We start from the raw sequence: 125,876 nt of genomic DNA on the forward strand, positions 1-125,876 counted from the left end.
CTACACTACTGGCTGGCCTATGCAGGGACAGCAGGCACTGGAGCAATGGAAAAGTTTCTTCCTTGCTTCTGGTGAGTAAACATTTGCAGCCACCTCAAGCACAAGGTTTCATTTCTTAACCTCCTGATTGCAAAAAGCCATTGCTGACCTTGAGAGAAAAACAATTTGACTGCTGGGAAAACATGATTTGACCTACCAACCCCTTCCACACACATCCCCCTTTTCTGTGGGCAGAAACATGCAAAGTCAGGATTCCATTGTTTTCAGTCTTTCTCTAAGGAAACCAAGGCAAACAGTGTCTTCTCGTGATGACAGTTGTGAAATAAAAGATCACGAGTTCTTAGATGACTTTGGATTGCCTAAGAGGCATGTGGAAGGAGACTGGATAACAAAGGAACTATCCTGACTACTGCCAACTTATCTGGTAACAGAGAATCCTGTGTCTGCAGTTCTCCACTGCATACAAACTGGAGAAAATGTGGTTTAACCAAGGCTGCAAACCTATCCACCTTTACTGGGAAGTAAGCCCCATTGACTATAATGGGACTTACTTCTGAGTAGACAGGCATAGGATTGGGCTGTAAGGTTGCAATTTTCTACTTGTTGAACAGTTCCTCATGAAACTCAGGGCTCAATCCTGTTCAGGTCTACTCAGAAGTAAGTCCCATTTTAAGAACATAAGAACAGCCCCACTGGATCAGGCCATAGGCCCATCTAGTCCAGCTTCCTATATCTCAGAGCAGCCCACCAAATGCCCCAGGGAGCACACCAGATAACAAGAGCCCTGCATCCTGGTGCCCTCCCTTGCATTGGCATTCTGACATAGCCCATTTCTAAAATCAGGAGGGCTGCTGAAGAACCTCATGCATTTTGGACATGGAACTCCTGCCTGTTGACTCCCCTTATGAAGGGCCACATATCACCACTGGTCTGTATGAACCAAGAGCATATCCAACATTGATGGCACACACCCAGTGGCATCACCTGGGGTGTGTGTGACAAAACTAGTGACCAAAATTTTGGAAAACTTTTGGACAGTTTGTATTTATTAATTATGTTATCAGGTTATATAGCATTTCATGAAGAATGTAATGACACAAACCATGCGGAATTATCCGTATTCTATCAAACATTATGGCCAATTAACAATGTTGGGAACTTGAGTCAGGTGACACCTACTCAAGTCCCAAAAATGGGTGATTTTTGCTGACTCAGCCACTCATTAGTTACACACATGGACGACTCTGAAAAAGACTCATGTCAGGGGCCCCCTGATGCTTGGTGACTCGAGTCTGCCTATGTCTGGGGGTGCTTGCTTCTTTTTTTGGTGTGGAAAACCGAATGGGTTTATAATTCTGACCAGTGAGCAGCAGGGCATTCCAGCTGGGAAGCAGGAAAGGGTTAATGTGAACAGGAGCTGGGAGGCAGAACTGGGCTTCTCTTTTCCCATCTCAGTTAGGAAGGAAGGAATAGATGATCACTGGACAAAGGATGGGCATTCTCATATTTCCATTGGCTGATGCAGTGGCAGCAGATACAGCCCTAGGCAGGAGGAGGAGCCAGCATAGCTGGGGGGTGGGGCAACCCTTATTGAATGACCAGCTACCCTGGGACTACTTCTGAAGGGCTACCAAGGATTGTGTCATCCTGGTAAGCCTCCCAGCTACTGCTCATGACCCTCCTCCCTCTCAGCACTTCTGACCCAGCTCTCTCACTCCCTCCCTCCCCTCCACCCTTCTTTACAAATGGAAAGGGACAGTAGGGGAGTAGTTAAAAAGAACTCCCCACACACACACACCCCCAGCAGCGCCCCATTTTTTCCCAAAGCTAACTTTTTAAAGGAGGCAACTCAGCTCAGAGAGAGAGGAAGCAGGGGAGGAGTTCATCATGATCACACTTTGCACAGCATGGCTCTGTTACTTGGAAGGGGGGCAGTCCTTGGCTGAAGGGGGACTACTTCTGAGTAGAGCTGCAAGGATTGGGAGGTCTTTGTAAGCCTTGCAGCTGCTGCTTGTGACCTTCTTCCTCCCTCTTGCTGCTTCTCTCCCAGCTCTCTTGCACCAAGACAAATTCCTACACGCTCACCAATTTTTAATTCACTTGTTACTCCAAATACAATCTCTCAGAGAATTGGGTAAACAAATAAGAAACATAACAGCAATAGACAATCTCCTTCAGAGAGCAAATGAAATAACCTCACTGTCACAGTGGGCTTTGCCCTTTTTATTATTTCCTGTTTAAATTGTAAATACTTGCATGTTTTAAAGCACAAGCAATACATTTCTCCCCCACCGCAGTTTGTAAAGTTTGAGAACAAAAACAAGAACGTAAATCACACACTATGGCATTTTATTCCTGAGCCAATATATTAAAAAAAAACCACTTAATCACTTAGCTGTGTTTCTTCTCAGGTTATTACAGCATTAATTTCCACTGTTAAAACAACACACACAAACCCAAATGGAAACAGTGTTCACTTCAGGCGATCTCTGGAATTCCTTGGGAAACCCTCCAAACGTCATCACCAAAAGCCTGAGTGACGAGTTGAAAACCAAAAGCAGTACAGAACAAACTGAACACTTGGGCAAACCAGCCCACTTTGTTGTTAAACAGTCATATCATATTTGATGATAGACAAAAGAAATCCAAAAATGGAATTGATGCAAGAGACACTGCAGGACTGACGATTCTGATGAAGTGGTTAGTTCCAAGCAGCAGCTTCTGGAATGAAGCGAAAAGACCTGGAGAGGTATCACTGCATTGGTTTCATTCATTAAAGTGCAAAGCCTGGCGCAGAACCAAGAGAGCTTCGACCACGACATGGATGCTCTTCACTGGTCTGTTCGGCTTTGTAGGGCTTCCTGGTTTCCATTACTATCGTTAAATTTCTTTTACTGGATTACTTGACTGAATGGTCTCATTAATAACCAAGGCACACTTGATCCATGGCCAGTTGTATTCTGCAGGAGAAAAAAAAGAAGCTGTTTTAACACAAGAGTATTACAAGCACTTTATATTAAAACTAAAACTCACCCCACCGATGCAGCCACGGCAATGGAACTTTGTGCTGCATCCTTCGGGGGGGGGGGAGGGAAAGTCCCAGAAGCCTCTTTTGCAGTAAGGGCACCTTCATTGCCTTACGCTAGGGCAAGCCTCTGCAGCCCCATGGGTCTTCTTGGATTTCTGCCAGCTATCTTGTTGGCACAGAACCCAGGAAAGGGAAGGGGAGAGGAGAGAAACAGGGATAAGATCCTGGTATATGCCAGAGTCGTAGGGATCAATTCCTTCCTTACCCTGTTCTGCCCTCACCTACCCCCTCCCTACCCAGACATTCCCCATTCCTCCCACCACACAATCCCAATTCAGGCATAACTTTACCTGTCAATGGGATATCCCATTTCACAGACATTTACTAATGCATACAGCTGTCTCAGGGCATATTCATACTGAAAGGAAACAAGCAGAAAATAAAGTTACTCATTTTTCCGTCACCTAAGCTGAAGGTGTAAGGCAGTGGTATTCAAACTGGGGCGTCGCGACACCCCAGCCTGTGGGTCCTGGCCTCTGCCCCCTTAAGGGGCAGGGGCAGCCAGGGGACAGATTGCGCCGCTCAGGGGGCCTGCAGGGCCTTGGGTGCACTTGCCCAAGCCTCCTGCAGCCTCCCAGGGGTGCGGGGAGCCCTGTGCAACCTTTGGCAGGGCTCCCCAGTCAGGAAAAGTGAAAGCGGAGCGATTGTGCCCCAGCGCAAAACTGGAAGCAGAGCACAATCGCTCCGCTTTCCCTTCTGACAGGGCTGCAGGGACTGGGGTGCACCCTCCAATCCCTGCAGCAGCCGTCCCTGTGTGCAGGGAGCCCTGCAAGAGTGCCTGAAGTGCTCCCCAGGTCAGGGAAAGGGAGAGTGGGGCGATTGCGCTCCGCTTCCGCTTTTGTGGAGGCAGAGCAGATCGTTCCAGTCTCCCTTTCCCTGACCTGGGGTGCCCTGCAGGCGCTCATGCAGGGCGCCCCACATACAGGGATGGCTGCTGCAGGGACTGGTGAGTGCATCCCGCAGGAGGATGGGTCTAGGATGGGCAGGAGGTCTGGTCTAGAGGGTAGAGCCTCCATTTGCCTGAAGATAACATCCACAAGGTCGCCAGTTTGAGGCCACCGGCACCGTGCAACCTTGAAGCAGCTGACAAGCTGAAGCCGAGCTATTCCATCTGCTCTGAGCATGGGAGGATGGAGGCCAGATCAGAACGAAACATCTGAATTGTTGTGGCTCTTGAAAGATAGAGCCTTCTTTCAATTGTAAAAATCCCTACGAAGATTTAAATTAGCCTGCCTATGTAAATCGCCTTGAATAAAGTCTTGAATAAAGACCAAGAAAGGCGGTATATAAATACCTAAAGTAAGTAAGTAAGTAAGTAATCCCAGTCCCTGCAGCCCCCTGAGTGACGTGATCCTGGGGATTGCATCGCTGCCTTGCCCCTGCTGCCTTCCCCCCTGCAAAGACTTACTGCGGGTTTCAAACTCCCAGAGAGTTTGAAACCCGCAGGTGTAAGGGATTCCTGCCAATCCTCTGCAGGAGTTCAAACACTAGACAAATGCTTATATGGCAGTGGGGGAAGGATGCCATGCTCTGCTACCTCTGCTGTACACATGCTCAATCACATGTCTGCAGTATGCCCCCATAAGAGCCGTTCTACATGAATAAGCACCTCTCTCAGCAACTGGAAACTCTGGGCTCCTGACCACAAGGAGAGATGCTGACATGTGTATAACCTTACACATGCAGGCGTGCCAAGGAACATGCATGCCAAGAGGAATCAATGCAATGCTGCCCCTCTCTATACACACAGACAACAATGTAACATGCTTGCTAATTCGATCTCTCTCCACTGCAATAACAACATAATCTAAGACATGACTAGAAGATAAAGATATCCAGTTTTCTGCACTGAAATGAAGCAGTGACCAGGGAAAGACTGGGTCCTGTGTGTTTTGCCTAAATTCAGTGCCCATGCCTCATCACACCCAGGAGATCACCATCAGTACCAGTGTCTGAATTGACCCTTAGTTTCAAACTGAAGAGGTGCTCACCAAAGGAGTGTGCCAATTGAAGCAATGGTTTCTGAAGGCATTCACAGCTGGCACATAGCAGTCATGATTCTGGAGGTCCATCCTATCCGACAAGATTTTCTTGGTTTGCTCTTCAGAGGCCGTTGTAAGCAAGATGATCTTGCGCATGGTCTCCTGAATTAGCTCTTTAACCTGTCGAGAAAAACACAAACCCAGGGTCATGACCCCCTGATTAGCTCTATAGGACAATGGTCCCCAACAGTTTCCCAAGCTATTTACTTAGAGACAGTTTTCTGGCATAGAATCCTAATGGCTAGCCTGAATTACAAGCTGAAGCCAGGGCCTACCCTCCAGCTTTTTGATCCCTAAAGCTTAACAAGTTAGAACATAGGACCTTCCAAATGCGAGACCAGAAGTGGGAGCGGCTTCAGCACAATCACAGGTCATGCTACAAGGGTATATATGAATGCACATCTCCATATCCTAAAACTCTATTAATTTCCAGCTGTTACTTCAGATCAAGAGTAGAATGGGAGAAACTGCCTTAAGAGTGTGCACACTCTCTGCATCTCACTCCCACTCCATGCCAAATCTCATTCTGAACGTGAAAAAGTTGAAGTGTTCTGTAGGACCTTCCTAAACAGAAACTCTAGCAGAAATATTAGAGATTCAGTGCACCTCTCAGTCTCAGCCTATAAGCAGATATTATGCAGGAACCACAACAGTACAACTGAATCCAACCTACAGAAGAGTAAGAACTTCATGTATATACTCTTTGAAAAAACTGTTTCAGGATGCATGGGCAGTTTCTATTAGAAACCAGAAAACTAAACACATGGGTGGACCATCTGTGCCCTACACATCTACCCATTGTCATCAGGGCCTCAAACCTTCCTACACACCTCAGAATCTTCCCTCTGCCCCAGATATTCATATGCTTCAAGTTTCCATCTTCAGTTCAAAATTTTAGTTCCAATCAAAAATTTGGTAATCTCAAAAAAAAATGTGCATTTTTGCCCAAGTTGTTTAGAACAATATAACCAATTTAAGGAAGGTGGTTTCTGGGTCACAGAACTTGGAAACCCCAACAGCATCAAAATTAGACCAAGTCTGGCAAACGCAAGACCTGTAGGCAGGATATGGCCTGTGGAAGCTCTTTATATGGCTGTGATATTTGGGCTTTCCCAGTGCTGCCCTTTCAGAAGCGCCAATTCTGCTAAGGCTCTGTGAAGGAGAGATGGAAAGAGGCCTCAGAAGGTAAGGGACACTGTAGGGGAAGACATAGAGCAAGATGGGGAGATGCTGCTGAGGTGCTGGGAGAATCCAGTTATCATTCAGGCCACCCTTTCAGCAGCACAGCTTCTGCTGAGGTGCCACCGCAGAGCACCTCTCAGCAAAAACCAGAAACCACCTGTACAGCAAAAACCAGAGTGTCTTATGTGCTGACAGGCTTCATTTGTTTGACGTTTGTCAGATAGCAGAGGCCATGTGCTCCAAGACACCAATTCTCAATAGCATCAGAGACCCATCAGTCACAAATGTACTTGGAGGTCAACCATCAAAAATTGCATACTATCACACAATTTTATCAATTATTGAAAATATTCCACTATTTGCCATCAAAATGTGAGGAAGGGAATTTGGAAGAGCAAGTTGGTTTCAATACTTCTCTGCCAACAGTGGCAACCATGCAGGGCGGTAGGGCTTGGAGACCTATCTGGTCTGTTCTGATGGGGTGAATAGAACTGAAGGAAGCACAACTTGGACTGGTATAATTTATTCAAGTTCGGTTAACTCCTACTTAAAATCTGTTACACAAATCGTACCATATCTTCATTCTTACCTCCAGATATTTCTTCATCTCGCCTGCGATCATCTTCGCCTCATAAATATCGTTGGTGGCCATCAGTTTGCGCTTCATGATTGCAAAGGGGACATCAGGACTAGGAGTGAGGTCATACTGACTGACTGGTGGCAAGAAAATGGGGGCACTGGGAGCTTTGGCTGAACCCTGGAACTGCACCACTTTCATGTGAGAGATGGTCTGAAAGGGAAATAAAAACCCCTCCACTTAGAACAAACAAATATTGAGCAGGGGTAGCGTTTTCTAAAACTGGATTTGCTTGGGGAAAAGATTGGGGGGGGGGTTACTTTGGACTGAAGAGACGCTTCATTTGTTTAAGTTCTTACATCCATTAAGAAATTTATTATGCCATTTTAATCTGACTGGGCAGGAGGTCTGGTCTAGAGGGTTGAGCCTCCAAATGCCTGAAGATAACATCTGAAGGTCGCCAGTTCGAGGCCACCGGCACCATGAACGGCGAGACCTTGAAGCAGCTGACAAGCTGAGCCGAGTTATTCCACCTGCTCTTCAGAAGGAGCTGCTTGTCAGCCTGTGTGGGAGGAAGCCAGAAAGTGATAACAGACCGCAAAAGTTCCATCTGAAATGTTGTGTGGTTCTTGAAAGATAGAACCTTTCTTTAATTGTAAAAATCCCTACGGGGATTTAAACAGCCTGCCTATGTAAACCGCCTTGAATTAAAGTCTGAGGAGAAATCTGACGACCAAGAAAGGTGGTATATAAATACCTGTATTATTTATTATATTTTATTATTAATTTCACCTTCTCTGTTAGAGTAAGAGTTACTTACAATAAAAATACAAATGCAGTTAATACAATATAAGTAGTTAAATGGCTTCTCAAATGGGCTGGTGTCAGTTGCCCCAATGAGACAGGATCAACAAGCCTAGGCCAAAATATCCCATCAGCTTGCCCTCCTGGCTGGTCTCATGCCTCACCAATGGCCACAGAAGTGAGTTAGACCAACTTGTCCAAGCAAGCTTAAGGATTTGAACCTGGCCCTCACATTAGAAGAGCCAAACATAACCACTACTCTACACTGAAGCCAGGCACTGCACAAGTATGACAAACAAACAGTGTACTCAAGCTGCATTTCAGATATAGGGGATGGGGAGGAGGGTGGGCAGTGGGTGACCCCAGGGGCTGGCAGGGAGTGGGAGGTGGGGCTGGTATCCTGCTGTTATGCCGGATCCCAACCCCATTCCCGGGGAGATCGGAGTGGCTTCAAGCCGCTCCACTCTCCTTGGTCTTATGCCAACTCAGGAGATGGCACAAGTCCAAGGAGACCCATAGGGGCCATGGCGCCTTACCCAGGGGTAAGGGGAAAAGTTTCCTCTTGCCTCTGGCTGAGCAGATTCTGGCCCCTATCCTGCACTGGATACAGCGCAAGCCTCTTGGCTTGCCTGTTCCAGCGCAGGATAGGACTGCATCCACAATCATTTCATATGAATCCTGTACTGGTTGATGAGAAAAGGGTTAGAGCAGGGCGTTGGAATGGACAGAACATCTGGTTCAAATCCCAGACTGGCCACAAAGCTTACTGCACCGTCTTGGGCAACTACCATTTCTCAACCTAGCCTAGCTTATGAAATTGCAATGAGGATAAAGAGGCAGGGAAAGTCAGTGTGCATCAGACTTGGACTCCTGGGAGAAGAGTAAGATAACAAAAGGGTAAGTCGCCAGGAGTTTCTACTTTTTCATTCCTGTTACAAAGCTTAAGATGCAAAAGGCTTTCGTTTGAGGCTTCCAGAGCACGTTTTTGCCATATCCACACTTAGGTCAGTATGGCTATGAAGCAACACGGCACCCAAACTGAGCAGTGCAGCCAGCTCGATGCCTTCTGAGGCCCGTACTCCATAAATTGCACCTTCAAAGCCGCCTAAGCAAAGGGCCAACACAAAACTGACCACAAAACCCTTCCAAAAGCAGACTCACTTTGTTTCCATATTGCATCACATGACTGGTGTTGGTGTGCTGCTTCACCAATACAAACTGCTTATGGAGAGTTTCTTTCTTCAAATCCTCCTGCAAGCAAAAAAGAGAGGGGCATGTGACTAAACCAATGTCCTACTCACACACGTAAGCAATGACTTTAGTTCCCTATTAGGAAGGCTGTGGCAGTAAAAGATGAGATTCATATTTTGGCAGCAATTCCCTCCCATTGCTGCCCCCATCACCACTTCCCATGCCATTTCCAAGGGCACCTCCCCCCCAACACAAGCCTCATAGGATATAACCTCAAGTGCCTAAGAGGCACGTTGCAACATTAGACAACTTGAAACTGAGAAGGAGCTTTAGGCAAAACAGTTGCAGATGTTCAAAACAGAGTTACAAAGTGAGCAAAGTTTGCTTATGCTACATAGGCACAGACTACCATTTCAGACATTTGATGCCTACAACTGCCACCATTTCAGATATTTGATGCCTACAACTAAGACAGCACATCCCAATATACGTATTTCACACCAATTTCATGGGCACTGATGTAGCTGAAGTTTGCACTGCAAAAATGAAGAAGTTTGTAGGATTTCATTCAAATACAGCCCAGGTGATAGGAAGACATAAGATCAGATGTAACTGTAATTCCCAAGGATAGCATCCTAAGCAGAGCTTCTCCTGATGGGAGCTCCTTCCAGAATGGAAAGAGTGTCCTCAGAAGAAGCACTTGGGATAATAATATAATAATAATAATAACAGGTATTTATATACCGCCTTTCTTGGTCTTTATTCAATACTTTATTCAAGGCGGTTTACATAGGCAGGCTTTTATTAAATCCCTTATTAAATAGGGATTTTTACAATTTGAAAGAAGGTTCTTTCTTTCAAGAACCACTACATTCAAGGTGTTTCATTCCGATCTGGCTTCACATTTTGGCCTCCATCCTCCCACGCTCAGAACAGATGGAATTGCTCGGCTTCAGCTTGTCAGCTGCTCCAAGGTCGCACGGTGCTGGTGGCCTCGAACTGGCGACCTTGTGGATGTTATCTTCAGGCAGACGGAGGCTCTACCCTCTAGACCAGACCTCCTGCCCAGATGCTATCCCAGTTTTTCCTCCTCGATTCCTGCAAATCTCACAAAGGCAGCAATGCTTCACTGTGGTGTAGTCAGTGGTATAGCTAGAGGGGGTGCAAAGCATTAAGTTTTGCAGGGAGTGTCACTGTGGTGTGCAAGTGACCCCACACCTTTAGAGCCATTCTGGGCTGGAAGCCTCCATTTTGTGTGTCCCCCAATGGCTCTGAGGGAGAAGGGCCACTTGCACACTGCAGTGAGGCTCCCTTCAAAACTTAGTGCACTGCACCCTCTAGCTATGCCACAGGGTGTAGTGAAAAAGGTGTTACACTTGTGAAAAGGTACAGTTGCTATCAAAACTATAATTTACTTTTACTATATTGGAACAAGCTTATAAAACTAATTTTTATCACAATCATACATATTTTGGAAATGGTGTCCATACATCTTTTGAAGATGGTGTCCATATTTTGAAACTGCATCTAGTTTCTGAATTAGTGACACATTTTGATGACGATTATAATTTGAGGTTATTGCATATTCCACAGAGTTTGATTAATTCAATGACAGTATGACTATACAGTGAGACAACACCCACAGTTTTTGATTATATTAAAATAAAGGACTATTTTAAGATGTTTATGTCTAATCTATAGTTTTTATAATTACACTTGTTACTGTAATAAATATAGCTCTTTATATCGTGTTACAGATTTCAATTTTTTTGGTAAAACACACCACACAGCAACCATATTTTACCCTTTGGAGGAGGAAAAAAAGACTGTTGCACACCAGCTAGAAAGGCTTGTTCTAAAATCCCTGCTCAGATACAAAGCTTAATGGGCGACTTGGAGCCAGTTCATTATTTTTCACTCTAACAAACCTCACTGGCTTGTAGGTGTAGAGATAAAAATGGACTAAGCCTCACGTTTGCCAGTTCTGAAAGCCTTGGATGAAGGGCAGGACAGAAACATAATCAAGTTCTCACCATGAAAACGGGTAGGAACAAACAAGAAGATTGGGGAAGATGGAAGAGCTAGGAAGGTGACAAATTGTGGTTCGTACCCCAGAATTTTAGAAACTCAGCTGTGTGGCTTAAGCTGAGTTTCCTGTCCCCAAAAAGGAGATGAATCATTCTGTTGATTGTCTTCCATTTGGTATACTGGGTTCATTTGCAGGGCAGATGTACCTTTCGCTGGTACTATTTGTGTGTCCGAGTCCAATGTGTCCCAGTCACTGGCCTCACCGACATTCGCTTCTGGTTTTTATTGCATCTCAATCATTTGCATCCCACTATAACTGGGCAACAAATGTTATATATTCTGATGTTATGTATTCTAAGCCTCTTACCCCAGCCCAAACCCTACCTTTGTGTTTAATTAAAAAAAAGTGCATCTAATATACATACATAGGAACCAGCAGCATAGCAGGGGTGGTGGTAGCACAGTAATTTTACAAGCGCTGCAGTGTGCCAGGTAAGAGGCTCCTCCCTCTCTGTCAGAGCAACTGGGGGCTGGGGCAGCAACAGCAATGCGCAGGCACTTCCCGACTGGTTTAGCAAGCGCTTGTGCATTGCCGTTACTACCCCAAATGGCTCCAACAGCAAGGGACCACTTACACGGCACATTGCGGTGCCTGCAAAACTTACTGCGCTCCATCCCTCTGGCTACACTGCCGATTGGGACACAAATGTCTGGGAGGCAAAAAGAATGCATGAAAATGTTCACTACTAGGATGCATTTGACCGGAACACAGTTGTCCAGGATGCAATTATTCCACTAATGCCTTTTGCTATACATCAGTTTCTGGTCTCACCACACACACCCTGAATTAAGCTGCTGTATCGGAGTCACCAGGCTATTTTCCTCCGAAGTTTTCCACTTCAGGCTCCCTCTTTGCCTCTCAGTTCTAAATATTTAGGTCAATGTGGAGTTACTGAGAGTGCAGAACACTGACATCAATTTGAAGATTCCCAGAACTGCACTGTTACACACAAAAATTATGGGTGGACCAGTCAATTATCATGAGAGAATCTAAAGAGATAGAAATTCAGTTTGTGCAGGTGTCAAAAGCTTGCACGGAGGCCTGCAGCAGGCACAAACCAATGAGATCATTGGATTCGATACCCAGGGAGAGTTCAGTGCAGGATCGCAGATTCTGAATCCAGCAAATTACTGCCAGGGCCTCAGTCACTGCTTGAAGGAGGTAGCAGTGGCCAATACACACACTGCTCAGAAGTGGGGGTGAGAAATAGCAACATGAACCATTGCTATATACACCCTGTACTATACATGCACAAGGCAGTTCTCTTTTAAAATGGGATCAGTAAACTCCAAACACCATGCTGGAGAATGGTAGCCAATGTGGCTCTTCACTCTCAACAAGCTGCCCGTTTCTGCACTGAAGCACAAGTCAGCATCAAAACAATTTTGTTAAAGCAAACAAAGCAGCAGCACTTGAGCCTGGTGACCCACCACATCGGAATCTTCCATCCAGTTGACGCTGTACCAGTCACCGAGGTAGGTTTGTCTGTCTTCATCATAGTAACAGGCATAAGAAGATTCTTTTGAATTGGCAGCAGTAGTGGCAAAAACTGAAAGACGAGTGGAAAAGCATGATTCACTTCCCACAATAGATATCATTGGATCAGCTTGTCTAATAGCCTGATTGACAAACCAATTAGATTTAAGTAGATTACATAAGTTTGCTCCAGCCCAGAGTTCTTGGCGCAGTCAGAAACCCTCCTCTATAGAACTGAATGGAGAAGCAGATGTTGGACAAGAGAACTCTATAGACACACTTGAGCTTCCACGTCCTGAACGTTTTCCATGTCACAAAACTGACTCCTTGGGTCTTACTTTGCCTTTTTGCTTTTAACTAGAACTCCAAACTGATATATTTAATCGAAATCAGTCATTGGTTTGCTGAGTAACTCTCTCTCAAAAGCCAATTGTGCCCAAGGGAATTGTACTGAATCAGAAAGGAGAGCTTTTTTTGCTGAAGGCTAACAGGTCCAGATTAGAGTGCAACTGTCATATATGGGGTATGACTCCTGGAGATGATGCAAAACAGCAGTAGTGAGCTTGCAAGAACTGGACCCCTGGATGACATCTGCACTTGTCAGTGCAAGATTCCTGGCAGTGGAAGGAGGGCCCCTGTGCCTTCAACAACTTCTATTTAAGTTCCATTCATAGGACATCACTGAGATGTTTTCCTAGACTACAGATACCTCCCATTTTCAAAACTGGGAGAGATTAATTTTGTTCTCAACTAGGACACACACAAATCACAAGTATCTGCTTTCAAAGGCAACATCAACCTGGTAGCTGATGCATAGAGGGTAGCACTGGGACCCTTAATGTTTCTAACCTCTCTTGATGTGGAGTAGCTTGGATAGAAGCAGAGAAGGTTGACAATCCCTAAATCAATACAGCATCACATCACTGATCACTTACCATTAATATTATCAGGTAGATGCTGCATCATTGATCCGGATTCACATGCTTCAATATAAAACACCATCTGCAATTTACATTACACGTGGTCAGGATTTCAATAGGATCTGTATTCCTTTGTTTTCCTGCCATTGCCTTTCCTTCTTCCAAACTTCACCTATCACATCGCTTCTGTAACACAAGGCCAGAAGACATTTTTGCCAAGGATCTCCCCTCCCCAAACCCAGAGCTTGCCCTGAACCTCTCTCTCTGGGTTTCCTTGCCCCCCCATCCACATACTTCAGTACTCTCACAAAAGCTCCACTGCCCAGTTATTTACTTCCCCCTTTTTATATAGAATGGGCAGCTGGAGGTTACAAAGCAAGCAAGACTGTTTCCTGAGTGGAAGCCAGAGGAAGTTGAGAGGAAATGAGCATCTTCTGGGTGGAGGAAAAAGAGAAGTTTTACCTTCTGGTATTTTTTGTGATGATACATATAGGCGATAGTCTTATTCAGGTCTTTCACGTAGAGCTGTAAAATGAGACAACCCCAGTTCATATCCACCACAGTTCAGAAAAGTAACAAAAAACACTTAGCAAGCTTTGATGTGGCACATGTTAAAAAAAAGAATCCAAAGCATGTGACCAAAATGGTCATGGTAATCTTTAAAATAAGCCTATGAGGAAAGCCAGAATTAACCCCTTATTGACAAGTGGTTCCCAAACTTTTTTGAAAGGCAGTTCCTTTGATCTACTCAGCCATTAGCTGCAGCTTCCCATCAGGGCTACAAACCCATTGTATAGGGTGGCAAGTTTTTCACAAGGATTCCATGGCTCTCCTGGCCAATTTTCACGGCTCTCCAGGGAGCCAGAGCTCACAGTTTGGAAACCACTGGTATAGTCCATGGTCAGTGGTGCCCTTGGGCAAGCCATTCCCTATCATAAGCCAACATGTACCACCTGGGAAGAAGTGCAGCATACATGGGAAACCATTCTGGTTTACAGTTTAAATATCCCTTCAACAGAAAGAGGCTGTGCTGCATTTGGAGCTATAAGTGCAGGACCTTCCATTGATAATAAGATCCAAAGCTGTAGAGTTATGAGTGCCAATTGCTTTACTGTTAATTGTTAAAAGCCTCCAATTAGTGTCTGGTGGAAGATCTTATTTAATCTGATCATATTCCCCCAAATTCTAGACATTAAGGTTCTAGCCTGCAATTTCAGAGGCAAGATTAAAAATGAATGCTAAGCAATGATAAGAAAGAGAGAGAGAGATCAACCCTTTTATCTGTTCATATAGCCAGATAAATCTGCTCATTTGAAGGTTGCTTTTCATATTTGTGGGTAATTGATAAGCATACAACTCAAACATTATACTGACAACAGCCACTTATACAATTAAGATTTTTTTTGCACCTACTGTATTTTATAGATTTTCAACATGACACCCTATCCTCAATAAGCTGACATTCCTTTCTAATGTCTGGTTTCACCCTTCAGTTTCTGAATTAGAGAAAGGATTAGGCTTTTGGCTGCATGCTCTATAGAAAAATAATCGTGCCAAGTCTTATAACGAAAAAATCCAAAGAACTACAGTTGCCTCTAGATTTCAGATGTAAGATATTGCCAAGAACATAAATACACCTACAATACAGGATTTCTGGTAAGAAGGGTTGGCAAAGGCCTGTTCCCAACTCTTGGGACTGAATAAAACTGGTCCATCCTACCTAGGGTGATGTTATGTCTTCCTGAAGAGCAACAAATTGGCATTTATGGGGCTACAACTCTCTCTAGGTTCATGTATAACTCAGACAAATTCCTACTGAAGCTGAATAAAACACATACTTACATCATCAGCTGGAAAAGCCAATATTCCTGGGGCTCCATGATCAGTGAAATAGACAAATATGTGATCCTTGGGGCCACTGCAAAACAATTAAGAATTATGAGTCTGTTGACTTTCTGATCAACTTTTCAAGTTCTGACTTTATGTAAACTGTACTAGCAAAGGTAAGTCTCCTTACTTAACAACCCTTCTTCCACAGAGTTCAGGGTGATATATATGGCTCTCCGCCTCTTTTATCCTCACAACAGCCCATGAGGTAGGTTAAGCAATTTCTGCTCAACGTTGAATATACGCAACAGGGATCAAATGTGTACACTTCTGGGCTGGGAAGAAATGGGTTGAGACAACTATCCCAAGGTCATCCGGTGAACTTTTATGGCTGAGAAGAGATTTGAACCAGTCTTTCTTGCCCTATGACATTCTAGCCACTACACCACACTGGCTACGTTTTACAGTCATTCCATCCACACTTTTTCTGTTACCTTTGTACTACTTTTCCAGACCCCTTATTTTTCATAGCCTCTGCATCACCCCTCAGGACAGCGAGGAAATTTTCCGGTGTGACATCCTAAAGATCAGGAGAGATTTGAAATTGAAAATATAAAAAGTGGCAGGAATAGCATCATTCAGCTGCTCTTTCAGCAGTCATTATTATTAATAAGAATATTTATATGCTGCTTTTCAACAAAAAACAGTTCAAAGCAGTTTACAGAGGAAAAAAAATCAAATAGCTAAATGGTTCCTTGTCCCAAAAGAATTCACAATCTAAAAAGATGCAGAAGAACCCCAGCAAACAGCCACTAAAAAACAACACTGTGCCGGGGTGATAAGTTGTGCACACTACACAACAGTGGCTTTCAAACTAAGTTGTGGGAAACCTTGGAACAGCTACAGTGTTTACAGTACTCTTCATTCATGTAGGGAGATAGCAAGGCTTCCTGGCAGGTTGTATGCTCTTGAACATCTGCAGTATGCTGGAGTTCTGTGACAATTCGACAGGGATTCCTTGTCAATTCCTTGGAATGGCTTCCTGTCGCTAAAGACTAAGTTTGAAAGGCACAGCAATAAGTGATGAGGGCTGGATAATTTTCTAACACTGAAAAGTTTTCCATTTTTAAAAAAAACACTGTTCCAGAAATTAAAAACAAAACAAAAACCTGGTCAACACTGGTTCACAAATCTTGGTAGCTAAGGCAAGTTTTCTGGTCACTAGGACTCTACTCTCCATCAGTGCAGTGCTAGATTGATTTACTCATGAGTTAATTCCCACTGTGTTCAGTGGAACACAGGACCTAAACCTTAGTCCCTGACCTCATGCTATGTCTCCATATAAGACCAGGAACAGTCCTCTGCTCCAAGCACCCCCAAGCTAGAGACAGGGGTCAGGGGAAGATGATTATACAGTACCCTATGAGATGCGGAAACATACTTTTGAAACTGAGCAGAAACTTGTTCAGAGCAAATGCAAAACTTAGAAGAAAATTTCTTATTGTTACTAATTCTGCTCCATTTGAATACACAATTTACACCTCGCCTTTCTTTCACTATGGAACTTTAGGCAACAGACCACCACCAGAGTTCCCAATGGTTACTCATCCAGGTGCTAGCCAGTCGCAGACCTGCTTAATTCCTGTACTATGTGTCTTCAAACCATGCCCTGGGACACTCAAATGCAGGCCAATTGCTTGGTGCTATGCACCGGGCAAACACTTCAGAGCTCTTCTCTAAATGTACTCGTATTAGTGATGCCAAGTTGCTCTAGGGAAAATTTCATATGCAAAGCTAGCAACATTCCTGGGACACTAAACAAAAAAAATCCAACTCATACCTCTTTTGTATAGTCCTTTAGGGTTCCTTTGTACACATCTGTGCCATTGGGCCTATTGATGATTATGCCTTTGGTTGGATTTCTGGAAGCAGAGAAGGGATAGTGTCAAAAAGAAATTGTTTTGGGGTTTGTGTGCTTGTTCTGAGAAAGTTACCTACAGCAACACGAAAGAGTCATAACATGTTGACTGAGCCAATATCTCATATCTGGTATTGGCTCAGTCAACATATTATGACTCTTTCATGTTGCTGTAGGTAACTTTACCAGATATCTGATCTTGGTATAAACACACTGGTCTATAAACAAACTAGCTATAAAGATCTATTAAACCCCTCTAAAATAACATTCCAAAATCCCTTTCAAAACCTACCACAGAACACAGGTGACAATATATAATCACTATAATACAGCCATGATCACCTGTATCCTGAGACAGAGGATTTTAAGAGTACAAGGTATGCCAAGTGCCCTATAAGTGTCTATCCCCTGCCAGCAACAAACAAAATCATTTCTTCACCCCCACTCAAGCAAACATTCCACCTCTGATTCATGCAGCCTCTCTCACAAGCTACTAAAAAAGGCAGTTTCAAAAATCTGAGTTGTCCCTGCCCAGTATTGTCACCTCCCCCAACAAGAAGCTGAAGAAAAAACAATTCATCCTGAAAAATATGCAGAAGAATAAATGAAAGATGTAAGTAAGTGTAAAGTCATGCCCACTGGGGCAAAGAATCAAAACTTAACATATAGGCTAATGGGTTCTGAGTTGTCTGTGACAGATCAGGAGAGAGATCTCGGGATGGTGGTGGACAGGTCGATGAAAGTGTCGACCCAATGTGCGGTGGCAGTGAAGAAGGCCAATTCTATGCTTGGGATCATTAGAAAAGGTATTGAGAACAAAACAGTTAATATTATAATGCCATTGTACAAATTGATGGTAATGCCACACCTGGAGTATTGTGTCCGGTTCTGATTGCCACATCTCAAAAAGGATGTAGTGGAAATGGAAAAGGTGCAAAAGAGAGCGACTAAGATGATTACTGGGTTGGGGGACCTTCCTTATGAGGAAAGGCTATGGCGTTTGGGCCTCTTCAGCCTTCATGTCCCTGAGGGGGGACATGATTGAGACATACAAAATTATGCATGGGAAGGATAAAGTGGATAGAGAGATGCTCTTTACACTCTCACATAACACCAGAACCAGGGAACATTCACTAAAATTGAGTGTTGAGAGGGTTAGGACAGACAAAAGAAAATATTTCTTTACTCAGCGTGTGGTCAGTCTGTGGAACTCCTTGCCGCAGGATGTGGTGATGGCATCTGGCCTGGATGCCTTTAAAAGGGGATTGGACAAGTTTCTGGAGGAAAAATCCATTAGGGGTTACAAGCCATGATGTGTATGTATGTGCAACCTCCTGATTTTAGAAATGGGCTATGTCAGAATGCCAGATGCCAGGGAGGGCACCTGGAGATACAGGAAGCTGGACTAGATGGGCCTATGGCCTGATCCAGTGGGGCTGTTCTTATGTTCTTAATCTGTAGTTGTACAATGGAGTCCTCAAATAAGAAAAGGGTTTGAGCCCTGAGCAAATGTAATAGCCCAGCAGAAATGCTAAAGACAAATCCAGGCCTAGTTCAAGGTACTGATTTGAGTTTTAAAGCACTCAACAGGTTAGGGGCTGAGTATCCTAAAGGACCACCACAGGAGTCTAGCTGCATACTGCAGTTGTCAGAAAACACCCTCTATCCATGACATGGAAGATGGGAAAGCACAACAGCATCTTCCTATGAATCAATTTCCTCCCTTGCATTTCATCATGCAGTTACTGATTTGATGTACGACTGCTGCTTTCTGTCATCTGAATGGCATTTCAGGGTGGCTGCCAGCTTAATTGAGACCTGAGGGTCTCTGTTAAGCTGGAAGAATGGAAGGAAATAAATAATTTTATTAATACAAATAGAGCACCTGATGCAATTTTGTTACTATAAGCATCAAACAAGTTGAGTGGAGTGTCAAGGAGGGAAGGCTTCTATCCATCAAGATCAAACACAAGAAATGGCAAGAGATCAGGAATGGGTGCCCCCACAGCCTAGCAGTGATCCCAGCAGTGCATGAAATGTGCTGTTTTGTGACATGCTGCAGAACTGACACTGCATTCAGACATGGCATTGCTGCGAACAGGTGGACCCTGAACAGCCAAATTCTGTTTTCCTGCCAAATTGCTTTACTTACTCTTCATTAAAGGCAATGTCGTCATACATCATAACAATGATTTGTTCATCTGGGACGCCATTCCGGTGCACAATCTGGTAAGCGTGGCAGACGTCGGCCTGAAAGACACAATTGAATTTTCTTTACCAGCTGCTTTTCAATGGGTTGTAGCTCACAGCGGTGCAAAAGTGCTGCGCAACCATGGGGCAAGTTACTGGGGGCTTTTTTTAACCTTCTGGAGTGGGTCTCCTGGCATCGCTGAACAACTGAATATGCCGATACCAGATCTTCGGATGCCGGGGGATGCCTGTGATCTTGAATGAGGCCTGTATACGATTCATCTTTCAACTATTTGCCAATTTACATAAGAAGTTGGCATTGTCTCTAGGAGATTCTCACACTATGGTAGCATTTTAGCCACTGCAACCACCTGCTGCTACAACACCCAGGAGGATAAAGATATGCATAACTCAGGGCCCAATCCTAGCCAACTTGCCAGTGCTGATGCAGCCCCAAGGTAAGGCAACAAATGTTCCCTTACCTTGAGGAGGCCTCTGTGACTCTGACTGCTCCCCCCCCCCCACAGCAGGATGCAGCACTGCTGCATCAGTGCTGGAAAGTTAGATAGGATTGGGCCCTCAGTCTCTGTGTCCTCACCCCAGACACTTGAAGGCAGCTCAGCTTCAGCTGCAACTCTGGGAAAGTTCCGTTCAGGTTTCATGCAAAATTTGGTTATACTTTCTGTTCCCTGGTTGGGTTCCCAGAGGGTAAAAGAATATCAGGATATCTATCGCTGGTTATGAGTCGGCCCTGGGAAACCCAATCCAACACACAGCTGTATTCAGAGGTCTTTTCATTCTGCTAACTTTCAGTTCAATTGCTTTCAACTGTTAAGATCACTGTTTTATAGTAAACCTAAACTGCTCATCATAGGGGAGGCAGCAAAGAGGGAATATACTGATCATGTGAACGATGCTTGTATACTGCTTGGGCAAAAGACACTGAATAATCACTGAACATTCTATATAGAAAGCACAGCTCTATGTTACGAAGTCCTGAGGTTACACAAAGAGATCCACTCAGACTTTAACAAGCTCTTACTGTTGAATACCATCCAGGTTCTGAAAAATTTCCTTGATCAGCTAAGAGAAAAACAAACTCCCATATTTACTTTCAAAAAATAAGAAACAGCGTTCAAAGAAATTGCTTCAAAACTGCTTAAAAAGAAAAAAGTCAGGTTACCAAGAAACTGATTGCCAAAATCCACCACACTGTGTACCAATATCCTGTTTAAACCAGCACAGATTTCCTTAGAAAATGTTGTAGGGCAGGTGCTTATCTAACAATACTAGAGAGGTGCAAGATACCACAATGGCCACGCAATACGTTTGCTAAAGCATGCAATTAACAGATTTGTGTTGCAACACTAACCGCTTTTTCCTCCATTTTCTTCTACACAGTCTAGAATTGCACAGCAAACTTCTTCAAGCAGGGATGAAGAATGACCCCCCCCCCCATTTGTGCTTTATAAAGCCTAGATCACTGTTTCTCAAACTGTGGGTCAGGACGCACTAGGTGGGTCACAAGCCAATTTCAGGTGGGTCCCCATTCATTTCAATGTGTATTTTATTTTTAATAAATAAGACTTGAATGCTACATGGTACGTGACTGCATTTGGGGAAATGTTAAAGATCTGTTCTTTTAAACAGACTACTAGGTATATGCTTTTAACAAGGATAGTCAATGGGGCTTACTCCTGGGTAAGTGTGATGAGGATTGCAGCCTTTGAGATATTTGGGGAATTTTTTTTTTAAACTGATCAACAACTGCTTGGGAGTGTTCAGAGGGTGGTTCATTATTTTTAAACTTATACTTATTGTTAACTTTTAATTAATTGATTGATTGATTTTATTGTATGGGGGTGTTAAATATTTTCCTGCTTGATTATGTCACTTCTGGCCATGACATCACTTCCAGTGGGTTCTGACAAACTGTCACCCTAAAAAGCTGGTGCCAAAACGTTCGACAACAATTGGCCTAGATCAGGGCTTCTCAAACTGGGGCGTTGTGACGCCCTAGCCTGTGGGCGCTGGACTCTTTCCCCTTAAGGGGCGGGGAGAAGGCAGCGACAGTCCCCAGGATTCCCAACAGCTAACTGGGCCGCAGGGACTGGCATGCACTTACCAGCGGCTACAGCAGCCTCCAAAGGGCTCCCCATGTCTTGGAAAGCGAAAGCTAAGCAATCACACTCTATTTCCGGTTTTGCGGAGGCCGGGCACGATCATGAAGGTTGGGGAGCCCTGCAGAGTGTCACGCAGGGCTTCCCGCACCCCCTGGAGGCTGCAGCAAGGACTGGTAAGTGCATGGCAGTCCCTGTGCCCCCCTTAGCGACACAATCCTGGGGATCGCTTTGCTGCCTTCCCCTTGCCCCTGCTGCCTTCCCCGCTCCCATGCAGGCATTTACTGCGGTCCTCAAACTTCCTGCAAGTTTGAGAACCGCAGGCCTAGCTGGTGCTAAGTAACTATGGCCTATGGAAGAAAAATATCTGAGAATGTCAAAATTAATTAAATAATTAAATTTTTTAAGAACTGCAGCCTGACCCATCTTATGGAACAATCCTATACATTTTCACTCAGAAGGAAGGATTATGATTGGCCTAAGGGTTTGAACCCATGTCCTTCTTGTCCCAAGTCTGACCATTATACCGATACACCTTTATTTAGTCAACACTTAGACCGCTGCGCGAGACACTTTACCTGGTGTCTGTAGTTATACCAGCCATTTGAACCTGCTACAATGACAACCCAATGCTTGCCTCCATCCTCCGGATCCTCTAGGGGAAGGGTGCTGATTCCCAGGATGCAGCTCAGCAGTACAGCAACCTTCAAACCCATTGTCTTCCTTCTTTACTGAAGAATTACAGAAACTCTGGACATAAAGAAAATGACAACAGATTGATAAATAGATTGATTCAGTTTTAGGAAGAACTTCCTGATGGAAAGAAGTGTTTGGCAGTGGAACAGTCTGCCTTGGAATGGGGGAGACTTTTCATTGTTGGAGATCTTTAAGCAAAAGCTGTATAGTTACTGACTGGGTAATTTTCCTAGACTGAAGAGTGCCAAATGCTACAGCCTTTCCTTTCCCTCTCTGCCAGGCCTACCATTTAGCCAAAGGCTGCAAGGATCCAATCTATTGGCCGCACTGTCAATTTTAAACAAAGTTTTGCAGAGCTATTTCAATGTAATCAATATTTCCCTTGCTCTGGATGGACACTTAACTGAGCTACAAGCTCAGGGGTGTCAAGCTCGTTTCATACAGAGAGCCGGTTAGCATTCTTGGAGCCTGCTGAAGTCTGAAAGTGACATCATTAAGCAGATGATGCCCAGAAATAAGCAGTTTGTTCTCACACAGAAACTCATTAGCTGCAAAAGACAAACATGCAAATGTTGTTAATAATTTCAGGAAATGAGAGAGCCAGTTACCACACTGGGAGAGTCCAATTATAACAGAGGCCAGAGAAATTGCTTTGATGGGCTGTATCCAGTGCGCGGGCCTTATGTTTGACCCCTGTACTAGCTATTTTAGACTTCATCAGCATAGGGGTGGTGTGAGCCAGTTAGGGCCAGATCAGGCAGCCCACTCTTATGTATGTTACTTAGAATTAAAAGTTACCAAGGGAGTTCATTCCTAAGCAACGTGTGTGGGACTACCATCTTGGCATCTTCAAACATCCTTGTAGCACTTCAATCCCACTGGAGACAGATTTCCTAACTATTGTTATATTTCAGGTTTCTTTAACCCAGGCCCTCTCACTGTGGAATGATTATTCCATATCATTACAGCTTTTATTCCATTATCCACCCCATTATTCCATTATTATGGCTTAGTGTGCATTAGAATGGAGAGGAAAAAAGAAAGAGAAGATCCAGGAAGCTGTGAGAGCACTGCAGATCTTAAGAGTCGTAATGCCGGTATAACAACTGTTCTACAACTAGCTGACTCATCCTGCCAAAAAAAAAAAATCTAGCTGAGGAAGCAAGTCTGCGGTGCTGTTATTTAAGGCAGGGGGAAATGAGGACATATGAATCAGATCATATGGGAAGGAAAGCATAAGGGGCCTGTTTGAACAAAATGTGAAAAACCTCAGAGCGAAGTAGGTTCCTTCCATTCTGAGGAATGGGAAAGATAACACCAAGATGATTCCTTTGCACACATCACAACAGAGATAACAGAAGCACATTAAGACTTCACCAGGATTACGAGGCCTTGGGTGCCATCAACAAGCTCTACATAAAGTGTTCCATTTCTCTCCCCACCCCAAGTCTCCCCATTCCATGCTGCATGGAAGGTAAAGGCCAGCTCAAACATCCATGTTCATTAGTGCAGTGGTTATCAGACTTTCCATGTTCATGGAACCCATTCCGTAGCAGACTTATCCATCATGGAAAACCCAAAATACTGCAAGGGACTCTGGGGTATGTTCTAAAATGTCCACATGGTACACAGTGGGTGCTGACCAGTCCTGTTGGAGCTTAACTATCACTCTGTGTGAACTAAATGGGGGTTTGAGAACGCCTGCACTCCCTACCCCCATTGCTGCGCACTGGAAGGAAGACTGGTTGTGGTGGGCCACCTGTTTTGCGGGAAAGGTTTGTCTGCCTTCAGTGAGGGAGGAAATCCAGGGTTCTTCAGAAAAGTCTGAAAACCATCAGTGCCCAATTATTCTTGGTGTAGGGTAATAACACTGCAGAAGAGAGCAAAAAGAGAGGTGCAAAAGAGAGCGACTAAGATGATTACGGGGCTGGGACACCTTCCTTATGAGGAAAGGCTACGGCGTTTGGGCCTCTTCAGCCTAGAAAAGAGACGCTTGAGGGGGGACATGATTGAGACATACAAAATTATGCAGGGGATGGACAGAGTGGATAGGGAGATGCTCTTTACACTCTCACATAATACCAGAACCAGGGGACATCCACTAAAATTGAGTGTTGGGCGGGTTAGGACAGACAAAAGAAAATATTTCTTTACTCAGCGTGTGGTCGGTCTGTGGAACTCCTTGCCACAGGATGTGGTGATGGCGTCTGGCCTGGACGCCTTTAAAAGGGGATTGGACGAGTTTCTGGAGGAAAAATCCATTATGGGGTACAAGCCATGATGTGTATGCGCAACCTCCTGATTTTAGGAATGGGTTAAGTCAGAATGCCAGATGTAGGGGAGGGCACCAGGATGAGGTCTCTTGTTATCTGGTGTGCTCCCTGGGGCATTAGGTGGGCCGCTGTGAGATACAGGAAGCTGGACTAGATGGGCCTATGGCCTGATCCAGTGGGGCTGTTCTTATGTTCTTATGTTATGTTCTTAAGAGCACATGCTTGCATATCAAAAGTGTCAGGTACAATGCTTGGCATCTCCAGGTAAGGAAGGGACAGAACCCTGTCAATAATCCAAGAGTGCTACAGTGCAAACAATACTAAGCTAGACAGACGAATGGTCTGTCCTTGACTGAAACAGGATCATGCAGGGTAAACTCCCCCTTCTTGAATTACAAGAATATACCAATACAAGATCATTTTGCAGGCGAGCCAATGCTACAACCAGTCTTCAAATTCGAGCTGAGGAAGGTCTGGTCCACCCATGCAGCTGCACCACTGCGGATGGTAGATAGGGTCATTTTTTAACTACACCACAACACAAAACACACAGACACCTCTCCCTTCAAGGAAAAACCAGTATCTCCCCCTTGTCTTCCTTTCCCTTGTGTGTCTTTCTGTTTATCATCCCCAAGGGCAGGGCCCTGTGTCTTGTTTTCATTGGGTGTGTGCCAGTTTTAACTGGTGGGAGCTGCTTTGGAAGTCCAGCTATAAATGAACATGCCAGCATTCTCCGGGCAGGTGCACACCAATGAACTCTGCAGGCAAGAAAAGCAATGCCCTGAACTCAGGGTCATTTCATCGCTTCTCTGGGTTTCAGCAAATCATTATAACTACTCCTGGTACACATGAGATGCATACAGTACTTGTTAACAAGCCTAGAGACACACGGCTCGTGCTGAATGCTAATTATATGCCAATTGTTGGCAATGCAATAGTACAAATTCAAATACTCTATAAGCTTACAAACTGTGGCAGGAGGCAGAAGCAGAACAGTTAGCTTAGTTACAATTTGTGGTGTGGCCTGAACAATCAGCTCACCCTGCTAATCTGTCTCTTTCTGATGACTCTGTAAAATGCAAGTTGGCAAAGACATCATAACAGGAAGAAAAGGTCAACTTGGCAACAAGTGCTGCCCTTCAGAGAGGCTCACTGAGGGGGGCTGAATGAATTCATACAACGTCATGTTGGAAATAAATGCTTACATACTGTAAGAGTCTTGAGATACATTGAAGAGCAACTTTTCAAAACCTCCAAGCCCTGCTTTAGAGAACTGGATCAAGTCATGTGCTCAGATGTTGCTGCTTCCCATTATGGACCCAGCTTAACTGTGGTGACCTATTTTTATACCTAAACTCCTTCCCTTTTGAGGTTTCTGTGGTCTAGACAGTGGAGTTTTTCTTCAGGCAATAAATATCCTTCTGTTCTGTCAAATATTCAGCTTACATTGAATAGCATACTGTTTCTCAAACTGTGGGTCGGGGCCCACTAGGTGGGTCATGAGCCAATTTCAGGTGAGTCCCCATTCATTTCATTTTTTTAAATATATATATTAGATTTGATGGCACCATGGTATGTGGCTGCATTTGGGGAAATGTTACAGACCTGCATTTTTAATAGGCTACTACGTATATTCTTTTAACAATGATGGTAAATGGGACTTACTCCTGGGTCAGTATGGGTAGGATTGTAGCCTAGGATGGTTAAAAAATGTTCCTGCTTGATGATGTCACTTCTGGTCATGACATCACTTCCAGTGGGTCCTGAAAGATTCGTATTCTAAAAGTGGGTCCTGGTGCTAAATGTGTAAGAACCACTGGAATAGCATATCCTGGCTCTCTCAGCCTTTGGTGTGGTTTGCTACTGCATGCTTATTATACAGCCATTTTTAATTACAGTTTTTAAATCTGGTCTGTTGGCAACCTTCAGTCTCGAAAGATTATGATATCGCGCTCTGAAAGGTAGTTCTGGAACAGCGTCTAGCGTGGCTGAAAAGGCCGATTTGGGAGTGACAATCCCTTCCATACCGGGAGCATGTGCAGTCTGTCCCTGGTCTGTCTCCCTGGCTATGGGCCTTCCTTCTTTGCCTCTTTGCCTCAGACTGTTGGCCAAGTGTCTCTTCAAACTGGGAGAGGCCATGCTGCACAGCCTGCCTCCAAGCGGGCCGCTCAGAGGCCAGGGTTTCCCACTTGTTGAGGTCCACTCCTAAGGCCTTCAGATCCCTCTTGCAGATGTCCTTGTATCGCAGCTGTGGTCTACCTGTAGGGCGCTTTCCTTGCACGAGTTCTCCATAGAGGAGATCCTTTGGGATCCGGCAATCACCCATTCTCACGACATGACCGAGCCAACGCAGGCATCGATGCCTCAAAGGCCCATAGGTGCAAAAAGCCTAAAAATAAACAAACCTCCTGGACCGGGGGGGGGGGGGCTCACTCAAACCTTGGTTTGCAAGTTCCAATGTAACAGCAAGCAATGGTATGTGCAGACAAGTTATTCATCATACCAACCAGGTGAGAAGGAGGAAGCAGGCCCAAACTCAGGGTTTGCTCCCAACTCTTAAGACCATGGTTTGGAGAATCAGAAACATTACACTGTTTGCAAGTAAAAATACAGAACAGTGTGTTTTCTGGATCACTTGATGGGGAAAAGAACACGTGTGTGTCCTTGAAGGAACACTCTGGCTAGGATTCAAGGTGTGTTACTACGGGTGAGATAGTGGTCTTGTATAATTTTTGACTCACCACCTCTTTGGGCAGTAGGTCTGGTAACATCCTCTCTCAAACTCTTCTCAGGTTCAACACACTTGTCCCTGTGAGTACCAGGGAACTGTGGCTCAAGAACTTAACACTTCTTGTTGACCTGAACTAGCCCACAGATGAGAACACTGCTAAGAGCAAAAATGAACTCATTACCAAAAGCAGTTTATCATTTATCTAGCTTAATAAATCTACATGGTGACAGCACAGTCCATGCAGGGTCTGGACTCTGCATATCCTACCAAATATTTACATTTTCTGATATCAGACCCAAGAAAACCTATTTTAAAAACAATTTAAAAATAAGTTTGCTTAATTCAGTGCTACATTCTAATTCCCTTCCCTAAGACAAACTTCTGCTTGTATTTCTCTTTGTTCATTTGTAAGGTTACTAAGTAAGATCATTTGCTTCCAAGGTAAAGGCTATACTGAACTTTAGAGTCCTTTCAGCAGGGTCTCAAGACCTTCTTATGTAAGGAAGCTTTTAAATGTTGATACAGGGGACGGGTATTTTTAATGAAACATCTTTTACGAAACATCTGATCCAATTGAGTTGTAACTGTCTTTATGGTTTTAATTGTTTTTATTGTATTAAATATTATTTTGTAAGCTGCCTTGAGGGCCCTTAAGCGAGGTGGAAAGACAGGGTATAAATCCCTTAAATAAATAAATAAATAAATAAATAAATAAATACATACATACATACTCACATACAAAGTGTTTTCACACTTTCTAATTTAGTAGACATTTTTACATCTTCTGTACTGGTTTGCTTGCTGAGAAACCAAGTGTCTGTCACACAATCTCTGCGTTTATGGAGGATTCTACGGCATGTTTTATATATACCCACAGCCCACACATGATGATTGTCAGGTCAGTTGAATCACACTGCTGCCTCGGGAGAAGTTAACCATGGAATGCACCCATCTGTTCCTCCCCCCCCCCCAAAAAAAAAAACATTCTGCAAAGAATCAAGGATCTTCAGAGTTCCCTGGAAAACAACTTCAGAACTGTAGTTGAAAGAACACCGCTTTGCTATGCAGAAACACCTGAATGGCAAGATGGAACACTGTTTCCTTCTGCCCATCACCACACCTTTAACTGAGACTTAGAGGAGCCAGTTTAGCCAAGTGATCTACTGATCTCGTAACCTACAACTTTCTGATACAAAACTATAGCCTTCATGTGTTGTTGTTTTTTCAGAAGCTTTCCTGCCTGCACACCCTAAATCAGGGGTGCTCACACTTTTTTGGCTCGAGAGCTACTCTGAAACCCAGCAAGGCCCGGAGATCTACCAGAGTTTTTTTTTTTACAATGTTCGCGCCATCATAACATATAACATTTATGTGTACAATGTATGTTGGTGTACCTTGAGCCCCAATGAGTATAACAGGACTTACTCCTGAGTAGACATGCCTAGGATTAGGCTGTGAGGCTGCAATCCTAGCCACACTTACCTGGGAGTAAGCCCCATTGAGTACAATGGGGCTTACTCCCGGCATTTCCTCCCAGAGGCACCTGAAGGGGGGGGTCGGCACTCCGCAATCTACTCATTTTGCTTCGTGATCTACCAGTAGATCGCGATCCACCTATTGAGCACTCCTGCCCTAAATTCTACTGCTTTATTATTATTATTATTAACAGTATTTATATACCGCTTTTCAACTAAAAGTTCACAAAGTGGTTTACAGAGAAAAATCAACTAACTAAATGGCTCCCTGTCCCAAAAGGGCTCACAATCTAAAAAGATGCAAATGAATACCAGCAGACAGCCACTAGAACAGACACTGCTGGGGGTGAGGCTTTACTACCTGTTCCTTTCTTCTGCAATCCAGCTTTACCACATACATGCACACCTCACCAGAAGCAATTTATAATACACTACACTCCCAACATATATACCAGTTCCATTCCAGATGTCTGTGCAGGAGTCAAAATGTACAGATCTTGAAACAGCTTTCATGCAGGTGCAATAGCATTGAGCTGACGCCACAAATGGATAAGTAGATTTGGAAACAGTGTTAACGATCAGTTCTGCTTCACCTGCCTGACACAATATTAATTCATGTAGAATAGTGGTTCTCACACTTTTAGCACCGGGACCCACTTTTTAGAATGAGAATCTGTCAGGACCCACCAGAAGTGATGTCATGACCGGAAGTGACATCATCAAACAGGAAAATTAACAATCCTAGGCTGCAATCCTACCCACACTTACCCAGGAGTTAGTCCCATTTACCATCATTGTTAAAAGAATATACATAGTAGTCTGTTAAAAGTACAAGTCTGTAACATTTCCCCAAATGCAGTCACATACCATGGTGGCATCAAGTCTAATACGTATATTAAAAAAAATATTGAAATGAATGGGGACCCACCTGAAATTGGCTCACAACCCACCTAGTGGGTCCCAGCCCACAGTCTGAGAAACACTGATGTGGAACAATCCTAAGTACCTTTCAGCCAGAGCTTCTGGGGCAGCTAATAATACATATAATCCTCACCACTAACAAACAAGGCAGCTAAGAACAGAAGTTAGGAGACATGGAGTTGGTTGCCACACCACATACCAATGGGAATGGCATCCAGATTTATATCTCATTTCCATATAGCAATAAGGTGGCTGAGGATTTTCTGAATCATCATTGGCCTTCATCCATCACAACACCAACCTCCAACAAGTTTAAATCAAGTCTAAGACAGAGGTACCATCAGTGATGAAATCTGGGATCCAGGTTATTGAACCATCAGCCTGTTCTGAAAGAGGCTGCACTTCCCCTGAAGAACAGGTTCACAACGTGGGAGTATTCCTTGACCCAGCCTTGCACTTGGATAACCAAGTGTAATTCAAGATGCTGGTCTTAACCTATAAAACCCTAAACGAATTGGGGCTTGAATATTCTAAGGCAGTGTTTCTCAAACTATGGGTCGGGACCCACTAGGTGGGTCACAAACCAGTTTCAGGTGGGTCTCTTCAACATTTTATTTTTAATATATTAGACTTGATGCTATCATGGTATGCAATTACATTTTGGGAAATGTTGCAGTTCTGTACTTCCAACAGGCTACTCTGTACATGCTTTTAACAATGATCATCAATGGGGCTTACACCTGGGTATGTATTAATAGGATTGCAGCCTAGGATCACTAAGAATTTTCCTGCTTGATGATGTCACTTCTGGTCATGACATCACTTCCGGTGGGTCCCGACAGATTCTCATTCTATAAAGTGGGTCCTGGTGCTAAAAGTGTGAGAACCACTGATCTAAGGGACTGCACCCTCCTACATGAATCTTTCTGAAATCCTCAGGGAGCAACTTCATGCTTGTTCCATCACCGACAAAAGTACATCTAGCAGCAATTCGAAAGTCGGCACCACCACAGAGAAAGTCATGACTATGAAACCTACCATAGTCAGATCTAGGGAGCCAGGTCAGTGCCTTCCCTGATTTACTTCCAGCACAGTCCTTCCTGCTTCAGTTGGCTTTTTTCCTTTGGTTGGAAAAACGGACTGACAGTTTATGGGCTGTTATTCTGATCCAACTCGATTCTAGCATCATTGTTGTTTGTTTTTGATCTGCATTTTAAAAGATTGCCTCCCAAATGAAAGGGGAAAGCACAGGATATAAAGTTTTTAAATAAAGGCGAGTACACACACTTGTTTCCATCTGCTTTCCCATTTCAAGCTTTAGAAAAAGATATGAGAAGCCTCAAAAATCAGACCAAATTCCATCAAGTCTCCTCTAGTGACGAGACTCTTGGAAGCAAGACATGACTAGAAAGAGGTCTATGAATAGGGAAACAGGTTGTCTCCGAGTATGAAGCTTCCATTTAGCTAGCCTAACTGATAAATTTCAGTACAGCACTAAATAAATTCATGGAAGACAGTACCTGGGAAAAATGTTTCTTCATACAATTCACTACATGCTGTCAGTCCAGTAGCAGGCAGAAGGTCACTTCAGAGCTACTGGTAGCCCTAGCAGTGAGGTAAAGTCACTCTTGAAGCTTCCGCCCACACACCCTGGTGGTTTTAAAGTTCCCTTGTCCTCTCTGGCTCAAATCCAACTATAAACTTACTTAGAACAGAGGAGCAGAGTGTACACGCTCTGTATCTGTGACGTCATTGTACGACTGCCATTTTGTCACACACTCACCCTCCCCAATCCATCATTTTGCACTCCCCAGGTTGCCAGGGGAGTGACCACTGCAAAATGATGGATTGGGGAGGATAAGCATGCGACAAAATGGTGGTCATACAATAAGAAAGGTTCTGCAAAACAAAACACAAAAGTAGCTCCCAGAAGCCTAATGGCTGCTCACCGCTGAACCTTGACTGTCCTTAACAGTCAAGTTTCCTTGCAAAACACTTCCGCATGGAGGGCAAGGCATGTGCTTTGCAGGCAAAAGGTCCAAGGTTCAACAGCTAGGCGGGGAGCAGGGGAGATAAGGATTCCTGTCTAAAATGCTAGAGAACCACTAAGAGTCATTGTGGACAATAATACTCCGCTAGATGGCCGCTAGATGGACCAGTGATGTGACTCAGTCCAAGGTAGCCTCCCACATTGCAGGGCACAGCTCTCCCAAGTCATCATTGTCTCAGCCCACAAAGAGCTACTGGCTCACAACACATCAGGACTGCAATTGATTTTTTTTCTCTCATTCAATAAACAGTCTCCTGCACCCATCAGAGTTTAGTTTTTAATTTTCTGGCTTGCCGTTCTGCTCCTTGTTTTTTGCTGAACTCCAGTAGAAGGCAGCTTCATATGCTCAGTAGCTATGGGCAACCGATTTTTAAAGAAGCCCGGACAAGTTTCCAAGAAACTCAGCCTGAAAACCACATTTTTGAAGCAATGGCCTTTATTTGCCTTGGACATCCCCATGTAACAAACAATTATAATCCTCAAACTGCCACACCTCTCAGTGACCTAACTAACACTGAACAGCGACCTAACATCAAACTAACATTGGTCTGTGGAACTCCTTGCCACAGGATGTGGTGACAGCATCTGGCCTAGATGCCTTTAAAAGGGGATTGGACAAGTTTCTGGAGGAAAAATCCATTATGGGTTACAAGCCATGATGTGTATGTGCAACCTCCTGATTTTAGAAATGGGCAATGTCAGATGCAAGGGAGGGCACCAGGATCCAGAATGGGCAGCAAAATGGCAGATGCGCTTCAATGTCAGTAAGTGTAAAGTCATGCACATTGGGGCAAAAAATCAAAACTTTAGATATAGGCTGATGGGTTCTGAGCTGTCTGTGACAGATCAGGAGAGAGATCTTGGGGTGGTGGTGGACAGGTCGATGAAAGTGTTGACCCAATGTGCGGCGGCAGTGAAGAAGGCCAATTCTATGCTTGGGATCATTAGGAAGGGTATTGAAAACAAAACGGCTAGTATTATAATGCCGTTGTACAAATCTATGGTAAGGCCACACCTGGAGTATTGTGTCCAGCTCTGGTCGCCGCATCTCAAAAAAGACATAGTGGAAATGGAAAAGGTGCAAAAGAGAGTGACTAAGATGATTACGGGGCTGGGGCACCTTCCTTATGAGGAAAGGCTACGGCGTTTGGGCCTCTTCAGCCTAGAAAAGAGACGCCTGAGGGGGGACATGATTGAGACATACAAAATTATGCAGGGGATGGACAGAGTGGATAGGGAGATGCTCTTTACACTCTCACATAATACCAGAACCAGGGGACATCCACTAAAATTGAGTGTTGGGCGGGTTAGGACAGACAAAAGAAAATATTTCTTTACTTAGCGTGTGGTCGGTCTGTGGAACTCCTTGCCACAGGATGTGGTGATGGCATCTAGCCTGGACGCCTTTAAAAGGGGATTGGACAAGATTCTGGAGGAAAAATCCATTACGGGGTACAAGCCATGATGTGTATGCGCAACCTCCTGATTTTAGAAATGGGTTATGTCAGAATGCCAGATGCAAGGGAGGGCACCAGGATGAGGTCTCTTGTTATCTGGTGTGCTCCCTGGGGCATTTGGTGGGCCGCTGTGAGATACAGGAAGCTGGACTAGATGGGCCTATGGCCTGATCCAGTGGGGCTGTTCTTATGTTCTTATGTTCTTATGGTGTGCTTCCTGGGCATTTGGTGGGCTGCTGTGAGATACAGGAAGCTGGACTAGATGGGCCTATGGCCTGATCCAGTGGGACTGTTGTAATAACTACCACCAATGCGGCACTTCCATGTGCAAACATCTTTAGGAGAACCTATGATGATGCCAAATGCATATAGGGGGATCTGCCCCACCTAGTGCTAAACATATTCTGGTAGATGTTACTGTCAACATATTACTGTTGAAGAGGGGAAATACCTCACCCCCATTTCAGAATTCTGACCAACTCGTCAGCCTAGGAAGGCAGCTCATCTAAGAGAAGGAAACTCTGACCTCAAACCTCCACTGCCTTGTGGCTACATCCAGTTGTGGAAAAGGCTTCAGGAGTCAACCTCGAGGCAAAATCAGGAGCCGGAGTCCCTGAGGCAGTTCATGGCTGAACACAGTCACGTTCTGGCAACTCCTGTGACGCCGCTGGAACCAACTGTATTGGCTTCTGCCTTTCCATTGGACCATTCCAGCAACGTGGAGAGGGGGGATTTGCTGCATGGGTAACAGCCTATCCTCCATACCTTCTTTACCCAGGCTTCGCGCACTGGAGAGGACACTCCAACTTCGCCATACGGCGTCGGCACAACACGGGAAGCAGCAGTTTACCGGTTATAAGTCTTTGCTCGATTGGCGTGACGCCAGGGGCTGCTTCCGACGGTGGGAGACGCTGTGCCAGAACCACCTTTCAGAGCGCGATACCATAGTCTGTCGAGACTGAAGGTTGCCAATACAGACCCAACATTACAGCTTCTAAGATCTTTCCTCTTACATCACTGGGGGCTGCTCAAAGCTAGGGGCACACCCCCTTTCACAGGCAGCCATCACAGCTGTCTGTGAAAGAAGGGTGTACTCTGGTTATTCCCTTTCCTCTGTTAACGCCATAATAATCCCACCCATATTCTGGGATGGATTTGGGGGTACACCCCAGGATAGATTTGGGGGCATATCACCAGTTACTTCACTAATTCATCAGCAGTGGAAGGGTGGCACTAAGTGAAGTCAGTGGCTGTGTCTTCCTGAATCCCAGGTGCTGGGGCAGACAACGAGAGTCACCTTGCTGGCTACCTGGAGCAACAAGGCATTGACACAGCTGTCTGTGAAAGAAGGGTGTATTCTGGTTATTCCCTTTCCTCTGAGGAGGGCACAGTGATGAAAGAGGAAAGATCAGGGTGACCAGATGTCCTAACCTCAAAAGAGGACCAGGCACCCAAAAATGTAGAACATGATGAAATACAAGCTAAAAGCACTCATACACCGATTTTATGTGGTTAATTTAAACACTATATTACTTATTATTAAATTAAAAACTATATTACATATAATTTGTTAATTACAAGAAGGCTATGCGCTGCCTGCTCACAGGAAAAAGGAGGACATTTAAGTTCTTTTTGAGGGCGTGAGGCTAAAAAAGAGGGCATGTCCTGGAAAAAGAGGATGTCTGGTCACCCTGATCCAACCCACACTCTGGGATGGATTGGGGGTATATCACCACCAGTTACTCCACTAGTTTCTCAGTAGTGGAGGGTGGCACTGAGCAAAGTCTATGGCTGTCTCTTCCTGAATCCCAGGTGCTAAAGAAGATAAGGAGAGACGCCTGGGGCAACAAGATATTGACAGGGCTGTCAGTGAAAGAGGGGTGTACTCTGGTTATGCCCTTTGCTTTGAGCAAGCCACAGTGATGAAAGACAAAAGCTCCCACCCACACTCTGGAATGGACTTGGGGGCACATCACCAGTTACTCCACTAATTCCTCAGCGCTGGAAGGGAGCCAATGAGCGGAGTCAGTGGCTGTGTCTTCCTGAGTTCCAGGTGCTGCAGCAGACAATGAGAGCTACCTGGGGCAAGAAGACCCTGGACAAGATGGGCCTCTGGTGATGCAGGGTCCTGATCCAGGATATTTATTAGTTACAAGAAAGTTATGCGCTGCCTGCTCACAGGGAAAAGGAGGACATTTAAGTTCTTTTCCAGGAAGCAAGGTTAAAAAAAAAGAGGACATGTCCCGGAAAAAGAGGATGCCTGGTCACTCTGGGAACCCACACCCTGGGATGGATTTGGGGGCACATCACACGTTACTCCACTAATTCCTCAGCACTGGAAGGGTGGCACCCAGCAAAGTCAGTGGTTGGTCCTTCCTGAATCTCAGGTGCTGGGGCAGACAACAAGAGACACCTGGCTGACTACCTGGGGCAAGAAGACCCTGGACGAGATGGACCTTTGGTGATGCAGGGTCCTGACCCTTCACACTGCTCCCTTCCCAACAGATCCCAGGGTGGAGACAGAATGCTGGGGTCCCTACACCCTCCAAGCTCCCCCCGGCCCCCAGTAGGGCAATGCTTGCAGGTCTCCAGCCACACAGGTGACCTTCCTGCTGCAAGGCGTCTCTTACCTGCGCTGCTCCCTCCGGAAAGCGAAACCCACTGAGGTTAACGCCGCGGCCAGACACTTATGGGAGAGCCCAGCAGAGGCGGGGAGCGAGCGTGATTGGCAAGGCTTCCAGCCACTGCTTGCCATGCAAGGCGTGTCTACACTGGCCATACCCCTGATGCACGGGATGCCAATCCCTGGGGTGGAGGGGGGGGGGGTTGCATGGCCTGAGGTTGCGTTGCATGTTGGGACTGGAAGGGCCAGTGGGTGGGGAAGGAATGACTGCCTTGCTGCACTCAGTGGCATTTGCAGCAAATGCTTGGAGGGCAGGCAGTAGTGCTGCCACTATAAGGCTGCAAATCTCATGCCATTTGCTTGGGAGGAGAAGCGGGGGGGGGGATATGATTGAGATATACAAAATTATGCAGGGGATGGATAAAGTAGATAGAGACACTTTCCCTCTCACACCACACCAGAACCAGGGGACAGCCACTCAAACTGAGTGTCTGTGGAACTCCTTGCCACAGGATACGGTGATAGTGTGGATAGGGGGATGTTCTTTTCCCTCTCACACAGCACCAGAACCAGGGGACAGCCACTCAAACTGAGTGTCTGTGGAACTCCCTGCCACAGGATATGGTGATAGAGTGGATAGGGTATGTTCTTTTCCCTCTCACAGAAAGCCAGAATCAGGGGACAGTGAAAAAAATTGTTTCTGTGGAACTCCAGGGTATGGTGATAGATAGAGTGGATAGGGGGATGTTGTTTTCCCTCTCACACAACACCAGAACCAGGGGGAAACCACTAAAACTGAGGCTGCAATCCTCACACTTTCCTGAGAATAAGCCCCATTGAACAAAATTGAACTTACTATTGAGTAGACCTGGTTGGATTGTGCCCTGAGTGTCTGTGGAACCCCTTGCCACCAGATATGGTGATATGAGTGGATAGGGGGACAGTCTTTTCCCTCTCACACAACGCCAGAACCAGGGGACAGCCATTACAATTGAGTGTCGGCAGAGTTAGAACAGACAAAAGAAAATATTTCTTAGCGTGTAATCAGTCTGTGGAACATCCTTGCCACAGGATGTGGTGATGGCATCTGACCTGGATGCTTTTAAAATGGGTTTGAACAAATTTCTGGAAGAAAAGTCCATCACAGGTTACAAGTCCTGATGGGTATATGCAACCTCCTGGTTTTACAAGTGGGCTACCTCAGAATGCCAGATGCAAGGTTGCAGATCCCTGGTTATCTTATGTGCTCCCTGACGCATCTGGTGGGCAACTGTGAGATACAGGAAGCTAGACTAGATGAGCCTTTGGCCTGATCCAGCAGGGCTACCTCAAAAATCCAGGTGCAAGGAATGCAGGTCTCCTGTCCTGTGTGCTCCCTAAGGCATCTAGTGGGCTGCTGTGAGATACAGGAAGCTGATGGGCTTTTGGCCTGATCCAGCAGGGCTCTTCTTATGTTCTTAAGCCCCACTGAATACAGACAGGTCAGCAGTGTATCTGTCAGTCTTTCAGGTTCCACAAGATTTTTCCTGTGTATCTCCTGTGACTGACAGACACTGAAGTAAAACTTCAAGGAGAGATTCCACAACGATATTGTTGAATTAGAATCTAGCGCAGTGGTTCCCAAACGTTTTAGCACTGGAACCCACTTTTTAAGAAGACATTCTATCGATACCCAGATAGGTTTGCCAGACTTTAAAAAAAATGAGTTCTAGAAATAAATAATATGTATGTATAAGTAATAATAACCAGAAAAAAGACCCTCAAACATTTATCTCCCTATCTTTATGCATGCTTGCAAAGTGCAGGTTTTGAGCTCTTTGCAGAGTGATTAGCAGCTACAGTATCTGATCTTTCCATCACCCTTGGCGACCCACCAAAAATCAGGTCACGACCCATCAGTGGGTCCTGACCCACAGTTTGGGAACCACTGATCCAGCAGTTTAATTATTCTGTTCACTCATGATTGAATGGAGACAACAGTTTCCAGTCACATTATACATGCTAACTAACATGCTGTGCAATCCTATGTATGTCTATTCGGAAGTAAACCCCATTGAGTTCAATGAGACTTTCCATGTATAAAGAATTGCAGCCCTTGAGGAAGTCTTTGTGACTGACACCACCACCATAGGGTGCAGTGTGCACCCTGTTGCCATGGCTGCATCAGTGATGGAAAGTTGGATAGGACTGGGCCTTTAGTCAGACTACGAAGAGTTTGTTATTATGACCAACTGATGGTGTGAATTGTCACTGCCCTTATCTTAAATGCATTAATCCTTTCCATAGAATTGTCAGACTATAGGTCCATGCAGGTATTTTTCCTGCTGTGAAATGTAAACTTGTGAGGGGGGTCAGGGTGATCAGTCAGGTCAGGCAGTGACAGAGGGCCCATAGCCATCTGAATGCCCAGTTAGTTGGGCCACCCCCTGAATCCTCAGTACTAGTGGTAGTTTCACAACCAATACATCATCAGGGCACGAGTGGGTGGACATTATGGGGTCTCAGTGCAAGGTTTTGCCTCAGGGACCCCAGCAACTCGGTGCCAGCACTGAACAGGGAAAATGTGCACATGTCAGCTAGCCACTGATGTGCTTGCTGGCCATGCTCCTTGGACTTTGGGGTTGTCTGAAGTGTTCAACGGGGTTCCTCCACATTTCACAGAGCACCTTTCTTGAGTCCCAAAGAGAAGGCTAGTGAGCATGTTTGTGGGATGTGTGGCTAGTGTGTCCCACTGGGGCCATAACAATTGCATAAACCTTTTGTATTTTCATGACTATTCCCTGTAAAAATTTTTTTCCTTTTTCTTTATAACCATATATCATGTATATGATGGTATGGGGTGTAGTTTATGGAAGTTGATGCTACAATAAATGTAAATGGGTTATGGTGCACTAGACTGTTTGTTGCTTTTGTTGAAACAGTGTCCCCTGCTGTCTGAAAATTGACATTTCATTTCAGTATGGGAAGTCCCGCAGTTTTTAAGAATTCCAACAAATGTATGTTTCATCCTGCCTTAACTAACCAAGTAACTTGTTAAGAGCACTCAAACAATTTGCCTTAATTGTTTTTAATAATGTCTAATGGATGACAATAAATGAAATTTTTCTATTTTAACATAAATTGCAAAATCATAATGTATGTCGGGGTAAAATTTCACCCAACCTATCCTCTTAGTTTCAAAACTAACAGGGCAGATGAACTTTTGGAAAACAAATGTTTCCTCTTATTACTTGTATTATTTGGTCCTGTAAGCAAGAGCCAGAGAAAATCTAATAAGTCTTGGTTGGAAACTAAAGCCTGGCAGTGCTTCTGGTTTTCCTTTTCTCCCTGCTTTATACGCCTGGTTTTTATTGGATTTGTACCTAATGCTGGGGCTTAACTGACTGACGCCTAAAACTATCTGATCTAAGAACTTGGCTTTCCTCCACCACCAGCCAAGTGGTAGGTGGGGACTAAAAAAGTTGTTCTTAGTGGATACCCGGAAATACAAGCAAGACGCACAACCATCATTGGCTTGTGCTTGTTGTTTACAACAGCAGGAGGCCCTGCCTCTATGCCATTCCAGCCAATGGCAAAGCTCCTTGAAAAAAGAGGGTGACTCCTGTCTATTTACTGCCTGGATCTGCAAATTATAATATAGTACAGTATTGTATTCTCAATAGTTTGGTTTCTGCTGTGTTTTCATGTTTCACTGTTTAATGTTAAAATTAAGGTTTTAATGGTTTGTTTGCTGTTTTTCTTTGTACCTGTTGTAATACTTGGTACATTTATTATGGAGCTTTGTAAGCCACCTTGGGCATTTTGTTCAACATGGGAAAAGTGAGATATAAATTTCTGAAATAAATAAATAAAATCAGTACATACTCTGCTTGACAGGGAGTTTTTCTGGGTAGTTATTCCTGGTTTTATTCTTTTTTTTTTTTTTACACCATAACCATCTCCCATTAGAATTGTAACCACAATTGCCGCTCTCATATAGGAATTGAACTAGGTTGGTGATATAGGTCAGGCATGTCCAACAGGTAGATTGCAATCTCCCTGTAGATCGCGGAGGGGTCAGAGGTAGATCGCCAGCCCCACTTGGCTCCATCTCTCCAGCAGCTCTCCCCATCGCTAGGAGAGACAATCTTTTTGAAGGATTTAAAAATAAGAAAGAGATCATAGCTGCTATTCAAGATGTACAATTGTCAAGGAACACCGTCTTGCGGAGAATAGAAGTGTGGAGACACAACTGAACAATTGTTGGAAGATGTTTCAAATTGTGTTGCTTTCTCATTCCAACTGGATGAATCTACAGACATAAGAGACATAGCCCAGTTACTAGTCTTTATCCGGATGGTTTATGAAGACTTCAGTATTAAAGAAGAACTACTTGGAATGATTTCTTTAAAAGGGAGAACTACCGGTCAGGAAATATTCAGTTCTTTCCATTCTTTTGTGACAAAGTGTAATCTTCCATTGCATAGACTTGTTTCCATCACTACTGATGGAGCAAGAGCAATGACAGGTGGGGTTAACGGTTTCATAGCCCTCTGTAGACAGCATGACGACATCCCAGATTTCCTTTCTTACCACTGCATCATTCACCGGCAAGTTTTGGCAAGCAAGAGTCTCAATACAAAGACTGTCATGGACATCACTTTCAAAATTGTAAATTCAGTTCATGGAAGATCACTTCAAAGACGGCTTTTCAATCTTACTCTTGATGAAGGGGCAGCGGAAATCATTTTGCACACAGATGTAAGGTGGCTAAGTAGGCACAAATTTCTGCAAAGATTTCATGAATTGCTAAATGAAATGAGAAGTTTTTTGAAGGAGCGGGAAGATGACCAAGCAGAGTTGGAAGATGAGGAGTGGTTATGTGATTTGGCATTTCTCGCTGACTTTACAGGCGAACTAAGTGATATAAACCTTGAACTACAAGGTAAAAACAAATGCATTGGCGAGATGATGAGTACAATTTCATCCTACAAGAGCAAATTTGAGCTAATGATGACTGACCTTGCAAACAACACTTTTGATCACCTTTTTTCTAATACGCAGGACCATCTGGGACAATATCCAAATTTTGTTTTTCAGGATGAGAAGTATGTGACAGAAATCTGTTCTGTTATCCAGGAATTTGAAAATAGATTCTGTGACTTCCAAAAAATTGGAACAGTTGTGGAGTACTTGTCATACCCATTCAAAGCAGATGTGGACATTAAAGAAACTGCAGCTGCTATCAGTAAAAATGACTGATTGAACAAGCCATATCTTGAAAACGAAATATTAACCCTTAAAAATGACATTTTTCTCAAGACCCATGCTGATCAAGAATCGTTTTGGAAGCTAGTGTCTAGAGACAAATTTCCCAACTTGAGAAGATGCAGTGAAGGTGTACACTCCTGTTTCGGTTCAACTTATTTGTGTGAATCTGCGTTTTCCCATCTGAAAATGACAAAGAGTACACAATGTTCCAACATGACAGATGAACATCTCCAGGATTCCCTGAGACTGGCCCTCACGCAATATTCACCCAACTCCAAAAAGCTGGTGGATGAAATGCAGGCTCAGATGTCTCACTAATGAGCAAGAGCGAAATATTAAAGATGGTGCAAGATCAGCCTGAATCAATACTCGACATAAATTTAACACAAATTACTCAATAAAAGTTAAAGAAAGTCATTAACACAGTTAAAAAAAAGTTATTACTCAATAAAACTTTACGAAAAAATGTACTTTCATTGTTTCTAGATGAAACAATATCTGCTAATGAAAATCCGCAATATACTACCTATGGATACCTCTAGCCGTTTCCTAGCTTTATGCACAGACTCTAGCTGAAAATGTCTGAATGTAATAACCCGCTATATCGTACCTCTGCATGCCTCTATCCTTTTTCTAGCTTTATGCACCAGCACAGCAAGGGGCGTGGTGCGAGCCTGCGTGTTGCGTCACTTCCGGAAAGAGTTTTGTCTGCTCCAAAGGGGAGAGCGGCGCTGTTGCCAGGTCCTGGTGCCCATAGAGTCCTGGCCACGTCTCCCGGAAGATGAATCCGGGAGGCCCTAGCTAGCAGGACGGTGGCCTGGAGGAGGCTGCTGCCGTCGTCGTTGTGAGGGTCGGTGCCGTCTCCGTCTTATTCTGGGGCCGAGGCGAGGGGCGACCGAGAATCCATGTGCCGGGGGGAGTGGGGGCAGCAGGGACTGAGCCTGGCAGCTCCTGGCTGAGCGCTGGGCCTGGTGGGCAGGGGCAGGACAGAAGAGGAGAGGCTGCAGCCCTTGGGCTGGGGGGCATGATGGAGACACACAGCGATGCAGAGGTGGGGGGAGTGGGCAGAGGGGTGGTCTTTCCCCTTCCACTCAACATCAGGACCAGGGGACAGCCACTCAAACCGAGTGTCTGTGGAACTCCCTGCCACAGGACCGGATGAGAGATAGAGTGGATAGGGGGATGTTGTTTTCCCTCTCACACAACACCAGAACCAGGGGCTAGCCACTCAGGCTGAGTGTCTGCGGAACTCCCTGCCACAGGATATAGTGAGAGAGAGAGTGGATAAGGGGATGCTCTCTCCCCTCCCACATGGCACCAGAACCAGGGGACAGCCGTTCAAATTGAGGGTCTGTGGAACTCCCTACCACAGGATATGGTGAAAGAATGGATAGGGGGATGCTCTTTCCCTTCCAGAATGAGGGGACAGCCACTTAAATGGAGTGTCTGTGGAACTCCTTGCAACAAGATATGGTGATAGAGTGGATAGGTGGATGCTCTTTCCCCTCCCACACAACACCAGAACCAGAGTGCATTCACTAACATTGAGTGTCTTTGGAACTCCTTGCCACAGGATATGGTGATAGAGTGGATCACGTTCTTTTGCCTCTCACACAGCACCAGAACCAGGGGGCATTCGCTAAAACTGAGCGTTGGAAGAGTTAGGAAGCACAAAAGAAAATATGTCTTTACCCAGCATGTTATTAGTTTGTGGAACCCCTTGCCACAGGGTGTGGTGATGGCACCTGGCCTGTTTGCCTTTAATAAGGGGCAGGACAAATTTCTGGAGGAAAAGTATATCACAGGTTACAAGCTGTCATGGGTATGTGCAACCTCCTGATTTTAGAAGTGGACTACCTCAGAATGCCAGATGCAAGGGAGGGCATCAGGATGTAGGTCTTGTTGTCTTGTGTGCTCCCCGGGGTATCTGGTGTACCACTATAAGGCTGGTTAGATGGGTCTTTGGCCTGATCCAGTAGGGCTCTTCTTATGGACCATTTCATGAATCTGTGCAGTGTCTAGCACAATGATTTTCAGCCTTTTTCATCTCATAGCACACTAACAAGGTACTAAAATTGTCAAGGCACACCATCATGTTTTGACAATTGACAAAGCACACCATGCTGCCCTTGGGGGGCTCACATCCCCCATTGGCCCTACTAATAAATGACCTTCCCCCAAATTCTTGAGGCATACCTGTGGACCACTTGTGGCACACCAGTATGCCACAGTGTAGTGGTTAATAATGTCTGGTCTAGCACTCAATGGTCTGACACTTTTTCTTCCTGTCAAGCCTCCTGCATTACCCTGCAGATGCAAAAGCCTAAGGTGGCTTGCAAAATGTTTATAATAAACATATATAGAACAATTTAAAACATACAATATAAAAGCAACCAGGGGTCTGCAAAATCAGTTTTACAATATGAGACAGAAATTGAGAGCCCAATCCTATCTAACTTTCCACTGCCAATTAAGCCCCGAGGTAAGGGAACAAATCTTCCCTCACCTTGAAGAGGCCTCTGTGACTGCTGTTTCATAGTAGGATGCAATGCATGCCCCGTTAGCAGGGCTGCATCAGTGCTGACACTTTGGATAGGGTTGGGGGCTATGTTACCTTGGTTTTATTGTTGTTCTTAACACTTTATTATAAGCTGCCTTGTGGATTCTGTGAATAGGAAGGAAGAGTAATAGCTTTCTAAATAAATGAACCTCTGGGTTGTGAGGGTGTCATTGGCAGAGGTAACAGATCTGATTAGTGAGACAGGATTTTTTAAGGTGAACAACAAGAGTGGGGGAAGTACAGAATTTTAGATTGGCTGATAACAAGAGTTCTTGCAAATGTCAATGATGTGTATCGCTACTTATGGTTCATAGGCCAACCATCTCACACACCCATTTGTTTGTTCCATATCCCATTTTCCTGCTGGCATGCCTTCTGTGCTCCAGAAAAGCCACCTACACAGACATGGCAAATGAGGGTTTGCCAAGGGTGTGACTTTCTTAAAATTTCAGTGGCTGTGTGTTGAAATATGCCTTGACTATGCCATTTAAGACCTGGTTTATGGGGGGAGGGGGAAATCCAGGTGAACAATCGCAGCAGTCTCCAGATATCTGATTGGGTGATCAGATGTGCCTGGGACAGACTATGTTATGGTTGGCAATAGTTTTGATTGTGGCAGAGGCTGGGAAAAATGCTGTCATGATCAGTGGATTTGGTATTTATGTGAATGCATGCCCAAGGAAGGTCCAAAATATTTGTGCAATTGGGAAAAAATCAGTGTGAACAGGCCCCTAATGGTGTTTAAATGCATAGTAGCTGATCAACACCGGTTTTTAAATATTTGACTGACCATTATTTAAGTTCTAACTTTCCAGGCTAATGGCAAGTTAGCTATAAATACTTAATCAATGCTATTTTGTACAGTTCTGCCTCATGGGAAATTGTTTAGCCATTGAACTGATGTGAAATGGCATTCTGTACTACTATACATACAAACTTGGTTTGCCCAGATTTAATTCTTGCACAGGGTCTTTTCATTTCAGTAGGGCTTTCACAAGAAGGCTTCCTGGTGGCTCATGCTGTGTGGACCAGGTCTGCTACCCTCAGTGAATACCCAAGTCCATCTCATGAAAATCAGACTTGTTTTGGCAGCAGCAGATGTGTGTGTTTGAACAGAGATTAGCCACAGCTGCATGATGGGGGGGGGGACACTCTAATTGAAGGAGCAGAAGAAGCGTGTGAATGGGGAAGAGTAACCTTCTTAATCTCATGGCCTCCCCCCCCCCCCAAGTGTTTTTCCCCTAAGTAACTAGTTCATTTCAGGTATCAAAGTGCTGACTGGGAGATGAATGACTGGAGACTGGGGCTGCAGAGGGTGTAAGCTGTAGAAGGTTTTGCACTTCTTATCCTCTAGCATCTCTTGCAGCTTCTTAACTCAGATGCCTAACCCCGGCCCTGCTTCTGATTTGATTATGGCAGATAAAGGGTTCACATTCTTTCTTACAAGGTGCAAAAGAGAAGCCATATGTAGACCCGTAGAGTATTTAAAGGTAAAGTAGTAGGCCAGTGCCATTCATTTAACTGATGACGCATCTTTAAACAGTAGGGCACATAGTTATGCATATCTTGGTGATATATTTGGATTTTAGCTCAGGTTTAATAATAATAATAATAATAATAATAATAATAATAATAATAATAATAATAATAATAACTTTATTTTTACCCCGCCTTTCTCCCCGAAGGGACTCAAGGCGGCTTACAACATATTAAAAACAATTTAAAAACAAATAAAAACATATTAACACATCATAAAAAACAGCAGTCAGAGTAAAAAAAATAGGTAAAAAGAGCATAGAGCAGCAGCAAGTCTTAAAAGAATCAGGCCTGTAAAAAATATTAAAAGATGTTAAAAGGCCGAGAACTCAGAAGGCCTGTTTAAACAGAAGGGTCTTCAGGCCTTGCCGAAAGGTCTCAAGAGAGGGAGCCATTCTTAAGTCAAGGGGAAGGGAGTTCCATAGCGTTGGTGCCACTACTGAGAAGGCCCTATTTCTTGCAGCTGCCCCACGTACCTCCCTAGGCGGCGGCACTTGTAAAAAGGCCTTCTCTGATGACCTGAGAGGGCGAGCCGGATTGTACGGGAGCAGGCGATCTCTAAGATACCCTGGTCCAGAGCAGTATAGGGCTTTAAAGGTCAATACCAGCACCTTGAATTGGGCCTGGAAACGAATGGGCAGCCATTTATGGAGTGGTGGAACAACTACATCAGCATAATTATAATAAATATACTTTAAATAGACATACAGCAAATATCTACGAGATTCCTTTGTTTCTTAGAATTTGATCTAGGCTTATCTGATCTAAAATTTCTTCTGTTTGTATTCTTCTTTCTTCCCAGGATGAATAACTGACGAATTAATTCCATGTAGTCTCTCTGTCTTTGACTTTCATTATGTCTTGGTTTGCTGAGCTCGCTGGAAAGGCGGAGGACCTTCTCAACAGAGTAGATCAAGGTGCTGCATCTGCTTTAAGCAAGAAAGAGAGTGCAGGCAATGTAACCTACGGCAGCAGCAACCTGAATGTTGTCAGCGAGTACCCCAAGCTGCACCAAGAGGCCAGAGAACAGCAATATCAGACTACACCTAAATCGAGCTTTATCTCATCAGCCGCAGATAATATTAAACATCAGAAGGTCACAATCCTTGCAGGAACTGCAAATGTCAAAGCAACATCCAGGACAGCTGTGGAAAATTCTCCTTCTGTGGATGCAGGTTCCACGCCCAGACCGTCTTCCCAGTTTGTGAGAAGGAAAAAGTCCGAACCTAATGATGAACTCTTGTTTGACTTTCTCAATAGCTCTGAGAAGGAACCAAATGGCAGAATGGACCTTAAGAGAGAGAAAAGTCAAGCAGCTGCTGCTCAAAACCATTCTCGGACTTCAAGCATTAGCTCGTTGTCAGTGAGTTCACAGAGCATCAAAACAGGGGAAGACACTTCTATTCGGAGTCGTGACAATGGTAGCTAACTTCAGATATTTTAAGGGCTGGTGCTGGTGCAAGGATCATAGGCATGTTGTTATGAGTACATGGTGCATATTCTAATTAAAGCAGTGTTACGTAAGCATGCAATTCTTATCAGTTTATGAACTGGGCTGTCTCTGAGCTCTATCACCAGGTTCTAGATGAGTTGCTGTAGATTACCTCCAGTGGCAGAGCATCTTTTGATAGCTGGATTTCCATTTATGATGTGTTAGCAATTGCACTGCTTCCAAGTACTTCATAGCTAGTGCTTGCAATAGGCAGGGAGAGCAGAAGGAAACCTAATTCTGCCTCTTTACCTTGTATGCTAGCATGCTTAGTTGTTGCTTTTTTGGAAGCCTATCAGGAACGGAGAGGGCGGAGTATGATATGACTGGAGGTGGGGCTTGTGCATATCTCTCTCCCATTATTTAAATACTGTTTATAACACACTGAGGCAGCAACTTCCTCTTCCCAATTCCAACATTAAAAAATGAGAATATGGCAAGTGTCTTGGAAGGAAAAGGCAAATCTTTGGATAAACTGGGGAAGGGGGCAGGGAGAGCAGAAGGGGCCCTGACCCTTTATCTTTTGGGCCAGCACCCTTAACAACGTTTTGCACTGGGAATGCTCCCCCAGCCCCTCACCCCTTCTCACACTTTGACAGTGAACATTGGCTGAATATAACTGTTGTTTCTGTAACTTCCCAGCATGCCTTGCTGCTTCACAATGTGCTTCCATTACTGAGCCACTGGCATTAATGAATCCTTGAACTTCAAGAATGATTCTAAATTTATGGGGGACTTTTATAATTATAGCAAAGTACTAGCTGTTTAATTTTAGTCATCTTTGCCTTGTAAAAATAGACTTTCTCTATAGTAGTATAACTTATAAAAGGCAAGGTGACTGGTGCAAACCATCAAGCAGTGTGAAGTTTGAAGCATTTATTTAAACTGACCTTGGGGTTGACACTTGGATGTCTGAAGGGGAACATCTGAATCCCCCATCTACTAATTTATGTTGTGTGCAATCGGCTGAGATGGTGTCTTTCTCAAGCATTCATGTAAGGAACAGAAACTGTTGTCCTGCATAGCCCCTATGAGCTTCACTGTGCAGGAGATTTTCTCAGGGGATTTTGTCCTCTGGGCCCTGCATTTTGCTGTATTTAATTGCATCCAAAACAAGTCAATTGATGTGTCAGTCTCCTCGTTTCTGCTGTTTGCATGCCTAAGTATTCTGTGCGTACAGTTTTACATATTCCTTCTGGGGTTTATTTTGTCTCTGTGTAGGGCTCCCTGCCGAGCAAGGGTGAACTTGTGAAACAGGATGCTGGTTTTTCAGTGCAATGGAAACCCTTCTTTTTATTAGTATTTTATGAAAACTGTACTGTATTGATAAAATCAGACGTGGTATCCTCTTTCATACATGTATCTCTTTGGTGGAGAGCATAATTTGAAGAACAGGAAGTGCAGAAAACTTGTGTAAACCTGTCCTGAGTTACTCCTCTGATTGCAGAAGAAAGTTTGTTAGGTGCTAAAGACAGTACCTAAAGGTACTAAAGACAGTTCAGCCTAAAGACAGTACCTGAGGGTTTTACAACTTGGGCCCACCAAAATATTCACAGCCTGCTAGCTGTGATCTATAACCTGCCAGTTTGGGAGAGAGTCATTTATTAGCAGGTCTGTTGGGGAGTGAGAGGCCCCCCACTGACAGCATGGTGTGACTTGACAATTTTAGCACCTGGTTAGCGTGCGGTGAAATGAAAAAGGTTGAAAAGGCTGAGCTAAAATAAGGACATTGAATAAATGTTAAAAAGCGATATCTATTACCGTAGTAGAAAACTGTACGCTAGAAAATATAGGCCAAAAGAAATTTCCTTGATTAATTGTCAGTGATTTTGTACAGATACTCCTGACAGTTCCAGTTCTGGTCTAGAGAATGATGTGGAAGTGAAAAAAGAAGCACTACAGAGTCCCGAAGCGAATCCCAGCCTCCCGCCAAATGACAGCAACTCGCATGAGTTGTCCAACCTTCGCCTTGAGAATCAACTTCTGCGGAATGAAGTGCAATCATTAAATCAAGAAATGGCATCATTGATTCAGCGAGCCAAAGAAACCCAAAAAGGTAGAGGGAGTGTTTAAAATACTGGGAAATTTCCTGTTGTTGTCAACTTTGAAAATGGTTTGGATTAATATAATGTATTAGGTCAGGCATGTGGCTGTGAAGTCACCAGTTCACATCTCACCTCAGCTAAGAATTTTCTATAGGTGACCTCAGATAAGCCACTATTTCTCCCTTGACCACTACTGGTCTTTGTTGCATTATTGCGATGATAATACAGGCCTGTTGATTTATTTCTATGTAAACCGCTTTGTGAACTACTCTTGTTGAAAAGTGGTACAGGTGCAGCCTATTTATCCATGGATTTTTTTATCTGCAGATTTTTCTCAACTAGAATGGGGTAGGGGGAACAGAAAGTCACACACACCTTTGCCCTGCGCTGGAGGGCAATTCCCTCCATTTCCAGGCAGCCCAAAACACTGCAGAAAGGCTCCACCTCGACCAGGCAGGGAAATAGCCCTGGAAGAGGTTCCCCTTGCAAAGGAACAGTAACACTCCTGGAGCCAGTGAGCCAGCAAAGAGGCTGAAGGGGGGGAGGCAAAAATCTCTGTAGCCAGAGCAGGTGCAGCAAGGTGGAGCTAGCTCTCTCTCTCTCTTTCTCTCTCTCTCTCACTCACTCACTCACACGGGGCAGGTGTGGTAGCAACAGAGGGGATTGCTTTAAAAAACCCAGGGAGTGTTTGCCAAATTCCCCCCCCCCATTGAGATGGTGCAGGCAATCACTGATACAAGCAACCCCCCCCCCCCCATGGTGCAGGCTATCACACAAACAAGCCTTCCCACCAAGCAAAGCATGAGATATAGCCTACAATCCTCTCCACACTTTCCTGGGAGTAAGCCCCATTGACTGTAATGGGGCTTACTTCTGAGTAGAAATGCATAGGGCTGAACTCTCAGCATCCCATGTGAAAGAAGCCTGGCAGCTGGCAACAGGGAGGGCTTAGTATGGAGGGGAGGGGAGGGGATTGATAACACCTGCCTTAGTTTCCTTTCATCCAGAAGTGTCAGGCTGCAGTATATTTGTGTAACTCTATGGAATTTAGCGCAGCGTGTTTTTTGTTAATCGCACCGAGTCACGGAACGGAACTAACGCGGATAAATAGGCTCCACCTGTATATAAGTATTCTTAATAATACTTTGCCAGGCTATTGCAAATATTACCAAGCTATACCTGAATACAGTGGGCTCTTGGTATCTGCAGGGGATCTGTTCCAGGACCCCCAGTGGGTACTGAAATCTGTGGCTAATTAAATCCACGGGGGGTGGGGGTGGGCAGCACTTGCCTTAGTAACTTTCCAGGGGGCTGTGCCAGGAGGTCCTGCATGGTTTACTAGCCTCCTCAGAAGGGCCTCCTGGACAGGACCATAAGGCACTTCCAGTTCGTGCCAGTGACTTATGGTTGTGTCTGGGAAGCGTTCAGGTGGTGTTTGGAAATCACCAGCGCAAACCAGAAGTGTCTTTTAGTCATACCTGGGAAACCTTCTGAGGAGGCCAGGAGCCTGCACATGGCCTGCCTGTGCCTGAGAACACCTTCCAGACGTGACTGGAAGCCGCTTCTAGTCACGTTCAGGAGTTCTTCGTGAGGCACTCCAACTTCAGGCTCAGCTTCCATGGATGCTCAAATCCATAGAGGCTGAGCCCCCAGATAAGGAGGGCCCACTGTATGGACTTTCAATACCAGAAATATGCTCCAAAAAGTATTGATTTGTATAGTCTTAGTTTTTTCAAATATATTGTTTAATGTTTGGGAATAAAGCATTAAATGTTAGATGTTGATATTAGAAATGCAAACCCTAAACATGCCAGTCTCGTTGATCAAGCTGACACTTGCTGACATGAACTTTGCAGAATTAAACAATGCCCGAGCAAGGGTTGAGAAGTGGAATACTGATAATTCAAACAACGGCAGGCTTGTTCGAGAACTTCAAGCTCAAGTTGATGATCTGACAGAGGCTGCCTCTGCCAAGGATTCCCAGTTGGCGGTCCTGAAAGTGAGGTTACAAGAAGCCGATCAGCTTCTGAATTCACGCACCGAAGCATTGGAAAGTCTGCAGAGTGAAAAGTCACGGTATTCGAATGCCCTTTTGCCACTTTATTACTGGAGGAATCAGATTCTTTAGGTTGCTTATTTCCGTTCTCTTTTTTGAGATAGTTTAGCTTGTTGTTGTTCATCTTTTAACTTCATCCTTGAAAATCTCAGCTGTTAATCCATTGATTAATTCTTTAATTCGTCAATTGATTAATTCCTCTTTTTATTTACTGTGCTCATCATACACAGTAGGAACCAATTTAAATGATACCTGGGTGGTAGTAGAAGCTGTTCCTCTGTTGCTCCCACAGTGTTTGCAAGCTTGCCCTACTCCTTACCACATCAATCACAGGCATCTAGTCTTGCAGCTCTTGAAGGCATAGAGTGGAATCATGGAAGCTGCCCCAAGCACCTCTGTGGAGATGTTATATGTGACCCTTGGGAGTCATCCCAGGAGCAGTAGCTTCCATGCCAATAAGGCGTCATTCAAATTGGGCCTGATGTCCAGTTGGACACGGAGCATTTCCCTTCAGTTAGAGAATGGGAAAATAGAATGAGTAAAATATTTCTTTTCTCAGCGTGTGGTCGGTCTGTGGAACTCCTTGCCATAGGATGTGGTGCTGGCGTCTACCCTAGACGCCTTTAAAAGGGGATTGGACAAGTTTCTGGAGGAAAAATCCATTACGGGTTACAAGCCATGATGTGTATGTGCAACCTCCTTATTTTAGAAATGGGTTATGTCAGAATGCGAGATGCAAGGGAGGGCACCAGGATGAGGTCTCTTGTTATCTGGTGTGCTCCCTGGGGCATTTGGTAGGCTGCTGTGAGATACAGGAAGCTGGACTAGATGGGCCTATGGCCTGATCCTGTGGGACTGTTCTTATGTTCTTATGTTCCTGGAAGCCCATTGGTTGGAAGGCCACAGTGGAAACTCCTTATGTGTAACCAAGAGATTGCACACTTGCTGGGGCTACTTGTTTTTCTGAATAGCAGCCTCCCCGCACAGCACTGAATATGGCTTTTTAAACTCCCAGATTTTAAGAACGAACCTGTGATGTAGTGCAGTGGCTGCTATTCAGAAAATAAAATGCTTGAAAATTTCCTGGTCCTGCTGTGGCTATCTAAGTAAGTAACCCTGGTTTTTCTCTCAGTTTTAAAAATGGTTTCAAAACTAAAAAGGCTTTGGTGGTCCTTTTCCCATTTTCCTCCTTGATAAATGGAAAGGAAGAGAACAAATGCACACATTTGTTGTAAAGGAGCTCATTCAGTTTTTCTTTTTTGAATTTTTTGAGCCAGTATGGTGAAGTGGTTTGGAAGTTGGACTTAGATCTAGAATATCCAGCTTCAAAGCTCTGCTCAACTACAAAGCTTTCTGGGTGATCTTGGGCCAATCACTATCTCTCGGCCTTGCCTACCTCACAGGGTTGTAGTGAGGACAAAAGCAGAGGAGGAACTGTGTACATCATCCTGAACTCCTTGGAGGAAGGGTGGTATAAAATGTGAAAAATAAATTTTTCAGGAAGATGTTTTTGCTAGGGACTTGCTCTTTCTTTATAGCTTCTGGAAAGGGGAACAGAGAATATGCCATCTAGTGAAATGGAGAAACCAGGACCTCTAAGGACAATAGGATAGGCTTGATTCTTACTTCTCTTTTCCCTTGCAGTGCTTTTCTAATGCAATTCTATGCATACTCTCCTGGGAGCAATAGGGTTTACTTCTGAATAAACATTCCTGGGCTTGCACTGGGCTTGCACTGTAAAATAACATTGAGAGAAACATATAAATATAACTGTCCTTAAATAATTTAGGGGAAATGACATTATGGATTATATTTTGTAATACTTTGCTCCTGTTTTAATAAGGCTGCAATCGTATCTGCACTTTCCTGAGAGTAAGTCCCTTTGAACACAATAGGATTTACTTCTGAGTAGACTTGCATAGGGTTGTGCCCTAAATCTTTGATATTTTGTGCCTGTCCAGGATAATACAGGATAACAGTGAAGGGAACAGCATGCACAATCAGGCTCTTCAGACTCTTCAGGAGAGGTTACATGATGCAGAGTCTGCCCTCCGGCGAGAGCAAGACAGCTACAAGCAAATGCAGGTTAGAACAGCAAGCATGAGCATTGCTGCTTCAAATCACTAATTGAAGAATTGCATCCTATGTTGCTCAAAAGCTGGCACAGTTCTTTACTGAAGAAGTTATTTCAATTAAAAATTGCTCTGGATTTCTACACACACACACACGCTTGCTCTTTTGGAATAAGTTCAGTTGCTGTTAAGGGTGGGTGGGAAGCAAGCTGTTTTGAAAGACTATTTGCCACTCACAGGCTTTTGAAAGTTGTTCCCATGAGCTCTTCCATGTGGAAATGCTACATGGCTAACCAGTTCAATGATACGCACTTAGAAAACGAAGTTTATTTGTGGACACTGGTCAGCCTCTTTGCACACTGCCGAATTCCAACACAGAAAGCACTTTAGATCTAATCAGGGTGTATCCAAAGACTATATAACTGTGGCCAAAATCTGCCACAGGAAATCTGTGGCCAAAATCTGCCAGGAAAAGCCACAACTGAGCATAAACCTGCACAGAGCAAAAGTGCTGTTATCCATGTCCACTGCTTGGCCCCTCACTCCCAAGCAAATTGTTGTGAGGCTAAAGTAAGAACATCTTGTGTGTTCTCCTGAGCTCCCTAGGAATGGCAGGATACGCAATGTAACAACAGCAGGGAAAAACCCACCTCCAGTCCTTTACTTGGGGTGGGGGAGGTGATGTGGAATTCATCATCTCAGGTTGTGATTTCATTTCTGTTGATGCTGTAAGGTCTTTCTTGCTAGCTTCATGTTGCCTAAACTTAATCCTCACAGAATGAGTTTGCAGCCCGCCTCAGTAAAATGGAAGTGGAGCGCCAGAACTTGGCAGAAGCAGTTACTGCAGCCGAGAGGAAGTACATGGAGGAGAAGCGGCGAGCAGACGAATTTCAGCAGCAAGTCAAAATGGCCAAAGCCAGCATGGAGTCTGCTAAGCAAGAATTGGTGGACTACAAACAGAAAGCCACGCGCATTCTTCAGGTTCAGCCTTTTTCTATAAATCCAGGAAAATTAAATTTCTCTTAATTGGAGTAGATGTGTGTGCAAAACACACATGTGTGTGCACGCTGCTAGTCATGATGGCTCAGTTAAGCCTTCATGCAAAGGCAGTATACTGCTGACTACTGGGTGAATGAGGACAATGGGGAATAATTATTGCCTTTAAACCCTGCTTGCAATCAAGATACTGTTCCTAGATACTGCTATTTGTCATTCTACCATAGTTAGTGCCAGTGCAGCATATATGATCAAACACAGCAATTACTGTTCCAAGTTCATTAATGCTCATTTTTTCCATCCCAGTCTAAAGAAAAGTTGATCAACAGCCTGAAAGAAGGTTCTGGCATTGAAGGTCTGGACAGCCAAACAGCGAGCATCATGGAGCTGGAGGAACTGAGGCACGAAAGAGACACCCAGAAGGAGGAAATGCAGAAGTTGTGGGGGCAGATTCAGCAGCTGAGAACAGAACTGCAGGTATCATACTAGCTCTGCAGTTAATTGTGAGTCAGAAACAACTGGCCAGTTGTTAAAGTGATACAGAAGTGGGTACCAGTCTTGTTTCTGCTTCATTTTGTTTCCCTTGACCATATAATAATATTGGAGCAGCGGGGTAGAACTAGTTTGGTGCAGTGGATAGAGATTCGAACTCAAATCTCGATTCTCGCTTGAACCCAAAACCCGATTCTCCTTGGTCCAAATCTTCTCTTGGCCATAAAATGGGAGAATGCAGGATGGGCTGTTAAGGTTGGAAGGAACCTTGGGTGTGTCCCAGTGCAGAGCAGGGTGCAAAAATCCAGCAGACACAGCAGAGTCTTTGAATTAGCTGTTGTATATTAGAGCAAGGAGTTGCACACACAGAGTAGTCAAAAAACAGTCCAGGTCATACACGTAGAGTACAGCAGTCCAGCATTACCTTATCCAAGTCAGTATCCACAAATCACAGTCAGTCAGTCCAAGGTAACTTACAGCATATATACACACACACAGTTATCCGATCGCAGAGTCTCCGGCAGCAGTATCACAGTTTACACCTACTGCACTGGTAGAGCTGCAGACTAAGGCTTAAGTAGTCTGAACATCCAATCAGAGTCTGCTCAGTTAACTAAGGTGTGGCAGGCATAGGTGCAGTGTAATTCTGCTGACTCAGTGGTGACTCAGCTGTCTGAAACTTTCCATGAACCAACTTGTTAGCTTTGTCTCTGGCTTTGCATGAACAGAGAGCTAACATGGGCCAGTCAGTGGGCTTACCTCACAGCTTGGTAGTGTAAGAATAAAACACCATAACCCACCTTGTCTTCAGAAGAAATGTAAGATATAAATGTGATCAATAGGAAGTCGGCCATTTCTGTGATAGCATCCTGAAGAGACTGCTGAGTCATTTAAAGACAGTAGCCATGTTTGCCCTAGTGTGGTTGTTCCTTGGAGCGTACGACTTGGAGTCATTTCCATCACCTTCAAAAACCTGGCCATGAGGCCAAGCAGAAAGGTGATTCTCCTAAGGCAGTGGTTCTCAAACGTTTTAGCACCAAGACCCACTTTTTAGAATGACTCTTTCGGAACCCACTGGAAGTGATGTCATGGCCAAAAGTGACATCATCAAGCAGGAAAATTTTTAACACCTCCATACAACCAAATCAAATCCAATAATTAAGTAAATTAAAAGTTTACAATAAATATAGGTTTAAAAAATTATTTAATGCTGATCTATTTAAAAAAATTCCCCAAACATCCCAAAGGCTGCAGTCCTATCCACACTTACCTGACAATAAGCCCCATTGACTATCATTATTAAACTTAAAAGCACAGTAGCCTGTTAAAAGTACAGATCTGTGACATTTCCCCAGATGCAGTCACATATCATGATAGTGGCATACATGTCGTACACTCCCAGGGTTTTGGGGTGCTCAGAGTTCTTGGTTCTCAAACCCTAGAGCCCTCAAGGACCCCTGTCCGGTAGTACTGCCACCACCCTGTATGTGCCAGTGTCTCAGTCCAGGGACACTCTCTAGGGTTAATTCTATCCCTTGCAGGCACTGAGCACTTTCTTTAATTAAAGCCTCAGCCCTCAAGTTACTAGTCCTCAATGAGTATTTGGTAGCTTGCTGAACGGCTAGGCAGGATTCTGAATCTTTGTCCCCAACAGATAATGAAACAACTTAGTAAAAGGATTTTTTACTTTATTAAGTACACAGGGTTAGATAAAGTTTCAAAAGGCAGCAAATGCTAGAGGCATAAAACTTTTAGGAAACATATCAGCATTAAAATAACAAAGCTAACTGGCGATCTCTAATATTCCCTGACTCTCACCTGGGTCAGCTTTCTTTTGTAGATCTTTCAGCGCCAAGTTACCTATGAGGCCACATGGCCCTGGTGGACCAGGCTCTCCCTCCAGGATGTTGCACCCACAGCCTTTTCCACCAAAAGACCACCTGACACCCCCTTTGGGCTTTGTTCTTATACTTTTCATGCTAACAAGATGGAGGTGACTGTACTTATTTAAACTGTCCAATCAGAAACTCTTGGGGACAGAATCTTCTCGAAGTGGGGCTGGATGCCAGTCCTCTTAGTTCTTCCTCTCCCCACTGGAGATGCACAGCTGCATTCCATCCTTGATGGGCGTCTTTCCGTCTGCATAGGTGCTACATTATCACCTTCCATGGAGTTGTAAATTCCATTGGCTGTTGTTACTCACATCCTTGCAGCTAGGAACTGCAAGCCACTTCTCTGTTACTGGTTTACTTTGGTTCAGGCTCTACATGCTACTAGGCCTAAACTGTACATATTCATGACAGATAGCATTGTCTAATATATTAAAAATAAAATACACCTTGAAATGAATGGGAACCACCTCGTTTGTCCTTTCCCATAGTTTGAGAAACTATCCTAAGGATTGTTATTTATGAAACTGCATACATAACTAACCTTTAGTTATTTATAGGATATGGAAGCACAGCAGATAAATGAAGCTGAGTCTACAAGAGAACAGATCCAAGACCTGCAAGACCAAATTGCAACACACAGAACAGCCAAACAAGAAGCGGAGGCTGAACTGGAGAGGCAGAAACAGGTAAGCACTGAGGAGAGACAGTTGTTTTGCCATGGTCGTATGATGCAACCTAAAAGTGCCCTTTGCATGGTGTAGATCCCCACACTGTTTTTTATTCTTGTGTAACACTTGGGCTGCTTCAGAATGCAATGTTCGTATTTTCCAAGGACATGTTTATTCTGAAAGGGATCCCAATGTGTGGATGTTTTATTCCTCTTATGGCATTGACTTTCTTGGGGAATCTTTAGATATCTCCATTATCGTCTAGGTTGGGGTGTCCAAACCCTGGCCCTAGGGCCACTTGCGGCCCTCAAGGACTCCCAGTCTCCAATGAGCTTCTGGCCCTCCAAAGACTTGCTGGAACCCACAGTGGCCTGACCCAACTGCTTTCAGCATGAGGGCGACTGTTTGACCTCTCGTGTGCGCTGTGAGATGAGGGCTCCTTCCACTGCTTGCTGTTTCACATCTGTGATGCAGCAACAGCAGCAAAGTGCAAGGCCTTTTATAGGCCTTGAGCTATTGCAAGACCTTCATTCATTCATATAAGTTCATCTTAATATATTCATTTATGTAAGCTTATGTAAATTTATTCAAATTTTAAATGAAAATTAATTCTTTTTTTCCCCCGGCCCTCAGTGTCACAGTGTCAGAGAGATTATGTGGCCCTCCTGCCAAAAATTTTGGACACCCCTGGTCTAGGTCATATGAAGCTTATATGAAAGGAATGCAGAGCAAAAAGGTTGAGGAGCATCAGAATTGTTGGAAATGAACCCACTCTTAATCAATTTCTGTGATCAGCAGTGGATCAGTATGGCTAACACCACACTTTATCATCCATGGAATCTTCAGTCTTGGCTGGTTAAGCATACCTTTGCAGCTGTGGATGAGGCGTTGGATCTTGTGTAAATACCAGTAGGCCATATTTCCGCTTACAGGTCTGACCCCAGCATCCATGGATCAGGCATCCGTGAATCTGACTCACCGCTGATGCCTGGGTCCCAGTTTAAATGTCCTTAAAATACAATAAGGTGTGCAAAAGTTGGGTTTCCTACCTTCGTGTGGCAAAATCATGCCATTCCCAAGCCTCTTGAACGAAAAATAGCTCTAAACACCTTATTCCAGGTCTTCCACTGTCACCCCAGAATACATTAGTATAGACCTATACCTCATTCAGTCTCTAGATGGGGCTGAATGTAATGTAATCTAATGCAGTGTTTCTCAACATAATGTCCCCTGCCATTCTGCTTTGCTTGGTCCACCTATTGGAAGTACCACTGGAGGTAACTGGCAATTATGTCATCACCAGTTACTTCTGGATTGGGGTCAGATGCAGTGCAGCAAACATCAGTAAGAGACCGAGAGCAGATGGGAGGGTTTTTTTGAGCATGTGAAAAATGTATGCGGGAGCTCTGCCTGCTGAGCAGAGCCTCCTACTGCTGCTTGCCATATTGCATTGCTGGTCTCACTCTCAAGCGGTGGGGGTCTGGGGGTCCTCTTTGGACCACAAGACACCATCTCAAGTATCACCAGTGGTCTGAGTACAACTGGTTGAGAAATGCTGATCTAATGGACTAATTTCGTTCCATTGGATTACATTCAGCTCCATCTAGTGGCTGAATATAGTATAGCTCTATACTGATGCATTCTGGGGCCATGTTGGAAGACATGGAAGAAAATCTTTAGAGCTTTTTTTTAGTCCGAGGGGCTTGCAAATGGTGCTGTTTTGCCATGTGAAAGCAGGAAACCTGATTTATTTGCACTTTTTGTATGTAAAAGGACACTTCTACTAGGACCCAGTATCTGTGGATTTTGGTATGGGGGGGGGGGGTTCTGGAATAGAACCTCCATGCATATCGTGGTCTGACTATTCTTCATGTTCTTCATGAAAAATTCTGTGCTATTTCTATTTTTCAGGAGCTTCGTTATACAGAAGAAGAATTGTACCGAACAAAGAATACTTTGCAAAGTCGAATATCGGACAGAGAAGAGGAAATTCAGAAGCTGCGAAACCAAGTAATTTTAGTTCATCTTGATAAACCTGGAAAAACAAACCTGGAAAAACAGCTTTAAAATTTTGTAAAACTGGCTAGGGAGGGCGGGTAGGCTCTTCCATGGTTCTGCACACAGCCCAGCCCACCATTCCAGACCAACATGAAGCACTCTAGCGCATCATGTTGAAAACACGCTGCCAAGCGGCTTGGCCAGTGTGGCTCCCATGATGCTCTTAAACACATGTCACAACACCCCAGAGCATCATGACGCCCAGTTTGGGAACCTCTGGCAACCTCTGTTTCAGATGTTGCATCTTTAAAAATTTCATGTCTTAACTGTCTCTTGTATAAAACAACATGAGAATGAATCTTTACATTTAGGATTAGAATAAAATATTTAGATTTAGAATGAATCTTTCTTTAATACAAAGCTTGAACTTTAAAAACTGACCTTCATATGCCATTTAACATTAAAGATTGCCTTTTGTATAAAACAAAGAACCATGGGAAGAAATCTGATTTGGGGCTGAGCATTATTTCTTTATTTTAGTGATTTAATAACCTATTTTTGGTAATTCCAAGGCTTCCTTGATGCAGCAACAAAAAAAATGTAAAATATAAAATCATTTAAAAACCACTGAAACCAAATCAGCAACATTAAACCAGAGCAGTAAAAAAATCAATCCATGGCAGGGTGGGAAGAAGACAGCAGTTGCCTACAATTAAATACTTGGCAAGACGAGAGTATCTTACATTATAAAGACACAGTAGGCAATGTGCTACTGTGGCAAACGGTTAGTATTGTTATTTTTGTATACCACTTTTCAGCAAAGTGTCACAAAGTGGCTTATGTAACACAGGAAAGGAGAAATAGGGTCCCTTTCCAAAAGGAGCTTGCAATCTAAAAGAAGCACATGGGAGTCACTAGGAACAGTCACTGGAGGATTGATGGGATAAATAAGGACACTGGCTCTTCCCCTGCTCAATATTAGACACTCAACCACTTCAAAGGTGCCTCTTTACCCAGTTAGCAGGGTTACTTATGACTGCCAACCAAACAGCATGGAAACTTAGGGCATCACTTAAGAAGCTGACCTCAGAGAGAAATGGTTATGCTCAGGCTTTACTCTGCCACAGAAATCAGTGGGATTTGAACAGGTTGGTTGGATTGTGCCCTTAATTCCTAGCTTATTGAAATGCACTGCCCAGTTGTTACCAGCTCCTGTTTCCAAACAATTCTTGGTATTTAATCACTGAGTAAATGATCTTGCTTACATTCCTTGCATGTACGCAGAGAAAGCCAAATAGAAATTCATCAATTTTCACAGTTGCCCACTTTGTCCTCATGCAGGTATCTTTACACTACAGAATTTGTTTCTAGGTTATTCAAGGGTTCTATTTAGTTGAGTATAGGTATGCTTTATATCAATTAGCATGCATGCTCCTCAGGAAATAAATGTCTTACACAATGTGAAAATGACTTAAATTACCTTCATTTTTATCAGTCTGCCCCAGTGGTCTTCAACATTCTTTGTACCATTACCCCAATAAAGAAATAAAGTATGAGACTGGGGACCCACTGTCAATCCTGCCCCCCTCCTGGGACCCTATCTGCTCACCCCTGCCCCCCATAACACCCTCCTAACACTGCTTACTGTAACAAGGTATTCTTACTACGTAGATTGAACAGAAAAGTTGCCATGAATCTTGACACTCGTGAAAGCTATTTTAGCATAATTGCTAAGAACCTGAGCAGGACTGGTACCCAGTCTCCTGGTACCTGGAGAGGTACACCAGTTGCCTCCCCCTTTGCCTAGTGGTGCTCTAGTTCAGTGGTCTTCAACATTTTTCGTTCTCATAAGCTACCATGACTCCACAACTGAAGCTTCGCGACCCTATTGTGATCCCAACCCCATGGTTGAAAAACGTGGGTCTACCCAATGTGGTAGTCAAAATGTCTTTTCATTTCCCATCTCTTTTGGTTCATCTTTTGGTTTTCCCCCCAGCTAACAAACAAAAAACTAAGTAGCAGTAGTCAATTAGAGTTGGAAAATCGACTACACCAGCTGACTGAGACCCTGATTCAGAAGCAGACCATGTTGGAGAGTCTAAGCACAGAAAAGAACTCCTTAGTCTACCAGCTGGAGCGATTGGAGCAGCAACTGAAGACAATCCAAGGCACTTCAGCAAATGGTCCATCTATCAATATGGCGGGAATTGACAATGGTGAAGGTAAAAATGGCGGAATGATAATGGTCAACAGCTATAGTAACTGAAGCTGTAACTATTATTAAAGATGTTTGTGTTGTAAGTTGGTCTGCCTGAATTTTAACAGTTCTTTGCCACATTGCTTGGCAAATGTTGGTTTTAATGTTTTTCTCTAATAGTTTCATGTTTTAGCATCGGCGTGAACTTTACTTAGGACTAAGCTATATTTGACTTTAATAATCTCATTAGCCTTGCTATGCTTTTTTTTTTTGTTCTGTAAAGAGCATGAGCAGGGCTTTTGAATGAGGGCTGCAGTGTGGGGGTGGGGTGTGCGTGCTTTAATCCTATTGTCTCACCACAGTCCCAACGTAGATTGCCCACACCAACGATAAACAGAACAAAAAGCACACCCAGGCCAGTGACGTGATTAAAGTTTCATCTAGTTTGGCTGTTACTCAATAGATGTGTAGTAAGCTGCTATGCTTCTGGCATTTTACCTTTTGAGTGGCTTTGCTACTCCCTTGTCACATAGCATCTAAAGTTCCATGTTGCATGAGTTAGCCTTGGAAACCCTGAAAATGGGGAACGAACAACTCATCCAGTCTTAATCCAAGGTATCTTTATGTTGGAGACAAAAAATCCAAGTGGCCCTTCTCTACCACCTCCTTGCTGTTAAAAAAAAGAAAAGAAAGAAAAGAAATTACAATAAATTTAAATACTGGGTAATTCACTATCTGTCATACAGCAACTTCTGGGTACTATTAAATGGCTCCTTCACTCTGTCTAATGGTAGATGTGGGGAGGTTTATGCAGGAGTTATTCATGGAATTGGTATGCAGTGTGGAGCTTCAAATGTGACTGATGCAAAGTGGGTCTGATCTCGGGACCAGTAACCACACCACATGGCAGCCGGATCTGTTGTGGTTTGTTGGGCCACATATGCAATAGATTTGCTGCCAAATACTGGTCAATTGTGCATCAGACCCTGCCCACTCATTATGACACTGTCCTGAGTACTGTGTACAAAAAGGCCATGTGATGTCACACTTATCCCGACTCCGACTTTGGCGCAGCAAAAACTTGCACTTGGGAACTGTTTTTTCCTGGGAAGGCCTGGAATTCACACTATATTGTAAATGCACAAAGCTGAATTAGGGTCTTCCAGGATTTCAGAGGCCAAGAACTCCAGAGCTGAATATTGCACACACTCACATCTATGTTCAGGTAGCTACTTGCATCTGAATGCCAGTTGCTGGGAAACAACAGTGGAGGCTGGCCACAGAGGGAAATGGGATGCTGGACTAGATGGACCTTTTGAGTCCATCACAATGTGATTCTTAAATACTCATGACCTTTTAGAAAAGAGAAGGAAGTTGGTCTCCCTTATCTAGTGCTTATAGATGTGATAATGCAACATTACATCATCCACTGCACTGTGGTCAGGCATGCTGCTGAATTTTGACAGAGATCCTCAAAACCCCACAGGAGATTAGCTGGTCAAATCAACAATTTTACTATGCTAAATGAATTGCAGTATGTGGATAGCATATAATGATCCTTTCTTCTGCAAAGGGAGAAGCACTGCACAAAGGGATTATGGGCTATAGGAAGAGACACATGGGGAGACGGTGGTTTCTGTGCAAGCAAATATGCTGTCATGATGTCCTGAACCCTTTTACTGCCCATTTAAAATAAAAGTTTTCCTTGGCTTCTAAGATGTTTTAGTTTTGGAAGAAAGAGCCTCTTTAGCTTTGATTGCTTGTTCCCAGGGTTCCATTGTCTAGTCTTTGATAATTTACAAGGCAGCCTGTTGAGAAATCCCAACTGCTTCTGTTTCCATCTGGTTGCAATCAACTGCTTAGCACTCATTTTAACTTTAAAAAAAATCCAATATGAAGAGATGAGCTTGCTTCCCATAAACTGTTTTAGATTCTCAGGTTTCATGTGGAGAGTCAGCATTTTTCATTTGAGACACTTTTTGAAGAACAGAGGCTGGTCCTACTGGAGCATTCCAAAATGTTATCTTGTGTCCACTGATGAGGGTTCTATGCAAAAGGTCCCACAATCAATCTGTGGCATCTCTGGATAGATGGAAATCACCCTTCCCTGATACCATGGGGAGCTGCTGCCAGTCAGCATACATAGGTGTTATTGAGGTAGCTGGGCCAATGGTCTGACTCGGTATAAGGCAACTTCATATATGAGCATCTTGCATCACATAGTGGCCAACCAGATGCCTCCAGGAAGTGCATAGGCGGGACGTGAAGGCAACAGTCCTTTCCCGTGGTTACTCCCCAGCCAGTGGTATACCTTGGCATTCTGCTTCTGTACACTTAGCCATTTCATATAATAACCTGTAAAGGCCTATCCTCCATGAATATGTCTAATCCCCTTTTAAAGACATCTAAGTAGACATCCTGTGGTGACAAATGTGCATTGTGTGAAGAAGTACTTTCTTTTGTCTGTTCTGAGCCTTACCAATTCTTTGCCCCCCTTTTTTAACCTATTAAAGTGATTACTCATGATTTTAGAACTAACTTCAACCCTCTTCTCTGCCTACACTTTTACCTTATTAGGAATGTTGCAATAACATGGTGTTTGGCTAAAGGCACGAGTCAGTCAATTAGTATGATGAATCAATGACTATACAAAGCAGACATTAAAAAGTGAAGATTTTAATCAGCATTGTCTCCATTAAGCAATTTCATTACTCATTTTGCTGGAGTGAACTTCTCTTGATGCTGATAATTACCTTAACAGGATCTTCCAAAGAATCAAAAATTCTGTGGGAAATTATTATTCTCCAAAGAATTGTAAGACTAGAGATACCTTCAAGGTTCAATCAATCTAATCTATCACATTTTTATACCGCCCTTCCTCTAAGGAGCTCAGGGTGGTGTATATCGTTCCTCCACTCCTTCTGTCCTCACAACAACCCTGTGAGGTAGGCGAGGCTGAGTGATAGTGACTGGCCCAACATCACCCAGGAAGCTTCTGTTCCAGCACCCTATAAATAAAGAAGCTGCATACACCAGTTCATTTCTGCTTTATTTCCAAAATTGTATCTCTACTCAGCATTGTAGCTGAAGTACTTAAAAATGAGTTACAGTGCAATTCGATGCATACCCACTCAGAAGCAAGTCTCACTGAGCGCAATGGGGCTTACTCCAAGGTAAGTGTGTATAGCAGTGCATACACCTGTAGCACAAACTGCACCCGTAGCACAGGGTGCTTGTCTCTTCTTCCCAGCTTGCCGGGCTGAGATAATGTGAAAATTAAATTTTGTGTGGTTAATTAGTGTGATTGATTGTTGATATGGTTTTTTCTTTGTTGCTAATTGAGTTTTAAAATATATATTTTTTCAATCTAGGTGCTCGCATGCGAAATGTTCCTGTCCTTTTTAGCGATATTGGCAATGTTGCAGGGATGTATGGCAAAGTCCGCAAAGCTGCCAGCAGTATCGACCAGTTTAGGTGAGGAAAATGCACCATCATGGAATATTTTCTTAAGTAATTAGAAGCATAAGGAACACTTTGAAAAGGCAGCAGGGTATGAAAATAGAGAATCCGATACATAGCTTATTTCTGAAGTAAGCCATGGCTAGCTCTCCTTTTGTGTTATTCCTGTCAGAACTGTGTCTTTGCCTCCCCTGGCCTGGTCTCTCATTCAAGAGAGGTAAGCTTAGGTCACTCTGGGTGGGAGGAGGAGGGGTCAGTTATGTTGACCATTTCTCCAAACCTTTTAATTCAACAGCGTTGTCAAAAGGAGTTGCGCTGTGTTAATCTCCAGAAGTGTTACCTCCAAGGCCTAATGAAGGGCAGCCACCACTTTTAGGGCCTTCAAAGTCTTTAGTAAAAAGGAAAAGATTGTTTTCTTCTCAGATTGTACCTTGGGCCTTCAAAATCTGCCTCCACTATCCATTTTTCTGAAGAACCACAGTATGTAGGGCAGGAGGTCTGGTCTAGAGGGTAGAGCCTCCGTCTGCCTGAAGATAACATCCACAAGGTCGCCAGTTCGAGGCCACTGGCACCGTGCGACCTTGGAGCAGCTGACAAGCTGAAGCCGAGCAATTCCATCTGCTCTGAGCGTGGGAGGATGGAGGCCAGAATGTGAAGCCAGATCGGAATGAAACACCTTGAATGTAGTCGTTCTTGAAAGAAAGAACCTTCTTTGAAATTGTAAAAATCCCTATTTAATAAGGGATTTAATAAAAGCCTGCCTATGTAAACCGCCTTGAATAAAGTCTTGAATAAAGACCAAGAAAGGCGGTATATAAATACCTGTTATTATTATTATGTAGAAATGCCAGAATGTTCTGTTATGTCATGGCCCTTCTGATGGAGGGAAGACTGAGAAGGGGCCCTCATACACTTACTGCTGTCATTTGTAGTTCCTGTAGTGAGGAAACCTGCCATTTAAAGTGTTACAGGTTTAGTCCTATCTTTCCCCCCTTGCTGATCCAGCCGTGCTGAAAACAAGCACGCTGTATCCAGCGTGGAGGGTGAAATGCAGCTTGGGAGGCTTTGGAAGGGAAAGAATTTAAATCCCCTTACCCGTCCATAAGCCTCCCACTCCACAGTAGGTCTCCTTGGACCTGCATCAGCTGTTTAGCTGGTGCAGATCCAGGGAGAGAAACGGGGTGGAGAGGCTCAAAAAAGAGGGGATAGTATCTGGCATGTGCTGTTATTGCCAGATTCACCCCCTCCCACAGCCTCTGCCCTGTTTCACCTTCTCCCTCCCACTGCCTTACCTGCTCCAGTGGGACCAGGGACGTCCACCAATGAATGGAGAGCACTGCTGCCTCTTGTGGCAGTACCCCCAAAATGGCCGCTAATGGAGCACTGTGCATTCCATCAACAGCTATTTTATGACAGTCCAAACCCAGATAGTGTTGGGCTGTTAAACTGCTATAGGCAACATGTATTTATTACATTTTATGTTCCACTCTTCCCAACCCCCCACCCAAGAGACCAGGACAGTGTACATAGTTCTGCAATCCTATTTTATCTATATAACAATCCCATGTGGCTGGTTAGGCCTAAGAGACAGAGGATGGCTCAAAGTCATCCAAGTGAGCTTTGAACACAAGTTTCCCCAGTCTCTGTGCCACTCTGGCTACTATACCATATTAACATGAGGAAGCTGGAATTGGACCCCTTTTTTCCCATCTTATCTATTATTCTAGTAATTAGTTTTAAAAGGTATAACTAGGACCCAGAAATCATTCATGGCTGGTGTCAGGGAAAATACAAGCAAGACAAAACCCATTTTTTCTCCTCTAATGCTTGTATTGTATTTGGTTACAGCATTCGTCTTGGAATCTTTCTACGACGGTATCCCATCGCGAGGGTATTTGTAATCATTTATATGGTGAGTCTGTTTAATCTCCTTAAAGCCCAGCAGTTTTAGTCTTTCTTACATAATGTATAATCTTGGTCTGACACGCATTGAATGGCATGTACAATAAAAATGGAATATCATTAATTTTGGCAGCTCATCATGCTTCAGAAGAGGGTTATGCAACCTTCATCTTGGAATTGAGCAGCATCGTAGACATTACTGTGACTTCATAAGGTGGTCATCTTTAAAAAAAAAAATTTGTATTTTAGTGTCATTTTACACTTGACCATAATTTCTAGTCATAAAATAGCTTAAAAGTTCCATAGTTAGCTCTCTTTTTAAGAGTAGTGTGATCTAGTGGTAAAAATGATGGCTCTCTTTAAGCTGTTTCTCCCCAAGTTTGCAACAGGGACCAAATGTGTACACCTCTGGGCTGGCAAAAATGGGTTTTTAATTCCGTTTGTTTTTCCTAGAGCAGCATTTTCAAAATGGAATCTCTAGTACAGCCTCCGCTAACTGGGCAGAGGCCCCTTTTAAAGTGGCAGATCCTCTATATTTAGCAGGGGAGAGAGTAGGGTAGATACTCAGAAATTTTTGCCAAGTAATCAACCTCCAATTATCACTTCACCTTATCTCCTTGTCAATCAGAGGGCAGTGCCTTTCAACTCTGAACAGTTTGCTCAGCTCAGGCAGGCACCTCCTTAGTTGCTATAGTTACTTTCCAGGGACATTCCAACCAAAGTTAACCTTTTATTCTCCTTCCTTCTGCTGCAGCCTGGTTCTGCTTTGCAAATGCTTGCAAAGCAGGTCTGTTTTTTGAAACACCAGGATGGGACCCTCCTTCCCAGGTTACAATTCAATGCACCCTTAAGAATAACACCCATGGAAAGCAGTGGGTGTACTTCTGAATAAAAAGGGTTGCAAATTCTCTGCTGTGAATTGAGTTGCACACTTTCAGTTATGTGTTATGGGTTGTATGTAGAGCTTCTGGCTTAACACACCAGACACCTTAAAGGTGGATTTGATTCATGGTTCTCCTCATGTCCCCATGGCACCTGTCAATCCTATTTTGTGGGATTCTTTTCAGCTTGTAGAACCTGAGGATGTGGACAGGATCCTTTGGAGTGTGAGGCCATCTGCCTGCCCGCTGGATCCGTGCCCAGCATGGCTGATTAGATATGCCCAGGAGGGACTGGTCGAGTGGACAGAGAGGGTAGTAAATTCATCTTTTAGGGAGGGGGTGGTGCCTCTGGCATTAAAGCAAGCAGTGGTTCGCCCCCTCCTGAAAAAGCGCTCTCTGGACCCCTCTATATTGGATAATTATCGGCCAGTCTCGAACCTCCCATTTCTGGGCAAAGTGATTGAGTGGGTGGTGGCATCTCAGCTCCAGAGGATCCTGGATGAAGCGGATTATCTGGATCTGTTTCAGTCTGGCATCAGGCCTGGCTTCGGGATGGAGACGGCCTTGGTTGCCTTGGTGGATGACCTACGCCGAGGGCTGGATGGAGGGAGTGCATCCTTGCTAGTCCTTTTGGACCCCTCAGCGGCTTTCGACACCATTGACCATGGTGTCCTTCTGCGACGGGTGGCCAAGGTGGGGATCAGGGGCACTGTTTTGCAGTGGTTCCGGTCCTTCTTGGCCAACAGGTCCCAGACAGTGGTATTGGGGGACTCCTGTTCGGCACCCTGGCCCTTGAGATGTGGGGTGCCACAGGGTTCTATATTGTCCCCCATGTTGTTTAACATCTACATGAAACCGCTGGGAGAGGTCATCCAGGGATTTGGAGTTGGGTGCCATCAGTATGCTGATGACACTCATCCCTATCTCTCCTTTCCACCTGACTCCAGGGTGGCTGTCTCAGTCCTGGAGCACTGCCTGGAGGCAGTTGGGATCTGGATGAGGGCGAACAAGCTGAGATTAAATCCGGACAAGACAGAGGTCCTCCTGGTGCAGAAATCTATGATCGCCCTGGATTATCGCCCTGCTCTGAATGGGGTTGCACTGAAAGAGCAGGTTCGCAGCTTGGGGGTTCTTCTGGACTCACAGCTCCTCCTGGATGTCCAGGTGTCAGCTGTGGCCAGGGGTGCCTTTGCCCAGCTTTGGCTGATGCACCAGCTGCGGCTGTACCTGTCTCAGGCAGATCTGGCCATGGTGGTCCATGTCATAGTGACATCAAGATTAGATTATTGTAATGCGCTCTACGTAGGGCTGCCCCTGAAGACGGTCCGGAAGCTACAGCTAGTGCAGAATGCGGTGGTTGCTGGGGGTCGGCGGTTTGACTCTGTCACGCCGCTACTCCGGTGGCTGCACTGGCTGCCCATTCGTTTTCGGGCTGAATTCAAGGTGCTGGTTATGACCTTTAAAGCCCTAAACAGCTTGGGACCAGCGTATTTGAGAGACTGCCTTCTTCTGTATAATCCGGTCCGTTCTCTAAGGTCATCAGAAGGGGCCCTGTTGGTTGTGCCGTCAGTGAGAGTGGTGAAGGGAATGGCAGCCAGAAACAGGGCCTTTTTGGTGGTGGCATCTGCACTGTGGAATTTCCTCCCCTTTGAATTGAGAGCAGCTTCCTCATTATTAATGTTCCGGCGGGGCCTGAAGATTTTTATTCAGGAAAGCCTTTGAGGCACCATAAGGGCTGTTTTTATAAATTTATAACTTACGTATTTTACTGCGTGCTTTCAGTCTGCTGCTATGTATTTTATCTTGTTTTTAATTGTTTTTAAATGTTTTGTATTGTTTATCTGTATTTTTTAACTTGATTGTGAGCCGCCTTGGGTGCCCTTCGGGGAGAAAGGCGGAATACAAATACAAATACGAATGAATGAATGAATGAATGAATGAATGAATATCCACCTTAAAGGTGGATTTGATTCATGGATATCCTGCAGTGGTTCCCTACCTTTTTCACTTGCATATCCCTTGGCAGCCCATTTCCATAAATTATACCCTTCATATTAGCAAAATGTTTGTAATTAATAACACAAGCCTTCATCTCCTCCATATGAAAGCCCAGACGTCATGTATTCATTACATATTTTCTCTTTTCATCTGTTTGAAGAACAGAGGACTCTGCCTTTGCACTGTTTTGCACCAGAAATTCTGAGAAATTCTGGGGGATTGATCACTTTTCATATTGTTTCAGCTTTTTTACTGTGCTGGTTTTCAGTCACTGGTTCATAGATGAATTTTTGACCAAAAACTAGCTATTTGTGGGGCTTTCACAGCCAACTAGCTACCTCCCTTCCTGACTTGCTGGTCCTTGCAAGGCATTCTGGTGCATGGCCTGCCTTTTTCTGCCATTATTTCATTCTTTTTCAATAACCCCTAAAGGTCCTGTTGAGTGTCCCTGGGAGTACGTGAATACCAGGTTAGGAACCACTGTTTTACTGGTATGTAGTTTACAGTGCACTTACTCTGATAGTGTTTACAAAAAGGTGGTGAAGACCAGAATTTAAAAAAGAATAAAAATGTATCTTACGATCTTTTACTATGTTTTTAATAAATTAGAGACTTCAGTTCTTAGGTAACAATTAGTGGTAGGTTATTTTTCAGGATCTGGCCTTGGGTAAAATCAGACAAAACTATAGTCAGACACCCCTCTAAGTTTAACCCCCGACTTATCTGAAGGTCATAGAAAATTCCGTGATTGTTGGCTCAAAACCTGCCCTCGACTTATCTGTGGGGTTGACTTATAGACGAGTGTCTGCAGTATCATTTTCAGGCACCTCTAAGCATGGGGGGTTAGGAATTGGTTGCAAATGACATGTGTGAGGTCCTCTGCTTAACTCAGTGGTTCCCAACCTGGCATTGTGACCCCCCCCCAAGGCAACAGGAATCACTGTGTCCCCTCTTAAGTGGAGGGGTGGTAGCAATGGCACTTCATGACAACAACCGGAAGTGGGTCCCAATCACATCACAGAGTTCTGAGGTGCGGGGAGGCCTGCAGAGGGGACTGTGGGGCACCAGCATCCTCCTGAGGGCTGGCATAACCCCCTGTAATTGGGAAACCCCCTTCCTTTCTCAACAGCAGTGCAATTCCGAAGTGCTGTCACCACCGTGTTGCCACCCCCATCCCAGCCCGCAAAGAGTGGTTTCCCAATCTTTGTGTAAAGATTGGGAACCACTGCATTATCTACTGTGGGAAATTGGGTAGTGGGCAAATGGCCCTTTTAGCCTGATCCAGCAGCCAATTTCTTAACTTTGTGAAAGGACTGCAGGGATCCCTCTTACCCAGAAGACCATGAAAAATCATTATTTTCAAGGCCACAGAAATAAAAGATTTTGCTTTATATATCCACTGGTTCAAACTAACATTTGCCTCTTGCAGTTGTCATTGACTGGTACCATGTTTTGTTTGCTGTGACAATCCCAGAAGGATTGCTCATTTTTGTTTCTTCAGGAAAGAATAAGTCCTTGGCCTGTATTAAATTATTAACATTTTCCACTAGAGGAAAGATATGGCTGTGGTTAGCAGAGGCAATCAGTATAAGAAACTCCATGCTCTGCCAACTCTCAGACTGTGGAAAACCTGCTGATTAGGGCTGCCACTTTTCTGGGCTATGCAACAGTAAAACACTGCAGGGGGCAGAACAGCACTACGGCCAGACACCAGCCTTCTCCACCCTCCCCTGTGCCAGCCCTGAATGTTAAACAGGCGATGTTGATTTCCTGCTTAAAATTCTTCAAACCAAGATTTGGCTGTTAAAATTCTCAGACTAGTATCCAGCTCAGTTGGTATCTGTAGCGTGAGTCGTCAGGGACTACCTTTTCTATAGTGTAACCTGTAGTCTCTTCAGCAACCGTTGTCACTGCCCATAGGAGTCCTACACAAGGTCACTGCAGTATTTGAAAGCTTTCACAATGTGTCAGGAACATGGCAGTTACACAAAGTCCTTGTCATGACAAATGTAAGTGTGCACATTCTGGCTCTGGTAGAAATATGAAGTTGAAACTTAATTTAATGAATGTCTTACAGAAGGCGTTGGTGTGGCTTGTGGCTGGGATCCAAGACCCTGTGCATGAGACACTGGCTCAAATAGGTTGTTGGGTAGCAGATAGAGTGCCAGCATTGTGCAGTGCATAGACTCTAGGGTGAAGACTGGAGTTCAAATCCTCATTCAGCTGTTAAGCTTCCTGGATGACCTTAAGCCGCTCACTATTTTTAAACAGTTCATGTTTCTGTCCCACTCGCTATTAAAAAAGACAAAGAAACTGACAAAATATTAAACAGTTAAAAACAACACTAATATGAATATATCTTTTTTAAAAAAAACACAATTAAAAAAGCAGTGTGTGATGTAGGCAAAACATAAAATCAGATTCTGGTGGCATAAAATGTTTTTTAAAATGACAAGTTCTTGACTGATCATCTGAAAATGATAGGAGGAGCTAACTTTACCCACCTGAGAGCGGAGTTCCGCAGTTGTAGTGTCACTCCTGAGAAGGCCCTGTCTGGGTGTAAATGGGGTAACCCTGTGTTTGTATATGTAACCTTTTTGGAGTAAGATGGGATACAGTTGGGATGGGATACAAATGTGTGTGTATCCCATCTTACTCCAAAAAGGTTACATATACAACTTCTATGTGTGTGTGGCATTCATTTCTTTCCATCGCTGCTACCAGCTATTGCCCAGTACTGAAATGGGTGGCACTGTTCTTTCTGTGTCTTGGAATGCCTGCCTTCTGATTGCATCGCTATGCACTAACTCCCATTTCTCCTTTTGCCAGGCATTGCTTCACCTCTGGGTCATGGTGGTTCTACTTACCTACACCCCAGAAATGCATCCTGACGGTCCGAAAGGGAAATAAAATGCAACTCTGGAACAGACCTGACTCCAAGGGTTAATACTGTATAGTCTTTCCTGATGGTGTATTTGAAGCCTCTGATTTAGATTCCTTGGCAGGGAGAGTTTGGGAGGGCATGAAAAAGAGGACAAGTGCTGCACCTGCTCTAATGCTGCTTTAGCAAACTTAAATTATTCAGCGGGTGTTCAGTTTAGTACTGTTCACTTCCATAAAACAGCAGCAGTTTCCTTGGAGAAGGGTTAAGTTGTAGTCTTTGTTTTGTCTTTCATCACTCTCTCTTATGGTGTACACACATCAGACATGCACACCTGCTAGAAGAACACTGTTTTGGGGGGAGCATAGATGTATGTGGTGCATTCTATACTTTTAATCCTACAGGAATTGGGCTATAATCAGGGAAAGTAACTGTACTTAGAAACTGAAATAATTTTTTTCCAGTTCTTCTGACGGTTTCTGCACTTTTAAAATTTGTAAATACATTCATTTAGCTTTTCTGGAACATGTTCATATGTTGCAGACCTGACAGCTGTTTGGCAGAATTACCCTATCTGTAAATAGCTTTAAAAAGAAATAAAGATATATTATGCATTGCTTTATTTTTGGTCCTTTGGTATGCCAGAAATGTATTCCATAGTCATGCAGAGAAGTGCTATTTTTAATGCCTTTTTTAATAGTAATGTATAGCAGTGTACATAAAGATATGTAAGATGGAGTGCCTTTGTTCTTTGCTTCTCTTCCACTCCCTTTAGCAGCCTTATTAAACCTTTTACGTCTTCAGATGTTCATGGTATCAGTCTTATGACATTGATATAACAATACTTATATAGTGATTTCTGAAAACACTTCACATGTAAGTATTATAGCAAGATAAAACAGGTATCCCCAGCTTTCTGACAGTTCATTTTTACGTTCCACTCTTTCCACACATTCCTACTATACCCAGAAGTCATTTGGTCGATGAAAGTGTCGACCCAATGTGTGGCAGCAGTTAAGAAGGCCAATTCTATGCTTGGGATCATTAGGAAAGGTATTGAGATCAAAACGGCTAATATTATATTGCCGTTGTACAAATCTATGGTAAGGCCACACCTGGAGTATTGTGTCCAGTTCTGATCGCCGCATCTCAAAAAAGACATAGTGGAAATGGAAAAGGTGCAAAAGAGAGCGACTAAGATGATTACGGGGCTGGGGCACCTTCCTTACGAGGAAAGGCTACAGCGTTTGGGCCTCTTCAGCCTAGAAAAGAGACGCCTGAGGGGGGACATGATTGAGACATACAAAATTATGCAGGGGATGGACAGAGTGGATAGGAAGATGCTTTTTACACTCTCACATAATACCAGAACCAGGGGACATCCACTAAAATTGAGTGTTGGAAGAGTTAGAACAAACAAGAGAAAATATTTCTTTACTCAGCGTGAGGTTGGTCTGTGGAACTCCTTGCCACAGGATGTGGCGACGGCATCTGGCCTGGACGCCTTTAAAAGGGGGTTGGACAATTTTCTGAAGGAAAAATCCATTAAGGATACAAGCCATTATGTGTATGCGCAACCTCCTGATTTTAGAAATGGGCTATGTCAGAATGCGAGATGCAAGGGAGGGCACCAGGATGAGGTCTCTTGTTATCTGGTGTGCTCCCTGGGGCATTTGGTGGGCTGCTGTGAGATACAGGAAGCTGGACTAGATGGGCCTATGGCCTGATCCAGTGGGGCTGTTCTTATGTTCAACACATGCTCTGCTCTTTCAACTTCTCTGCTGTTTTAAAGGCTGAAATTGCCCTCCCCCATATTGATTTGCATATGAAATGGTGATTCAAACTGTTTGGGGTGTGTGTGTGAGAGAGAGAGAGAGACAGAGTACCAACTTTAGCTCTATTCCCATTCCCAAAGGTGTTAATGAGAATCCATTTGCAGAAATCTTTCTGCAAGATAAAAAAATACATTTGCAATTTGCTTACTTTAAAAGTGCACTGGAAGCAATATTTGTAAACTAAAAAAAGATTAGGTTCCACTTTTTTCAACCATTTCCACTTTTCACCACTGCTCCAGTCCCTAACCTGTAAAATGAGAGGGGATGCTTGTACATCAGCCTGTAAGGAGAGTATCCTTGCTGTGCCACTGGGGCACTCGGGTTCAGAGAGAGTGACTTGCCTAACACTACTGAATGAGTTTATTGGAGAGGCAGGATTTAAACTGCGAAAAGTCTTTTGTACGCCAGTTCCTCATGACAGGCATTTAATAGGGAAAGAAAATCTTATTTGCACCTTCAGACTGGATTCAGTTTCATTAGAGTCTCTTCCATTGAAGGGGCTGCCAGATGAGAACCAAAGTAGCAACCTGGCTCAAGTTACTTTTTAACTTCTGTTGACTCTATGCAATTGTATAGCTTCCTGCATCTGTGAAGTATTGATCTGTCAATGCATGTTTCCTGTAGCCTTTTGATGTGTTATTTTGCTAAGAGATGACCCTTCTCCTCCCCCACCCCCATATTCTGAGAAATGCAGAATTGAGCTGAGTAAGAGAATTGGAACTTCGGGGGCATGAGGAAGAGACTGAAGCAAGCCTTCAGGCCTTTTGGCCGTGATCAGAGGCAAAGGCTTATGCCAAGGCTGGTTCATCCAACTGAAACAGTTGCTTTCAGGCAGCAGACTGGTGTGTGACACTTGACTCTGCCTGCTTGCTTCCCTTGTTCTCCTCCCTGAATTGGAAAAGAGGGGGATAGAGAGGAAGAGGAAATGCGGAGCGGGGAGAGTGCTGAGCTAGAACACTGGAGAGTGGGAGGAGTAGAGGCTAGTGCATCATTGAGTAAGGAGGGGTTGGCATTTAGCATGGCTCCTCAGGTATCAAGAGATCTTGGGCCAGCCCTGGGTTATGACCAGCCAGTTCTTTTTCATTCTGCCACTTTTTCTAGCCAGAGAGAATCACAGAGTTCATGTTTTATGTCCCTCCAACGATCCTCATTCGCCACCTCCTGTACCTTGTTAGTAAGCAGCCCTTGACATACAAGTTGGTTATTACAGTATTCATAAGAAGCTCTCTTAATTTAAGCAAAAGCAGCTGATGAGAGGAGACAAGTGCCTGCTGCCACTGCTTCTCTTATAATTCTCACCTCTGCTGTTTTCACCCATACATCCCATCATGAACTCTGCTGTAGCACCTGCCCCACTGGGCACATTGTGTACCGTATTCTGCAATGGCACCCTCGTCTCACACATGCAAAGAAATAGGTACTGAGCAGAACATGCAGCAGCTGAAACGTCTCTGTTTGTACATTAGGTCAATTTTTTTCCCCTTAGAACGTGTAGATGCTGCCTCTTCCTCCTTCATATGTGTAACCCACCTTTTCTCTATGGGGGTGGTATATGTGGATGACATTCACTTTCTCCCCCCCCCCCCATCCTCTCAACAATTCTGTGAGGTAAGAGAGGCTGCGAAAAGGTGACTGGTGCAAGGTCATTTAACCTAATGCCTTTCATAGCCTAAGCAGACATTTGAGCACAGGCCCCTGCAGGTAAAGTCCAGCACTCCCACAACAACTTATCCTAAAATAGACAGCTCAACAGTTTTACAATGAGGACTGCAACTGTAAATTTGATGCTTCTGTCCCCTCTTTATTTTGCCTTGAAAACACCCAGCTTACTGTACAAACACATCCTATATGAATACTCCAGGCAATTAAATTTGTATTTGTGCCCTGCAAGAAAAATGTCTTTCCCGTGCGGTGTCAGAGGCTCAGTGAAGAGGGGTGGAATCTAACTTTAAATCCTAATTTAATATTTGTGCTGCTTATCATTGGAACTAGAGCAGCTGTTGCTGTTCCATTGCAACAGCTTTAGTGCTCCCTGATGGAAAAATCAGCAGCAAGCTAATTGGAAAATGTTGTTTCAAAGCCTTTAGAAAAAACCAAGCTCTGTCTGGGGTAATGGAGCTCCCTTGCTCCCTTTGTCCATCACCCCTCCTTTCCCTTAAAGAAAACCTCAGCATATGGTTCAATAGGAAAGAGGCTTCCTTGAGACACTGCAAATCGAAACCACTGCAGGAAAAATTGCATAGCCAAGCCAAGAATTACCAAGGGGTAATTCTATGGACACCTTGTGTTTTTTTGTCTGGTTTCTCCAAGAACAATAGGTCCTAACCAGCCCACATAGGATTGGTATGTGCCAACTGATGAGTTATCCAAGTTTATCTGATAAGGTCAAAGGCCAGGTGGAGGTGCTCAGATAGTCATAAACCATTCAGGCTGATGGACTAGTGATATCACTTGTGCAGTCTCAGGGAACCCTAGAATCAGTGGCATAGCTAGAGGGGGTGCAAAGCACTAAGTTCTGTGGGGAACCTCACTGCAGCCAATGCATGCACAGGGTGGTGCAACACCAAGCCGAACACCAAATATGGGGAAAGTGCTGGAACAGGAAGGGAGTGAGGAAAGAGAGTCATGAACAGGGGAGATGGGAGAGATGGACAACCAAATGGGGCAGGGGGCACATGGCAGCCATTTATGGTGTGCTTATGCAGCCCCTGAAGGGGTCTCAGGGAGCCCCAGGGCACCTAAGAGCACACTTTGAGAAACTCTGAGATAGGGAATTAAAATTGCCTTCAATTACCTGCTTGTATTTCTGCAAGGACATGCACCTGGGTACTGTCAACATCCAAGCAAGCCCTTTCGAAAGCCTGCTTGCTTTATCATTTCCTCTTTATTTTATCAACCCCTCCATCCCTTGTTTTTTTAATAAACTCTCTTTACGCTTTAACACTTTACCAGCCTGTGCTTGGCTGAACTGATTCAGAGCCTTCTTCCAGTCAGTATCAGTTATGTTTTTGAAAAATTTTTAAGAATTTTTTATATAATGAAAAAGGGAGGCTTTCAAGGATGGCCTCTTTTTCCCAGGGCATATCCTGCCCCTGGGTGTTTTGTCCTATGCCTTTTGCCTACCAGGGCTTAGGAATCCTTAGGGCCACTTAAAGAGGAAGGGGAAATGTCTGATGAATGCACTGAATTTCTTCTGAAATATCCTATAAACAGACAGATTTAACAGACTGAGGGCACAATCCTAACCAGGTCTACTCAGAAGTAAGTCCTATTGTGTTCAGTGGGACTTACTCCCAGGAAAGTAAGGTTAGGATTGCAGCCATAGTTGAAAATAAGTATTTGGCACGACAAAAGGGATGTGTTATCTAATGGAGATAATAACAGCTGTGTAAATGAGTTCAGCCAAGATCTTTAAGAGATCTTGGCTTCCCTATCTCTGGTCTGATCTAATTAGCAATTTACATGCAACTTCAGATATATTATTAAATTCTGAACTGCTAAATGAAAACCATCATTTTCATGCCCTACTTTTTCTTTCCTTTTGAGAGGCATCTGTGAAGAACAAAATGCTGGGTTGGCCCATCCATGGGGCTAATTGAAGCAATTGATTCAGGCAGCAGATTGGGGGGGACTGCCCAACTCTGTCCATCTACTTGCATCCACTTCTCCTCCCCCTTCCACATCTTGGATTGGAAGAGGGAGCTGAGAGACAGAGAAAATGCAGTGGGGAGGAGAGTGCTGAGCTAGCACATAGGATGATGAAGAGGTTGGCACATCATTGGGTAAAGGGCGAATCATTTGACATGCCCCCACAAGCATCAGGCCCCTCAAGCATCAGGGCCAGCCCTGGCTGGGCTAAATGAACCTTGATCTGATTGAGCCAGAAATTCTTAACGTTATTAGATGCAGGCAAGAGAGAGCATTTGACTCACAGTGCAATCCCATACCTGTCTCAGCAGAAGCAAACCCCACTGAGTTCAACGGCACTTAATCCCAGGTGTGTTTAGGATCAATGGCATCCTTAGGTTTGTGTCACCCAGTTTGGGAGGCCAGTGCATCACCCCCTTGATGGACTTCCTCCCATGTAGTGGGTGGGACAATGCCGTGGGAGTGGTGATTACCATCACCCCACCCCACTGATTTTTTGGCTCTGATTTTTGATAGAATAGAGATACTCCAATGTGGTTTGTTTCATTGCATGAAATTACACATGATGCATGAAATTACACATCATCTGATATATAACATGATGGTATTATTCGAAAATACCAAGATTTAAAAAATCTTGGCCAGTGGTGGTATCAGTCCCCCTGTGCACGCCACCCAGCGTGGCCCACACATCCCTCTCTCTACTCATGCTACTGTATAGGATTGAAACCTTTGGTATGGCATTTTATTAAGTGACAGAAAACTAATAAAAATGCTTGACAAGTGTATACGCTTTCTTAATCAGATGTTTGCATCAGGGCAGCACTCATTGAGAATTCCGAGCACAGTTTGTGTTTACATCATTGTTTTGCACCACAGCTGAAGATATTCAAAAAGAGGAAGAAAGCACACTTTCTCCAGAATAGAGAGCATCCCTTGCTATTTGCATGTATTGTTAGATGTATAATTAAATCCTGAAGTGCTTGCTCTGAGTACTCCTGTTCATGGCTTCAATGTGATGCAGTGTAACAATTCATATGCAGGTTTAATTAGTCATTAGCTTATTCCTCCTGTGGTGAAAAAGCTTATCTTTTGAAAACACCAACCTGGTGCTTTGGGAAAGCTTTGCCTAAGAGCAGGCCCTTTATAGTCGACATTGAAAAAAAAAATTCATGGAACTGAAACTGACTTTGCAGCCCTGTCTGTGCAACACATCTGCACAGGCTTTGTAGTAATTTAACTGTCAGGGCTTCCCTAGAGCAGTGCTACTCAAAAGTGTGGTCCATGGACTGGACCTATCAGCTGCCAGTTCGCGGTGCATCTCCTGGGGCTTCCTTCTTTCAGCTTCTCAGAGTCTCCCAAGGCTTGCTTTGGGATTTAGAAATGCACCAAGCCTGGTGAGAGGCTCTGAGAAGCAAAAAAAAAAAAAAAAAAGCGGAAAGATAAAGTAAGTCAGTGTGCAGAGTACATGCGTCTCTCCACCCCCTACCCCCACAGACACCGAAAAAAACAATGTTGGTCCGCATCAGATGAGTCTTCTTAAAGTGTTACCCTATGGCATCCTGGGAACTGTGGTCTGTGAGTTTTGGAAAATCTGTGTTAAGTATCTTGCGCATTTCTGCGCCCTACACCTATGTTTCCCTTCATAGAGAGAATGCAGTTTACATCTGTATTGTGGATATCCCCATATATTTCCATGTAGACAAGTTGGGACTCTTGGGTCAACTGGGACCTTTTATTCCCCTCATTGCTGACCTTCTCTAAACTGTGTCAATGTCTCATCGGAATACCATCCGTCCTTGCTCAGCTCCCATTTATCCCACCAACACCATCATTCTTGGTTAGTAGGTCGCAACACCTACTAGAGGGGTGTGTGTCTGGATCATTCACTAACTGGTTTATACAGAACTTCCACAATGGCTGGCTCCATTGGTACCACCTCTGTTCTTCCCACTGCCCAGGCAGAGAAACAAAGAGACAGGATTGGAGTCTTTGAGCATTTAGTGCTTGTGGGCAACTATTGTATTTGCTCCAGAAATGTCAGATTTAACCATCAAACCTAGTATAATGTTTCAATAGTTTATTGAAAAGTGACTGGTACTACAGGACCCCATGGGTTCCTCATACAGTCACAGCAACCCTTTCTGGTAAGGCCAGGATTAAAAAGGCCTTTAACTGGAGATTCATTTGCATCAATGAAAGTGTACAGGTTTACCATTCTTGTAATGGTAAATTAAATTCTGACTTTTAGCACCTAATTCTAACAATCTGTGCATTCCTCTTTATTATTTCGTAGGCCAGTTTAGGGGGCCTACTCTCAATATCCAGGGATGGTAGTCTGGTTCATTTCAACAGCTCCTTGCCTGCTGTGTGACTTGATTGTCATGGTCCATTGAATCAAAATTATTGTCCTCCAGACTGCTGCATTATTAATCAATAATGTACCGGTCTGATTATCCTGTCAGCTCTACTAAGGAGGAATATTGGTTTTGTGCACTTCTAGGGGATTCATAGTGCTTTGTGCTATTATATATCTCGTGCGATGCCAAAAGACTTTGTTGATTCAGCTTCCTCTGTGGAAGCGGTCCCGATATGGACACCATCCAGTTACACAGATGTTTAGGAGAGTTTCTTCCTTAAAGCTACCCTATTCATCCAGCTTCTGAGCAATCATTTATTTTATATTCAGTTATCCCGCCAAGGTTGAAGACCACTGCATGAATTGATAACTCACAGAATTAAATTTAACTAACATCATCACCAGTATTTAAATTCCCTAACAGGAACTATACTTGAGAAAAAGAAAAAGAAAACACTGACAATGGTAGAGTATTGCTATTAGTATTCAAAAGGATTGGGGTACCCAGCCCATTCGGGATCATCTGGGTTATAGGGTACGTGGATCCTCTGGCTTATAGATGGCACACCTCCATTTCCACATCCCCAGGAGAGATTTTCCCTCTTTGTACCTGAAGAATGTAAAATATCTGCAAGAGGTTTTCTTTCCCAAATGAGACTGGTTTGGTTGAAACTGCATTTCATTTCTTTGCCTGTTTTAGGGTTAATCCAAACAGTGCTTTCCTCTTTACTTACTTCAGTTGTGAGCTGCAGTAGAGAAGGGATTTTGTTTGGGTCCTCGGATAAGCCAGTTAATTGCTGGCTGCCATCTTGTGATACCTGATCTACTGACAGCTGGTTCTGTGACTCTGGAACAGTAAGTTGGGATTCCTCTTCTTTGGCGGGTTGGCTGTCACCCTGAGGCTCTTCTTCCTCTAAACTTTGGGAGCTGTGATAGTATTCCTGCACAACCTTTGTATCACTGGAAGGAGCTATCTCTTCAGCCACATTTTTCTCTGCATCTTCACTCACCTGCTGGGACACAAGCTTATCTTGTAGAACTTCTGCAAGAGGTTTTGCTTCCCAGATTAAACTTGTCTGGATACTACTGCTGGCCGTGTCTTTGCCTTTGCTGGTAATACTCCGGGGGCTTTTCCCCTTGTCGACAGTTTCATCAGTTGGCTCGCTTGGGAGAGATTTACCACTCCGAAGGGACAGCTGACCAATGGACTGCTTACTTTTAAAGAATTCCTGCCTGCTCTCCAGGGGCTCTTCCTGTAAAGATGCTTTGTCACTCACTCCGCTGTCAGGAGTGTCTGTCTCCTGGTTTGGAGCCAGAGGTTCTTCCTCAACTTCTTTAACTGAATTTTGTTCTGGGGCTGCCTCTTCCTCTGTTACTGGGCTGGTAAGTCCACCTTCCTGGGGCTGATTTGTCTCTTTGTTGCTCTCCTCTTCAATCCCATCATTAGTTTTCTGTTCCTCAGCTTCTGGAATTTCTTGAGTTGTTTCACTGCTCTTAGGGAGTGGCACATCATCAGGCATGGGTTCAGTCTCATCCATCCTTCCTTTAGTCTCCAAACTAATAATGTCAATAAGTTCCTGAGGCAATTGAAAGTTTCACTTCTCTATTAGCTACCTGAAATGAAGGCAGATATCTCCAATGGCAAATCTTTCTTCTTTTCTTCTCTTGAAAAACTGTATGTCAAGAATACTTGAGGGGCACTTTGGATTCCAGGAAAGTCACCTTCTCATCTGAGCTCCAGCTTATATGTTTCTTGCATAATTATTCAGATGGACGTTGGGTTTCTTTATATAGCATTTAGTCACCTGAGAGCAAGTTCAAATTAAGGCACCCTAGGAATCTACGAGATATAACTTTCAGTGGTGCCTTCCCTGTCTTCACGGTTCCTGTGGTACTGTTCTAGAATACCCAACTGATTTCTATGACATCACTGTCTGTTCTACCCCATCCATTCAAGGACAGACTGCAGTTTTCTGTGGTCTACTCTCTTCTGACTAGCACATCTGTATTTTAAATTGTGTTTTAAGGTTATTTAGTGGAAATGCATACCCAGGATCTCTTATTGCAGGTGGAGTCTTCCTATATGCGGATTAGCTATCCATGGATCTGGCTCAATGTGGGTCCCCTTGACTGCACTGAGCCAGATTAGGGCAAGCCTGAAGCTTCCAGGCGTGACCGGAGTTGGCTTGCTCACCTCTGGAACCTCTTCTGAGGTCTGTGGAGGCCACACGCAGCCTCCGTGGGCCTCAGAAGGCATTCTAAAGTCTCTTGGAGGCCTTAGAAGGTCACTTCTGGATTTGCACGAAAGGCCTTTGGTGACGCCAAGGCCTCTGGTGGGCCTGGGAGGGCTTTCCCAGCCCTCTAATGGCCTTATAAGGCCTTAAAACATCACATCTGGTTTTCACGCAAAACCTCAACTGGCTCAGAAGAGGCTCTGGGGGCAACCAGAGCACAGCCCCAATAGCCTTTGGAAGCCTTTGGATTTTTATCCACAGTTTTTTGGTATCCCAAGGGGGTCCAGGAATGGTCCCCAGACCTCCACGTCCCCATGGCAGCACCTGTATTTGATGCATAACCAATCTGTATTCACTGATCCTGAGTATGCACTCTTGCTGAGTGTCATGCAGAACCAGAACCAGTTCCAGATCCACTGAAAGTCCAATCCAATATAACTTCCCTGGCACCAATAAAACCATCCCATCAATATGTTTGCTGTATCCCGCAGCAGGGTTTCGAGCCCTGGAGGCCTCCTCAAGATAAGGGAACATTTGTTCCCTTGCTTCACAGCAAGCTTCTGCTGCCCCGATGGGTCTACAAAGATCTGTGCCAGCTATTTTGCTGGTGCAAGTCCAAGTGAACCCAAGTAGGTGTACTGAGGATGGGAAGGAAGATAGGATATTGGCAGAGCTGCCACCTCTGATAACCACTCCCTTTGCAGCCTTGGCACACGCACCCTTCTCCACCTGTGTCCCTGCCCTTCTCCTCCACCTCCCTGGTCTGTTTCTCCCACTGCCTGACCCCTGCACCTACTTCCTGGAGCTAGGGCTCCCACAGCAGGCACTGTTGCCTGGCTGCTGCTGCTCACCATTTGCAGCAATGACCAGGCTACGCTCTGTGGCACATCCAGTTTAGCGACAACCACCAAGTGGAGTGCATCGCTGGAAAACGTGTTCTAGTGATGCAGCAGCATAATACTGGGGTCCTAGTCAAGCATGATCTCTGCTCAATAGAGTGTTACAACGGAAGGCCAAGGAGTCTTTCCTAAGGGACCTTGCTGGTTAATAGTCAGGATAGCATGGATGATGTCAGTTTCATGGGAGCTCACGATTGGGAAGGTATCTGGAGGTCACTCTTGAGCGGACAACGTGAGTACAAAATATTGTAATAATCCTAGCAAAACATGGTAGTAGCCTGAAATCAGAAATAAACAAGACCGTCCCAATCAATATCAGCGATATCAATAGTCATAAAACATCAATTCATTCACAGCTTTAAACAACTGTTCAATCTGCGTGCCTGTGAGTTCTCCCCTCTGAGGCTAAGAGCAACTTTGCCTGTGTGAACGCATGCAGGTGTAGATTAAGGCTGTGACATGGGGGCCATGCCATAGGCCTGATCCAAATCAGCCTCTCCAAGTTGCTTTTTTAAGGTAAGAAAAAAATGGCATCGATGTGTAGAACATAGTTTTTTTCTCCCAGAAATCTAATACGGGTATGTGGGAAAATATGGTCATCATCCCCTTCAGTGGTGTAGCTGGAGGGGGGCAGAGCACCAGCCTGCCAGGGAGCCTCAGCGTGGTGGGCAAGCAGCCCTTCCCTTTGGAGCCATTCCCAGCGGGGGAGGCAAAATAGCCGTACAGCTCCGTTTTGCCCCCCCCGCTGGGAATGGCCCCGAAGCGAGGGGCCGCTTGCCCGCCCGCTGAGGCTCCCCGCCAGGCTGGGTGCTACACCCCCCTCCAGCTATGCCACCGATCCCCTTTGCTGTGCACCTTCTTTGTCTGTCCATCCCTCCCCCCATTTTGGGGTTTTAAAGAGTTTTTTAAGCTTTCAGGCTGTTTTCAGCCTGTAAGTGGGCTGCGGCTTTTGATAATTACATGGCCACAAGGTAAGTGTTGTTTTTCTCTCTTGAGTAAGGTACACACACATTTTTATCAGCTGGGTTTATCAGGATGACAGAGCTAATTTAGTTATTGTGTTCTCCTTTGCTTTGTGCCTGTCAACCGGGCCATGTGGCAAATGCGTGAGCCTTGATTAAGGTGGGCTATTTGTTAGCAATCAAGCCAGGGAAAATTACAAGGAAGTGGACGTTTGTCTTTTCAAACTAATATCTTTATTTTATATTATCGCTGTGGCCGTGCTGGGAGCTGGCACAAGCTGTTATTTGCCTGACACCCTGTGTAAACCTTCCTGAGAAAAGCTGTTAAATAAGCAAGGGGAAAAGGTGGCAGGAGATTTCTATAGCCTCGAAGGACATTTGTGCTTTGCATTCATTGCGCAAGCAAACAGAGGCAGGTTCTTTTCTTTCACGCGTAGCTTTATTTCCCCCACCACTCTTACTCAGAAAATATGACTCAGACCACTCCATGGTCAAGGCCCAAGCAGGAAATGTAGCTGTTTGATGATTTCCTATTACTAATTCTTGACTAGTTTGCATTTTGACAGCTCAGTTGCTTTACAGCCCAATCTTAAGCTGCCCAATCTTAAATCCAGGGCTACAGTCAAAATGGCAACTGCTGTATATGGGGCAGGGAAGCAGCACCTTGTAAGTCCCAGGCGGCCCCTCATCCGAGGCGGTCCAGATCTCATATCCCAGATCCTCAGATCCCAGCCTGGGAAAGGGGTTAGGATATGGCTGCAGAACCTGCCACCATCTCCACCCCCCACTTGGGTCCGCTCCTCCTCTACCCTCCCTCTGCCCAGTTCTGCCCCTTTCCTGCCCTCCCTCCACCCCAAAAAGTCCTGCTGCTGGCTGGCAGCCGTTACTACTGCAGGAGCTCTCCGCGTCCATCTTCGGGCATTGAGGCCCAGCGTCAACAGGCACTGGGCTCAGTACCAATAGCACATTCTGAGTGCTGGTGCAAAAGTGCCTTATGGCATTTTTTGTGATAGCCAGAGTCAGTGGTGCTGGCACAGCGCCAGCACCCCGCCCATAGGATTTAAGGACCCAATCACTCTGATTTTAAATATAGAGGCTGATCTTTAAAAAAAAAAAATGAACACAATTTGTCTTTCCATTTCACAGCTATATGGACAAACCATTTTTTTTAAGGGAACAAAATGCAGGAGGGTTTGCTTAGCGAGAAGTGCATGAAGATACAAAGCGCTGCAGAAGTTGTGTGCATAAATCACCACTACCCATGTAAGTGCCACATGGCCAATATACCTGCTGGGTACACCAACAATTGTTGCTGCAGAATGTTGACTAGATACGCTTTGATCTGATCCAGCAGGGCTCTTCTTATGCATCTTTGATGACTTGCAGCTGAATACATGAACAGCCTCCATTGGAAAATACTGTTTGAAGCAGGGCTGGCCCATTCACAAGGCCAACTGAACTAGTTGCCTTAGGCAGGAGATTGGTGGGGGGGGGGGGCAACCATCTCTGTCCACCCACTTTCCCCCACTGCTCCTCCTTCTCCTTCCACTTCCTGTATTGGAAAAGGAAGGGGAGCAGAGGAAAAGAGGAAATGGGGGGAGGGGAGTGCTGTGCTAGATCACTGGAGGGTGGAAGGAGCCCCCACATCATCGGGTAAGGGAGGCATCATTTGGCTGAAGTTTTATATTGATTGTATTGATTACTGTATTTTATGGTTTAATAGTTTCAATTCGCTGTTTGCCACCTTGATTCCTTGTTTTCAGGACAAAAGCAGGATATAAGGGGTTTTTTTGGTTCATTTTTTGGTTTTTCTTTTTTACTTTAAAAATAAATAAATACCTGGGAGCCTCAGGCACACCACCATGAGTTTTCGCATGGAAGAAAGGTGGGATATAAATGAATCTATTTTATTTACATGCGTGTGAGGATGTCTAGGCGAGGGATTTTCAATTTCTTTGGGGCTTTCAAATGTTGGCCAATATGACAGTGTAAGCTAAAATGGTCCAAAGGCACAAATTTGCTCATGCCTTCGAATGCTGAATTGATCTGCATGAAATAAGCTGCATTGCAATGCTTTCTGTCCAAGTGTTAGTTTGTTTTGCTTTGTAAGGCATTCATCGATGTACTTATTTGGCAGATTTCTGAACTGCTATGTGTTTCATTTATTATCCAGCCTTCCTAAAGTGGTTGCTGTTATAGGCTGTTAAAACTGAGCCTGCACGTGAATCTGATTGGTCGTGTAGTGCAGACTAATAGCCCAATCCTATCCAATTTTCCAGTGCCGATGCAGCCTACCAGTGGGGTGTGCACTGCATCCTGTGGTGGGGAGGCAGTCACAGAGGCCTTCTCAAAGTAGGGGAACATTTGTTCTTTTACCCCGGGGCTGCACTGCGGCTGCGCTGGTGCTGAAAAGTTGGATAGGATTGGGCCCTAAGCTAAGTAACAGTTCTGTGTGTTTTCTTTAGCAGTTTTGAAACACACACACACACACACACACACACACACACAGAGCACTGCAAAGTCACAGAACATAACTCAGACTGAACCCCCCAACCTGTCTTTATCCTATTGTTTGGCATGGCACAATTGCTAGAAGCAGAGGATTATGGGAAGACAAAAAATGGTATGAATATCTTGTTGGGCAGAAACAAGCTATGTACCAGGAGCTGCCTCACTTACAGTCCAATCCTAGCCTGGGCTGGCCTATAGCATGCATGGGTCAGCTGGGGACCAGGCAACGACAGAGGCACATAAAAACGTTTTTGCATATCTACTCTGCTGCGCCATGGTCCCCAATGGGCCTACTTAGATCTGCGACAGCCCCTTGGTGCAAATCCAAGTGAGTTGGGGGGGGTGTATCGAGGCTGTAAATGAGACATAGGATATTGGTGGCAGTGCTGATAACCTATCTGGCCCGCCCCCAGACCACCCTCAGCCAGCCCCAATTCTTGCCCCAGTTCTTCCACAGAATACCCCCTGCACTGACTTAGTAACTCCTGTGAATTCAGAGTTGCCTGCCATTGGCATGCGTGCAGGACTGCCAACCATTTGGGCTAGTAGCCCCAGGCCATGCTGCGGCCGCCATGCCAGTGGTTCAGGCCTTCCATTGATGGAACATAAGTTCCACCGCCAAAGACCCAGAGATGACTGAGCCATTAGAAATGCCTAGGGGTTGCCTCATCTTGGAAGCTAAGCAGGGTCAGGCCTGGTTAGTATTTGGATGGCAGACCACCTGAGAATACCAGGTGCTGTAGGCTTATACCATAGTCTTTCGAGACTGAAGGTTGCCAACCAGGGGTTGCCAGGGCGAAGACGTATTCATCAGATACGTAGCTTGTCTCCTAAGCCCCGTGACTGAACCATACAATAAATTTAAATTAAAATATGACATGCAACTTCATAGTTAACGCCATAAAAACAAATGGGAATCGCTTTAGAGAAAACATTCTTAGAAAGGATGCATAATTTTAAAAGATGTTTTCTTTCAGAAATTTAACATGCAAGACAATGCATGTCCCTCCCAGTGATTTTGCCTCCTTTCTGCCCCCCTCCATATGCTTTCTGGTGCCACACTGGAGAAAAACAGCCTTTTTCCTCTGGGTAAGGTTCTGAACCTGCATGGAAGTGAAGAAGACAGCTCATCAACATAAACCTGAGCTCATTAGCAGCTTAGTGCTAATTTGCTCTGCTAGCCAGCGAGAGTAGAAGCGAGTGACCCTGATATGGCTTTTCCAGACTTGAGACGACTCCCGAGTGTTTCTCAAACACCCGAGCCATCCTTCCCTACAATAAAACAGCCCTTTAATTAGGAGAACTTTTGCTCTCAAGAGTCACAGAAATATTCCCTGCTGCAGTCACTGAAACCAGCAACGGAAGTCAAAACTCCATGTAAGCAAGCTCCATAAATCAATACAATTAATATGACTGCAAGAAAGCCATGTGTTACTGGAACGTCTCAGACATAAGCTGGATGCATTTTTATTTATTTAGTACCATCAGAGTACGTGACACTCTACAGAATAACAAAAGCACACATTAAAAAAAACAGGCGGTTCCGTGCCCTGAAGAGGAGAATTTCAACAGCACAGGAGATGAGGGAAAAAGGAAGTGGCTGCTTTACCCCATGGGAACTATCCTACATGGTGCCACAAGGATACATCATGCTCCCATGCTTTTCAACTTACATATGAAACTGATGGGTGAAATTGTCCAGGGAACTGACACTATAGGAGAAGCTCATGCCTAAAATTTCTTTCCTTTTTACTGTCAATAGCAGGTACAAGGGCCCCCAATGGATCAGAATCATGGGGGAGGTTTAACTCTTTTCTCCTTCAATGGTCCTGATTGGGACTGAATCCCATTGGCTGCTCCTAGCTCCTCAGGATGGAAGATCCTATTGATGTAGTAACTTTTGGGGGAAGGGGGCATTCTTGCATACACACTGAAAGAGCAGTGCAATCTCTCAGCTTATGGCTGCAATCCTAACCACACTTTACTAAGAGTAAGCCCCACTGAACAAAATAGGACTTACTTCTGAGTAGACCTGGTTAGGCTTGTGCCCTAAGTGTGCTTCCGGATCCAGCTTCATATCTTGATGCCCAGGTAGTATCTGTGGCCTGGACCAGCTTCTATCAGCTGTCATTGATTTCCTTCTCACCACCTCTCTCAGGGATAAACAGTATTAACATGCGTTTAACACAGCACATAGTCAGAGGCATATCTAGGGGCAATGGCACCCGGGATGTGACATCACTGCATCATGGGACGTCATGATGTCATGTGGTGCTTTCACATCACTTCCCAGTTTGAAGGAGAGCGACAGCAGCTCCACAGTGTGGCTGCCACCTCCATTGCCTTTACAGCTTCCCAGCCAACTGTCGTCTTCTGCCCTCAGAGGTCTGCCTCAGCTCAGCAGAAGATGAAAGTTGGCTAAGAAGCTCTGGCCAAGACTTGGCTTCTGCCCAACTGTGACAGACCTCCAAGCATAGTTCTCAGAGGTTTGCCACAGCTGAACTGCACCCCTCCCTTGGTGTATCGCCCTGGGCAGATGCCCCTAAAGGCTCTGCCCTTGTTATGCCTCTGCACATAGTTTAAGGCATGTTTTCAGACACAGTTCAAGGTAATTGTTCTTATTTTTTGAGCCCTTAATGGTATGCGACCAGGATACCTCAGGGAGCACATCTCTTGTGAGCTTTCTTAAGTTTTTAGATCACCTCCTGAGATCTTGCTTGTCTCTCACTTCAGCTTCCATCAATCCTCTGCTGGTGATGTTATTTATTTAGTCATTTTAGACACAGATCTGTATGTCTTTTCTAGCTGTTGAGATGTGCAATGTTTCACGTGCAGGCAACAACCTGACTTACCTCATGGGACAAAATATTGATGGAGGGAAAGTAATCGCCGCTGTTGTTGTCGCTGCCAATATATGTTCAGTTCAGTAACCAATTTGATGGAGTTTGCTGTCATTTCTCTGCTAAAAAAACATAGAGCTGTAATTACATATGCTGAGATATGAAAGGAAAAAGACTAATTAGGCAGTGAAGGTTTGGAGCTGAATAGTGTCTGCATTTATGAACTAAAAAAAGATGAGTTGGACGGTAAGTGCGAGGGAGATGGCTAGGGATCGCCATTTCATTATACTCCACTTTAACCATTTTTTATGCATTTAAACAGCCTTTTAAAAATATTGTTTGTTGTCTCCAGCCTTGCTTTCTTATGCTTCTAGCATGATCTTGGAGTATAAATCTTTGCCTGCTGACTCCATGACCTAAGGCTAAGAATCCACTTGGAGTCTGGCACTTAGTTCCAACCACAGATAAGGTAGTTGGAGTTGATTCAGTACAGATGGAAGTTGCCATCATTGTAAAAGGCAAAATTGAGTTTGCCATACGGATATCAGTGAAGAGGCCTGCCTCCCCGGTGAGAATTTTGCAGAACTTCTAGTGCTGCACAGCAGTGACAGACAATCCCCTGACAGTATTACAAGCAATGCTATTATGGCTGTCAACTCTAATTAAACACATTCCTTATTTCTGTGTCATTCTAAATATTGCTCCAGGGCCATCACTAATTCAATATGCAGACAAGGATAATTAGAAAGGCTTTCTGGACACACACACACACTCTCTCTCCCCCCCCCTCTCTCTGTGTGTGTGGGGGGGTATAAATACAATTTGCAACACAACATAATCCAACAACATAATCCAAAACAAATATTCACTGATTCTTTCATTTAAGTTACAAAAGTATTGACCCTACATTCAAGATTAAGCCATTTCTGCCCAACGTTGCATATATGCAACAGGGATCAAATGTGTGCACCTGTGGGTTGGGCAGAAATGGGTTAAATTTTTTTTTAAACCATATTTAACAGTGCATTCTATGCATGTTTACTTTCAGGTAACTGTGTATAGCAGTGGTTCCTAAACTGGTGGGTCGCGACCCACCAGCAAGGAAAGCACTTGTCCTATTTCAAGTGGGTTCCCATTCATTTCAATGTGTATTATACATTATCGATGCTACCATGGTATGTGGCTGCATTGGGGGAAATGTTACAGCTCTATACTTTTAACAGGTGGCTATGTACAGTGTATGCTTTTAACAATTATAGTCAATGGGGCTTACTCCCAGGTAAGGGTGACTAGGATTGCAGCCTTTGGAATGTTTGTGGATATTTTTTTAAACAGATCAGCAACTGCTTGGGAGGGCTTAGGAGGATTCTTCTTTGTTTTAAGTAAATTTTTAAACTTATAGTTAATTGTAATCTTTTAATTTACAATTTGATTTGATTTTTCTGTATGAGGTGGAGTTAAAAAATTTTCTGCTTGAGGATGTCGCTTCTGGCCATGACATCACTTCCAGGTTAATGACATAACTTCTGGTGGGTCCCAAGAGATCGTTATTCTAAAAAGTGGGTCCCAGGGTTAAAAAGTGTGATAACCACTGCTTTAAGCAATTTTCTCCTAGTCTGGATTATTTCTAGCATCCAAGCCAGGCTTGGAGAAAAATATTTAAGAGCAGGATAGTGCATATTAAGGAGGTTGCGGTTGCTGGGGCAACCCCTACCCACCCACACCCTGGATGGACTGTCTTATGAGTATGGGTCCTTTGTGAGTGCCCAGTCTAGCCCATCTGACCGCTCCTGGAGGGAGGATTGCTCCCCCTCCAGGCACCTTTTCAGGTGAAAAATAAGTTCACCTTCGTATGTGAACTGGGCAGCCATCAAATTCTTGCCTGGTAGATAGAGATTGGCTCTTGAGGGTCTGCTGACTCTCTGGGCACTCAGGCAGGTTGGCACCGCAGCCTAAGTGGCATCCTTAAAGCATGGAACTCGGTCTGCCAGTCTTGAAGTGGCAACAGAGTTCTGATGTCTCAAGAGGAAAAACTTTAGTAGCCCTGATTCAATATTTCCTCCTCCCTGCCGTGGTGACTGACGGTGACAATGGAAGTTCCTAAGCAAAATGGCCTGAAGCAACATGATAAAGTTAAACTGCTGAAGTCTAATCCTGAACCATGCATGGGAGACGACCAAGGGGCTCTGAGTGCCTTGGAGGAAATGTGGGGTGAATTAATAGGCCAGGATTCAAGTCTTCTCTAGCATAGATGATCATATTTGGTGTTAAGAAAGGAAGGTGTTAAAAACATTACTTTGGTTCATATTGCGGCCACAAGATGAGGCCTAAGGTAGGCTCAGTTGTGTCCATGATCTTGTGATGGCCATAACCTAGACATGGGGAGGGGCTGTCGGTCTGTGATAAGAGCATCTGCTTCGCATCCCTGGCACTATCCACAGCTAGGGCTGGGAAAGACCCCTGAGCCTGAAAACATGGAGAGTTGCTGTCAGTCCAAGAGACAATGCTGAGCTACATGAACCCATAGCCTGACCAGCAACTTCATGTGCTCACCCACAGACAGAGCTGCAGCAAATCTCTCCTTCACCCAGGTGTGACTATCAGCCCAATCCTAAACTGCACAGCGCCCAGAGGAGCAGCAGGGCCAAAATGGCTACTGCTGAACCCTAGGGGCACTGCAGCAGCCACAGGAGTCTCCTCAGGGGAAAGGCGCATTCATTCCCTTCCCCCTGGTACGGGTGCAGGCCCCACAATGGGTCTCTTCCAGTCTGTGCTGTTTTGCCAGTGCAGACTGAAAGAGCTCCATGTCGGGCTTTTCAGTTCAACATGGAGCATTGGATCTGGCAGCACAGAGCTCTGCCAGTCCCACCCCCTCCCACCCTGGTTCCTCCCCTGCCCCACACTCCCCGGCCCTCTCCACACCCTGGAACTCTTCCCCCCTGCCCCACCTTGCTGCCACCCAGAGCTCTTCCTTTGCTCTGGGCGGCATCTGTCTGGTGCTGGTCTCAGAGCTAACTGTTGCTGGGCCGGCAACAGCAGTCTCTACACGGAGGGTTCCTTAAACATGCTTTACAGCACATTTATGACACCCAGTGCCAGTGGTATGCTTGTACTGCTGGTACTAAAGAACTCAAGATTGAACTCTAAATCCCTAAAAGGAATGGCAACACCTGATGGTTTCAAGAGAGATATGAAAAACACATTTCAGTAAATCCATTTGAAAGTTTAAAAAGTTTCTGAGGATGAAAATTGAATGTTCTATTGTGGTTAGATGCAGTTTTAGGAATGAAAACCAGGAAGGAAGGCGTTCAGGAGAGAAGAGGCTATAGAACCTTTTAAAAATGCTTAAAGAAAATATGAGAAAGATATGAACCCTTCCTGAGTGATCAAAATCCTTTTCTCTGTGCATCTTGCACTGGGAGAGAACTTGTTTCATGTTGCTTGAAAAATATAGCTCATAGAATCAGCACAGAGATCATGCTTCAAAAATAGGGACTGATTTGTTTTTAGGACTGTCTTGGCAGTGATATCAGTGTAGCAGGAGTGAAGTATCCAGGCAACCAGCCAGCCTTGATGATTAGAAATATGGTGGCTGCAGCCTGACTTAATGAAACCCCTTTGCAGGAAGATCTGTTGGGGCTGGCGCCAAGGAAAAAGCACATTCCTTTTTCCTTGTAAGATGTAAATATGGTATGCTTCCTGAAATATATCAGGTTTTTTTAATGTGTCACCCAAAACACAGTAGAAGTTTTACAGGCAAAATGTGGACTGATATAACAGTACATCTGCTTCAAAGCAAATGTGTGAACAGGATCAGCATGGCAATCCCAGGAGATTTGGTGCAGTGAAGGTGTCTCTGCATGCTACAGCCACAGCAGCATGCCACGATCTACTTATATAGTTGTGGATTCTCTTAGTGCAGAATAAGTTAAGGCATATGGACCAGCTGAGCCCGGCATGGAGCAGGTGGTATGCTTTCAGAGACAACTCACGCATTGTGGGTGCAAGTAAGTCTGCTGTATTCACACTACTGTTCCTTGCAGTGAATGTAGAAGTATGAAGGGGAGATGGCTCCCTAGCGCATGTTCGCTGTGCATCCACAAATGCTTGGAAAAGCACCTTTCCCCTTCATAAGGTATGTGGTCCCCTCAGGCTTCGGGGAGGGTTAAGGCTGCAACCAGAGATAGTGTATTTTCCTTTTATAGTTACAAGGTTGTGGGAGAATGCAGTCATGGCTTCTCCTACCCATTCTTCCATCGGTTTCCTCTCTCGCCTGCCTCTTTTATTTGCTGTGACCAGTGGGATAACCCAGAATGCCATCTCAGATTGTCACCTGCTCACTATAAGAAATGGACATGTGCACACATGCATACACACATAAGAACATAAGAACAGCCCCACTAGATCAGGCCATAGGCCCATCTAGTCCAGCTTCCTGTATCTCACAGCGGCCCACCAAATGCCCCAGGGAGCACACAAGACAACAAGAGACCTGCATCCTGGTGCCCTCCCTTGCATCTGACATGGCCCATTTCTAAAATCAGGAGGTTGCACATACATGTCATGGTTTGTAACCCGTAATGGATTTTCCCCCCAGAAACTTGTCCAATCCCCTTTTAAAGGCATCCAGGCCAGAAGCTGTCACCACATCCTGTGGCAAGGAGTTCCACAGACCACACACACACACACACACACACACACACACACACACACACACACACACACACACACAAGAAAACCCAGAACCCTTACCACGTTCCTCACACACTGCTGTGAAACCTGGAAGTGGGACTATTGATGGTTCATCTCTTGGACTGCTTTGTGTTCAATACAGGAACCAGGTTCCAGTACTGATTACTGGTTGTCCTATCACAAAAAGACAGCTACAAAGTTGCAGAAGGTGTGAAGGCCACCAAGATGACAGCGGAGTTGGAAAAACTTCACAGCAAAACTAAACTGCTTGGGGAAGCTCAGGGGTGACATGATGGAGAAAGGAAATTGAGATACATTTTTAGATGCATTCACGGAAGAGGCAGTTCGTATGTTTCTGAAAAAATATCCCATTTGCTGGTGGGGGAGGGATGCAGTAGCAGGGGAAAGTTATTGCTTTCGTGCTCACCTTATAGATGTCCCAAAAGCAAATGGCTGGCTACTGTGAGAAGGTCTCTGGACGTTTCGCCTGGTCTTGCAGCATTCTTATAGATCACATAGATCTTATAGATCACAGCATTCTATATAGATAGATCACACAGATCTTATTTATCACACAAATGGGGCAGTTGGAGAAGTGGGGGAGATATTCTGGTAAGAAAAATAACCCCTTCCAGGAACAGATTCTGCCTTCTAAAGAACCCACAGTAATCCTCCATTGCAAGATTTCTGAGTGAGTTGTCCTCTTTTGATGAACAAAAGATCTGTGGCTTTAATAGCTGCAAAACTGGCAGAAAGAAACAGGACCAGCTTTTCCCAGCAGCAATGCAAAAAATGGATGCTGCTGATTTTGGCCTTTGGACACCAGCCATTTAAGAGCATGGAAGGCTCGGTCCATAGAAAAGGCAAGTCTGGCTGCAGCCCAAACACACAGCTTAGAAGTAATTGATTGTAAACCAGAGGGCATTCCTCCTAAGAAAGCATCACAGCAATTAGGGGTCTTTGTTAGACTGGCTCATGTGGATAAGATTATAAGTCCTTGAATTCAAGCTTGAAGGCGCTGGTGATACATTGCTCAATGGATTGTGTGTCCATCTGGTTCTTTCCTCCTCTCGCCATTTTTTCTTATCCTTCACCATAAACTATAGTAAAGTGAAACATTATATATCTCTTTGGGCCAAGCAACACAATCACTCTCTATTGAACGTGCTCGTTGAGTAAACATTTCTTGATTAAACTCCAGTTCAAAACAGCTCTGGTTACTTTGCTAGCTTATTAAAAATCCACAGTCCGTATGTTCCTTTCACACAGTCAATTAATTTCATGCATGTTCATAAAGCAAGAAGGGACAGAGATTTAATTAGATGGCCCCATTTGTATAGTTATATCAAGTTTATATGCAACAGCAGGATATTGAAATCAGATGTGTCTGTTAATAAAGACCTAGCTTAATATTTGGGGGAGAGAGAGAAAGAGACTCACCAGGAAATAGTTACTCTTGTACAATTTCCTTAAACTAGAAGGAGATTAATGCTCAACTAAACAAGTTCAAGGTCCATCATTGTTGTGGAACAGCCAGATTTAAAAGGCATGTGTTGTATATCTGAACTGAACACCGAAAGAGTCAGTTGTCTGATGGCCCAATCCTAACAAAGACTGGTGCACATTCCACTGGCACAGGTTGCTGCGAAGTAGTGGTAAAGCACTTTGGGGCAACACAAGTGAAGGCCAGAGCCTTCCTGTGTGCACTAGCAGATGTCGGGAGGCTGGCTTGAGCAGGTTAACCTGGCAAAAGGGGTGGAACAGGGTGAGGGTGGCATGGGGAAGGGGGAAGGCAGAACTGGGAGGAGATGGGGTAGGGGAATGGGTGGATCAGGTCCAGGAGGGGGGTGTTCAGTGGTGGCACCCACTGAATCCAGATCCCCTTCCTGACACTGGTCTTCCTGCATGGGTCAATGCAGACTTGCACTATCAATATAACAGCCACAAGCTTGAATTGACCCATGGCAGCTGCTGGGGCTTACCCCGGAGTAAAGGGACAGATGAGCCCTTACCTTGAGGACACCTCCAGCAGCCAAAACTCCCACACAGGATGCAGCAAAGGCTGCACTGTGCTGCTGCCTGCATCACTGCATGGGGGGTTCAGTGGGATTGGGCTGTGAGGCCCTTTGAAGGAAAAGCATTGCAGTTGTGTTTGCCTGCAATTCTCCCTGCATTCTCTGCCTATTTTTCAGTAATTGGGGCTGCTTTAGCACACCGGCAGCAGTTTTGTGTCTATCAACTTACAGATAGCTTTTGCCCTATTTTTGCATGTGCCATTAGCCACAAGGGGAAATTCCACTTCTCATTAAGATGAGCCCTGCTGGATCAGGGCAAAGGCCCATCTAGTCCAGCTTCTTGGATCTCACAGCAGCCCACCAAATGCTTCAGGGAGCACATAAGACAGCAAGATACAACCTGCGTCCTGGTGCCCTCCCCTGCATCTGGCACTCTGAGGTAGTCTACTTCTAAAATCAGGAGCTTGCACATACCTATAATAACTTCTAACCCATGATGGACTTTTCCTCCAGAAATTTGTCCAATCCCCTCTGAAAGGCATGTAGGTGAGATGCCATCACCAATTCCTGTGGCAAGGAATTCCACAGACTAATTACACACTGGGTAAAGAAATATTTTCTTTATTCTCTTCTGTCCGAGTAGTGGGTTCCCTCCAAAAATTGGAATGCACCTGCAGATTGGCTCACATTGCTGTCTGCTTTGTTCCACTCCTCCAACTGATGTCACTCCAGCAAAGGTAGAAACTCCCAGCACACAGGAAGCTGCAGTAGTTCCCTTCCAGCAGCCTGAGAACCCACTCCATGGGACTGAGAGAGGAGTACACACTCGCTGAGTTAAAAGAGCTGGAGATTCATGCAGGCAAAGTGTCTTACTAAGGAAAAAGTCTAGCTTAGGGTTTTTGTTTCATTTCAGTTTGTTTGGCAAAGTCCCCCCAGTATAATATTTGACCCACCTTTCTTCTCCTGTTGTTATTTAAACTTTTAATAAAACCTAGTTCCATTTTAATCCCTAGTCTGCCTGGTCCCTGGTTACAGGGAGGGTCAGTGGATTGTCATGTCTTGCTCTGCAGATGGTGCTGTAATGGATTGCAATAAGAACCTCTGGGGTTAAGTGTTCTCCTGGGTTTGGGGTTTACCCAGACATCCTTCCTCTATCTGGTTGTATAGCCTGGGCTAGTGGTAGCGGAGCAGGGAAAAGTCTCTACCAAGGCTTTACCCACTCAGCTACTTGTCCAAGAAAGGAAAGTGGAGACCAGGAAGGGGTAAGCACTCTAAATACTAGGCACTACTTTCCTGGGTTTGCCTGAATTCTCTTGGGAGCAGACGCGTGTGGCCTCTGGGAACCAAGTGCCTCGGGAACTAAGTGCCAGGTAAGGCACAAGAGTTTAGCATCTGGGCGAGGAGAAGGCAAGGAGACCTCTGAGTTTTGGAGAAGGAGAGGAGGAGGAGCAGGAGGAGGAGGTAAGTGTACTCATTCTAACGCTTTGTCTTTCTAACTCCCTGTCTTCTAACCTTAACCTTACCTTTAAAGCAACCTTAAATCAAAATTGAAAGTTAGCACCTAAGGGAGGTACATAGGGCTACTCTGAGCAGGAGCAGAGTCCTACTCATGAGTAAGAGCCCAAGGGTCAGGCATTTAAATCAAAGTTGAAAGTTAGCTGCACCTAAGGTAGCACCAATCGAAGGAAGGGAGGAGGATAAAGTGGAAAGCAGGTTTTTCTACTTGTTTAAATTAAACCTATACTTAACCCAGGTTAAACTTAATCTAAGTTAGAACATAACCTAAACAGGTCAGTAAATTGGCACACAGGATCTAGAGAGCAATAAATAATTAAACAAACCCAAATAAAAACTAGCTTGAGGTTACAAAAACAGTCCAGCCTAAGAGAACAGAACTAGGAGGGAAAGAACCTAGGAAGGGCCAATTCCCAACCCATTAAGAGCCCCATTAGGCTAATCCAAGCAGTCCATTCAGGAGCCTGCAGAGTAGGTCACGCCCATCAGCAGCCATTTGCCTTCCTGAGCTTTTGTAAACTCACCTGGGAAGGCCAGCCCCCTTTCAATCAGGAAGGAAGGAGGGAGGAGGAGCCAGCCAGGAGTATAAAGCTAGGCGGGCCATCGCGTGAGGCTCTCTGCAGATGCGTGTGGCCTCTGGGAACCCAGTGCCTCAGGAACTAAGTGCCAGGTAAGGCACAAGAGTTTAGCATCTGGGCGAGTTCAGCAGCAGGGCGAGGAGGCCAGGGCCCCATACACTGCCCTTCCTCTTCCCTAGAGAAAAGGGCTGCTATCCAGTGTACGGTTTTTAAAAGGACCCCTAAATAAAACAACAACAACAACAACAAAAAAGCTATGCAGTCAGACAGCCAGAAGCAGGGTGGGGGCTATCCAGTGTTCTGCATCGAGTGCCACATGTATGATTATATGCCTCTGGGGCATAAGTCATGGGTGTGTCCTCGGTGCAAGGAGCTCCAGGCTCGCAGGGAACGCGTCCGCTCCCTTGAAGCCTTGGTGGCCGACCTGGAGAAGCGCAGGCAGCCAGAGGAGGACCGTGGGGAGACTTCCGGGGACGATCAGGCTTCGTCCCAACCTCAGGCGTGCAGCTCCTCGGCTGCCCGGGTGGGAAGTCTCGGGACTGGAGGACGTCATCCTGGAGAGGAGGGAAACAATCCCCTAGGGGGGATCCCTTCTCCAGGGGATGGGCCCGTATCCGAGCGCACTCGGGATACTCCTCGGCGGGAGGGGGGTCGGGGGCTTCTTGTAGTGGGGGATTCGATTATTAGAAACATAGAGAGGGGGGTTTGCGACGGATGTGAGGACCGCATGGTGACTTGCCTGCCTGGTGAGAAGGTTGCAGAATCACTTCTCGTCTAGACAGGCTAGTAGACAGTGCTGGGGGAGAGGTAGCGGCTGTGGTGCATGTTGGCACCAACGACGTGGGCAAGTGTAGCTGGGAGGTCCTGGAGGCCAAATTTAGGCTTTTAGGCAGGAAGCTGAAAGCCAGGACCTCAAAGGTAGCGTTCTCTGAAGTGCTACCTGTTCCACGCGCAGGGCCAGCTAGGCAGGCGGAGATCAGGGGGTCTCAATGCGTGGATGAGACGGTGGTGTAGGGAGGAGGGGTTTAGATTCGTTAGGCACTGGGGAACGTTTTGGGACAAGCGGGGCCTGTACAAGAGGGACGGGCTCCATTTGAACCAGAATGGAACCAGACTGCTGGCGCATAACATTAAAAAGGTGGCAGAGCAGCTTTTAAACTGATCCCTGGGGGAAGGCCGACAGGAGCTGAGGGGCATCCGGTTCGGGACTCCTCATGCCTATGGGATGAGGATGGGGAGGTTAGAGAACAACAAGACAAAGGCAGGGTAGGAGAAGAAATTGGGAAAGGTAGGGTGATGGGATGTGATAGACGGTTTGGCACAATGACAGGATGCGGGGACAAAGGAGCGAATAAGCAGCCCATCCTGGGGCATTTCGTGTATAAATGCTTTTATGCGAATGCCCGAAGTCTACGAGCAAAGGTGGGAGAACTGGAATGTCTGGTGACAAGGGAAAATATTGACATAGTGGGCATAACGGAAACCTGGTGGAATGCGGAGAATCAGTGGGATACCGCAATCCCGGGCTATAAACTCTACAGGAGGGACAGGCAGGGGCGTGTTGGAGGTGGGGTGGCCCTTTATGTTAAGGAAGGGATAGAATCCAGCAAAGTAGAGATTGAAGGTGGGTCCGACTCCACCGTAGAATCTCTGTGGGTTAAATTACCAGGCTTGTGCAGCGATGTAATACTGGGGGCGTGCTATCGTCCTCCAGACCAGAAATCTGATGGGGACCTTGAAATGAGGAAGCAGATCAGGGAGGTGACAAGGAGGGACAGGGTTGTAATCATGGGGGACTTCAATTATCCTCATATTGACTGGGTCAATTTGTGTTCTGGTCACGATAAGGAAACCGGATTTCTTGACGTGCTATAAATGACTGTGGCTTAGATCAGCTAGTCACGGAGCCCACCAGAGGACAGGTGACTCTGGATTTAATTTTGTGCGGTACGCAGGACCTGGTTAGAGATGTAAACGTTACTGAGCCATTGGGGAACAGTGATCATGCTGCGATCCGTTTTGACCTGCACGCTGGGGGAAGAATACCAGGCAAATCTCTAACAAAAACCCTTGACTTCCGACGGGCAGACTTCCACCAAATGAGGAGGCTGGTTAGAAGGAGGTTGAAAGGGAGGGTAAAAAGAGTCCAATCTCTCCAGAGTGCATGGAGGCTGCTTAAAACAACAGTAATAGAGGCCCAGCAGAGGTGTATACCGCAAAGAAAGAAGGGTTCCACTAAATCCAGGAGGGTGCCTGCATGGCTAACCAGCCAAGTTAGAGAGGCTGTGAAGGGCAAGGAAACTTCCTTCCGTAAATGGAAGTCTTGCCCTAATGAGGAGAATAAAAAGGAACATAAACTGTGGCAAAAGAAATGTAAGAAGGTGATACTGGAGGCCAAGTGAGACTATGAGGAACGCATGGCCGGCAACATTAAGGGGAATAATAAAAGCTTCTTCAAATATGTTAGAAGCAGGAAACCCGCCAGAGAAGCGGTTGGCCCTCTGGATGGTGAGGGAGGGAAAGGGGAGATAAAAGGAGACTTAGAGATGGCAGAGAAATTAAATGAGTTCTTTGCATCTGTCTTCACGGCAGAAGACCTCGGGCAGATACCGCTGCCCGAACGGCCCCTCCTAACCGAGGAGTTAAGTCAGATAGAGGTTAAAAGAGAAGATGTTTCAGACCTCATTGATAAATTAAAGATCAATAAGTCACCGGGCCCTGATGGCATCCACCCAAGGGTTATTAAGGAATTGAAGAATGAAGTTGCAGATCTCTTGACTAAGGTATGCAACTTGTCCCTCAAAACGGCCACGGTGCCAGAAGATTGGAGGATAGCAAATGTCACACCTATTTTTAAAAAGGGAAAGAGGGGGGACCCGGGAAACTATAGGCCAGTCAGCCTAACATCCATACCGGGTAAGATGGTGGAATGCCTCATCAAAGATAGGATCTCAAAACACATAGACGAACAGGCCTTGCTGAGGGAGAGTCAGCATGGCTTCTGTAAGGGTAAGTCTTGCCTCACGAACCTTATAGAATTCTTTGAAAAGGTCAACAGGCATGTGGATGCGGGAGAACCCGTGGACATTATATATCTGGACTTTCAGAAGGCGTTTGACACGGTCCCTCACCAAAGGCTACTGAAAAAACTCCACAGTCAGGGAATTAGAGGACAGGTCCTCTCGTGGATTGAGAACTGGTTGGAGGCCAGGAAGCAGAGAGTGGGTGTCAATGGGCAATTTTCACAATGGAGAGAGGTGAAAAGTGGTGTGCCCCAAGGATCTGTCCTGGGACCGGTGCTTTTCAACCTCTTCATAAATGACCTGGAGACAGGGTTGAGCAGTGAAGTGGCTAAGTTTGCAGACGACACCAAACTTTTCCGAGTGGTAAAGACCAGAAGTGATTGTGAGGAGCTCCAGAAGGATCTCTCCAGACTGGCAGAATGGGCAGCAAAATGGCAGATGCGCTTCAATGTCAGTAAGTGTAAAGTCATGCACATTGGGGCAAAAAATCAAAACTTTAGATATAGGCTGATGGGTTCTGAGCTGTCTGTGACAGATCAGGAGAGAGATCTTGGGGTGGTGGTGGACAGGTCGATGAAAGTGTCGACCCAATGTGCGGCGGCAGTGAAGAAGGCCAATTCTATGCTTGGGATCATTAGGAAGGGTATTGAGAACAAAACGGCTAGTATTATAATGCCGTTGTACAAATCTATGGTAAGGCCACACCTGGAGTATTGTGTCCAGTTCTGGTCGCCGCATCTCAAAAAAGACATAGTGGAAATGGAAAAGGTGCAAAAGAGAGCGACTAAGATGATTACGGGGCTGGTGCACCTTCCTTATGAGGAAAGGCTACGGCATTTGGGCCTCTTCAGCCTAGAGAGGAGACGCTTGAGGGGGGACATGATTGAGACATACAAAATTATGCAGGGGATGGACAGAGTGGATAGGGAGATGCTCTTTACACTCTCACATAATACCAGAACCAGGGGACATCCACTAAAATTGAGTGTTGGGAGAGTTAGGACAGACAAAAGAAAATATTTCTTTATTCAGCGTGTGGTCGGTCTGTGGAACTCCTTGCCACAGGATGTGGTGCTGGCGTCTAGCCTAGACGCCTTTAAAAGGGGATTGGATGAGTTTCTGGAGGAAAAATCCATTATGGGGTACAAGCCATGATGTGTATGCGCAACCTCCTGATTTTAGGAATGGGTTATGTCAGAATGTCAGATGTAGGGGAGGGCACCAGGATGAGGTATCTTGTTATCTGGTGTGCTCCCTGGGGCATTTGGTGGGCCGCTGTGAGATACAGGAAGCTGGACTAGATGGGCCTATGGCCTGATCCAGTGGGGCTGTTCTTATGTTCTTATGGGAGTCTCCTCTTGTCCTTGATAACATGAAACCATTAGGCTTGGAAACAATGGAAGGAAAAGTCATATTTAAGTTATTTTTTTCAAACCAAATCCTGGAGGTTTTGCTTGTTATCAATGATTGATTTATTTTTAATACGCCATCAAGGTGCATAGTTCTTTACATAGAGTAGGAAAGACAGGTGCCTGCCCTGAGGAACTTACAAATTCTGACACAGGGGAAACAACAGAGGAGGGAAGGGGATGAAGCAGGGGCTGACCCCTGGGTAGTACTAGGAAATTTGCAAGATAGATGCTAACTGCCCTGCAAGGAGTTGAGCTTCTGCAATTTGCAAGCATGTGTAAATATAGAGAGATAAAGTTTGAGGGTCTTTTTCTGGTCATTATTACTAATAAATAAATAAATATTATTTTATTTCTAGATCTTTTTCTTTTTAATGTCTGGTAAACCTAGATGAGTCCCGTTAGAGTGTTGTTTTAAAAAGTGGGTCCTGATGCTAAAAGGTTTGGGAACCACCGGTGTATACAACTGCAGTCTTACTTAAGAAATGTTCTGAAGTGTAGCAGAACAGTAGTTACCACACTCTAATAACTTTCGGCGAGAGCCTCTTCCTGCCAAATGTCTATGAAGACTCTCAACTTGCTTCACAACAAACTCCTCTGACAGAGAGTCAGTCCCTCACTGGTGACAAGGAATAGCTAGAAGAGTTGCAACCCCTGTTTCCTCCACCTTGGGTTGATCCAAAATCCAGAGATTCAGTCAGAATTCAAGCTGGATCTGCTTTCATGCTTTCCTCTCCTGCTTGCCACCAATGAGGGGGAACAGGTGGCTGCCTTTTAAAGCTGAAAACAGGAAGAGCGGTGGTGAAAGAGCGCTCTGCTGGGAGCCAGTCTAGGACACTGTCTCACCTCCTCCAGGGACTCCAAATTCATAAATATCAACGACCATGTGACTTTTGCAAACACACATTCAAAACGCACATGGAAGATGTAGACTTGGAACTCACAGAATAAAAATGAAAAGAGTACTTGGCTTATTTCATGGGGAAATACACACGGATAAGGAAACCCTGATGGATTTCGCATCCAGATGTGCAGTTATTCTGTGGGAAAAGCTCATTTCTACATGGGGTTCTGCATGTCTCTTCAGGACCTCGGTGTTTCCCCAATTCTGTTTCACTGCTGAGCATGTCGTATGAACATTCACATGATTTAATCTTGGTCTTGGTGAGAAAGCATGTCCAAGTAACAGGCTGACCATTTGCCCCAAACAAATGAATCACACAGAACAGATTGCAGAAAAAACAAATATGGAGTGGGTGTGTAATGGGGCCAAACCACCAGTTGCTCAAAACAGGACAGAGCTTAATGAGACAGCAGGCAATACTGGCACAGACACCAACGTTGAATCATCCAGCAGAGATTTTTCTGTTAGGGTTTGATCAGGTACTGGAAATAACCCTTTACATCCCTTTGTTTTTCCCAATGCAAGCTCCAGGCTTCAGAATGGGATCATTAGCTAGTCTAGGGACATAATTCTTGCTTTTGGGGTGAGAGGTCCTAGGTTCAGTCCCCAGACACACTCATGCCCTGCACCAGGAAAGGAAGGCAAACCATGTTAGTTCTCCACACACTGCACAAGCACAATTGATGTATGGGATCTGCACCACAACAGGAGGTGATGGTATCTTGAATGCATGGCCTGAAGGCCAAACCACATTATGTTAAGTCTGCTATTCGGGCTGGTGGGACTGATTTTGCCAGCAGCCAGATTGGGGGGATTGCACACAATGTAACTGCAGTGCCCCTCTGCACTCTGAAGTCCCTCTGAAGTCTGCCACAGGCGAGGTCATCCAGGATCGGGCGCAGCAGATGGAACGCTGGGTGCAGCACTACTCTGAGCTATATTCCAGAGAAAATGTAGTCACCGAAGAAGCACTGAACAACATTGAGTGCCTGCCTGTGCTGGAAGAGCTTGACAGTGAACCAACCCTAGAAGAACTTCACGTGGCCCTGGACTCCCTTGCCTTTGGCAAGGCACCTGGAAAAGACAGCATCCCTGCTGAAGTCCTAAAATGCTGCAAAGAGATCATCGTCACTGAGCTGCATGAAATCCTCCGTCTCTGCTGGAGAGAAGGTGGAGTACCTCAAGACATGAGGGATGCAAACATCATCACGCTGTACAAGAACAAAGGTGACAGGGGTGACTGCAACAACTACCGCGGCATCTCTCTCCTTAGCGTTGTAGGAAAGCTGTTTGCCCGAGTTGTACTAAAGAGGCTCCAGGTACTTGCAGAGAGCGTCTATCCAGAATCGCAGTGTGGATTCCGAGCCAACAGGTCCACCACTGATATGGTATTCTCCCTTAGACAACTGCAGGAGAAATGCAGGGAACAACGACAGCCACTCTTTATAGCCTTCATAGATCTCACAAAGGCTTTTGACCTGGTCAGCAGAGACGGCCTCTTCAAGATTCTCCCCAAGATTGGATGTCCACCCAGGCTCCTCAGCATCATCAGATCCTTCCACAAGGACATGAAGGGCACTGTTGTCTTCGATGGCTCCACATCAGACCCTTTTGACATCCGAAGCGGAGTGAAGCAGGGCTGTGTTCTTGCACCAACCTTGTTTGGGATTTTCTTCGCTGTCCTGCTGAAGCAGGCCTTTGGAACTGCAACAGAAGGCATCTATCTCCGGACCAGATCAGACGGAAAGCTCTTCAACCTCTCCAGACTGAGAGCAAAATCCAAAGTCCAGCTGAAATGTCTGCGTGACTTCCTCTTTGCCGACGATGCAGCTGTCACTACCCACTCTGCCAAAGATCTCCAGCAGCTCATGGATCGTTTTAGCAAGGCCTGCCAAGATTTTGGACTGACAATCAGCCTGAAGAAAACACAGGTCATGGTTCAGGATGTGGACTCACCTCCCTGCATTACAATCTCTGAGCATGAACTGGAGGTTGTCCATGACTTTGTGTACCTTGGCTCAACGATCTCCGACACTCATTCTCTCGATGCCGAGCTAAACAGGCGCATCGGTAAAGCAGCTACCACGTTTTCCAGACTCACAAAGAGAGTCTGGTCCAACAAGAAGCTGACGGAACATACCAAGATCCAGGTCTACAGAGCTTGCGTCCTGAGTACACTTCTGTACTGCAGCGAGTCATGGACTCTTCGCCCACAACAGGAGAGGAAACTGAGCGCTTTCCACATGCGCTGCCTCCGACGCATCCTCGGCATCACCTGGCAGGACAAAGTTCCAAACAACACAGTCCTGGAACGTGCTGGAATCCCTAGCATGTATTCACTGCTGAAACAGAGACGCCTGCGTTGGCTTGGTCATGTTGTGAGAATGGATGATGGCCGGATCCCAAAGGATCTCCTCTATGGAGAACTCATGCAAGGAAAGCGCCCTACAGGTAGACCACAGCTGCGATACAAGGACATCTGCAAGAGGGATCTGAAGGCCTTAGGGATGGACCTCAACAAGTGGGAAACCCTGGCCTCTGAGCGGCCCGCTTGGAGGCAGGCTGTGCAGCATGGCCTTTCCCAGTTTGAAGAGACACTTTGCCAACAGTCTGAGGCTAAGAGGCAAAGAAGGAAGGCCCATAGCCAGGGAGACAGACCAGGGACAGACTGCACTTGCTCCCGGTGTGGAAGGGATTGTCACTCCCGGATTGGCCTTTTCAGCCACACTAGACGCTGTGCCAGAACCACCTTTCAGAGCGCGATACCATAGTCTTTCGAGACTGAAGGTTGCCAATAATACAAAACTGCAGTGCCAGAGAAAGGGAACTTAAACTATCCGCTCCAACATGGTTCTGACACAAATCAGGCTTCTATGGCTGTTGTTTACCCTAGCAGGAGGAAGGATTAGAGTAACACATGGTACGGACCTAAGGATGAGACAAATTCATGGAAGGAAGGTCCACTCAGTGGTGTTGCTACAGGCAGAGGCACCTGTGATGTCATATGACATCATGATGATACTTCTGGGTTGCCTCCAGCAGGTTAGGCTGTAATCATGGGTGTCTTCCAATTAAAAAAAAGCAATGTGGCTGCCTTCCAATCAAAAAGTAGCAGGATGTTTGCATCAGCAAGCTCTGGGGAGGCAGCAGGAAGAGTTGCTTCTCTTCTATTAGAAAAAAAAGAAGCCATGAAAGAAGCAGGGAGGTTGTGCAAATGACTGCTCTGCTAGCACCAGGAGAGGCAGCTTTTTGGGTGCTTCAGGGGCCAGTGCTGAGCTTTCCTAACTCCAAGTTATGGGGGAAGAAGAGGTGAATTAAAATATATATATATATATTTCTGGGGGTAGGGAGAGTGTGTTTCAGAGACTGAGCTTAGGGGGGGAAGGAGGGGGAGAGTGAGTGTGTATTGCTTCTCTGGGCCTAGACCTCATCACACATTACTTCTGTGAATACAGTTGGCAACTGGTCCAAAGTGCTCAGGGGGAGGGGGATGCTGGAAGAGATCCTTGGTGGCAACCCAAGATGACCTTTACAGCTATTTTATATGCTTCTCCAGAACCTTCTGTAAACTTAATTACGGTGATGGATCTAGCAGAGAAGGATGCAACTGATACAGCTCAGGAGCAGGAAGCAGAGAAGTGCTTAGCAACATCACTGTAGCCTCCCAGCGGTACCTGACAATGAGCTGGATCAATTTGTCCATGCTGGGGCTCTTTCGGGGGGGGGGGGGAGGGTGGCGGCAGCAGAGAGGGGTGCATTTCTGTTTTGTCCATATTATTCTGCAAAACACCTGCAATTTCCATATCTCTGTTAGGCCGTTTCTTTGTTAGAGAGATTACTGCTAATAGCCCAGGATACCTGTATTAATAGACCTTTGTGGCCAGTAGATATTCCTTAATCGGGGTTTATGTTTGGGAGATATACAGACATGGCTCTGAAATGTTGGGAAGCTACCCGGGCAGGAAGGTGTCCCCAAAATCAGGGGAGAGGCTGAAGTGAAGAGTAAAGAAGTGACAGCTTGTGGCTTCTGGGTGACAGACACAGACACAGACCAGATGAGTGAATCTGATGGTGAAAGTCAGCAAGGTTGGGCACTGGCCAAGGGTCCCTGCCTATTGACCCTAGTTGGGTCAATCTCTCCCTTTCCATAGCAATGGTATCAGTGGTGTGACTTGTAGATATAGCAGCAGATGGAAGTACTTGTAGTGTAGGGATGGAGGAGCTGCCTTCCATTCACCAATGGGAGCGTGGGAGAAGCTGATTCTTGCTACCACCATACTCTCAGCTGCCAGTAAACTTGAGGACTGCCTAGACACACCAGGGATTGAACTGCAACTTCTTAGCACCTGGCAGGGCAAATAATGCCCCCCCTTACCTGGTGATACACAAACCTCTGTTTCTCCCACTGCCTGTACTGAAAAAGGAAGAGGTGGGTCAATGAACCCAGGGGAAGCTCAGTGCAAGACTTTGTCCAAGAGCCCCTAGCAACCTGGTACCAGCATTATTTGAGGCAGGGGAGTACCTCTCTGAGAAGCTAGTGTGATTTACGCTGCCTTAGGAGGGCACATGCTTTTGACTCCACCTGATGCTCAATGTGTGTCTGTGAAGAAACCAAATATTACAAAGCAACTATAAGCATCCAGAGTTCTCTCCTCCAAAGAAGTGGTCTTTCCAAGTCCTGCCTAGAAACACCAGGGACTGAATTTCAATGTCCTGGCACCTGGCAGGGCAAATAATGTCGTCGTATCCCTTACTTGGTGATACACCAACCTCCTCTTCGCCCACTGCCTGTACTGAAAAAGGAAGAGGGGATGGAACAGAAGAGAAAGGGTGGAGAACGAAAGTGGTGGACTGGAGCTGGTAAAAATGTTGGCAACTATCATCCAGATACACATCACTGCAACAGTTAATGACATGATAATTAAAACAGAGCTGTTATGCCAAGGCTGTTCAAGTCATCATAGTTGGAGTGCTCATATTTGGTGCTATCAGTTAAAAAAACTAGTCCCAGGAGGGAGATATGGAATAAGTTAGCAGTGGCATTTCTGGGTAAGCATCAAAATCAATCCTTCATTGCAGCTGCCCAGCATGTCATCTATTTCTGAGCAGCAGTTTATAAAAGCTGGTTTCTCAGTTTTTTGTACCCTGTAATATTTACAAGAGAGACCAGAAAATTACCCTTTTACATTATGCAAAAATGCAGCTTTACTTCAGTTGCCCTGTTCCAAATCTGGCCAGCAACACAGTTAAAATTTATTTAGCATTTGTGCAGAGCTCTAGTGAACAAAGCATTCCATTTGCATTAACTCAGCAGCCCATACAGGAGTCCTTTAAATTTTTATAAATTGTTGTCGTCAGTAGTGTCATCAACTTACCTTAGTCTGCCCTGCTCCTGCGCCTAACCACCTCCCTGCTGTGAGACTATAAAAATCACACAGAAACAATCCTATGCTGAGAAAGCTCCAGAGCATCCAATGCCTAGGATAAATATAGATCCCTTCCTGAATAGAGTTCTATGCCTCAAATAGCAGTGTGGCAAGGAGGAGTGTTGTAGGTCCTAGCACTCTCCTCTCCTCTCCTCAATTCATTCCCTCTGTTCCTTTTCCAGTCTAGGAGTGGAAGGAGCAGTGGAGGTGAGTGGGTCAATGGAGATGAGTGTCCCCTGAAAATCTGTTGCCTTAGGTATTCACCTCACACGGCCTCTCGGTTGGGCTGGCCCCACACAACCCTCCAACTTCAGTGTGCGCTACTTTCCCAGGCCTGCTTTGTTTGAGGTACATTTTTCTTTATTCAGGGTGTGGTTGGTCTGTGGAACTCCTTGCCACAGGATGTGGTGACGGCATCTGGCCTGGACGCCTTTAAAAGGGGATTGGACAAGTTTCTGGAGGAAAAATCCATTACAGTGTACAAGCCCTGATGTGTATGTGCAACCTCCTGATTTTAGAAATGGGCTATGTCAGAAGGCCAGATGCAAGGGAGGGCACCAGGATGAGGTCTCTTGTTATCTGGTGTGCTCCCTGGGGCATTTGGTGGGCCGCTGTGAGATACAGGATGCTGGACTAGATGGGCCTATGGCCTGATCCAGTGGGGCTGTTCTTATGTTCTTATTTTTCAGTATATATTTTTTTTAAAAAGATTTATAAATCAGGCTAACAAGAGGAAGTCCTTCAAGGCCGACACACTGGAAAAACATTTATGACTTTTCTATCTTGCCATTCTTCTATGGAATTTATAGCAGTATATGTACAGTTCCTAGACCATCCCTGATCCAGAACCAAACATGCTTAGTTAGCATCAACCGCTGCATCAAATGCCTTTTGATTTCCTGTTTTACTAAGAGAGGAGGGTAGCTCTCTCTGTACTCTAGGAGAGACTTTAACAAGACCTTCAAAACCATTTCTGAACCTCTTGTCAGGCTGAGCCTAATGCAATCAGGCACAAAGTTCTGATTTCTGGCACAAAGTTTTATGCTTTTCTTTGCTTGTTGGGTAATTCCATATCACCCAAAATGCTTTTAGGTCACATCCTTTTATATTTTAAAAAGGTAAACCCATCATCTGTTAAAAGTTAAAACAATTTATAGTCAGACCACCATTTAAAAGAACATAAAACACACACACACACACACAAAGCTGGGACTGGTGTGAAATTGTTTTTCCATGTATTGGCTGTTTAATCGCATTACCAGAACAGTGGCTCAGAGGAAGCATTTATCTGTGCGGCCTTGCAAGAAAGTGGCTATGATTAATTTTAAAAAAGGAGGCTAGATGGGATTGCAGTGTGGATTTGAGCATAAATGCTTTATCAGATCCTGCCTCATCCTCCCAATGGAACACATCAGTTATAATAAACGCCAAGCAGATGGCTAGCTACAATGAAAGGGGATACGGTGTCTCCAAAGTGCTCTGACTTCCTCTCCTCTTTCCCTCTAACTTTATGTTCAAATCCTAAAAACAGATCATGTGATACAGGCTTATGGGAAGGGGGGGCACTAGGCAGCTGGCAGCCTGAGGGCCAATCAGGTGCCCAGCTTGAATTCTGCTTGCAGAAATCCCTTCCAGAAAACCTCTTGTAAGCGCTTCAGATGCATAACCCCATCCCACCCCACCACCATTTCAAAGGTGGAAGAGGTACACCTTTGGAAGACACTGATTCTCATGCCCACTCCCCCATTATCCATTACTGAAGGCTCTTCAGTTGAATGTTGTGTGTGCTGCATAGTACAAGCGCTGACTGATTTCCAGGAACATATTTCCATAGCTTTATGGCAGCTTCATTTCTAGGCCATGGTTATTGACTCATTCATTGTAATGGAATGATGAGCATATCGCTTGTCTGCCAGACTAGGTGAAAGGACTTCCAGCCAGAATGCAATCACAATTGCAGAAAAGCATACAGCATGATTTGATAGGAATTGCTAAGCATTTCTGAGTGTGAATAGTGCTTCACTTACTAGTAGCCCAATCCTAAACAACTTTCCAGTGCTGATGCAGCCCCAAAGTAAATTGAAGCTAGGGAAGACTGAGGCTGAGAGGAAGTGGCTTGCTTGATGCAAGCTAAAGAAAAGCCATAACCCAAACACAAACAAATGTTATGCTAACAGACCAAATGTTCAATGAAAGCAAATGATATGCCATGCTCACACATTATAGTTTATATGTTTAGCAGCTTAATAGAGAAATGTTCAAATGTTTAAAAAGCCTATATGTGTTTAGCATGCCCACAAGCCAGCTAAATCCATCTCTGAGTCCGAAGAAGTCTGAAATTACAAGTGCAGGCTAATTGGCAGTTTTACTGAGATAGCAGAGGAATGTCTCCTTGGCCTTCCAAGCAGATAACACAAGGGAGTTTTGGGGAGAAATACATTCCCTCGATGTCTACATCGGTAAAGCAGCTAAAGAAAACACAGGTCATGGTTCAGGATGTGGACTCACCTCCCTGCATTACAATCTCTGCGCACGAACTGGAGGTTGTCCATGACTTTGTGTACCTTGGCTCAACAATCTCCGACACTCTTTCTCTCGATATCGAGCTAAACAAACGCATCGGTAAAGCAGCTACCACGTTTTCCAGACTCATAAAGAGAGTCTGGTCCAACAAGAAGCTGACAGAACATATCAAGATCCAGGTCTACAGAGCTTGTGTCCTGAGTACACTTCTGTACTGCAGTGAGTCATGGACTCTCCGCTCGAAACAGGAGAGGAAACTGAACGCTTTCCACATGCGCTGCCTCTGACGCATTCTCGGCATCACCTGGCAGGACAAAGTTCCAAACAACACAGTCCTGTAACGTGCTGGAATCCCTAGCATGTATGCACTGCTGAAACAGAGACGCCTGCGTTGGCTCGGTCATGTCGTGAGAATGGATGATGGCCGGATCCCAAAGGATCTCCTCTATGGAGAACTCGTGCAAGGAAAGCGCCCTACAGGTAGACCACAGCTGCGATACAAGGACATCTGCAAGAGGGATCTGAAGGCCTTAGGGATGGACCTCAACAAGTGGGAAACCCTGGCCTCTGAGCGGTCCGCTTGGAGGCAGGCTGTGCAGCATGGCCTTTCCCAGTTTGAAGAGACACTTTGCCAGCAGTCTGAGGCAAAGAGGCAAAGAAGGAAGGCCCATAGCCAGGGAGACAGACCAGGGACAGACTGCACTTGCTCCCAGTGTGGAAGGGATTGTCGCTCCCGGATTGGCCTTTTCAGCCACACTAGACGCTGTGCCAGAACCACCTTTCAGAGCACGATACCATAGTCTTTCAAGACTGAAGGTTGCTAATACATTCCCTCCTGCTCTTTTATAAAGACAAAGTTGCCAGAGAGCACCCAAGTCATTTATGAGTGAATTAGTTTAAAACAAATGCTTAGTGTATCAAATCAAATGTTCAGAAGCCAATGTGTTTAGCACATATCACAAACAAATGGGCAAAAAATTCATTTTGCCCTCTCTGAAGAAGTTTAAAATAGCAAAGCTGAAGGTAAAGCCATAAATCAGGGGATGCTTTATTGCTAGGCTGTCAGAGCATCAGATAAGTATGAGACTGGAATTTACTAGCTGTCAAGCTAATTGGAATGATGAATGAGACTAAGCTGTAGTTTCATTTTGAAATCAGGAATGCACTCCTAAAGCTTGAATGCCTGCTTCTAAACAGAGGAAAACACATAGAAAGAAAGATTTTTGAACAGGGAACATGCTGAATTTTAAAATATAACTAAACAAGCTTTCTTTAAAACCAAAAATGTGCACTGGGAAAAGCTATCAGGAAGTTTCATGTCAGAAGAGCCTTGTATATGCATTTTACCAAAGCAACACCATGGTGTGTGTGACTGCATTTAGGAAAATGTTACAGATCTGTGCTATTGACAGGCTACTGTGTACTCTTAATGCCTAATGAGAAGTGCCCCTAGAGTTGTAAATAACAAAAGAAGGTATCTGGAAACTGCCAAAGCCACACACCCAAGGTTCATAGAAATGCCAAATGAATTACTCTTTACTGACTTAATAGTTAAAGAATAGAATTAACAATATAAGTGAAAGAGTGAATTCTAGCTGTTAAAATTAGTTTGATCAAAGCATGGGACACACAAAATAGTGGAAGCTAAACTGAAAAGACTTAAGTCTCAGATGTATCCCTGTAGCCTTGAAAATGCAGATGCCTGCCTAGAGTTAATTAGGAGTTTGACAAGAAGACTCTAGAGAAGTTACGGTTTACAGATAAGACCTTTATCTAGGCAAAGGCATTCCAACTCTATATCATGCTGTCAACTAGATAAGAAACAACATACAGAGAACTAGGGAGTGACCAGAAAATTTATATCTTTCTCTTGGTACCAAGAGCAGATAGTTGAGGTCAGAAGCAGTTTAATGAAAGGACAGTCTATCTTGTTTGACAGAGATAGAGCTTGGTAGATACAAACACCTACAAATCAGCTAAGACAAGAACAGATAAGCAAAGAGCATTCCTAAGAGGATCCCCTGATTTGGAAATCATCATTAGAAGCTCTGTTAACAAAGAAAGCAGGATTTAACAAAGAGAAATCTCTTGAAAACCCTTGTTTGCAGGAAGAATTGCAGGTAAGAGGCACTTTTTCAAGTGGGTGCTCCTCTTTTTAGCAGGGGGAGAGTAACTGGCCCACCTCACCCCAGCAGTGTCTTTTCTAGTGGCTGTCTGCTGGTGTTCTTTTTGCATCTTTTTAGATTGTGAGCCCTTTAGTTGAAAAGCGGTATATAAATACTGTTAATAATAATAATAATAATAATAATAATAATAATAATAATAATAATAATAATAATAATTCAGTTTGTTTGGTATTAAATTAAGTTTATATACATACTGAGAATTATAGAAGACCAAAAGTTTAGTTTATAGAAAGTCTACATTGTTTGACAGAGAGGAATTCAAACTAGTTCTGCAATAAATGGGTAAACAGTGCCGTTATTATTATTATTAACAGTATTTATATACCACTTTTCAACTAAAAGTTCACAAAGCGGTTTACAGAGAAAAATCAAATAACTAAATGGCTCCCTGTCCCAAAAGGGCTCACAATCTAAAAAGATGCAAATGAATACCAGCAGACAGCCACTAGAACAGACAGTGCTGGGGTGAGGTGGGCCAGTTACTCTCCCCCTGCTAAAAAAAGGAGCACCCACTTGAAAAAGTGCCTCTTACCCAATTAGCAGGGGTTAATCTAGTGGTTGTTGGAAACCATGTTTTCTATGTGCAGCTAGCCTTATAAGGAAACTGAAATTTGAAACTGACCAATCAGATGCTTGTAAGATTGTAACCAATCCTAAGAAAGTCCCCATTTCTGATGTCATGAACCCCCAGCCAATGACAATGAGATTTTTCAAACAAAGAAGCCAGAATCCTATATAAGTCAAGGATTCACATTGGAACATTGCTATTCTCTGGAGGCACTGAGAGTTCTCACATAGCTCTCATTGCTCCCCTCTTTGGACAAGAAGTCCCTGAGAGGCCCGTTGCTGGCAACAAAATAAAGCTTGCAGACGATCACCACTCTTGCCTACTGAGTTTGTTTTTGAACTTTGCTGTGGACCTTGCAACATGCTTAAAGCCACCTAATAAACTCACAGCAGAGGCAATATGCACACCAGGGAAGTCTTGATTTGCACCTCAGTTTTTTGACTACCATACTAGCTCTTAGGAAGAAATGGATGAACAAATGGGATGCAATGTTAACCAATCTGACAAGAGGAGAACCTGAAACCATTCTAAACAAATTGCATTAAGTCATCTCTGCCCACCCATGCATGTACACAACAGGGATCAAATGTGTACACCTGTGGGCTGGGCAGAATTGGGTTAAATACTACTAATGGGGGGAGTGGGGAGGAATCAGGAGTTCAATTTAGTCTTCCTACTTCTGAACAGATTTTCAGCAGGAAGAAACGTAGCCTCTCCTGAATTGAGTTTTTAGCATAAGGAAGCACACAGGTCTGCATTTAGCAATCTCTGAGACTTGTCCATGTGTGCAGATGTGGTGATCACTTGCTGAATTTTGGCCTGTTGTGCATTTGTTGAAAAGGCAGAAGAACCATGTGTCTTCTGAAACATGCGAGCAACTCTTAGGAGTTTTTTTTCCATTGGTTGGCAACCTTCAGTCTCGAAAGACTATGGTAGAAGCCTACAGCACCCGGTATTCCCAGGCGGTCTCCCATCCAAGTACTAACCAGGTCTGACCCTGCTTAGCTTCCGAGATCAGACGAGATCCGGCATGTGCAGGGTAACAGTTGGCTTCAATAGGATGTGGAACAACTTCAAGGGTCAACTTTCTGAATGGCAGAGTTCCTGTGCTTTTAACAGGTGCATATTCCAGGCAAAAATCCACCAGGTGAAACCTCCTCCATCATTACACCTTCAAACACAGAGTTGCATGCTCCTGCTGTGGGTTTTTAAACATGCTTTTCACCACAACAGGCCTCAACCCCTTTTATTTCTGAGTTCTCTAATTATGAATAACGATCTTAGCTGGGTAGGTTTTATTATTGACTAGAGCAGACATTGCCACAGACTGGACCAAGAGAACTGTGCTAGCAGGGCTGATCTAGGATTGCATTGGCCAAATGTAGCTCAAATAACATTGCTGGAAGCTGTTGTAGACCTAGTTGTGAACAGGACTGGAATGAAGTAGACTGAATCCATCTGTGGCTGGGAGGTGTCCAGGGTCCTAGTTACCAAATCGCTGGCACATTTGCAGTACTTGCAGAAGTTTAAAATAAAAACTGACCTGCTGTATTTTTTTTTAATGGTAAAAGCTTAATTTTGGAACGTTTTGAAATGGCTGAAAGCAAAGCTGTGCTAAGAAGTGCTGCAGACAACTGAGTCCTAATGAAGCAACAGCTGCGTTGGAAAAAGCTGAGATTCCAATTAGTAGTCATAATAATCGCACAAATAACATAAGTTAGTGTTAATGGGATTGATGAACCGATAGAGATGGCAGCAGGGGCTGATTTTCTTAGAACTGTGGTACATATGAGGTTGCCAGCTTTAGAATTGCCGGTGCACCTGGACCTTTTACAGCAGCATGCCATACAGAAATTAAGGAGGGGGCACACTTTTTTCACCACTCCCCTGCCAGAAAAATCATCACCTTCTATATTTTCATGCAAAATGCTATTAAAGGCACAGAATCAGTTTTTTAATAGTTGGCATTCCTAGGAATACAACTTTGATGAAGGCAGGCGGAAAACTTTAGGATGGCTGAATTTTGTTCCCTGTTATGAACTGAAGCAATGAATCACAATGAAACTCTAAGAGAGGTTAAACCTAGAGTAGGAGTGGCATTCTGGTTGGAATGCTGGACTTTGGTTAGGGAAGGCCAAAGTTAAATAACTGCTCAGCCATAAACAGGTTGGCATTGAACACATTGTTAGGAAGATAAAATGGAGTAATCCACAACCACATATGCCACTCTAAGCTCAGTGAAAACATATGGAATGTAAATGGTAAAAACAGCACTAATCTGTCCATTCAGAGCTAGCAAAGCAGTTAAGGGCATAAGAAAAGAGTTGACGGTCCCTGGTTCAGAACCTTAGTACAGCCAAGAAGATACTGTGTGGTTTGAGGTAAGCTATCATCATTCAGCCTCAGTCTCCCATCTGTGCTATGAAGCTAATAATAATGACCTACATTGCAGGGTTGATGTTATGGGGCAAATATAGTCATGTTATATACTGGCAAGATTTGCATGCTTTTAATATCCAACAGATGACCCATTTCCCAACATGGAAACCACCAAAATTTGGGTCATGACCCACTGGTGGGTCCTGGAGCCACAGTTTGAGAACCTCTGCTTTAGAGGATTTAAAAATACAGGCAGAACTCCAAGTTGTAATCTGGCAGTTTTAGATCTTGTTTCTCACATCCAAAAGTGTTCTGATTGAAAATGCCAGTTTCATGGTTTCTTCCATCCATGGCCCCAGACTTTGAGAAAACAAAATCCAAATAAGGAGACACATTGTTTTGGAACAGCAATAAATTATACTGAGGAGTGGCTATAACATGTTTGTTTAATTTATGTAATTAATTTTGAGTGCATGCAGAATTTGTTGGAAAACAACCATGTCCTATCAAGGAAGCACACTTTCATTCATCCAAACACATCCTCCAGGCCACTTAGATAAATTAAATTGTAATGCACACGGCCGTTTTATCTTGCACCAAAGGATTTAAACTTTTTTTTTTTTCCTAAACAGAACTGTATAAAGACGTTTCTTTCTCATTCTTGGCTAAATACAAGGGCATCGTCAGAACATTGTTCTTTCCAAGCACTGCTACCTTATCCCTTCAGTATGTTCTTTAACCATCACATGCCACACATGTAATTAGAGTCAGCTCTGGGGCCTCCTGCAAGGTCAATCAAGGTTACTGTTTATCTTTATATCACCACTGGAAGAAAAGTTACTGATTTTGACCACAATTTCATACAACAAGATTTATGGAGGGAGGCTGCTTTCCTCAGCTGCTTGATTTAATTTGTGAGGCTGATTTACAAAATGAGCCATTTTTGATGGAAAGCGAAGATATACATTTCCCCACTTGCTGCCAAAGGATGGGGACCTCTGGTTCAACTTTTGAATCCATTCAAGTTGAAAATTCTACTTCAGTGGTTCCCAAGCACTGGCAGCTCCCTCAACCTACTGGGCCATGGGCTACAGCTCCCCATTACTGCCACTATCCTATACATTGTATAGCACTGCAGGGGTTTTTTTTTGCAAGGAATCTGTGTCTCTTCTGGCTGGATGAGTGGCAGCGGTGAGGAACCTGGCACCAGTGTCACCAACAACTGCTTTGGGTGGGGATGATTTCAAGCCCATTGGACCCAGGAGTGGGTGTCCAGTGGCTATGCTGTGCTTGCCACGCTGTCTTCATGATGCCTGGGAATGGAAGATTTCCTGCCAGCATATCAGCTACAGAGTCAGGTGCCAGTTGGGGCTGTGGGCACTCTACTTGCCACCCCAGTGCGGGGCTCCACCAGGTGCAGGGCCCCAATTTGGCCAAATTGGTCAAATAAATAAATAAATAAATAAATAAATAAATAAATAAATAAATAAATAAACAATAACAATAACAATAACAATAACAATAACAATAACAATAACAATAAACTTTATTTATATCCTGCCCTTCTCCCCGAAAGGGACCCAGGGTGGCTTACAACATGTTAAAAACAAATTAAAAACATAATTTAACAGCAAATAAAAACATATTAAAACACATTAACAAATACCATAAAAACAGTAGTCAGATAAAAAGTCAGATAAAAAGAGCAAAACGCAGCAAATCATAGAGGAATCAGGCCTGTAAAATTACTAAAAGATATAGAAAAGATGTTTAAAAGGCCATGAACTCAGAAGGCTCAGATGTTAAAAAGGCCATGAACTCAGAATTGCCCTAAGGCCAGCCCTGCCCAACTCTATCCAACCACTCACACACTGCTTCTCCTCTTTGTCCTGTTCTCTGGATTGGAAAAGGAAGAGGGGGATGAAACAGAAGAGGAAGTGTAGAGGAGAGGAGAGTGGGAAGAGCAGAGGCTGGCCCATCCCCAGCTGGAGGGCAAGCCACCACTGGTGCCAGAAGGTCTTGGCCCTGATTAAGGGAGCTCTGATCTCATAAACAGCCTGCATGTGTTCAGACTGTATACTGAATTAATGCAGGCACAACTGGGACCAGCAAATATGAGCATTCCCTTCCCCTCCCCTCTATACACAAAGATGGTTCAGGAGACTTAAGATATTTTTAGTGTAATATCTCTTTTTTATAAATAGCCATTTTTAGCAGGGAGAGGGAGGACAGACAGACAGTCAGCGCTGGGCATTAAAGCACAGTCTGTTGAGCCTCCTCTGCAAATCCTAGGCACGCAAGGATAATGGCCTGACAAGTGGTATGACTGTGCAAAAGGCACCGTACTGCAGTCCAACCCTGCAAGTAAAGTAACAGCCGTTTCATATAGTTTGGGCTAGGATGCTCTGATTGCACACCAGAATGCAAGTTTGACTATGGTTTCCCAGCTGTAAGTCCCGCTTCATACCTGCCATCAGGGCCTAGGAGAGGGGGGTAATCTGTACCTGGGCCCAGAGTCAAAAAGGAGGCCCAATAGCCCAAGGAGGGGGTCCAGGATTTTCCTGGGATCTTACATTTTCCTTGCCCACACGGGATGCTGGGGTCACTACCACGAGCGTGTGGCTGAAGCTACTGGCAAGCCAAATATGCTGGGCCAAGGAATGCATACATGACACTCCCTAACACAGTGTCCAATCCAGTAGCTCTTTGCTGTGTAGATCTGCTTGCCATGAAGGAATGTATAGGAGCTCAGGGACACAGCTGCAAGACTACAGCTGCTGCAGAAGCAAGTTTTGGTATGCTCAGGACACTTTCCATGTTCTGCATGGTTTTCTCTATTTTAAAGATTTTAGAGAGATTTAGGAGTGTTTTTGGTTTTCCATATTACTATAGGTGGTGGTGGTGGTTGGCAACCTTCAGTCTCGAAAGACTATGGTATAAGCCTACAGCACCCAGTATTCCCAGGCGGTCTCCCATCCAAGTACTAACCAGGCCTGACCCTGCTTAGCTTCCAAGATCAGACGAGATTATTACTATAGTTCACTGCCAATGTCACACAGATGGGTAGACCTAGGCTCCAAAGACTTTTCCAACTGCCCCCACCCTTGCCCCACTCTGTTTCACTCCTCCCTGCCCTTATTCACCCATCGCCACCCTTCCCACCTCTGCCTCACCCCTCCCCCTTTGCAAAGGGGCCCAAAAGAAACTTTGTGCCCCCTGGGAAAATTCCTCAGAGGCCCTGCCTACCATTGTTGGGTTTACTTTGTAGGGTGGAAAAAGCTGTCAAATGCCCGAGTAATGATTGGAGGGATCCATTTACGGCCCAATCCTAAGAGGGCTTTACACCGCCATAACAAGCGGTCCAGCAGTTTGGCGTCCTTTATGGCTGTTGCAAATGGTGACACTGTTACCCTGCACATGCCCGATCTTGTCTGATCTCGGAAGCTAAGCAGTGTCAGGCCTGGTTAGTACTTGGATGGGAGACTGCCTGGGAATACCGGGTGCTGTAGGGCTATACCATCATCTTTCGAGACTGAAGGTTGCCAACCAACCAAATTGTGACAGCCCAGCCTCTGCTGCAAGCAGCCAGGTCCATGCCGGTGAACAGTGCCAGTAAGTCAGCCCAGGGGATGGAAGGGAGACAGAGTGGGTAGAACTGAGCAGGGAGGTGGAAGAATGGGGCAGAAATCAGGGCAGATCCAGGAAGGGGTATCAGTGGCAGCAGCATGGCTATCCCCTATCCTATCCCCCTTGCCAAACTTGATCTACCTTCCAGGGTCCACTCAGACGTGTGCTAGCTATATAGCTAGCACACATCTGAGTAGACCCAGTGGAGAGGTGAGGGCTTATCCTGGGGAACAGGAACAAAGGTTCCCTTACTCAAGGAGGACTTGCAGCCTCTAACTGCTCTGTGGGATGCAGTACTCACTCCATTGGTGTGGTTGCATCACTGCATGGGGAGAGAGATAAGATTGCCCATTTTCTATATCTTTACAGCTGGTGCATCCTCCCCTTTACATCTTATTATCCAGCAGTTAATCTCTCCATTTTAGTCAGTGCAATAACTGCAGCAGCAACACTTAAAGTCAGATATCAAACTTTCTGAGTGCAAGACACCCCCCTTAGGCTGGCTTCTGTCCCCCAGTATGGCTGGCACAGATCAGGAGCTGGGCTGCTGCCCAACATTCATTAATGCAACACGCATTAGGAGAGAAAGTGTGATGAAGAGACAAGTACAGCCTGAGAACTGTAAGCACTGAAGGACAACTGCAGCACTTTCCGAAGCTCAGGCTGCAGCCACCAAATGCAAGGACAGGGGGCCAAATAGATGCCTAAGCTACCATTACAAGAGCTTTTCAGCAGGTATATGTAGATAAGTGTGTAGATAGAACCTGTATGCATATAGTTTGGTGTTCTTGTGAAGTCTTCATGCCTAGAGCTCTCCCTGCTAGTGGTGTAGCTATAGAGGGTACAAAGCTCTAAGTTTTGCAGGGAGCTTCACTGTAGCATGTGAGCTGCCCCTCCCCCTCAGAGCCATTCCAGGTGGGGAGGGAGCAAAACAGAACCATAAACCTTCGTTTTGCTTCTCCCACCTGGAATGGCTCAGAGGGGGAGGGGCTGATTGCACACCATAGTGAGGCTCCCTGCCAAACTTTGAGCTTTGCACCCCCTCTAGCTATGCTACTGCTTCCTGCAATTGCGAATCTTGCACATGCAGTACACTTCACGTAAATGCCCAGCTTTGGGGTAAACAGCATGATATGATAAATGTGTTGTTTAGCCCTGCATGTGTTGTTTTTTTAAAACTCCATAGCAGTCAATGGGGAAGCTTGATCAGGATTGGGACCATAGCACAGTTTAACCCTGTGTACATATTCTTTTCCCAAAGCTCTGTATACCCTTACAGAAAAAAGGCACATCTGTAGCGCTCTCCAAGACTACTTCACAAATCACAACATTCACAGTCACAGTATGTATACCTAGGGGGATGTTCTATAATACCTGAAAGGAAATTATGCCTCACCCAGACTCATCATGGCATGGACGCACAGTCCAAAAAGATGCACAGATGCCATCCAAAAAGTGTGTTTCATCTCACATGTTACAGGATAAACTTCAGCTTACCCAGCTGTACTTGCCAATTTTAAGCCATACCTGGCATACAAATTAGCCAATGGCCGCCATGAAAGTGTCTAGATAATGGAGTAGTTCCAGTGTGGCAATAGCCTACAGCTGTACATCATTAAATTGCTCTGGGGCAATCCTGTTGTTGGCTGACCTGGGGAAATTTCCAGCCAAAAGAAAATGTGTGTTCTTGCCTATTGAGGACAGCAGTGTTACAAGACCTGCACAAACTCCTGTTCCATTTGCATTCTATGTGTGGGCCAGGCTCAGGGCCCGCATGTCTATATTAATAGAGGTGAGCAGAGCACTTAGAATGCAATTGTTTGCTTTGAGGGAAAGATTGACAGTAAATTGGGAGTGATGATTTGATGGGCTTCTACATTTCCACCACATCAAAGAAGAACTTAATTTATGTAGCAGCAAGCTACAATCAGGCTTAATTAGCTCTTCCCTGGCAAAAGCCATTTTGGAAAGTTTAATATCTGACCTAAGGTAAAAAAAGATCAAGCTTCTCATCTGCAACCACCTACCCACTGAGGGCCATATCCTATCCAACTTTCCAGCACTGATGTAGCTATGCCAATGGGGTGGTTGCTGCATTCTGCTATGGGGGTACAGTCATGAAGACCTAAAAGTATGGGAACTTGTTTGTTTACCTCAGGGCTGTCTTGAGGCTGCATCAGTACTGGAAAGTTGGATAGGATTGGGCCTTTAAAGATCAGAAACTGGTCTTAATGCAACTATGGATTCATACACAGGAGTTTGGTCCCTCCCCTGCCCCAGGACTCCTCTGTGGTCAATGGGGATTTTTAATAACCTGCAATGCATAAGCTGAGACAATCTGTTCCTAAGCAAAGCAAATTTGCTCAGTTTTTTTTCAGGGTCTAAAATCAATATTAGAAGTGTGAAAAACAATTGACATACATTTCCTAGATTTATTGTGGTAAATCCTTTTTTCCCCCTTAGCGGTGAGAAAAGAATAACATTTAATGACATGCATCACTTCCCAGACTTCCTTCCTTTTATAGATCATTAAACTAATTAGTGATGTCATCCTCTTCCTAGCAGGTAAGGAGATGTGAACAGTATAGGAGGTGTGTAAACCCAGTCTCTACGTCAATGGCTCTTGCACAGTGACAGTGACACTACTAAAATGCAAAAATATTCACTCAGTATAATCTCCTGTTAGATTTTATGAAATCAAAATTTAAAATGGCTTTAACTTTTTTTGAGTCCTCCCCCTACCCAGACATTGGCTGAAGTGCTGTGAGTCACATAATGTTCACAAATATCCTAATGTTCACAAATATCCTAAATTCCAGGGAGTAAAGGTCAGTCACAGATTATCTAAGATAAGCACAGCTGTTATGAGGGAAGTAGACAATCAGTTTGGCTGGGAGGAAACCTCACACAGGACCTAGGGACAGGAGATGATGTGTGTTTTTGGTGAAAAAGATGCAAACAGATATAAGACATGAATTTCATATACAGTACATTCTATGTGTGGTGTAGAGTTGCCTTTGAAGATAACCAAGACACTTCAGCTGGTTTGATATGCAGTTGTGAGGTTTTGGTTAGAGCTTGGAGATCAGATCATATAACTCTGATTTTACATTATCTCTGTTAGCTATATATATAGGCTTTTGAGTTCACTTCAAACTTCTAGCACTAAACTTTACAGTCCTTCATGGCTGAGGACCAGGATCCCTTAAGAGCTATCTTCTCCCATACAAACAGGCCTGAGTTTTAAGATTGGCATCAGAAGCTCTGTGTCCCATTACTGACAGTGGGATGGTGAATGGGTATGAAAAGTGGGCTCCGCTCTATAGTAGCAACCAGGTTGTGTAATGCCATCTTTGGGGAGACCCATCAGACTGCTTAGATGGGGAATGAAGTGCTCCTTGTTCCAGCAGGCTTTTGATCCTTAATGGTTGCTGTGTTTAATATTGGTCTGACGTTTTGATGCTGCCATCTGCATTTTTTGTTTTAATACATTTTTATTGATTTTATTTATATGGTTGCTCACTTTAATTAGATGGTTAGCTATTTAGAATAGGTTACATTGAAAAGTAGGATATAAATATGTGGGAATATAATGAATAAATATCAATTCAGAATTAATCAGGCTTTTGATTTCAAGTAGTATAGAGCAGGGGTGCCCAAACCCTGGCCTGGGGGCCACATGTGGCCCTTGGAGGCTCCCAGTCCGGCCCTTGGGGAGCCCCTAGTCTCCAATGAGCTTCTGGCCCTCTGGAGACTTGCTGGAGTCCATGCTGGCCCAACGCAACTGCTCTCAGTTGACCTCTCACTTGAGCTGTGGGATGAGGGCTCCCTCCACTACTTGCTGTTTCACATCTGTGATGCAGCAGTGGCAGCGAAGGAAAGGCTGGCCTTGCCTTGTGCAAGGCCTTTTATAGGCCTTGAGCTACTGCAAGACCTTCATTCATTCATATAAGTTCCATCTCTAATGTATTCATTTATATAAATTTATTCAAATTTGAAATGTAAATTAATTCTTTTTTTTCCCCGGCCACTGACGCAGTGTCAGAGAGATGATGTGGCCGTCCTCCCAAAATGTTTGGACACCCCTGGTATAGAGTAATGGTTCTTCAACATGTGTAAAATATCTGTCACTCAGACAGTGATGTTCACAAGTAATTAGCATCTAAATAGAAAATAATTAATCATCAGAGAATGAGAGGCTATTGTAGTGACATAGGCCAGCTGAGGTCATTTACACATATCTACGGACTGCATGCATCTTCATCACTTGATGAAGATAACATCAGGTGATAACTTGTGAAAACATCACAACATCAAGTGAAAACTTGTATATTCTGCAAGTAGCAGGCAGATTGTTGAATTTAGACCAGAGCAACAGGTTCAAATCCTTCCATAGCCATGATGTTTATGGTGACTCTGGGTCATTTATGTTTGTTTTGCAGATAGACATCTAGCTCATCGTAGAGCACATGTTTTGCATGCAGAAATTCCAGGTTCAGTCCCCTGTAAGACTGGGAAAGACCTCTGTCTGAAAAAGAGCCACTACCAGTGTAGGTAACACTGAGCTAGACTGACTCAGTATAAGGCAGCATAATGTGTCCAGCCTGGCTTACCCCACAGGACTGTTGTCAAAGTAAAATATAAGCTGCACTAAGTCCCCTGGAAGGCAGCAGGTTATTTATGTCAGGAATGGCCATTTAGTGCAACAGATATTGATATAATCTCAAGCACAATGCTTGTAAAGGCCACAGATCCTGCTTCCTGTATACACATTACCACGTTCTTGGTAATGCTACAAGCACTATACAAGGAAAACCAGATATGTAATTTTGTAATGAGAGAAAATTATCTCTTGTAAAATACAACAGATTCAATCAACCAGACCTTATTCAACTTATGCCTTTACACACGTATTTGCAAAACCAAATACAACATAGCTTAAATACAGCCATTGAGAAATCCTTTATTGCGTTTTAATTAAAAATAAATGTAATTTTTTTAAAACCGCCAATTTTGTTTGCTATCACAAACCCAGAGCAATAACCCTGAGCAGCTGTTGCAGCAAAATGAGACTTTGCATGCTCAGTTCTCAGAAGGTGAATCAACATTGCGCAAAAACCTGTGCATCAAATGAACATGTTCACAAGATATTCCAGGTCATTATAGATCAGACAAAGGACGGTTTTGGAGGTTATTGCTAATGCATGCCACCCTAATGAAACATACACAGAACAGCAATTAAATAGTCCTTGAGAAAAATCAGTCATTTGCTAGAAGTATTATTACAGATTGTTCAGTTCAGAAAAATAACAACAGTGGCATAGCTAAGGGGGTGCAAGGGGGTAGCAGCTACTTGGGGCATCAAGCTTTAGGGAGGCAACAACCTGAGCTTGACAGTAGTGACCAAAATTGTGAAAACCTTGATATGTATAAATAATACATCATGTTATATATCATTGGAAAGGTAATTTAATGCTGAATGCAGTGAAATAAACTGCACTGGAATATCTGTATTCTTTCAAAAGGTATGGCCAATTAACCAGAAAATGAAAACACAACTGCCTTGTGGAACAAGAAGTGGATTTGCTTAACTCCAATCTGACCTATAAGACTGATTGTTCTGAGTGCCAATGAGATGTTATTATGATACAGCATAACACCAATAACTTCTTATTTATTTACTTAATTAAATTTGATTTTATCATGTAGGGGGGCTACAAA

At 44.6% G+C, this 125,876-nt stretch overlaps 2 protein-coding genes and 2 pseudogenes across 2 annotated transcripts; 2 read left to right on the forward strand and 2 right to left on the reverse strand.

Moving 5' to 3' along the window:
• Positions 1 to 2,202: 2,202 nt before the first annotated feature.
• LGMN (legumain) lies at positions 2,203 to 35,724 on the reverse strand. The gene is made up of 14 exons (XM_066612164.1): positions 35,658 to 35,724; positions 22,003 to 22,174; positions 19,267 to 19,364; positions 17,037 to 17,118; positions 15,691 to 15,776; positions 15,212 to 15,287; positions 13,832 to 13,894; positions 13,385 to 13,451; positions 12,404 to 12,522; positions 8,855 to 8,944; positions 6,902 to 7,102; positions 5,080 to 5,250; positions 3,379 to 3,446; positions 2,203 to 2,960 (listed from the first exon to the last, which is right to left on the reverse strand). The coding sequence occupies exons 2-14, from the start codon at positions 22,138 to 22,140 to the stop codon at positions 2,921 to 2,923; spliced, it is 1,299 nt and encodes a 432-aa protein (XP_066468261.1). The 5' UTR covers positions 22,141 to 22,174; positions 35,658 to 35,724; the 3' UTR covers positions 2,203 to 2,920.
• A 5,922-nt stretch (positions 35,725 to 41,646) lies between these two features.
• On the forward strand, positions 41,647 to 72,825 carry GOLGA5 (golgin A5). Its single transcript, XM_066612184.1, has 13 exons — positions 41,647 to 41,750; positions 45,799 to 46,417; positions 48,323 to 48,541; positions 50,387 to 50,606; positions 52,548 to 52,671; positions 53,436 to 53,639; positions 53,961 to 54,131; positions 56,596 to 56,724; positions 58,618 to 58,716; positions 60,701 to 60,926; positions 64,273 to 64,375; positions 66,209 to 66,272; positions 71,971 to 72,825. The coding sequence occupies exons 2-13, from the start codon at positions 45,853 to 45,855 to the stop codon at positions 72,049 to 72,051; spliced, it is 2,205 nt and encodes a 734-aa protein (XP_066468281.1). The 5' UTR covers positions 41,647 to 41,750; positions 45,799 to 45,852; the 3' UTR covers positions 72,052 to 72,825.
• Positions 72,826 to 115,086: 42,261 nt separating this feature from the next.
• Positions 115,087 to 115,200, reverse strand: LOC136637207 (5S ribosomal RNA; annotated as a pseudogene).
• A 4,718-nt stretch (positions 115,201 to 119,918) lies between these two features.
• LOC136637781 (5S ribosomal RNA) lies at positions 119,919 to 120,040 on the forward strand (annotated as a pseudogene).
• The last annotated feature ends 5,836 nt before the right edge of the window (positions 120,041 to 125,876 follow it).

Source organism: Tiliqua scincoides, chromosome 1, assembly GCF_035046505.1.
Source record: "Tiliqua scincoides isolate rTilSci1 chromosome 1, rTilSci1.hap2, whole genome shotgun sequence".
In the NCBI taxonomy this organism is placed as follows: Eukaryota; Metazoa; Chordata; class Lepidosauria; order Squamata; family Scincidae; genus Tiliqua; species Tiliqua scincoides.

Bases quoted from the DNA above. Each gene is read 5' to 3' on its own strand.
- GOLGA5 (XM_066612184.1), top strand. From the start codon at position 45,853: ATGTCTTGGTTTGCTGAGCTCGCTGGAAAGGCGGAGGACCTTCTCAAC. The intron at 53,640-53,960 runs GTTCAGCCTTTT...TTTCCATCCCAG, and splicing joins AAGCCACGCGCATTCTTCAG to TCTAAAGAAAAGTTGATCAA. The intron at 66,273-71,970 runs GTGAGTCTGTTT...TCCTTTTGCCAG, and splicing joins TATTTGTAATCATTTATATG to GCATTGCTTCACCTCTGGGT.
- LGMN (XM_066612164.1), bottom strand. From the start codon at position 22,140: ATGGGTTTGAAGGTTGCTGTACTGCTGAGCTGCATCCTGGGAATCAGC. The intron at 5,251-6,901 runs GTAAGAATGAAG...TTTTCTCGACAG, and splicing joins AGATGAAGAAATATCTGGAG to GTTAAAGAGCTAATTCAGGA. The intron at 2,961-3,378 runs GTAAAGTTATGC...TTTCTCCTGCAG, and splicing joins ATGGGATATCCCATTGACAG to AATACAACTGGCCATGGATC.